General features: G+C 38.0%; 4 protein-coding genes across 7 annotated transcripts; 2 read left to right on the forward strand and 2 right to left on the reverse strand.

The window, feature by feature from the left end:
• Positions 1 to 39,415: 39,415 nt before the first annotated feature.
• LOC129239083 (translation initiation factor eIF-2B subunit beta) lies at positions 39,416 to 41,379 on the forward strand. Its single transcript, XM_054874376.1, has 6 exons — positions 39,416 to 39,550; positions 39,615 to 39,701; positions 39,775 to 39,907; positions 39,974 to 40,291; positions 40,370 to 40,758; positions 40,828 to 41,379. The coding sequence occupies exons 1-6, from the start codon at positions 39,495 to 39,497 to the stop codon at positions 40,898 to 40,900; spliced, it is 1,056 nt and encodes a 351-aa protein (XP_054730351.1). The 5' UTR covers positions 39,416 to 39,494; the 3' UTR covers positions 40,901 to 41,379.
• Positions 41,380 to 41,497: 118 nt separating this feature from the next.
• LOC129239082 (uncharacterized) lies at positions 41,498 to 106,833 on the forward strand. Of its 4 annotated transcripts, none has more exons than XM_054874373.1 (4): positions 41,498 to 41,626; positions 93,576 to 95,020; positions 103,909 to 104,490; positions 105,918 to 106,833. In XM_054874373.1, exons 2-4 carry the CDS (start codon positions 93,755 to 93,757, stop codon positions 106,530 to 106,532), a joined length of 2,463 nt encoding a protein of 820 aa, XP_054730348.1. In that variant the 5' UTR covers positions 41,498 to 41,626; positions 93,576 to 93,754; the 3' UTR covers positions 106,533 to 106,833. The 4 variants fall into 4 exon arrangements, with proteins under 4 accessions (XP_054730348.1, XP_054730346.1, XP_054730349.1 ...); XM_054874371.1 differs by having other exon boundaries at positions 93,620 to 95,020; XM_054874374.1 differs by having other exon boundaries at positions 93,625 to 95,020.
• Positions 60,458 to 67,239, reverse strand: LOC129239084 (uncharacterized). Its single transcript, XM_054874377.1, has 5 exons — positions 67,163 to 67,239; positions 66,874 to 67,103; positions 66,665 to 66,799; positions 60,866 to 61,073; positions 60,458 to 60,807 (listed from the first exon to the last, which is right to left on the reverse strand). The coding sequence occupies exons 1-5, from the start codon at positions 67,194 to 67,196 to the stop codon at positions 60,488 to 60,490; spliced, it is 927 nt and encodes a 308-aa protein (XP_054730352.1). The 5' UTR covers positions 67,197 to 67,239; the 3' UTR covers positions 60,458 to 60,487.
• Positions 78,534 to 93,242, reverse strand: LOC129239155 (glycerol-3-phosphate phosphatase-like). The gene is made up of 3 exons (XM_054874485.1): positions 93,222 to 93,242; positions 79,010 to 79,217; positions 78,534 to 78,951 (listed from the first exon to the last, which is right to left on the reverse strand). The coding sequence occupies exons 1-3, from the start codon at positions 93,240 to 93,242 to the stop codon at positions 78,632 to 78,634; spliced, it is 549 nt and encodes a 182-aa protein (XP_054730460.1). The 3' UTR covers positions 78,534 to 78,631.
• Positions 106,834 to 107,436: the final 603 nt, after the last annotated feature.

Raw genomic sequence — 107,436 nt, forward strand, 5'->3', positions numbered from 1 at the left:
AAAGACGCCATCTATGAGCGGCTGAAACCTTCCTATGAGTGCTGCCCACGCCACGACATAAAAATCTTGCTTGGCTACTTAAATGCCTGAATGGGCAAGAACGAGATTTTTGGTCCCACAGTCGTAAAAGTCAGCCTGTATGTACAACGAAACATTCGCTAGCGGACAGAGGCTGATCGACTTCGCCGGGGCTCGAAATTTGGTACTCTGCAGCAGTCCGCAGTTGATTCGCAACTCGACTCTCACACAAGGTCTCATAGGATATTGCCCAACAAGTCGGCATAAATAAAGAATTGAGCCAAAATTCTCGTTCTCTGCGTACCACCGTCCAAGAAAATATCAGATTTCAGCGAGCCCGAAAAAACACTTGGTACGATGAGGAATGCCACGCTGTCGCAGGAAGAAATGACGCTGCCTATACGGCAACGCTGCGATCGGGCAAAACGCGAGTCACGAGGAATCCTACCAGGAGTTGAGGAAGAAAGAGAGTCGTATTATCCGAAGAGTGAGTGCGCAGAGCTTGAGACGCTAGCCGTTAGGAAAAACACCCGAAGATTCTACCACCAGGAAGTTTTGCGGCTTACAAAAGGCTTCAATCATCATCGTCTTTTGGCACTACAGCAATTTGTGACCTTTAGCCTGCTACACGTGGGACCTCCATACATCTCGATCGCTTGCGACTCTTTTCCAATTCCTTATCCCAAGTTTATTGATGTCATCCTCTGGTTTGTCGGCTCAGCTTATTCTCGATCTTTCTCTTGCTCTAGTGGTGAAGACTCTGGCTCTTGCAATTCTCTTCTGCGCTCTCGTACCGTCCACTCTTGTTATATGACCCAGTGGACGTCACAGAGAATGTGAAGATCTCGATACCCCAGTCGTTGGCGACAGGACTATCGTTCCGCTACCCGACATTGATAAGCTGAGAATAGCAATGACACGGCAAAAGAACAACACAGCCGCGGAAGCCGACAAACTCTTCAAACGTGACGGCGACGATCTGTTAAGGTGTATGCATCAGCACCTAATTTTTTGCAATGCTTTTTGTTGTAGTATAACGAACTCGCTAAGACAGGCACCCACTTGCCTAGGACGAGTACGTCGAACATATATCACTCAGTCTCAGTTTTGAAGACGGAACTAGAAGAGGAACAAACTCTGGAAGCACAGTCTATATGCGGAGCCGCTCGACCTCCCACGGGATTGTCAAAATAATGTTACGAACTTGCAACACGACTGCAACTAATTTTATTTTATAACTCCCAAGGAAGGAATTTGGAATATTGCTGGGAGTATTGACGACACAATGTCTCACTCAGTCCTAACGTATGGCGCAGAAACTTTGACGATGACAACATCCGATGAAGCGAAGTCTTTGAGAGAAAGATTCTGCGAAAGATTTTTGGACCTTTGCACGTTGGCAACGGCAAATATCACAGGCGATGGAACGATGAGCTGTATGAGCTTTACGACGACATAGACATAGCGCAGGGACGAAAGATCCAGCGGCTATGTTGGCTGGGTCATGTTGTCCGAATGGATACAAACGCTCCGGCTCTGAAAGTATTCAGTATTCGATGCGGTACCAGCTGGTGGTAGCAGAGGAAGAAGAAGGCCTCCTTTGCCTTGGAAAGATCAGGTGGAGAAGGACTTGGCTTCACTTGGTGTGTCCACTTGCGCCGGTTAGCGCGAGAAAGAAACGACTGGCGCGCTTTTTTAAATTCGGCCAAAATCGCGTAAGCGGTTATCGCGCCAATTAAGAAGAAGAAGATTTATAAGAATACCTACAGTGTGATTTTTCTCGAAAATAAGATTTTCGACTTAGGAAAATGAATAACATCTTTGTAGTGGATTTGGAATAATTAATCGAAATGACCATTCTGGAATTTCTACATATTTCAGTCTAGGATTTTTCAAAGTTTTCCTTTTTTGCAACTACTCTAGACTTAGTTACTTCCTGCTGTCCTGATGTCCTCGTGGAACATAGATCCTGTAGAATAGATCTAAATCGCACATTATTCGGTGCTGCATCGTAAATGTCATTCCACTAGCAATTTCCGGCGGCGAGTTCCCTATTTATGGTTCTCCGCCAGGTGTTCGCTGGAGCGCCAGGCGGTCTAGAACCCTGGGGAATCCATTTTAGCGCCTGCCTTACGAAACCAATCCAGCGCCACTTACGTCTGCCAATCTCAATCGGCACGGTTTCTTGTTGGGGAACAATTTCTCTAGACTTTGTAAATGTAAAAACCTTCAATACGTTTTGAAAGAGGGAGGAATCTTTATTCTTAGGGTCTTAGGGTCGGCTCCTGTGAATGAGCCTGCGTGTGAGTTCGTTCAGTAAGACCAACAAGATTCAAACTGGACAAACATTTAGTCTTTAATTGAAATGAAGCTTAAGCGCCTACGTAAGCATAGTTCTCGAAAAGGCGATATGAGGCCAGAGCCTTTTAATACAATTTTAGACTGAACATAGTGAGCAAGTGCCGAGTTAGACTAGGATTAGTAGCGAATAAAATCACTTACAAGAAGTAGCATAAAACAAATTTAGCAAGTAGGCGTTCCGCTTTGCAGTAACTAGCCCATTATTTTGTGAATCTTCATGTGTATAATTATTTCAAAAATTCCAAGTCATTGACCTCTGAAACATTCATATGGAAAAAACATATCAAAGCAGTCTATTTATAATCAATAATCACTCAAACACCAATCGTATTTGACATCCCAAATTAGACTTATTGGGCAGATAAGGAAATCAACGGCAATATTATGTCAGGTATTTATAGCGCGCCACACACAGGCCAATACAACTTCACCAAATTAAAAAGATATAAATGACAAAATTATTCATTTTAATTGGTTCGTAATAAAGCACTCGAGCACGACACCTTTCAAATTAATAATTGCGATAAGATACCTAAAACTCAGTTCTAGTATAATCAGTTGTAACTAAATTTGGCTCATAAGCCGCATGGGACAGAGAGATTTCCAGTTGAGCGCCGTGGTCGCTGTGCTTTTTGTGCTGCCTTTTTTGATATGTGCTGCTTTTTCGAGAAAAAAAAAAACATTTCAATTCGATTTATTGCACTGTTCAGCAGCCAAAAAAGACATAACATAAAAATGTTTTGATGGTGCCATCTTCTAGTGAAAGCTTGGTAACATTCGGTTCAGTGGCAGCGAAGTTGTTGCATCTAAAGTGTCAGTGTGTTTGTGTCAACGGTACAAAAATGAGTTTCGAACAAAGAGCTAATATTTTATTTTAAAATCGGTAAAATGTTTACCGAAACATTTGAACTGATGAAAAAATGGATGTTTATCTCGTGCCCGAGTTCTTGAGTGGTTTACACGTTTCAGAGATGGTTGCGAGGACATAAATGACAATGAAAATACGGGCCGCCCAAAATCAGTAATCACCGAAAACTCCATCGAATTTGTTCGTAAATTTATCAAAAATTAACCGAAATCATCGTTAAAATTCGTGGAATCAGAGTTGAATATCTTCAAACCATCGATTTATCGCATTTTAACCGATCATTTGGGCTTACAAAAGGTCTGTGCACGTTTTATTCCGCACAAGTTAATTGAGGACCAAAAATTGCTCAGAATTCAACATTCGAAAGACCTCATTAAAGAGAAAAGACGAAAATTTCCTTTACAACTTTGTGACTGGTGATGAAAGGAGGTGGTTCCAACATGAACCTGAAACTAAGCGTCAAAGTGCCGAATGGAAGGCTCCAGACGAGCTACCACCCAAAAAATCGAGTTTAGAGAAGTCAAAAATCAAGTCATTGCTCATTTGTTTTTACGATTCCAAGGGAATTGTCCACAAGGAGCTCGTGCCAATGAGCTAAGTCGTCAATGCAATTTTCTATCTTGGCGTTTTGAAGCGTTTGTTGCATCGCATTCGTCGAATTCGCACTGAATACCGCGAAGGAGGAAGCTGGCGCTTATTGCATGATAATGCATCATCTCACCGATCCACTCTTGTGACTGATTTTTTGACTAGAAATCGCATTTTAACCATCAATTACTCACCTTATTCGCCTGATATGACTCCCTATGACGTCTACCTATTCGGAAAATTGCATTTGGCCATTAAAGGAAAACGTTTTGCGTCCGTAGAGGCTATCCAAAGGCTTGTACCGACATCCTGAAGGAAATTCTGGTCAATGACCTGAAAAACTCTTTCGAAAAGCTTTTAGATCACGCAAAACAGTGCATCGAGGCCAGAGGAGACTATTTTGAATAAATAAACTCGAAGTATCAGAACAAAGCTCCTGTCGTTTGGATTTTAGCTCAGTCTTCTTTATTTTGGACTTCACCTTGCATATACTTATAATTATAATTCATTGAAGACGATATTGAGTACGACAGGGGTTTAATAGTTAGAGAAATAAATTATTGTTGTTTGTACTTTTCTCCGTTATCGTACACTGTTTTCGACTGACTGTTTCTACTGAAACTTTTCCGGGAAATATTTTTGTGGCAGATTTTAACCATCCATTGAACCTAAAAAATGAATATTTTGCAGATTTTTAAAAATTAGGATCAAAATGAGCCACACAGATAAGAATTATAAGCTTAAAAAGCGATAAAAGGTGATATTAATGGTAGTAGTTATGGTAAAGTTTTTCGATGCGCGAACTTTGTGACGTTTGGGAACAAAACGGCAAGTGAACCATGGGTAATCTACAGCCATTCCTCTTCCAAGTCGAGTGCGTTTACCAGGACTTTTCCAAGGCTTTCGACAGAGTCTCTAACAACATTTTATTATAAACGAGGATAGTTCAATAAGTACCCGTATTTGAAGGGCGTTCATGAGAGAAGTTGGTGTTAGCATTGTGTGATGCCATCTATCAAACGACTGCAAATTTCAGACTGATTGATGGTTAGTTTGGCTTTGGCAGCTATTCGAGTAAGAAGGATGGGAAGATAAAAGCAAAGTTGAATGCTGCCCATACCCATAGACATTCGCCATCTATGATCACAATTAGATATTGGCTCAACGAATTTAAAAGTTAGCGAACATCGGTTTTTGATGAGCAGCGACCAGGACGCCCGGCAGACGTGGTTACCAAGGAAATCATTCCAAAAATCCACGACATGATTCTCGCTGATCGAAGAACGTAAGTGCGCGAAGTAACGCAAGTCATAGGAGTGTCGACCGGAACGGCAATAAATATTTTATCCGAAGGAATTTTTGAGTCGAGTTGTCACCGTTAATGAAACCTGAATTCCATTACACACCAGAAACTAAGCAACAATAAAAACAATGGATTTCTTCATTGCGTCACACTACCATGTTTTAGCCGAAAGAAGGTGGAAGCAATTAACTACATGCACTACAACAAGAAAAGCATGGCCATCGTACAACATCCAGAGAATGAACTACATGTTGGGATGCTCTCGCTGAAACATTTCACGTATTACTGCAACCCTTACAGGTCACTGGCAGATAGGTGATCATGCAGCCAGACTCAACCTTCCTTTCAATCCCATCTGCAGAAGCTGTCAAGCGGAAGGTGTGAAAGAAAGTCTTTTCCACAATTTATACGAATGTTCAGGTCTGGCTAAGCAAGACTTCGCTCATTCGGTAAGCCTTTCCTACAGAAAATTAATGAAATCGCAGATATAGAGATAAAAAATTTGCTGTTATATCTGAATTTCACGAAATGGATCTGATTTAAAAACAACAAAAAAAAACAGACATCACACGAGAACAGTGGTAAAAAACGGCGCTAGTCGCCAATTAAGACTATTTAGTACAAATCCTCAACCACATCAACAATAACAACAACGTTCAAGGACGATAGATTACAAGATTTGGGCATCCGAAGCAAAATTATGAGAGTAAATTTAGCTGCCACGTCATCGGTAACTCGGGCAGCCGAATTCTGTCCGCTCATTTCACACTCATGCAGTCAATCGTTGTTCTTCAGATGGGAACGAAGTGCATCGGTTGATTTTTTTTCGTACATTACCAACACAAACTCAAAACAAAAATGACGGCAAATCACCTGATTCGTTCAAAATCACTGACAGCAGGTCATCGGTTTGTTGTTGGCCACACGCATTCTGTGTTAGTTGAGTTAGACGAAGACGATTGGCCACTACATCGCACGCACTGACACTGTTTGGTAAACTCCTACAATAACAACAACAATAACCACCTGCAGTAAGATTGATAACACTCTTCAAAGCTAACATCCAGTCTATTATCAAAGTTAGCACTCTCTGTCGAAGCTATTCTCATCGAAGCGTTTTTTTTTTGTTGTAGTACTAGTACTATAACTAGTACTATAACTGTATTCTCTCTCACGCCATAAGCTCTACATAATAGCGGTGGATTGTTGTTATTGATGCTATATTGTGAGAGACTTGTAATGTTGATGAAGCTGAATGTTATTAACAGACGTGAAAATCATAAAAGCACAAGGCTGAGATGCAATTCGAAAATCCATAGAATTGTAGCTAATATGAATTCCGATCTCAGAGGCATACAAATTTGTCCACAATACCAATTGGAGCAAAGCGAATTATTGGTTTACAAAATTATTCACAAGAACTGCTGGGATTCATAAAAAAAACCTGTGTGCATATATTTGCTACGAAAATGGAATGCATAGAGGACAAGCTGATTAAATGGACTTTGCTGCCTTTAGTGAGGTAACATAAAAAATATGTGTATGTTTGCTGTACCTGCCGTTAGACATTTGGCTGCTGCCTTTATGGCCAAACTTGTGTTCCAGCTCCAATACAAATTTTTGCTGTCGTTGCGCATGGGCGCGTTTCCATGTAGGACTGTCGAGCAAAGAATGCAAACTTACATTTAAAAAAACTAAAACATGTATGCATACTTATGTGTGTATGTGTGTATGTTACATTTCCTATAATATGCCTGACATTTTTGCCGAATTTTGCTGCATTTGAGGTTGTTAAATATTATAGAGACAGTATTTTCCCACCGCTGGTTTGTCCTTCGCTCGGTGCTTGTTAGCCCAACGTGTTGACGATGTTTGTAGAGTTAGCAGCAGCAGCAACATATTGTCACACATTCACATATGCGAAATTACAAAAACACACACACACACTTGAATGAAAATGAGTGCTAGCACTGCTAAAGAAATTGCCTTTGCTTGTTTTTGTAAAATACATATTTTTGGCAAAGTGCCTGAATCAATAACACAGAGTTGGATTGTTAGAGGAAATCTGTTGTTTTTTTTGTGCAGCAGCACTTGCAGTCAGCAAGATTGGCATACAGCTACAGCTGCTGCAATGGGCTAGCGCGCGCGTGCATGCACAGGCACATTCACGCTCACTTAAGGCATGTGAGCCTACTAAACACACACATCCACTCATACATGTGTGTGTGTGTGTGTGTGTGCATATCTACATGCGAATCCTAGCGAGATTGCAGTGCTGCAAAAATTATAAATCAGTGGCATCGGTGGCATCAACGGTGTGGCAGCCAGGCAGGCAATGTGATTCTCTAACACTCAGGAGCAAACTCAGTGAGGTGGTGGGGCAGGTGGTAAGAGATCAGTTGCTCATACATTTTGACCATTTACTCTAATTGCTTGTGCCAGGCCACGTTCATGGCGTTCATGCACCTGTGCGCCAGCATAACTGCTGATGCACCGCACCGTCGATGCTTAACAAGAAGAACCACACATTGTGGGTAGTCCAAATTTAAAGTTTCTTCATGAATTTTTTTTCTTTTTGCACACCAAGATTTTTTTCCGCCGGAAATTTTGTGCCGGTTAGCACGAGAGGGAAACCGCGCTTTGTTAAACTCAGCCAAATTCGCTAATCAAGAAGAAGAAGAGTTTTGACTGTCAGTTCATTAAATTTTTCTACAATCATACAAGAGACATTTCTCACCTCACTCAATCAAATTTTTGAGAGGATAAAAAACATAGCCGCTGACAACAGGATGACCTGAGAATTAGTAAATAAAAAAATTAAATTAAAATTAAAAAAACTCAATTAAAATGTAAAAAATAAATTAAATTAGAATTTAAAAAGTAAATTAAAACTAAAAAATTAAATTTAAATTAAAAAAACTCTATTAAAATTTAAAAATTAAATTAAAATTAAAAAAAAAAAAATTAAATTAAAATTAAAATTAAAAAAACTCAATTAAAATTTAAAAATTAAATTAAAATGTAAAAAATAAATTAAATTTAAATTTAAAAAGTAAATTAAAATTAAAAAATTAAATTAAAATTAAAATTAAAAAAACTCAATGAAAATTTAAAAATTAAATTAAAATGTAAAAAATAAATTAAATTTAAATTTAAAAAGTAAATTAAAATTAAAAAATTAAATTTAAATTTAAAAAGTAAATTAAATTAAAAATTTGCAACAAAGTGAGTAAGTAAAAATATCTAAGATTTTTGACTATATAATACTCCTACTACTATATAATCCTGAAATTACATCATGAGTGGGTCACTTTTGCAGAACAAAGTAATAGTCCAACACGGCAATTTATTTATTATATATTTTTTTTTTTTTTTTCAAAGCTAAAAGTATCCCACTTTTGTCCACAGAAACTTACATGGAGTAGTGTTGTAAGTCGATTTGTGATAAAAATGCAATGTGGCGCAAAATTAATCATCATATCGGAAGATTTATAATTTTTGCCAAAGGCATCTTAGGTTAGGTTAGGTTGAAGCGGTTGTCATGTGGGACTCACTCAGGCTCATAACCCATTGTGATGCCGCCTATTTCTCCTAAAACCAGTGGATAGAGCAGGACAATGGCACAGAAGGTGCAAGATTGTCTCTTCCTCTTCCTCATCAAGACAACTTCTACAGAAGTCATGTGCTTGCACACCCATCCTTCTGGCGTGCCTACCGATTAGACAACGTCCCGTTATAACTGAAATCAGTGTGCTAAGGCCGTGGTTATTTTCGCTTAGCAAAGATTCTGTGCGTTTAGCATTGAGAGTCGGCCACCGTTGACGGGCAATTTTGCAGGTAGCTTCATTACGCCATCTTTCGTTTGCTTTCCTTACGATTTCTTCAAGGATGAGTAAGGGATGTTTATAGGGGTATGCCTATATCATTGTCTATAAACTTATCGGTCAATTTGGTGCCGAATCTCGCTGGTTCATCAGCTCTGCAGTTACCCTCAAAGTTGCGATGCCCAGGTACCCATATGATCCTTAAGCGAAATGACTCAACCTCATACAACCAACAAATATTTATATTAGGTGCAAAAAATAATGTAAGTCGAGATCAAAATTTTAACAATTTTTTATAATTTTATAAAAGGAAATAAGGCATTTGTGCGTATACAATATGACCCTCTGTTACAAGCAGTCTGGCAGCACAATCAGAGTAAATCTCACTATTGCTCAATTGCAATTCTGTAATACGTATCGATCGCTGATTGGTCGTTCAAAACCCAAGAAAAACGGGAGAAATTTAGCAAAGCGCTCCCGTGTGCGCAAATAAAAGAGGCATAACGTGAATAGATACAAACTAATTTTTTTAAACCTTTCGTATGAGTTAAAATTAATAAATAAATTTATTACGGAGTGCAAAATATTTTCGTTTTAACACCTTCTTTTTAAGAAAAGTCTAAAAAGTCCTTTTAAAGAAGACGTTTCATGATTAAAATATGCTACGGATTTAGTTGTTGGGTCAAGTGGGGGCTGCCGAAGACACAATAGCTATTCGTGTTCAACGTTCACTCGTCACTCACAGAAATTTTTTATATAATATTTGTTTTTCAGATGCGGCACTCAGTGTTTGAAAACAGGTGAACTCAGTGGTGGACAATTTTAACAGTCGACTGATATTTAGAAAACTTCTGCAAAAGGTTATCACATTTTTCGTTTTATTTCAAAAATTTCGCGAAAAACTTTTTGTAACAGAACATTGTCACCGAGTTGTAATTCAAAAAGTAGAATTTATTTAGAAAAACCAATAAGTATGTATTAAAACATAAGTATCAAAGCAAAGAATATATACAATTTGAAACAAAAACAGCAACAAAGTATAGCGCTGCCACATAATGTCAATTGCTTTCGATATTTTTAGCAAAAATAAAATGAGCGGCGTTGCCACATAATTTTAATTGCAGAAATAAAAATAAATTAAATTAACTAATTTAGCATTGCCATAGGCATATTCCTCGGAAGAAAGTTGTTTAAAAACCTGTAAAGTACTTGTTTTTAGCCACGTTGCCACATAATTTTAATTCCAGAAATAAAAATATATAAAATTAATTAATTAAATATTGAGATACGCATAGTCATCAGAAGAAAGTTGTTTAAAAACCTGTAAAGTATTTTTTTGAGCGACGTTGCCACATAATTTTAATTCCAGAAATAAAAATAAATAAAATTAATTAATTGAATATTGAGATATTCATAGGAATTAGTCGAAAGGTGTTTAAAAACCTGTAAAGTACTTTCTTTTCAGCGACGTTGCCACATAATTTTAATTCCAGAAATAAAAATAAATAAAATTAATTAATTAAGCGCTTAATAATAATAATTATTGAGATATTCATAGGAATTAGTCGAAAGGTGTTTCAAAAATTGCAATGAATAATTTTTTTTAGTGGTGTTACCACATAGTTTTTATTGCGAAAATCAAAATAAATAAAACGAATTGCTTAAGTACTGAGATATGCATAGGAATCAGAATAAATATATTTAAAAAACTGAAAGCATAATTTTTTAAGTGGCGTTACCACATAATTTTCTTTGCAAAAATAAAAATAAATAAAATTAATTACTTAAGTGCTGAGATTTGGAGTGGTGTTGCCACATAATTTTTCTTGAAAAAAATTAAAATAAATTAATTAAATACTGAAATATGCGCAGCCATCAGATAAAATGTGTTTGAACAAAACGGTAGTGAATATATATTTTTGAGTGGTGTTGCCACATAATTTTATTTTTTATGTGAAAGAATATAACTTTTTACTTTATTTATAAGCTTACGGGAAGCTTCTGTTTTGTTCATATTCCTTTTTTAAGCAGAATATTGCCACCTTTTTTAATTCATAAAGAGTAATTTACTAAAAACAGATATTAATAGCCTTAACTGAATTAAATATTAAGATATGAATATCAAAAGCCAAGCCTGGTGAGCAAAAGAATTTACCCCGTTTCCTTGAAATTGTGTTATATACCAAAAAAAAAGTACTTTAAAGTCATTTGGACATACTCCAGGTACGAGAACGTGTAAGTGACTATTAAAACTATTTTCCCTTACCCTTAAGTTGTTCTTAAGGTAATCGAAACATACTATTCTCTTGCTTGCCGCAGTGCAGTTCTTCTTCTTAACTCAACTCATCTTTGCTGGTGTGTGGTCCCACTGTAAGGAAGAATTTATGCCCAATTGGTGCTGTTTCCTGAAATTTCTCGTGACAATCGATCTGCTTCCTCGTTTTTTTTTTTCTTATTCTTCTATGAGTTGGAAAACAGAGAAGCAGTATGGATGGAGGAGCTCTATCTTACATTAAGAAAGGTGGCCTAACTACCACATGGCGAAATGCTTGTGGCGTTTTTTTTATTCAGATCCTCGTCCGATACAAAGCTCGTCCGATAAAAGCTAACAGCGGAAGAAAGGTCAGCTGGCAGAAGGCACTTCTATGAAGCCTGCGGAACTAGGCAACATGAAGAAAATCGTAGTTGTGCCCTTAATAATAGAAATATTTGCTCTTTCGAAAAAAGTTATTTAATTTTTTTATTTCCACAAAAACATGTATTTGCACCACCCTTTATGGATGCAACTAGGCGCTCGTGACAATCGATCTGCTTCCTCGTTTTTTTTTTTTCTTATTCTTCTATGAGTTGGAAAACAGAGAAGCAGTATGGATGGAGGAGCTCTATCTTACATTAAGAAAGGTGGCCTAACTACCACATGGCGAAATGCTTGTGGCGTTTTTTTTATTCAGATCCTCGTCCGATACAAAGCTCGTCCGATAAAAGCTAACAGCGGAAGAAAGGTCAGCTGGCAGAAGGCACTTCTATGAAGCCTGCGGAACTAGGCAACATGAAGAAAATCGTAGTTGTGCCCTTAATAATAGAAATATTTGCTCTTTCGAAAAAAGTTATTTAATTTTTTTATTTCCACAAAAACATGTATTTGCACCACCCTTTATGGATGCAACTAGGCGCCGACAACTATGAAATGTGTGAATTTATTGCATGCATGGCTCAATGAAATTTAAGTTTTTGCTCAAAAGAGCGCAACCCTGCAGTAAATTCAACTGATATAAAATCAGCAACCAAGTATGCCTTTAGCGGACGGTATTGGCGCGCGCATAGAGTTCGCGAAAAAACTATAGTACCAGAACATTTTGGCGAGTTTTGACTATTTTCCTTTTTTTTGTAATTTTTTACAAAAGTGTGGTTCGTTTCCGGCTTTGTACAAAATCTGAAAAAATTGAAAAATTTGTATCAACACTTTACACTTTTTGCTTAAATGAAAAAAAAAAACAAAAAATAGGGCGCAATTTTATAGCACATTCAATTGTAGTCTGATAAAGATCAAGTTTGAAATTTTTGATAATTTTTCCCCCCTGACGGCGTTGACGACATTTCCAACAAATTACGAATGCTCGACAGTTTTGCAATTTTAACAATTTCTGCCCTCTGCAGGTCGCATTCCGCACTTGTTGCATTATGGGCGTATATTGAGTTGAGTTCTGTAGAAAAGCAAAAGAACTCTAACTTTGTTCGCGATGGAGACCCGATTTCGATAGCTGATGGATGGCCTTATTAGCGTGACATTCAGGAGATCCTGGAGAGTAAAGTTTTCGGAAAGACAGAATATTTTTATTTTGCTATATTTATTTTAAACTTAAATTTATTTGGGACTCCATTTGCGGCATTCAGAGAATTTCGGAGGCTCGTATCTTTAAAAAATTGTATTACATTCATTTATTTTCTCTACAATTAATAGCGCCTAAGTTTCGAATGTGTTTTTAATTTATTTTTGCCTACAATAAATGTATTAAAATTTCTCGAATATTCCATTACATACATTTTTTTTAACATTAAAGCATTTAAGGTTGCTAATTTGTATTTTATTAAAATTCCAAAGAACCCGAATCAACCTTTTTATGATTGCAAGACAGAAAATTTGTATTTTTTTACATTCCAATAAACCTGAATTTATTTGGTTTAATATTTGTGATATTCAGAGAATTTAGTAGGTACGAATCTTCGCAATTTTCTTTTTATTTCATTCATTTATTTTCTCTACAATTAATATGCCTAAGTTTCGAAATTCAGTAGATTTCTATTTTTAATTTATTTTTGCCTATAATAAAATTTTTTAGTATTAAAAGCTAACGAATATTCCATTACATACATTATTTTTGTAACATTAACGCATTTACAGTTGGTAATTTTTATTATTAAAATACCAAAGAATCCGAATCACCCTATTTATGATTCTAACTACCGATCTATTGAAGCAACAACAGTGAGCTCATGAGGCTACTCCCATATTGACTGAGAAGACCGACTTTTTACCTTTGCTCTTCGGCTTTCACACACACAACTGAGTAAGGTATCGATCGGAAGAAGACAGTGCAAGCGCACTACCTTCACCAACCCCAACCATCTCCCTCTGAATCCATTTCAAACTAGTTCAGAGCTACATATGCACGAAATTTAAGGGACCAAATTAACACTTCAATTCCTACTGCAGGGAGATACTCTCGCACTCACATACATACATACATAAATAACTCAAAACCTTTGCTATTGCAAAATGAAATTGAATTCAATTGAATTTTCGATTTGTACTATGCGCCAACATATTAGCCATACATTACATACTCGGAGCACAAAATTGCTTGATGTATGTATGTATGTGTGTGCATACTTGTATATCCCAAGTGGACAAACAACCAGGTACGTGTATACCTAATGCACCAAGTAGTGGAGATAAGTGCATAATTTAATAGGTCAAATGCTATTGACAGCAAAAGCAGCTATAACAGTAATAACAACAACAACACTACACATGTTTAACAATGAAGCTTTTGTACTCTTCTCTCAGCGCAGACAATCATTCAAATGAATATAGAACATGGCAATTTTATTGAAGTTGTTCAATTGAAAATGTATGGAGTTGGTGAATGAATATTGTCAGAATGAAATACAGCATTGTTAAATATGAGTAATAGAGCTCAGCATAAATGAGAAAATATGAATTATACATACTAGGAATACTAGGAAAGCATTACTTGTAGTAGCTTACAAGACAAACATATTTTGAATGAAAAGGAGAGAAAATTACATACAATCGATTTATGGTGAATAGAGAAAAGGCCAATATTTATTACCGAATTGGCATTATTGCTTTAAAATTCGTATTATCCAAGATATTAAATTCCTTTTCGCTTGCATTGGCACCAATTTATGTAGAAATATTCGTACACCACATTTGAGGTAAGGCCAATACATAGCCTTTAAACTGATTTTAATACGCCAAGAATTCTAAATTTGTAGAAACTAAAATAAGAAAATAGAGCCTAATTAAGGCTGTATAGCAAAAGTAGCAATTTGCTGTATATAACCTTAACCTGATAGTAAAGCAGTTCGCTTCCCACCTGGTGTCCGTATCGGCCCACTAACATACAAAATACTGAGAACACAGACGAGCTTGAAAAAAAGTGATACTCCGTATAACTTTGACATGCCTGGAAAAAGTTATGCACGTCATTTGCTACCTACAAACTCAATATGAGGGCGTTGTTCCTTGAGGAGGCGATATTATAATCGAGATGTAGATGTTAGAAAAACCTTTTGATGCACGGCAAACATATTTGGTTTAACATTTCCTTGTTCCAACTGGCCCGTACCTTCATCCAGTTATAAGTTAATTCTTTATTGATCACCAATCAAAACATTTCGTTGCATAAAATGCGTCAGAGACAGGCCTTGCCCGGAAAAGGCAAGCAGATTGCAGATTTATAGTGCTGCGAAGACTATACTGTGAAAATTTAAGCTTCTCTACTGAACCTCCTTATAAAGGGTGGTTAAATTTCAAGGGCCGATGTTGAATGTGAACCACACCTAAAGGTCAAGTTTTTTTCTGCATTTCATTTGACATTTTTCAATTTCAGACTAACTCAATTTGAAACATGGAAATATACACAATCGAGCAACGCGTTAAAGTTATTCAGGCTTATTATGAAAACGGGCGTTCAAATCAAAATGCATATAGAAGAAAATCATCTTCAGTGATGAGGCACATTTTCACCTCAGTGGATTCGTCAATAAGCAGAATTGCCGCATTTGGGCGAATGATAATCCAAGAGTGATTGCCGAAAAACCAATGCACCCACAAAGAGTGACTGTTTGGTGCGGTTTATGGGCCGGCGGCATCATTGGGCCGTATTTTTTCCAAAATGAGGCCGGTCCGGCAGTTACTGTGAATAGTGATAGCGATATCGTGAGATGCTAACGAACTTTTTATGGCCCGAATTGGAAGATATGGTTGTGGACGATATGTGGTTTCAACAGGACGGTGCCACTAGTCACACAGCTAACGAAACAATGGCTCTTTTGCGCGAAAAATTTGATGGCCGAATAATCTCACGTCGCGGCGATGTCAATTGGCCGTTAAAATCGTGCGATTTGACACCGTTGGAATTCTTTCTTTGGGGTTATTTGAAAGAAAAAGTGTACGTCGATAAGCCAGCAACAATTCAAGAGCTAAAGGATGAGATAATTCGGCCCATTAACGGCATAGAACCTCAATTATGCCTCAGCGCCATCGAAAATTTGCACCATCGGATGGAGGTGTCGATTTGGCCGATATTTTGTTGCATACGTAATTGAGCCATACCAATATTATCATAATAAAATAAATTCCTAAAAAAATTGTATTTTATTCAAAATCAACACCGGTCCTTGAAACTTAACCACCTTTTACAATGGCAGCACTCTCTACTAGTCTGAGATCTTCATTTTTGGAACGGTTTAAGTCCATTACCACAAAAATTTGTTTGTTGATGTCAAGCTAATTGGCATATTTAGATTGTGTGATACATATGAGAAAAGAAAAAATTAAAAAAAATGTATCCAAACAAGCAAATGATCGTAAGAGTGATTTTTCATTATTCGAGTTTTGAGCAGAATTACTGTACAAATGTCAATAAATGTAAACCAAAAAATGTAAACAAGGCAAATCTGTATAAATTGAAGTCACTAGAGTAATAACAACATTTACATGTATTTTGTTTTTGCAATTTGGTGTTATCAATGTCACAATTCCCAACCAGAATACAAACAAACAAACGGAATATTAACAAAAAAGCAGTTCACCACCAAATCCTACAATTTTATTATGTAACAAAACCAAATCCAAAAAAACATTAACTAAAAACCCACCCTCCCACACAGTAATGCTCTTCACATGATTAACCACAACAATTTTATTCTTCTCAAAATTAGAATTAAAAAATTAGAAAAAAAATCCTCATTTGAAATGCAAAAATTGTAAAATTGTACGATATTCTCTCCATTTACGCCTGTCAAATTCATAGTTCCAAATTTTCTGCTAATTTTCTTGCTGGGTATTTCATGCCGTTAGTCAATATAGACAAATTAAAAAACCTAAATGAATAAATGTACCAAAAAATTTAGATTTGTACGTTTCGATGCATTTGTGTTTTTGTTTTCTCTCGCTGTCACACAATCAAATTTAACGACTCCAATGCCGACGGCAACCAATGTGATTTGTTAGGCGTCGTCAACTATGTACACACTCACATACACACATACACAAACATGCTTATGGGTCGTATGCAGTGCTCGTCGTTAGCAGCAGATCGCCTGCTCGAGTGCATTTATTCTCAATGTAGCTTGCGTGCGTGTGTTTACTGTTAAAATTAGATTAATTCAATTCGTTTTTGTTGTTTTTTTTTTTTTTTTTTTTGGTTTTGTTTTTTACATGATTATTTCTGTTTTCGATAGCAACGACAATGTGCAAATATTTCGCATTAAATTTGTGCCTTGCCAACCAATGCCAATTGCATTCGCGTATCTGCCCTCACAAGAGCAGGAGGGCACACACGTGCACCCTCTTCCCCCTGCGCCTCCAACGTTCCATTGTTCAATCGCTCGGTCTCGGTCTCGCTTTGTTTGCCTTTAATCATGTGTTGATGATGGTGATTGCCATTTAATTGTTAGTCGGACAGTTGGTGCTCCTGCGGTGGCGGTGGCGACGGCGACGACGACGGCAGTAGCGCTGCTGTTTTACTTCAATTACAGATTTTATTTAATTATATTGGCAAAATTTACTACTTGACTGAGGGTTTTTGTTTTTGTTGTTGTTTGTGATCCGCTAGTGGCCTGTGTTTGTAGCAGGCTTTACTTTGATTAATTTTCGTACACATTTTCTCGTTCTTGTGCATTTAGCGCCATTGTCTTCAGTGTTTCTTGTTTTTTTGTAGCTTTTTGTGCGTTTAATTTGGTGATTCTAAATTTAAGGGGTTTTTGCGTGAACTAAATGTGCTCTAATTAATTTTATGTCTGCACTTATATGTACATTCTATGTAAGCTGCTAACAGGCGGTGAAATTAACAAAATTGCAATAGAATTAAAAAACCGACATAGTTCAGACTCATTCTGAATCATATTTTTGCCCAACAATTAACGACGATGACGTTTTTCAGAAGTCCAATTAGCTTTCTTTATCTTTAAGTTTGAAATATTAGGATCCAACGCAAAGAAAGAAAACAAATTAAAGCAGAGAAACTCATAAGCTTACTAATTATTACGATTATTCAACATTCACGTGTGCTGAAGATTTCCAAAATGGTGAAATTAAAAGCCTATTTTCTCTGAGAATTTAACGCCGTTATGAGCTCTGTTAAGTTTCAGTGGCTTCTCACTGCATTATAATTAACTCAAGCAGCTGCTCCTTATTTACATTTAAGGTTTGCTGACAACAGATGTCTACCAGAAGTGACTACATTTTTATGTAAAGAGAGTAATCAAGTTTCACAGATTTGGTTTGCCAATCCTTATTTCCAAATAATGCGAGCTTTTACTTGGTTACTTTAATTCGTTACTTAAGTAACAAATAAAATTTTGATTTTTGTGCGAAACTGCAATCACACAAAATTACAAACCTGTAGGCTGCGCTTAAAAGTATGTTCGCTGTAAAAACCTTTGCAATACGACTATCACTGCTAAAATTACATTTTCTGTTATGCTCTCAAAGAGTTTACATACTACTTTTTAAAAGAGATTTTTAACTTGTGAGCTCTGTTAAAACAATAAGCGGGGGAGCGAGGGTATGTAAAGGTGATGTTTAACTGTATTGCTTAATGTATTGCATGTATTGTATGTATTGCATTAACTGCAATGGAGACTCGGTGAGAAGAGTGCATTACTCAAAATTCTGCAAATTGCCGCTTTTATCCCAATCCTAAATACCAAAATAACTTCAAGTAGCCCTCAAGTGGCCCAGGCCGTTGTCAATTTTAATTTTAAAGTTTGCACGTCTGTTGTTTCTTTTCTTCTGTGCATATTGCTGCATATAGATATGCATATATTTACATATGTATGTATGTATATATGTATGCATGTATGTATATATGTAGGTATGTATATGCATGTTTCTTCAAAAACGCATTTTGCTTCTAATCGAAAATTTAACTGACTCTGCTAAATGTCTATTCAAATTGCTCAATATGCCCACAATATGTATGTATGTATGTTATATGTGCATGCATTCGTCTATGATCAAAGGAATTACATTTGTATGTATACAAAGCTATATATTTTGAGAAATCGCAAGGGGAATTGCAAAATTCTGTTATAATGTAAATTGAGTTATCAATTATACTCTCCGACATGTGCCAATTTACATCCACAAACAAACAACAACAAATAACCATCATATGTAACCCAGAACGAAAATAGTTGAAGTAGATTGCGGTGGTGTGTGGGAATGTGGGGAAAGTGTGCGATTAGTAATTTTCGAGTGTAAATATTCGAAAACTATTTTGCACAAAAACAATATCGCACAATAACACGAGATATGTAAACAGAATGCAAAGGTGAGAAGCAATCCAGTTGCTGAAATAATAAATAAACTGAACTAAAATATGTAAAACATACTAAAAAAATATAAATTAATTAAAATAAAATAAAAGAGAATGAAATAAAATAAAATAAAATAAATTAAAATAAAATTAAATTAAATAAAATAAAATAAAATAAAACAAAATAAAATAAAATAAAATAAAATAAAATAAAATAAAATAAAATAAAATAAGTGGAAGCGAAGAGGAAATAACACCAGAGATAACCGAGGCACGCAACCCACAGCCTGAAAATTTAGCGGAATTTACCAACGTACAAAATAAAATAAAATAAAATAAAATAAAATAAAACAAAATAAAATAATATAAGATAAAATAAGTTAAAAAAATAATCAAATACAATGAAATCAAGTAAATTATTGAAAACAAAATAAAATAATATAAGATAAAATAAGTTAAAAAAATAATCAAATACAATGAAATCAAGTAAATTATTGTAAACAAAAAGAGAATAAAATAAAATAAAATAAAATAATATAAAATAAAATCGAATCAAATTGAATAAAAAATAATAAAATTAAGTAAAAACAACTAAATAAATTAAAGTAAAAAAAATTATGAAATAAAATGAATTAAAATAACAGAATAAAATTAAATAAAATAAAACAAAATCAAATACAATGCAATCAATTTAGTTAAAAGAAAAGAGAATAAAAAAATTTAATATAAAATAAAATAAAATTAAAAAAAAAACAAATAAAATTGAACAAAAGGTAATAAAATAAATTAATACCTACTAAATAAAAAAATTAAATAAAAGAAAACAAATTAAACTAAAATAAATTAAAATAAAGTAAAATAATATAGAAATAAAAGAAATTGGAATAAAAATAAATTTTTCATAAAAGCAAAAAAAATATAAGAAAATAAATTAATTTTTGAATTATAATTTTAATTGCCGCCGCTGTAACCGAAATGGTCGGTGTGTGACTACCATTCGGAGTACGTAGGTTTGAATCTCCGTGAACACCAAAATGAAGAAAAAGCAATGACAAGCCTCCGATATATTTCTGCCATGAAAAAAACTATATATATAAACATATATACAGTGACTCACAGCTATGTGATGCAGATAATACTTTTTTAGAAAAAAGAAAAGAAAATGTTTGTCTGTATGTCCTCGATGAACTCAAAAACTACTGGACCGATTATTATACAAATTGGTATATATATGTATTTTTTCTCGGAGAAGGTTTGTAGAACATGCTCATTGCTGTCACTCGCCACCAGATGGCGCTGCAGAGTAGCAACTTCTCTCCCGTTCAACCGATTTTTTTCGAAATAAACAAAATCAATAAAATGGCTTAGAATAAACTGAATATTTGTGTACTGATTTTTCTTTAAAGTTATTTTTCTTAAAGTTCTTTCTTTAGTTGTTGGCGCAGCAACGCGCGCCGGGTACAGCTAGTTAAATAATAAAAAAATGTATACGACTTGTAATGAGATATGTATGTATGTACTGTTTACCACTGCAGAAATAACAACAACAAAGCTTGATGAAAAAGTATAGAAAAACAAATAGTTTTCTCATCAAAATATGCTCACAGCTTAAATGATGCAGTGCATTTTATATATTCTCTGAGAATGCAATAACGGTGAAATGTATTTTTTTCTGTTTAGCTTAGCGTCTTAAGTCATTCTCAAAATATTTTTGTAAAGGAAAGTTGAAAAAATTTAAATTTTTTAAAATGGGAAAACGGACTTCACTTGAAAAAAGGGAAGAAGTTATTTGTCATTGTAAAGAGAGCAAAAGCCAACGAATTTCATGGAAGGACTGACCGAAAAAAAACCGTTGATTAAAGCTCGTAATAGAAAGCAAAGAATATAGTCAACATTTGAACAAAGACATTTCGTTCTGGAAGTCCGTTGTTTTGCGGATGAAAGCAAATTTAACCTTTTCAGGTCTGATGGGAAGTTCTGCGTTTGGAGAAAACCAAACACCGCGCTTCAACCATGTAACTTGCGCTGCTCTACAGGTAAATGCGGCGGTGGCAGTGCGATGGTATGGAATTCAGGCATCGGAAATTTTACATTTATCGAAGGAAACATGAATAAAGAGATGTATCTGGATCTGCTAAAAGATAATTTAGTACAGAGTGCGGATAAAATGGGCATTAGGGATTCGTTTAGGTTCTACCAAGGCAACGATCCTTAGCATACGTCTGGCATTGTCAAAACTTGGCTTATCTGGAACTGCCCACATGTAGTACAGACAGCACAGAGTCAAGATATCAACGTTATTCAGAATTTGTGGTCAGTGCTAGAAAATAAAATCAGAAATCACAATATTTCGAATGCTTCTGATTTGAAAAGGAGCATTACAGGAAGAATGGGATAAAATTAGTTCGAACTATACAGCAAAACTTGTAGAATCTATGAATTCCCGATTAAAAGCTGATCTGAATCAAAAAAGATACCCCACCTCCGATAAAGTATTAGCCGTAATCATTAAATCGAAACATTAATGTGTTTATGTTTTTTGAATACTTTTAATTTAGTGCATCATTTAAGCTGTGACCTCAAAACTATAACTGAATTATTTTAATTTGCGATATTTTTGTTATGAAGAAACATTTTTTGTTTTTTATTTTTTGTATTTAACAATAAAAAAATATACGATTTTTTCTGTAATGGAACAATTTAAATTAAATTTAAATTTTCATAAAAATATTTGCTATTTTAATAATTTTTTTTGGCTGCATCAAATAAGCTGTGAGTCACTGTATATATAATTTTAATTGTACTAACTTTAATAATACTAACTTTAATGTTGGATCATTACAATTAACGAAGCTCTCATCACTGACTTTTGTGGGCGGGCTTTCGGTACTTCGCTTTAAGGAGGAAGTCCATGATTCTTTTTTCGATATTTCGAAAGTATAGTATCTTAAGAATATACTGTGAAATTTTCATGCGGAAATTCCTAATATTATAGCCTCTATATCCCATTAACTATGTAGAAAGCGGTGCGCGCGCTCCTGTACTTCAAACTCATTTATCTCAAAACTGTATTTTTAAAAACTGCTCGTGTTGTAACTCAAAAAGTTATTGAACGATTTGTTTGAAGTTTGGTGAGGACTTTCTGTACCTAAAATTTCAGATATTTCGCGTTGATAAATTACTTTTTGGGGGTTCGAAATTTCAACAAAAAATAGCCCTAAATTCTGACTTTTCTTTCAAAGTCTTATTTTATAATTAATTTTATAGTTGTTTTTTAATTTTATAGGTTCATCCTTTCCGTTAATATGTTATAAAAAAAACCAATTTCATTTTTTTGTTTCAGATCGATAGATTAAGAGTATAAAAATAGAGCAGTTTGGGACCTCGCGCCATAGGCCCCCGACAAGAAATGATCCTGAGCCGCCATTTTGGAACAAAAAAAATGAAAAAATTTGTTTTTGTACTCTCGAAAGGTTAAATAAAGTTGTGTTACAGCTTCAAAATAATATAATTATTTTATCACCTTTAAAAATAAGTTTAAAAAATGACCGATTTTGAGGCTTCTACATGTCCCATCATAGCAACTCCGCTAAAAATTATTTGTCCACTGCTTCCAAATTATTCGAACCTATTAATAAAGAAGAATTATACATATGTACATATTATATGTACATACCTACCACTTACGCTAGAATATTACTAAGCATTTGGTTAAAAGAATTCTTTCTGGTACAAAGTCAAAACAAAAAATTGTTCATTTTAGCCACAAATTTTGCTCGAAGACCAAACAAATGTTTCAGTTTGCTTCTATTTCAAAAAAAAAAATATATACATTTTATGTGGCCAAAACGCACACACGCCCACAACATACATACGTATTTTATTAACCACTCTTCGGCTTACATGGTAACACACACGGCAAGTGCGGACGACCCAAGTGCCCTCCATAGATTAGTCAAAATAGTGAAATTATGAAGCAAACTGATCGTGAGATAAACAAGCAATTACTAGCAATAACAAAAGCGAGCAACGCACGTTGTTGTACTTGAGTGCATACATACATATGTAAATATGTGCACAGGCACGCGTAAAGGCGCGATAACGAACACTTCCACAAGGCGGCAGATACACTGAGCGAAATGGGACAAACCAGCTTCGTAGTTTTTTTCTAAAATTGCTGCATAATATTTTCTTTTGTTTGCCTTAAAATATATTTAAATGTGTGCACAAACTAGCGGTAGTTTTAAATTATTTTATTATTTTTTTGCTTCAAGTCCCGTAGCGTTTGAGAGTTGCCGGCAAATTTGAGTTTCTTCAAGGAAATATTAATAAGGGAAAAGTGATTTCGTTAAGATTTTATTTCTTGTAGTGGCAATTGCTTGATTTTTTATACACGTTTTACAATTTAAAAGATTCCTTAAGTTGAGTTGAGTAGTTTCCACTAACAAATAAAGAATTTTCATGCGGACTAAATAATTTTCGCGGACACTTTGCCAAGAAAAAAGCAGCTATCCACCGAGGAGACTGCTAGTATTCCAGCTTATAGTGAATCGGGGGAGTTTCAGTTCACAAAACTGCACTCAAAGAAAATCAAAAACAAAAAACAAAAAAAAAAAAAAAAATAATCCACAAATGTTTTGGAAAAATTAAAAGATTTGTTTTCAAACCTAAGATTTACGACAGGTTTACACCAGAGATAAGACGGTTGGGTGTATAACCCACCAAAGGTATCACCTCTGCAGTCGTTTACTAGAGCCAGAGCCATCTCCAAGGCGCATCAGGTGGCTTCTATACTGGCAATTATACTGACGAGATCCAGGACAAATAATACATAATAGAGAGAGCCTTCATCAGGATACCCTTACCACCTTCCTTAACCTCTAACCTCTGAATGCCATTATCGGAGTCCAACCACAACGAAAACTTTCAGCTGTCTCCGGAGACCAACGTAACTTTGGCCCAATTACGTTCTGGATATTCCAACAAGTTAAACTCTTATTTTTCGAGAATCGACTCCGACATACCCAATATATGTCCAGCATATAGAGGCCCACCGCACGACACTAACCACCTATTCACATGCCCCATCAAACCTACTCGCACTCTGCCTCTGAACCGAACTTGTCGAAACAGCGCATTTTCTGGGGCTACCGTTAGATGAGTTAGACGAAGACGACCGGAGAGTGCATCGCGCTGACAGAGTTTAGTAAGCTGCTGCAACAACAACAACAACAATGGTTGGCTGTCAATAAAAACATCAGCCCTAACCAAATTAGATGTGAGCTTTCCCTCAATATTACGAAGAGAAGAATACAGCAATTCAAAATATCAAAATAGACTAACTAAACCGAAGCTTGTCCGCACTCACGGAGATACTTTATGTGGAAGCCAAGGTGTAGGCTACCGGACGGGTCACAGGTTGCGGCTGGTGAAGGACCTCTAAATAGAGAGGTTAGCTGCGGATAAGTTAGAAATAACAAATAAACAGTCCCGAACAAGCGTCTGACTTGTAGCCAGCGACGTACTAAGCGGCTGCAAACAGCGTCTGACTTGTAGCCAGCGGCTGACTTGGAAATGCCCCATTGGGATTGGGGGGCTAACAACACCGCGCACCTGAAATATAATTGTTACTCAAACCGAATAAGTACTTTACGCCAGCGCTCTAACAAATAATAATAATCATAATAAACCAAAGCTTACATCACGCCACAAAGCTGTCGTACTCGAATTCGCCGATAATTATTATTATCAGATGTTCTGGGATGAAGAATGGCAATCCATCATTTTTAGCAATAAAAAACAAATGTAATATCGATGAGCCTGATGGATGTCAGAAGTATTGGCGAGATATTCGAGTGCCACGACAAACGAATCACTCCCGAAACACCCAGAGTGGCTCTCTCTTATGACCTGGAGTGCCTTTAGCTAACGTGGCAAGACCTCAATTTGTTTTATTTCGTATAAGATGAAAGCAGAAAATTACGTAGAAGCCTTGGATACAATTTTATTGAATTTTGCTGAAGAATTTCAAGGTGAGCTTTGGATAATTTTTTTTTAGAATTATGTCAAAGAATTTCGAGGTGAGTCTTAAACGAACTTTTATTGAATTTTGCTGAATTTTTCCGAAGAATTTCGCACTGAGTCTTGGGTAAGATTTTCTTCATCTTGGAAAAAATTTTTTACAATTTCGCCAAAGAATTTCGAGGTGAGTCTTGGATAAAATTTTCTTGAATTTTGCCGAAGAATTTCGCGGTGAGCCTTGGATACATTTTTTTAGAATTTCGCCAAAGAATTTTACTGAATTTTGCCGAAGCATTTCGAGGTTAGTCTTGGATAAAATTTTATTGAATTTTCACGGAGAATTTCAGGGTGAGTTCTAAATAAAATTTTATTGAATTTTACCGAAAAATTTCACGGGCAGTCTTAATAAAATGTTATTGAATTTTACTGAAGAATTTCGAGGTGAGTATTGAATAAAGTTTTATTGAATTTTACCGAAGAATTTCAAGGCGAGCCTTGGATAAAGTTTTTTAGCATTTTGCCGAAGAATTTCACGTTGAGCCTTGGACATATCAATAGACCTATGCTCTAACCCACAGCGTTAAGCGTAGAAAGGAGTTTTTACGTCCAGACATACATAAATCCAGTGGAGAGTCTCTGGAGCATTCTTAGCAAGCAAGTTTTCGAAGGCGGACGCCAGTTTAATAGCCTAGTACACCTGAAAAAAGCTATTCAATAGGAATGGACAGCATTCGACCTTAGTGCCAATGGGAATAGGTAAAAATCTACATCACTCGAAACTCTTGAGCAGAATTGCAGCGGACAGCGGGTAACGAGTTGGTGGGTACTCACTGTCAAAATTGGAACGAATTTAATAGCATGAAATTGCACAGAATTGCGTCGAGAACGAATTTCTTGCCGTCGGTTGTTTTTATGGCGGCCAAATAATTAGTTTAATTTCTATTTCCTCGGACGGGTTGAAAACTCAGGATTGCTTTGAAGGCTCAGGGCTGCTTTTCTGATTACTTAATGATAATTTGTTTGTTTACAAGCAACAGCAGTCAAATAACAAGCAAATAATATTCGATTTGCAGAAGAAAATCCGCAAATATCGATCATTTAGAAAGAAATTGTTTTTTTGTAACAATGAGGTTTAACGAGTTGCTTTAGAAATATAGCAAACGCAAAGATTTCACTACAAAATTAATTTTATTGTAACCACAAAATGTCAGCTGAAAACCGTTCCGTCGAATAGTGTTTTCCATCCCTATCGCAACTGTGTTTAATCCGCCGAATTTTCCGTCGGAAGTGGATCAGCTGATCACCACCCCTTACCCGCCGTCCGGGCTGCAATTCCGTGTCGGGGCTACACTCATTGCCAGGACGACTAGTATCAGTTATAATAAATAAAACAGAGGATACACAGGCTACTAAATATTATTTTATATTATTTTCTTAAGATTTAATTCAATATTAGTTTTGCCCCATACGCCGATTTTCTTTAAGGCCCTTGAAAATTATAAAATATTCACAATAAAAGGCTAGAATAAATGTTTTCCTGTTACGTTGGTTTTCTTCCCTTGTGACGAGAGATACACAGATTTTAACCTCTGATTATTTTATTATTTATTTTTAATTTTTTTTTCAGTGTCCCATAAAACTATTTCGCTTAGTGTAGTGGAGCAGTTTTGTTTACATTTTTATATGTTAGGAAGTTTATAATAACAAAAATAAAAACAAATATACCACAAGTGGAAGGCCGCACAGTCTCAACCCATCGTCAAGCAGTAGATAATTATTTTAATGCACAAAAAAAATGTGCTTCAAGGGATTGTTATCGCTAGCCAAGGGGCAAGTGCCGTGAGAAAAAAGTGTTGCTATCATTTTTTTCATGCTTTGGACTAACAGCTGAACAACTATTAGCATATGAATACCGGAGCTTTCAGGCTCCAGAAATTGTCGTTAAAACCACAAGGAGATATTGAATTAGCGGCGAGTGAAAGTGGGCAAACTTGAAAAGGCTGAAAGGTTAAATTCGGATCTGTGAATGGGGCTCATAACTGATGTGAAACGCAAACGTTCGACGACTTGAAAAGATAGTCCTGAGAGTTGTGAGTGAGTTTAACCGCAATTCGAATGACACATTGCTGCTTTTCGTAACCCTTAATAAAACATGAACTCATCACGAAACATGAACTCATCACCAAGCACCAGAGCCCAAAGAAAAATATATGTATAGCGATTAATCAAAGACGAAAAAGGCCAAGGTGTGTACATCAGAACAAGGGCAGAGTGACTTTTTGCGGAATGCGCACGAATTCATTCACATTGACTACCTGGAAAAGGGTGAAAAGATCACCTCGGACCTGTTGGCTCGTTTGCCTGCAAATTTGAAGCAAAACCGTGGAAATCTGGTGAGCAAAAAAGGTCCTTTTCCACCAGTGCAAAAGTCGAGAGACGCAAAGACAAAAATCCATAAATTTGGTTACGAATTGCGTCCTCATTCAGGTCATTCATGAAATTTAGCCGAGGTGGCAAGTCCCTTTTGGGCTGCTGAAGTGATAGTTTTTCATCATTATCTTGGCATTACTGTCCGCGGTGGACCATTGCCTCCTCTACAATACGCCTCCATTCTTCTCGACAGTCCGCTTTCTTTTTTCGTATATCGGCCGATATCAAATAATGAAGTTACGAGGTTAACACAGAAAGGGGACGTTATGCATTATTGAGTACGGCTCACTTCTCTGTTTCCCTTTTCCTTTTACGAATCATCTGATTATTGCGACAGCCTTTAAAGCGCCCATTTGGCCATACAAGTTTTCAAAGCCAAGCAGAGCAAATAAATACAGCAATCAAAGCCAGCCTGCACTGGGCCTGCACTTTTAGTATACTGGAATTTAGTGGCCTCTAAAACTGTATGCCCAGAAGTTTTCTAAATATTCGGATCAAGGCGAATCTGCTAAAGGTGGTACCGATAAATCAACTGATTTGTTTTTTTTTCTTTCGCCGTGTCCATGCGGCTGTCAGCTCAGAATGAAACAAAGCGAGTTCATTTTTTGCTTTCCACTTTGCCGTGGCAATCAAACGTGCAAAACATTGTTGTTGGTCTAGTGGCACCACCTTTAGTGCATGCGCCTAGATTCGGATTAAAGATTTCACAATTTTTATTTGAAATTTAATTGTTAATTTTTTTTAAGTTTTGTGAAATTTTATATATTTTTTTCTATTTTTTTTTTTTGTTTTATTTTTTTTTTTTGTTTTTTTTTTTGTTTTTTTTTTTGTTTTTTTGGTATTTGTTTTTTTTTTTTTTTTTTTTTTTTTTTTTTTTTTTTTTTTTTTTTTTAACTTTGCTCTCCGCCACGTTTTTGTTATGCCATGAACTATTTTTCCTAATAAATTATCGAAAAACATATAGCTTGAAAAATATGGCGAATATTGTAAAAGGATAAAGAGACTTAGATTTGCTGCATTGTTGTTATCTTTTCTTTAGTCTCTGCACTGCGAAGTGCAGAAATGTCATAGTAGGTGTGAATATCAGCAGCGTATGGCACCTCTACTTTGAGCTTCAATTATGAGAGCACAAATACACGTATGTATGTGTGTATGTATGTATGTATATCTAACACTAAGACGTCAATTACACATAAGTTTGTGTGCATGTAAATAGTGTATAATTGCTACTTGATAAATAAACAACTACAACTACAACACATACAATCGATATATTGCAAATTACAATTAAAAATAAATAAGAGAGACCACAAAATATGTACTAACACACAACAAACAAACAACAACGAAACAACCAAACAAACAAACAGAATAAAATAACATGAATAATGATGTATCTTTGCTGAACTACTTACATGCGGCGAACAATTTGTAGTAGCGTTGTTTAGCATGACTTGAATTTTATGCAAATTCTATCTTTTGAATTTAGTCGAATTGAAGTTGAATAGTGATGGAGTAGTGGTGGTTGTGGTGGTGGTGGTTGTAGGATTGATTGGTGGTAACTAAATGTAATTTTTTTCTTTTTTCTGGGAGGATAAGAACTTTCAGCTTAGCTTTGGATTATTTTAAGATATGTTTTTAATTTTATTCACTTTTTTTTTGTTTTTTACAAAATTATGTATTCAGGTAAATTTGGGAATATATTCGTACAATATACATATATTTATTTCAATGTTGTGTGTAGATGAAAACAATTTTGATGTTGTTTCTTTGTTTTTTTTTAACTTTATCTTAATTTGTAAAATTTTTTTTTATTTAATTTTATTATTTTGCTTGTTGTGGTGATCAGAAAAAATTAAATTGTTGCCTGGTAATGCTCATATGGTAGTTTAGCGCGCCTAAAATGATAAATATTTACAAAAACAGATGAAAAAATTAAATTAAATAACTTTAAAAAATTTAAGATATTGTTTTAATGTTTTTTTTTAATACATACTATACATATACAAAAGTAACTACAAAATAGCAAATTGGTTTGTTAATATTGATTTCAATTTCACACCCAACGACAATCTTTTTGGCTATTGAACCCAAACGGCCCTTGACCGGCCTGCTGTTTTATACCGCATAAATATGCAGGTAGATGCTTTGTTTATATTTTTGTGCTTTATTTTAATAAAATATTTTACAAATACCGTAGAAACTCGATACTTGCACACCTCGATACTTAATTGTATTTTTTTTTTTAATTTTAACACATTTTTTTTTTTACATTGCGTACTGAGTAATTGCGACATTAGAAAATGTTTATGTCGATACTTGCAAAATTTTTTGTTTTCTCTTTTGCTCTTTTACGTTGTATTTATGAGAATAAAGCTCGGGGAAGTACCGTTGATGTCATTCTGGTAATAAAATTTTTAAATTGAACCAGCTGAATTGAATTGTAAATACTTTGTTCTTATTTTTTCTGCTTTATTTTATGATAATATTTTACAAATACAGTAGAGACTCGATACTCGTGACACAATTTTTTTTTTCAATGCTTACTCAGTAGTTGCGGCACTAGTAAATTTTTACCCCGCAACTTACACACAATTTTGGTTTCTCCTCCTTCTTTTTTTGCTCTTTTTACTTTGTATTTTTTCGACAATAATGTTCGGGGAAGTACCGTCGATGCCATTCCGGTGATGAAATTTCCTGAATTGAAATGAAGCTGAATGCATTTAGGGGAAGTACCGTTATTGTTGTTGTTGTTGTAGCAGAAAAAGCATTCTGCATACAGGTATGGGGAGTGCCGCTGTATGGGGACTGTCACGTCCTTGGCCGGATGTATAGAAAATCCGAGTCGTTGCGGTAACGTAGAACCAACTGTCGGGGGAATGGGGGAAGGTTCCGCTTAATTCATGTGTTGATGAAATGGCATTTTTTCGTTACCTTTTGCCTGGTGTGGTCTCATAATGGCAAAGAGAAAATTTACGCTGCGTATAATAAAAGAAAAAACTGACATTCTGAACAAATTGAATGCGGGAATTTCCATTAATGGATTAGCTAAAAATTTTCACGTGCATATAGCAACAATAACTCGCATTACAACAATGAAAGGTCCATAAAGAAGTTTGCTACGCAATACGAATCCAGTCCAGGTAAAAGGAAGCTCCAGAAAACTCGTAAGATTTCTGAGTTTACAAAAATGGAAAAGGCACCAAAAGCTTACCAATTACAAGAGATATGCTAAAAATATGCTAAAAATTAAAGCCAAGTTACTGCATTCCAAAATTCAGGAAGACTCTGGAGACTTCTGCGCTAGCAGTGGTTGGGTTGCAAACTCTAAAAACGGGTCATCTCACAAGAGCATTTTGACGATGGCTAAAATCCATGAATTAAAGTTCGAATTGTAGGAGCAGCCACCAGATTTGGCCCCTAGCGACTTCCATCTGTTTCCAGACCTAAAAAAAATACATGCGTGGAAGTCATTTTTCATCAAATGATGAGGCCATAACAGCTGAGGAAGCGAATTTTACAGCTCTCTCAAATTCTCATTTCAGAGATGGAACTCATAAACTGGAATATCGTTGGAACTGGTGTTAAGAGATGCTCAGGGAGACTATACTGAATAATAAAATAATAAATAAATAAAAAAAGTGTATTTTAAATCATAAAATCGTGTTTTTCTTATCGATCCGCAAAACTTATTGAACAACCTAGTATGATTGGATTGAGCAGAGAAAATCAATGCTTGCTTAAAAGATGTTATAACGCTGCAGCGGCTCAGGGCGCACTGCGACAACCTCGAAACTTGCACCGAGCCCGGTTTTCATTAGGTTCAAGAATCGAGTTTATACTGTACTTATCATTTTTCACAACTCGTCGTCCAAAGTCATACGAAGTGTAAACGATAATTAGGTTTTAGCAAATATATTTACATTCTGTCAAAAAAAACATCCGGAATTCTTCATTAAAAAGAAGTATGTATAAATTTTTCTTTTGCTGGAATGTTGGTACGTCTGTCCTCTATAGTATTGCAGAGTTTGGGCATGATCTATCAATTAGCTTCTTTTTGGCATTTAATTGTATCAGTCAGCCGCAGGTAAGCTCTGCGATTTTCACTTTGGATAAAAATATCGAACAAAGAATTTGTCTTAAATTTTGTGTTTTGGGGGAGATTTCGTGTGCCGAGTCGTTGAACACGTTGCAGAAAGCCTATGGCGAGAATGCTTTATCAAATGCACGGGTCTACGAGTGGTATAAGGCTTTTGCAGATGGCCGAGAAGTCGTTGAAGATTTACCCCGATCTGGTCGCCCATCAACGCCTTCGATGCCTTCAACGGATGAAAACGTCAACAAAGTCAAGGAAATGGTGCTGGAAAACTATCATTTAGGTCCGAGGGAGGTAGCGTGTCTCACGAATCAATTTTACACCATCAATGGGGCATGAGACGCGTGGCTGCTCGAGAGTTGAATGTCTTTCAAAAAATTTATCGGAAGAAGGTGGCTGAAGACATCATTGAATTCGGACCCAGCGTTAATCCAGCGCATCGTAACAGGTGATGAGACGTGGGTATATGAGTTTGACATGAAAACCAGTCAACATGCAACCAGGCGGCTGAATGGCGCTATCCACATGAGCCGACACCCAAAAAACCACCTCAAAGTCGGTCAAAAGTGAAAGTCATGCAGCTCATTTTCTTCAATTTTCCTGGTATTAAGCTCTCGGAATTCCTTCCAAATGATAATTCGCTGAAGGTGCTGAGGAAGATCTCTTCAAACACATTTAAAAGTTGCATTGATTACTGGACTAATCGTTGGCATTTGTGTATTGCTTCGAGTGGAGTCTATTTAGAAGGCGACAAAATGAATTTTGATGATTAAACAATAATTTTGCGTTTTATTGAACAATTCCCGGTAGTTTTTTGACAGAATGTATGTATGCACTATTCTCCAGCTGTCATCACTTTTGTCGCAAAAGCAAGATAAGTGAAGTAAGTCAGTCGACCACATCTCGGACCGGTGGTAATAACTTCGAGGGATTCAATGAATTGTGAGCAAGCCGGTAAGTATTCCAAGCCGTTTCTTTATTTGTTCGCAATTGACAAATTGATGAGCCGCATAATTTTTGCGTAGCAACATTGACGTAGTGCAGGGCATAAAGATGCATCGATCTCAGCGGCCTTAACAGCGGTCCTACGAATACAGGGTGAACGATAAGAAGTGTTACCAACTTCACACTGCTTGTATCTGTAAAATAGCTCATGGCATCAACGTCAAAATTGTTCTAATGACAGTTCAATACATTGTTTATAAGCCATCAAAAGCATTTGCGTCTCAGTTTTGTTGAATTTTTTATTCTGTGATGCAATTCAAACGTAATAGTGTGATTGCGTTATATTTGGCTGGAAAATCACACCCAGCCATTGTTCGTGAGCTCAGTCACCTCAAAGTGAATAAAATGTTTGTGTATCGCACTATAAAACGTTACAATGATACTGGTAGCATTGCTAAACGCTATGGAGGTGGACCAAAAAAACCCGCAACAACGCCAGAAATGGTTCAGAAAGTGAAGGCTCGACTTGAACGAAATCCACGTCGAAGTGAAAGAAAAATGGCCAATGAACTGAAAATATCGCAAGACAGCATTCGACGCATATTGAAAAATGAGCTCAAGGTCAAGGCTTACAAGTTCCAAAAAGCACACAATCTTTCACCCCAGCAAAAAAAAAGATCGGTGCGAAAGAGCAAAGGAGTTGTTTCGCTTGCACGGACATGGCGAATTTCGTAACATTGTGTTTTCTGATGAAAAAAATTTCCCAATTGAGCAGTTCATAAACACTCAAAACGATCGTGTTTACTTGACCGAACGCTCATACGAGAATTTGAGCCTATGCGTGGCCACTCTAAGCACTTTCCCATCGCAAGTAATGGTTTGGGCCGCAGTGACCGCTGATGGACGCTCTCCAATCGTTTTTATCGAGCCTGGTGTCAAAGTGAATGCGACTTATTATCGGGAAAATGTTTTAGAAGCTGCTTTGCTGGACACGCAAACATTTCGGTCGTAGACCATGGACGTTCCAACAGGACTCGGCACTGTCTCATAAAGCTCGTGCGAACCAAGAATGGTTAAAAAATCATGTTCCACACTTCATTTCGTCCACACAATGGCTTTCGGATTCGCCAGACGCTAATTCGATGGACTAATTCATCTGGTCCATTTTGGAGAGCAAGGTGAGGACCAAAAAATATGCCAGTATGGATGCGCTGAAAAAAGCGATTATACGAGAATGGGCCAAAACACCTCAAGATCACATTCGTGCAGCATGCAACTCATTTTTTGACCGTTTGAAGGCTATAAATAAAAAATAATAATAATTGGCGCGTAAACTTCTGTTAGGTGCTTGGCCGAGCTCCTCCTCCTATTTGTGGTGTGCGTGTTGATGTTGTTCCACAAATGGAGGGACCTACAGTTTCAAGCCGACTACGAACGGCAGATATTTTTATGAGGAGCTTTTTCATGGCAGAATGAGGAGCTTTTTCATAGCAGAGAGGCTTGAAGAGAGGTTTGAAGGCTATAGTCAAGGCAAAAGGTGGTCATATCGAGCTAAAGTGAATATATGTATGCCAAAATTGTAATCATTTTTGAACAATTTTGCCTTTGAAATCAATAAAAACTAATTTCACACAAAAAAGTTATGGTGTTTTGAACAGGTAACACTTCATATCGTTCACCCGTAGATACAAAGTATTCGATGCGTCAGGTAGTTGATGGTAGCAATGAAAACTTGTTTCCACGGCAGTCGGTTCTCCGTTACCGAAACGACCCGGATTTATATCCGGCCAAGGATTGCCACTCCAGCAGCATTCCCCGTATGTAAAAATGGGGAATGTTTATGCTGATACAACGACATGAAAACTTGTTTAAAGTATCTAAGTAGGATCGGTTTCCTTAATTCAACTCCTTCAGTTAAAGTCATATATTTCTATCACCGTAAGTCCTCTCTGATTTTCTTGAAATTTTTACACAATATTCAAGAGGTATAATACTTTTTAAAAATATAAGACCCAAAACTCAGCAATAATTAGAATTTGTTCGAAAAAAAAAATTGTTTTCTTACTTTTTTTTGAAATGTGTTAATTTAGGATTGGTTAATTTATTTTTTCCAATCGTTATTTGGCAGCAAATTCTTAATAGTAAGATTTCATAAACCTTAGAATTTGTTTGAAAAAAAAAAAGAATTTTTTTCCTTACTTTTTTTTGAAAATTGTTAATTTAGGATTGGTTAATTTATTTTTTCCAATCGTTATTTGGCAGCAAATTCTTAATAGTAAGATTTCATAAACCTTAGAATTTGTTCGAAAAAAAAAAATTTTTATTAATTTTTTTTGAAAATTGTTAATTTAGGATTGGTTAATTAATTTTTTCCAATCGTTATTTGGCAGCAAATTCTTAATAGTAAGATTTCATAAACCTTAGAATTTGTTTGAAAAAAAAAGAATTTTTTTCCTTACTTTTTTTTTAAAAATTGTTAATTTAGGATTGGTTAATTAATTTTTTCCAATCGTTATTTGGCAGCAAATTCTTAATAGTAAGATTTCATAAACCTTAGAATTTGTTCGAAAAAAAAAAACAAATTTTTTTCCTTACTTTTTTTTGAAAGTTGTTAATTTAGGATTGATTAATTAATTTTTTCCAATCGTTATTTGGCTGCAAATTCTTAATAGTAAGATTACATAAACCTTAGAATTTTTTCGAAAAAAATTTATTTTTTTCTTACTTTTTTTTTGAAAATTGTTAATTTAGAATGGGTTAATTCATTTTTTCCACTCATTATTTGGCAGCAAACTCTTAATAGTAAAATTACACAAACCTTCTGAGAATAAACATAGAATTAAATTAAATGGGCTATTTTGATGTCAAACAACGAAGTGTAAAAACCGTGATTGCGTTTTTCTTTTTTTTTTTTCTTGCGTTAGGTGTAATTTTGTCGATACTAAAACTTGAGTACCATATGTAGGTGTGTATGTACCCACTAGTAAACAATGGTCGGTGGTTGGAAGGAAGCGCAATAATTGCATAGTAATTGTGAAGCAATTAATGAATGGTTAGCTGAAGAGTCACTTATGCGGCAATAAAAAGTTTATTTATAAATATGCAATAAATTTTGCATAAATCGGAATGGAAAACAGAAACGCGCATTTCTATGATTTCCATTAAAAAAAACCACAATATAATCACAAAAATATCTACAAAATTATATTTCTGCCTTCGTTGGCACTACGTATTTCCCACAGCCTGTGGGGCACTCTTCATATGTTCGTTAGATATAATAAAGAATTGACTGTTCTTCCACATCTGGAAGTCTTCGAACGCCGCAGTCTGCTTTTCATTCAGCATTCGCGTTCGTTGCATTGTTGCAAAAATTAGTGTCATTATTGACGTAACAGCGCGCAACGCAACTAAACGGAGATTCTGCAGGCATGCAACCGCCCTCGCACATTAGCCAACAAGCATATCACAACAGCAGCCCATTAGCTGACCGACCTACCAACCACCAACTTTGACTCGACCGACAATCGTAGCACAGCAGCTAGCAGCTACATGTGAAAGCCAGTATGGAACGAAAACAAAAAATCGATGACTGCCTCGCGCGCTGATATTCGTACTGTCCCATGCGCAGTCCGGAACACCAGCAGCGCACAATGAAAAAGCGTTCAATAATTAGTAAACAAGCAAATAAAAAATTATATACAAATGTTTTTTTTTGTTTTTGTTTCTGTTTTGCAAAATGATTTAACACTGTAGGTACTTCAACAATTTCATTTGCTATTCCGATTTGCTGATAAGTAACAGTACATACATTAGTGTACATATGTATACAAATGTATGCGAATATGCAGTGGATGGATAGCTTTGCAGTTGCGAAAAACGTTCATTTATGTTTGGATAAATTCGCATGTGTGCGGTACATTTGATATTTTCCTACCTTGTTACATTTGTAGTAGACGTTTTTGCGGTTAATTCTTTTTGCTTTAGTATTATTTATTGATTTCACTCGTTTTCTAAGTCAATAATGCAACTTTTTTGTTTACAGATCCACCACCAAGTTCTGAACTTTTATTCTTTGCACAACGCCACCAAGTTCGTACACACACAAAAACAACTACAAAATCATAGGGGCGCTGCAACAGTGCAGCGTTAAATGGCCCCAGTCGGGTTTTTTTATCTAACACTTTTTGCTTAACACTTAGCAATTTTTACAGTATTCGACTGCATTTATTCTGCAATATTAGGCTTACTTCTGCCGCATTTGTGCGGCGCAGATATTCAGATCTTTTGTTCACAGGTTAAATTTTAAAAGTTTTTTTTTGCCTTAATTACTGTATATAAACGGAGCCGCGTTCCGTACACACTTCCGAATTTATCCAACTTTCATATCGAATTGTCATCAAAAATATACGATTCGCCTCCACAAAATTCTAGCCGCCAAATACAATCCACAACAGCGCAAATTCCAATTGGTTGTTTTCTTCAATTTCTTTTGCACACATTCGCTGCAGAGTTGCTTTGAAAGAGCAACCATTCTATTGAGCTCCCAGTTTTCTTCAATTACTCACTTTTGCATTTATATTTTTAAACTTATGCATCACCCTGTAGATTTTATTGACGGTAGTGACAAAGTTAGCTACTCAGGTAATAATTTGTAGAGATGTTCAGATACTAAAAAAGTGTCGTTACGATTAACCGATATATCAGTGGCTGAGCATCGATACCAATATATGCACTGGTATTGCAAATAAAGAAATCGATATTAAAACCTCTGCATGATGCATGTAATTGAATATAAAACTGATGGCATGCTCAATTATGCTAGCGATAACAGATGATGATGACTTATTTCAGAAATTTTAGAAAATATACCGACTTAAACTGATAGCAAGTAAAATTAGAACTGCAGCTTTTATTTCAAAACTGATTGACAGAAAAAATAAAATTTACGGATTGTAAAATGTATAAATTGTAATTTTAATAAATACTAAAATTACAAGCTTATTCTCTTATATACATCCAGAATCATTTAAAAAAAGAAAATGTTATTTTTTCCCCTAGTTGACGGGCCCTAGGCTTAATTAAAATCGTTCCCCTTAAAGAAAACTACCTTTCTACTGGGCCAGAAGTTGCCGTGATACACAAATTTGAAGTGGGATATCAAGTAGCTTCTTTTTAAGAATTCAAAAAAAAATGTATTAAAATTTTGTTCGGTATATTATTGGTTAATTCGAAAAGGCAAGCATTTTCATTAATTACGAAACATATTTTCATTCATATGGCTGTCTGGAATGGCGCATCTCCCTAATCAAGTCCTTTGTGACTGTTTCTGATCCAACTCATTAGTGGCTTCCTCAATATTCGTGGGTAGATTATTCGCTGAGCATCAGTCCTTTACGGCAGATACCAACAAAGTCTAACAGCGTCAAATCGCCGCTCCGAGCTAGCCAATTGGCTTCGCCGAGACAGCTGATAACATGATTTCCGAACTTGGCGTGCAAAAGATCGATTCGAGAGTGGTTCACCAACCGGTTGAAACCAAAGATCGTCCATGTCTTCAATTCCCCATCACGAAATATCATTTACAGTGTCTCTGTAGCGCTCACCGTTGACCGAAATAATACTTCCAAAAACATTTTCGAAGAAAATTATACTAGTGATGGCTTCAAATGTGTGAGATGAAAATTGGCCACCCTCGGTGAAAAGTCATGCGTGTAGAGCTTGTTGGCAAAAAGTGTAGAGAAGTTAACATGGTAAGCATGCGCACATGGTCAGTGAAATCTAGGTGTTTTTCGAAGTAAAACTTCTTAGGCGTCGATGAACGAGCGAGAATGGAGAGTAAAATTTCAAGGCCATGCAACGTTTGGGCATTTTCGTTCCGCGAGAGAGAAAAAAGATATTACGTAGAGGAAAAGGAGAGAGAGAGCTATATACCTTATATATATCTTAGATACACTTTAGACTATTTTTCCTGAGTTTTTCCTGGTGGTTGCTAATTTCTAGTGAGAAATAACACTGCCTACTTTTTGGCGCTTGTTTGTTGGTGCAAACTTGTAGGAAATATATTTTTGGTGCCTACTTTGTGGTGTTATATTTCTTTGGTGCCTACTGTTTGGGGCATTTTTTGGTCTCAATTTTTTGGCGTTTTTTTGTGTGCCGACTTTTTGGCACTTATTTCCGTTTCCTAGCTAGTGATTGTGCGTACTATAAAGTGCTATCCATTTCGGTGTCGGATTTATTGGTATTGCCTTGCGGTAACTTTTGCCGTTGCTGCGGTCTTGGAATCGCTGCGTTTGTGCGGGTGATAAACGCTCGGAGTAGTGAGCGTTGTTGCCTCGGTTTGCGTCCGGCGTTTACCTACACCGGCCGATCCTTCTCCGTTTATTGTAAATTTTGTCTATTTGTATTCTCTGGAAATGTTGTGAATTTATTTAGTTTTAAATGCTTTCTCTCTCTCTCTCATTCTCTCTTGGGTCTCTCCCTCTTTCTTTGTCTGCCTTAAAAGTTTCACTTCTGTTATGTGTACACGCAATTTTTTTGTTATTTTGCTTTCATCGTATTCACAGTTACGTATTTTTATTCAAATGCACTTGGGCTCGCGCTCAACGAACTAAACGCCAAAGGAAATTATTTACTTAAATGTCAAAAACACGCAAGCAAAGACCGGAACAAAAGTCATCGTGCAAATTCACAAAGATTTTCGAAGACTTCATTAAAAGAAAATGTGCAAAAAACCTAGGATGAAAAATCATCGTGTAAATTGGCTCAATAGTATCACAGAATAGGTATCGAGTACCGATATACCCGTTATCGATACTTAGATCATATCAGTACTAACGCAACATTCCTAGTGGCTTGACAAACAGCTGTCACGCGCAACAAAAAAAAAAAAAACAACAAGTATGTACTACGAGTGCATTTAATTTTGGTACGACTTCATTTTAATTCATTTAAATATTTTTATAGTTCCACAATGAACGACAAACCAACAAAAGAAGTGAAGCAGTTAATTCACGAAATTAAACTCGGGTAAGTTGGTACTCTTATAAAAAGTGGGTATTCGTCTTTAAATCATTTACCCAACAAATTCCAGTAACGTGGAAGGTTCATACAACATAACAACAAAAACGTTGCAATTATTTAAGAAAATTATCAATGGCCAGGAATGGGCGCACGCACAGTAAGTCATACATACATTTATATTGAACACTAAACAAAATTCATGAATATCAACATTTTTTCTCTGCAATTAGAGAACTCATGAACATAGTGCGTGCGCAAGCATGCTTTCTCCAATCCGCAATGCCACAAGAGACTGTAACCGCCAATATTGCACGTCGCATACTGAAGTTGATACGCGAGGAGTTTGATTTACTTCAAGCAAAGGTATTCATATTTCAACTATTTCCTAGTGCCACTTTGTAGCTATGCGAATATCTCATTTACTTTTAGGTGAACAAATTCGCAGATGACCAAGGCTCCATGTCACTGCACAAACTCTTAACACAAACGAGCAGTGATGTTACGGTCGACTACACCGAACCGCAGCATTTGCTGCGCGATGCACTGCTGGATCACTTGCAAGAGATTGAAACTGAATTGGAGACAAGTTCAGAAAATATTTGTGCACAAGCAGAAGAGCACATACATTCCTCTGAGGTTATACTAACGTTAGGGCACTCGCGCAGTGTTGAGAGCTTTCTAAAACTTGCCGCCAAAAAACGCCAATTTCTTACTATAATTATAGCCGAGTGTGCGCCCGATTGCAGAGTATGTTGTTGCACACGTCTTTTTGCTTAGCTGTCGTCGTCATGACGCAATAATTATTAAACAATTTCACAATTTTAGGGTCATAATTTGGCAGCCAAGTTGGCAAGTGGAAATGTAGAGATTATCGTAATACCGGACTCCGCAATATTCGCAATGATGTCGCGTGTTAACAAAGTCATCATTGGTACACACAGCGTACTGGCCAATGGCGGTTTACGTGCTGCATGCGGTTCATACACGGTCGCGCTGGCAGCTAAACATTACTCAGTGCCGGTTATTGTACTCTCACCCATGTACAAGCTATCGCCCGTACATTTGTGTTCATACGAGCAGGACGCTTTCAATTTGGTAGGCTGTGCGGGCGATGTGATTGGCTACGATTCGTTAGCGTCGCACTCGGCTAAAGTCTATAGTCCCATATTTGATTATGTGCCTCCTGAGCTGGTAACATTATTTATTTCAAATATGTGAGTACAGAAATTAGGTATATACACAGTTTTTTTTTTTATACTACGCATTTTCTTTGTATCTTTCAGTGGCGGCCATGCTCCTTCGTATGTCTATCGACTATTGACTGAACTCTACAATCCGGAAGATTATGAGATTTAAAAGAACGAAACACCCACCCGTTAAACTACTAGCATAAGCATTACAAAATTTGCGACAAGAAAAAGTACCCGCAAGTAAAGTTTAAATAGTTAAAATAGAAAAAAGCTAGGAGAATAGAAAACGTGAAGAATAGCTGGCGTTACTTAAACACGCGTTTGTTGTAAAGAAAGACGCCGTTGCTTTATTGCTTCACAGTGTGCTATCGTTTGCGATTTTAAATACCTCGTTTCGCCGCGGCTTGTGTCTGCCAATCGTCTAATCCAATTACTGAAAGCCAACCGCAAAATTGTTGCTCACCAAGTATGCCTGTTTTCCCTCTGTTTCCGGTTGAATTTCGTATGGAAAGCGTACTTTGAAATTAGTTTGATCAACACCTTTTATTTTATCGGACTGCGTCTCAATACAAATGTCACATGTCAAACAATCACATTTTCTTTTAATTACTCTTCAAATACCAATAAAAAATTGTGCAGAACAGAGTGTACGGTTATTCTTAAGAAAACAGAAAACAGATTTTCGAATTTGCCCAATAAAATATAATACAACAAAAAAAACTATTTTTAAACAAAATATACCTACAAAAACAAATGTTTTCAAAAAAAAAATTTTAGTGTGAATTTGAGTTTGAAAAGAGAAAAGTGAATTTTAAATTATCGTAAAAAAGCTTAGCCACTGGCCAACGAAGTATAGTAAATTCAAAAAGAAAAAAAAGCTTCCACCAAAAGTGTGAGTCCAAGTCTAATTAGTGGTATCCAGAAATTCATTTGGCATAAATTACGTTGTAATATGGTGAATCATACAATCACGCAAATGTGTACATATGTATGTACGCGCTTATGCATTTGGCAATGAGACGTATGACGAAAGTGGGAGCTCAATTCGAAATTGTGTTGCGTACTAAAATTTTCTTGAAAATAAGGCATACGATTTTACAAAGTCTAAAATAAGAATTTATCTAAAACTAGTTTAGCTAATTAGGGCAATATGTGAAATGGCCGTTGCAGTCCGCATGAAAACGGAGACTTACAAAAAAGCAGAACATACGTGCCTTCTTCCGATAGAAGGTGGATCACGTCGGTTACTCCAGAAGTACTCCTTGTTGTTGTTGTAGCAGCATAAATGTGCGGGGAGTCCCATACATGTGCAGGAAATGCTGCCGGAGTGACCGTACTTGGCCGGATATAAATTCGGGTCATTGCGGTAGCGTAGAACTGAACGCCAGTAGTGCCCCTAAACGTATCTTATGCACATCGTAGGCGCTTACAACAAAAACAAAATCACTATAAGTTTCTTAAGGGGGTATTCTGGTCTAGACGCCTTAATTTTAGGCATTTTGAAAACTAAGAAAAAAAATTAAAAAAATTTTACTATCTTATGCACATCGTATGCGCTTACAACAAAAACAAAATCACTATAAGTTTCTTAAGGGGGTATTCTGGTCTAGACGCCTTAATTTTAGGTATTTTTAAAACTAAGATAAAAAAAATTAAAAAATTTTTACTATCTTATGCACATCGTATGCGCTTACAACAAAAACAACATCACTGTAAGTTTCTTAAGGGGGTATTCTGGTCTAGACGCCTTAATTTTAGGTATTTTTAAAACTAAGATAAAAATATGAAATTTTTTTGGTTTTTATTCCTGATGGAAAAGTATAAAAAAAAATTAATAAAAAAACAAAAACAAAAAAATCGTGAAATTACGGGCCGGCGAAGTGGGGGCTACATAAAAAACGGTGCTCCATGGTTGACATGATTCCAACTCTTGTAGTGCTCTAAAAAAAAAAAACAAATTCTTCATTAGTTAGGTTGTCGCTATTGGATTACGCCAAATCAAAGAAAAAAAAAAATTCACAAAATGGCGTCAGCTTGAAAACAAAAAAATTTTTACCCTCTTTTTTTACCTTTTCAAATTTAAAAAAATACTTCAAACTTAAATTTTTCAAAATCGGAGGCAGGCGCGATAGACAGAGGTATAATAAACAATTCTTCTCAAACTTCAAAGCGATCGGTCAAGTAGAACTTGAGATATCATGACGACCATCCCAAAAAAAAGTAGTTTTGAGAAAATCGTGTTTGAAGTTTGAGCAACAATTCCAATAGAATAACTTAGATCATAATATTTACTATTCACTCACTCTGGATATATGTATATATATTAGGGCGGGTCGATTTAAAAATCGCTCATTGCTCTGTGAAAATCGTATTCTAGGGATCAAAATAAGAAACTTTGCCGAAGGAACCATACCTCTAAAACGAATTCTGATGTCCCCCAATTTCAAAATATCACCATTTTTGGCCTTTACATGAAAAAATCAGCTAAATGGCTATGTTTTTTCTTTATTTATAATAATATCTATTTTTTCTCTTAACAAATTTATTTAGTCAGAACATATGTAAATGAAAAAATTAATTTAAGTGAGTTATGGAAAAGAAACTAAAAAGTTCGACCCAAATGGGGGGACATCAGAATTCGTTTTAGAGGTATGGTTCCTTCGGCAAAGTTTCTTATTTTGATCCCCCGATTTTCACAGAGCAATGGGCGATTTTTTTGCCTCCCCACAAATCGACCCGGCCTAATATATATTATATATATATATATTTCCAGGTATATATTATAGAAGTATAAAGTATATATATATATATGTATAGAATAAATAAAGGTTGCGTGGGATGCAAAAGATTTTCTGGAAAGAACGAGTCCTCAAGTCGTCCGGTAACATCTGCCGTTCATTGTGCGATTCGCTCCACTCGGCCGGCTTAGATGCCACGTCACAAAATGCGCTGTATCTCCGAAAATAATTCGAATTTTGAAAAATCCGTTGAAGGGCATATTTTTGAAGGTCTAAACTTTGAAAATATGCAAAAAAACAAAAATCGATTTTTTCATATTTCTAGACCAGAATACCTCCTTAACAGACTGCGAAGAAATTCCCATAAATTAATAGAAATTTTTTTGAAAGAATCAGGGAGAATTCCGCTTAGCTGCAGATGCACTTGAAATGTTAACAAAGGATATTTGCTTCTAAAAAAAAAAAACTTAACCCTCAGTTTAAAACCTTCGGTTGGGCACGTGTGTCTACCCTTTTTCCGTCCCATTCGAGTATCCTTTTTAAAAGGTTAAAGGACAAATTGATGGTAAATGAAATTTTAGGAAGCTGCTTGGAAGCTCCAGTCGTTAACTATAATAGAAATATGTTAAATTTACGCCCAAAGTCGAGAAAGTGTGGCCAGAACCGGGTGCCCAAAGGAAGGTTAATCCTTAATATACTAAGGTTAATAGCTTTAATATTTAGTTTTGATGAGCTAAAGCCGAAATGTGGTCCATCCAAGAACCTTAAAAATTTCGGTAAACAACTTAGAAAATCTCAGCTTCGCGGCTTGAAAATAAATGTTAGTTCTGCCAAAAGAATCGCTTTTGTAAAAATATTATTATTATTTATAGGAGATAGTTATATACAATATAACCCTAACTTAATTAGCGCACTGGCTACTAGGGTTTGTAAAAATAAATATGTATAGTTTGAAAAATAATCTAATAGTTTAAAATGAATCTCGACAAAAAAGCAAACAAACAAAAATCTTTTTGCACGTTTGATGAAAGAATTTCATATCATAAAAGGCGAAAATATCGAAAAACCCTGTAGTAAGTTCTCGTCTCTAAATAAAAATAAGAACATATTTTCTTTTAATGAAGTGGTGATGTTAGATACCGTTATGAATTGTTTACACTATATAGACCAAAGAAAAGGTGGTGGCAATTTCTGCATATTTATCGTAAAAACCAAATTGTTTGGATTTTGAAAATATTTTAGTAAACGAGCGAATGGTAGCTGGTCATTCGTTTAGTGTGTAAAAGGTGCGATAGTTAGTCGAAAGTATAATTCTTATTATACTAGAATAAATTTTATTGTGCAGCTAAAATAACGCTCGTGATGTGCCAAAAATCGAAAAAAATCTACCGAATCGAATAATCGCTGAAACGGCAATGGATAATTCTATACTTTATAGAAACAGTGGAAAAATTTATCAGAAAAAGGGGTACCAACGCAAAATGATTTCTGGGAAACATTTACTGTAATGCCACACGCTTTGAAATAAAACAAAGATGTAAAGGAGGGATAGAGGAGTGTATCCCCATCTTAAAACTGAAAACCGCACCCTTCGACCGGAGGTTTATAGTTTTTAGATAATTTATTTAAAGTTAAAGTTGTGTAATTAGGCGAAAAGTTGGTGTTGCCAGATGCCTCAAATAAGACCGAAGTTCGTATGCAGAGACGTTCACTGGAAGGATGTTTGTAGGTTAGGTTAGGTTATGGTGGTAGTCGGTCTGCACGACCAACTCCTTCGTGGCACCATTTTGTGACTCTTATGAAACGTAGTATTGATCCCAACCCCACGCCAGACAGCTCTGTAAGAGAATTGAAAAAGTATTTACCTAGACAACCTGCTCTAATTTTAGCTAGGGCTGGACAATTGCAGAGGAAGTGCTCAACTGTTTCTTCCTCTTCCTCATCTCTGTAACTTCTGCAATATTCATGGGAGAAAACTCCTAGTCTCGAGGTATGCCTGCCCAAATAGCCAGTGACCGGTTAAACAAGCCACGACTTCGAGATATTGTCTCTTGAGAGACTAAGCAATTCCTTTGTTCTTTTCTTGTTTATTTGCGGCCATAGTAGCCTAGCTGTCAGACACGTATCTTCATTTCTCCATGACTTATTGGCCTCTTGGATAATGTTATTTTTTATTATTAGTTTACTTGTGGCCATGGGTATTCCAATGGTACTTTTATCACTGAGTAGTTGAAGAGCAGTACCTTTTCTGGCTAGTTCATCAGCTTTACAGTTAAGGATGTTTGTAAATCTGTAGTATTTTTGCTTAAGTTTGAGAAACATTTTTGAAAATATAAACATGGTTTTTTATGGAAAAAAGTGTCGCAGGACGAAATTTTGAATAAAAAACGCGCGATTATTATATCTGTGTCAGAAAATGGGAACTGCGATTATTAAGGGGACAGATACCTGTAAACAGCCATAATTTCCCTGATTTTCAATAAAATTATTTGAAATGAAGAAGTCAATATATTTTTTTCAAAATTGGCATACAGTTTATTTGTACATTAAAATAATATAAACATTTTTATTTTTTATTTTAATCATTTAAACACAGGACTAGATTTTGCGAACTTGACGCACGAGTTGCTTTAAATCATGGACTGGCCTTCCGGCAAGATGCGTTTTAATAGTTCCCCACACATTTTCAATGGGGTTGGCGTCTGGGGGCTGGGAAGGCCAGTCCAATACTGTGACGACATTTTCTTGTTTCCAGGCCTTACAGAGTCGACTTTGGTTTTTTGGGTTATTATCCCCTTGCAAGATCCAATCATTGTTTCTTCCTGGAAACACCTTTTTCACCGACTTCAAAAGTAATTGATTGTAAATTTCAACCATTTTTTCGGCGTTCAAATTTTGGGTGAGGAGTTCATCCATCCGAAACGGTGCTCGGAGAAGCAACCCCAAACATTCACTTTCACTGGGTGTTTAACAGTGCGCTGTACGATTTTCGTATGGCTCGTTGGCCAAACTCGCTTAAGTAACCCAGGCCTAGAAAGTTGCTTCATTCGTGAAAACACCCTTACTTCAATCGCGATCCATGTTTTCGGTAGCCCAAGCCTTGCATTTCTCAATGTGTTTTTCTGAGAGCAGTGGTTTTGATGATGTGCGACGGTAGAATATGTTCGCCTCCTTCAGTCGACGTTCGATGGTGTTGTTACTTACATCGATTTCCTTTTTAGCAATAATCGTGTGTGCTTGGCGTAGTCACAAAAAAGGGTTCCGCTTAAAAAGTTGGGATCGTCCAACTTTATCCTGCTTTTTTGCCGTCACTCGCTTCAAGCCGCATTCGGAAGAGTCATCAACATTTTTGTACACCTTATACCGCTGATTCCACATCTAAACAAACTTTTTTGGATTTTTTAATTACTTCGAATGCGTGCATAAAAATACCGCCTCAAAACGCTTCGCGTACTTCGCACTCATTTTTGTTTGGTTGCGTTTACGGGAAAGTTTCGAACGACACTAACCTGAGTTAGCACTGGCGCCGTGGCCCTTAAGTGGGACTATTACGCAGCAAAAAGCAGAACGAAATATATCTTGAAGTTACAAGAAAAAAAACCGGTTCTTTTCTTCTGACACAGCTTGATATAAAAAGTATCACAAAATTAATAATAAAGTATTTAAAAAGCAAAAATTACTGTTTAGAAGTGTATTGTATTGCTGCGATAAGCTTTACAAAGGGGTCCTCGTGTTTTTTTTTTTTTTCGTGAAAAAAATAACTCAACTGATTTACCGATACCACCTTTAATAGATTCTCCTTGGGTTAGTCGAACCAGCAACATTGTAAAATATTTTCCAAATACATTTCATACAATAGAATGTTTGAACTAATAATTATCTGTGCGATATCAATCATAATAACCATTGTCCTACCAGAAATACCAAATTTTATGTTGGAATGTCACTAATAATTTTCCAAAACCGCCTCCCTTCCCACTCACTAGGCACGATTGCTTGGTACGACATGTAAAACAACAGTCAAATATTTTCAGTTGCTTCCTTCCAACATTTTTGCATGGAATGTAGTGACTTCCGTTAGACGAGGCCAACAGCCGGTCAAACTACCAACTCCCAACAGGTGGAGGTGGAAGTGCCACCCGGCATTTTGTTTACCTGCACTGCTATCTATCTACACACAATTTGGCTGTAATGGACAAGGCGATAATTCAACTGTTTGTCTTGCCACGCCGCAGACATAACAAATTCTATTGGGGTAGTTCAAATGAAATACTTAAAGGTGCCTATTTTGATTTCTTTGGCTTCGCTTGGAAATGTTGTGCGCAACTTCAGTGGCTCTTATGGTGTTGGTGCTACGAAGCTTTCGTCCTCTGCAATTAGTTTGTTTTGGTTGGTGCTTTCAAGCGGCTGGGCGTATTTTTTTGTGTCTCTGGTGCGTGTGGGTGGCCGTCTGTATACGACAAAGGCCGTACGTAGATATTTGTGCAAAATAGTCACGAAAGCTGGGCAATCAATTTTATGTGCAGAAATACGTTGTCTGTCGGATTAATTACAAATATGTGAGCCAATATAATTCACGGTAAGATCCATTGATTTCAGTTATGTAATCAATAAATTGTTTATGCGTTATATAGACGAGTCTTTACAGTCAGTTACATTATATGTGAACTTACGTGCATGTGTATGTAGGTGTGAATAATATTGACGGTATGAAATAGGTTTTCTGCTGGCAGTGTCTATTTGATTATTCCTAAGTAAATATGTACAGTCCGGTTCATTTGATTAGAGGCAATGATTTTTGTGGAAGAAAATGGAAAATAATAGAAATTACGGAAATAAAAGCAATCGTATTTGGTCTAGTAACACAAGGGTTTCTGATAATTCAAGTGAAGACTGTGCTTTGCTCGTAAATAAACCTGCAATAAAATATTATTCCATCTAACGGTTTTTCGCAGCAGTAAAACTTCAGCAGGAACCAGCATTAACACCGATAACAATGCCAGGCTTAAAATTTTTACGGAGAATCTCTCGTGCCAACAAGTGCTACTTTGAACTAAGTAGGCAGTAGAGTAGGAAAGTCCGTAAGTAGTAAAGTCCCTCGTCGAACAGAGCTAAACTTTTCAAGGCTCTCGTCATGCCCTTCCTATCATATAGCGCAGAAGCTTGGACGATAACAACATCCGATGAGGCGTCCCCTGGAGTGTTTGAGAGAAAGATTCTGCGGAAGATTTTTGGACTTTTGCACGTTGGTGAAGGCGAGTATCGTAGGCGATGGATGCTAAAGCTCCGGCTCAGAAAGTATTCGATGCGGTACGAGCTGGTGGTTGCAGAGGAAAAGGAAGGACTTGACATCACTTGGTGTTTCCAACTGGCGCCGGTTAGTACGAGAAAGAAACGACTGGCGCGCGTTGTTGAATTCAGCTAAAATCGCGTACACGGTTATTGCTCCATTCAAGCAGAAGAAGAAAACTTCAGCAGTTGTAATTCTGTGCTTGATTTATTGGTTCACTTGAATGAGAGGCACTCAGTTTGCCTACATTATTTGTGCATTAAAGCTATGGAAAGGGAACGTTTTTTTAAATATTCCTTGTTTTTGGTCGAAAACTTCTTAATTCTAATAAAATGGGAAAGCAGAAAGGTTTAGCAGATCGCGAAAAATGACAAATCGATATCTGGACCTTAGAGCGACTTTCAAATCGCCAAATTGGCAAAAAGTTTGGTCGAAGTCTAACAGTCTTATGGATCCTTACGTGAAAGAAGGGGCCCCCTATGGTAAGAACTACAAAGGCAGAACTGCGTTGGCTTTAACACCAAAGGAAACCCACAAAATCCTTAGGATTGCATCAAATTCCGCCCTTTCAACAGCAAAGATTAAAGAAATGGCGAATGTTACAGCCAACAAATTCCCTTTCGAAAGACTATTATAAAAATGCCACATCTGAAACATAAAAATTCACAAAAACAAAAAACATCTTTGGAAAAATTGCGCAAAGAACGTCGCTTCGACTTTGCAAGGGACCACATGACTTGGAGTTCTGTTACAAAAACAATCGCGGAGAATGGAAAAAGTAGTATTGAGTGAGGAAAAGAAGTTCAATCTGGATGCACCGAATGGATACAATTACTATTTCTATAACTTAGGAAAGAAGGAAAGGCACTTAAGTCGACATCACAGCCGTGAAGGTGGCGTTCTCGTATGGGACCAATATCGTACGTAGTAAGGCGCGTTCGAATTGAAAATTGTGGATTACAAAATGATGGGAAACAGCTATAAACCTCTGTTGAAATCACATTTTCCCGAGGTTCGTGAAACATTTGGACCTATTAATTGGAGCCTTCAACATGATAATATACCTGAACACACTTCAAATGCGGTCAAAACTTGGATTGCTTCCCAAAACGTTGAAACTTTAGCTTGAAGAAGAAGAACTGCCACTTTGGTTCTTTAAATCTACCCGACCTTCGAAGAAATCTGAGTAGATCTTGTGGTGCCAAGAAGCCAAGAGAGTAATTTCTTAAAACATCAACGACTAAGGCATCAAGCCTGATTCGAGCGAAGGCCGCGCAGACGCACAGAAATTGGTCTGCCATGTCATCCTCCTCTCCCCATGCTGGGCAGAGTGCACTGTCTGAGATGCCCACTTTTTCCATATGCTTCGTATGCGCTTAATTACAGGAGGATATGCAACAATCGATCAGACAAGACAGGTAACATCAGTCTATCTGCAGCCTCTCTTTGCCTGCTAAGCTCGCGCGTGGATTGAACCGTCGCTTTGACGGTTGCAGAAGGGAATGGCGGAACGGGCTCCGTGCCAAAGAAGTTGGCCTCCTGTCTAAGGCCATGAGCGCAGATTTGCTGTCGCTGCAGACACATACAAATTTGCCTCTCCACCTGTTTTCCACAACAAAGTTCAATGCTTCTTGAACAGCATTAACTTCCGCTTGAAACACAGATGCGCACCTTACAAGAGCAAAGTGTAGTTTTGTCTCGCTGGATTCCTGGGTCATGGAGCCATCCGGAGGTTACCAGAGGCTTGGCAGCCCCACATTGTATCTCTTTTCAAGAACGACTCCTGATGGCATGTATTCAAGGGGCATGGAGAGAATTCTTGAATCGAAGTCCATGCCTTCTCTGTTGTGCAATGGACGACAGGGGTAGTAGTACTGATTCCCATTGTGTTTCAGCCTGCGGATGGCTTTCAAGGCCTCTCCTTGTATGAAAACATCAAGTGGTGGGAGAGTAACTAGAGCATCTAATGCAGGACCTGAAGTAATCGGGAAAGCTCCTGTGCAACAGATCGAGAGAGAGGCTACTTATCCAGACCACTGAGGCATAGGTGATAATAAATCTTATAGCTGTGTAGATCCATAGGACCATGCTAGGAGAAAGATCTAGGTTTTCCCATAGACACCCTAGCAGAAGGCAGAAGGCTGTTAGAGCTTTGGATGTCTATGTTTCAACGTGTGACTTCCAAAGGAGCTTACTATCCATCCACTATTCAGTTGCTTTGTATCCTGGAACCCAGTAGATGGTAGTGGCTTGTTTCTCAGTTCCCTGCTCATCCATCCTGTTCCGGTATTGTCGTACGCAGTGTGAGTTTGTCATTTGTTTGTTTTGATGGCTGCTTGGCTGCCAATGTAAAATTTATCTATCACCGGTTAGCTATTATATAAGTTCCTATGGTTCCGCGAAGACACACAGGGCCACAACAAGCATCTTCGATTCGCTTCTGTCGGACGCCAGCCACTTGAGTTCGTTCCAACTTTTGTTTGTCCTTGCTTTTTCCATTTCTAAGGGTATTTTCCAGATTAGTGATGGCCTGTGTCTACATCAGCTACCTTGCAGACTCCAATCAATCGCATTACGGGTGATGCCGTTCAGATCGCTGCTTAAAATGTGACTAAGCTATTACCGAAAACAAAAACTGAAACAAAATGATTTTGAATTTGTCATTAGTTGGCAAGTTAACAAATGTTATTTTTTCTTAATAAAAAGTCAGAGGAGTTCGAAACAAAGGGAGCCGCAATCAAAGGCGCTGCTGAATGGCTATTCACACCGTCAAGAGAGTAAATATTTACTTCGATAGCTAAGAGGCAATTAGGGTCTTCGGGTCAAGGGTGGTACATTCGAAACTGGTCCAAATTCTTTGACATAAGGCTCATCTGAGTTCCCGGGCACAGCGACATTGCGGGAAATCGTGTGGCGGATGAGCTGGTGAGACAAAGGACATGTAAGGTGATTTCTCCGCGAAGGGAAGAGGAGTGGGATCCCCTTGACCACCTGCGGTCTGCTCCTAGAATGATGGGCTTGGCATCAACTCAACGAGCGCTGAGCAAGTACACAAAGTTGTAAGGGTGCGAGATCTTTCTGGCCACGTATGGATCGGGGGCGCTCGAGCGATTTTCTGAGGCTGACAAAATCTCAGCTCTTGAACTTCTTGGGTTTTCTCTCAGGACGCTATCCTCATGTTGTGAGGCTTGGAATTACCTCGAGTCATTTTTGTGTCAGCTGTATGGAGGTTTTGATGGAATCATCTCATCACTTTCTCCTTACCTGCCCTGCTCTCACGGGACTAAGATTTAAACATCTTGGTTCCTACTTCTTTTCTCCGTCTGTTGGTATAGCAGGACTTGATATGAAAAATCTGATGAACTTCATCGGCTTAAAACAATTAACAAAGCCGCAAATCAGTCACGTTCCAGTCTGGCACTCCTCAAGTAGCACTAAAGCGCCGTTTTGATACCATTATGAGACCTCCAACAGGCAGATATCTACAGCCAGCCAGAACTGTTGATATAATGGAGAAGATTGATGGGATTTAGGTTGACGCACTGCCCCAGGTTGTCGAGGAAAGGAGCACCCAGTGATCTTAATCGTCTAGCTGCCAAACCCGGACATTTACAGAGAAAGTACTCAACAGTCTTCTACTCTGAAAGGTCCTCACAGCTTCCGAAATGGGAGTTAAATGGTATCTATAGCTTTTTCGCCTGTGTGCCGATCGTCCAGTGACCGGTAAACACAGCTACGAGTTTGCAAATTGAATGGCAAGGAGTCCAAGGTGCTTAAGTATTATAGATAATTTGTGTGATAATGACAAATTTTTAATGTTATTGTCAGACTTTAAAAAGTTTTTATTCAGTTGGACAGTGTTACTAATAATTTTTTAATCGGCGTTCCAGAAATTTGGTAGTGGATTTCTTGTTGTGTCTTCCAGCAAAAAAATTACAGATATCTACAGATGACATCATCTTAATTTCATTTCCGAGGAAAAAATAAATACATAAATATCATTGTCGACCTTTGTTTAGATTACCCAACGCAATACGAAGATCTAATTAAGATTTCAACTGTCTGAAAGTCAGCCAATCCGTTATCTCTGACTTGCAGAAACTGAAAATAATTTTTATCTTAATCCATTTACTTACACAGCACGAAATCTAAGCATCCTACAATACTGATATTCACTGATATGAATTTGGTTCACGTGCCCATCTCGCTCCATTAAATTCATTCAGTGTCTCATTAATGCAAGCCTTGTTGACAGTAGGCGGGCGATAAACCACATTGTATGCCACTTTCTTTATGGTTAATAAACTGAGTATGATTTAGATGGCTGCAGTAGGTTTTAGTATCATAATAATGCAAATTCCATTACAAAATAATACTTTTTATATAAAACATATTTACAGTGAGACCATCTTTTGGAATTAGTAGACATTTTTCCTGTGAAGATCCTTGAGACATCCCACAAAAAGGCAAGCCAAAGAAGCAAATTGCCTAAGAAGTGAGTTTTGGGGGCAAAGCGTTACTAGGTACACTGATGGCAATTATGAACGAAAACGAGGATGAAAATTTCACATAAGACACGTCCAAAGTTCGCCGTACATAAGTGTGGATGTATTAGCCAAGGATGATAGATTACCAAGAATGATGGAATACGAGATTGCGCCTTCCGAATTCGTTGTGACGTCAGGCTCCGAGAATATGCAACCAAAAGCAGGTAGAATTACACAAACATGTAATTTCTCCTCCTTTTATTAGGTTATATCAGGTTAAAAATTATTGGCCAAGGAGTGCGCACACTTGGACGAAGAAATCGAGTTCATCCTTTGTGATACCATTGTAAAGGAAGTAGGGTGGAGGAAGACCGATAGGATGCAAAGAGGGGGCGGTGAGTGGTGGCGGTGTGGAGTGTGTGGATTATGAACTATGGCTGGGTGGCGGTTGCGTTAACCGCTTTATGCTGCTGATGAAGTTCATCAGATTTTTAATGTCAGTGGCGTAGCAAAGAAGTATGAGCCAAGCCAAGGTTCCTAAATCTTAGCTCCGCGAGAGGCTCTGAGGTTTGCCATTGCCTGCCGAGGGCCGATCTCTATTAGAAAAAGCTTTTTCTTCAATTTGGTGTTTCAGGGAGATTCGAACCTACGTTCTCTCCGAATTCCGAATAATTGACGAGTACACCCTTTTTGGATATTTGGTCGAGCTTCTTCTGCGTCTTGATGTTGTTCGACAACCTCACACCTCGCCGATAGTGTCCCGTGAGAATACCTATTAAGTTCGAGAACTAAGATTTTGTCAACCTCAGAAGATCGGTCGAGTGCCTCCAATCCACACATGGCCAAAAGGATTTCGCGACCTTACAAGTTTGAGTGCTTGCCCAGCGCTCGCTAAGTTGACGTGAAGCCCATAGTTCCAGGAGCAAACCGCAGGTGCTCAAGTGGATCCCACTCCTCTGCCTTCGCGGGGAAATCACTTCACATGGCCCTTGTCTGGCCAGCTCATCCGCCTCATAGTTTCCCGCAATAACGCTGTGATCAGGAACCCAAATGAGTCTTATGTCAAAGAATTCAGACCAGTTTCTAATGCATCCATCATTGACTCGAGGGCCCTAACTGCCGCTTTTCTATTAGAGTAAATATTTCCTTTCTTGACAGTTAGTACGCATGTGAGTAGCCAATCAGCTGCTTCTTTAAACATCCTGCAGTGGTCCGGTAACATGCATTTGAGTCTGATGGGGAGCTCCTCACAGAATGCTTCTCTGCCAGCCTTTCCTTCCAACCGTGAACACGCATGGACCAGGCCCTGTTCCCAAGTGTAGCTCCTCGTTCACTGCTCCCTTGATGGAATGTGAGTGCAGAATGTTCCGCTTGGACTGAGCGAGTGTGTACATTGATTCGACGACAGTAGGATGAAACCAAAGTTTCTTAGGATACTTTAGTTTCCATAAGTGAGGTCGAGCATATAGCTCGAACGCTTCCATCTGATTGCGGTGCGTGCAGTGACAATTTTGCATCCAATGTCTATAGGTACCACATTTAACATTGCGTTAAACGCTAGAGTAGAGTAGTCTGAAGCGCTCCACTAGTTTCAATGAGTGCAGCCCTTTGAACTCTCTCCAGCTTGTGCACCGATGTCGTCTTCTCTAGTAAGTTCCACCAGACTATGACTCTATATAACATATTTGGCTTTATAATGGTATTATAGACCCAAAATACAACTCCAGGGGATAGATCCCATCTTTTGCCAACAACGTTATTGCATCCATACAAGGCGATAGCTGTCTTCCATTTTCTCTCCGTTTGTTCATTTGTTTTGTATTGTTAAGGAGCCCGACAGTAGACTTGTCGAAATCGCGTAAAATGAATTAACTGTTTTGGGAAGACGCCACCATCGGTTTTGAAGGCACCTTGTTTGACACGTATTCTTACGCTTTCCAATCAGTCGGTGCTCGGACGGCAACGAAGTAAATTGAGAAATGACTTGATTTGTTCTTATATCAGCAAGGAAATCTCAGTTTTGTCGTAAGCAAATCGCTGTCATAATCCCGGTTACGTCAGCCAATCAGCTGACTCCTTAAAAATCGCTGAGAGCCGGTTAACGGTCTGATGTTGGCCACACCTCTACATTCTGTACATCGTGTAGATGTAAAATAACAAAATAATTCTCACAAGAGAGAGTAAACGGAGGCCAATGGGGAAAAAGTGTTTGAACTGAGGAGCCAATGAGGAAGAATGCTTGAAAAAATGCTAATTTTTTTCGTGCTCGTATATGAACGGCCCTCGGCAGGTAATAGCAAACCTCCGAGTGTATTTCAGCTATGAAAAAGCTCCTCATAAACAAGGATTTGTCGCTCTTAATCGGCTTAAAACTCATTGCCTTATTTGGACGTCCACTCCGTTGTGGATTATCGGTGTCTCTACGATCACTATCGTTTTATTGTTGTTTATGATGGAGCGGAGTCCCCTTACCACTTTTCAAGCCATTGCTTCGCTTGAATGGTATTTTTCCCCATCCAAAAGCAGTGTAAAATTAAAACACGACATTCTTTCTGATCCTTTGTTTTGAAAATAACAAAAATAAAAAAGTGGCCTCACTCTTAGCACAATAGCTCACGAACTGTTGTCTGTTTAAGGTTAGTACTAATTGAAAAAGAGGTGAATGCAATAAAACTAGTGCCATCTATGTGTTAGGCCCGCGACTTTTCAACTCGGACATTTTATACCAAATTAACGGAAAAATTCATTTTTTCCTAAGCAAATTCAATGGTTATTTTAAAAGCATTGCGGGTAAGTTTAAACATTAAACAAAAACAAAAAAATTTATGTATATAGGAGACACATTTTTTTTGGCCACAGAACAAATTTAAGGATAGCATTAAGAAATTTTTTTGTTTTTGTTTTGGGCCTCCTAATGTATATCGTACATTTGTACCGTATCATTTTTGGAAGACGATGATTTTTCCAAGCGATCAATCAATATACTACGTACGATTGGCAACCGCTGGTGCATGCGGCTTACTCACCAGACTTGGCGCCTTCCGATTATCATTTGTTTGCGTCGATGGGCCACGCACTTTCCGAGCAGCGCTTCAATTCTCACGAAGAAGCCAAAAAATGGCTCGATGATTGATTTGGGGCCAAAGACGGCCAATTTTATGGCGCTGCATTCCCAAATTGCCTGAGGGATGGGAAAAATGTGTCGCTAGCGATGGCTATTATTTTGAAGATTAAATTTGTAACCATTTTTTGTTAATAAACGTTTGAAATTGAAAAAAAGTCTCATTTCATAAGTATCTACCTGGTAGGTTTCTCTTTCAAATAACTACCTTATTGCCCGTGAAGGGCAGAATATGTGATTATACCCCTCAGAGAGGTATAACGTCACACTGCTGCAGTTGTGTGAAAGAAATGTGAGAACCAGGTTGCAATAAGAAGAACAAATAGCACAAGTGTGACATTACACACACAACGAGTCTGTCAAATTGACTGACAGCGGAACAACGGTACGAGATGGGCGCCACTTTTGTGTGCTGTACTCTGTGCTATCTGTACCCACTTTGTTTTTCAATTGACTCATACATACGACTTGCCATAAATTATCTGAATTGACGTAATCTTGCACCACAGCTGAAAACAATTTGTTAGATAATTTCATTTTTAAGATGCTGTCGTCAAGTGTTACTTGTGAAGGCTGTTAAAAAAAGAATGTTGAAATAGAATGAAAATTTTACTCCCGTATTTAGAATCGTCAGCTTTGGAAAAGTATGCGTGTAACAGTAAAAAGCGTGAGAGTACTGGCAATTTAAAGCCAAATTGGTTGACAACTCGCCTGTGTAAATCTCAAGTTGGAGGTCTACATACAATAAAGCACCCAATTAAAGTTCTTCTCGTCGGAAAGTAAAAGTGAAAATTGTGTTTCTTTTAACTTTTTGGCAACTAAATTTGAAAAAACCTAACACTAATCAAGAACAAGTATGTCCTCAACAAGGTGAGCCACAACTTTGAGTTTTTAAATAGAAAAACTTATCACTACATATGCTTAGTCCTGCCATAAGTTCTGTTAAAAGTTAACTCCGTTACAGATTTGAAATTATAATACTTTTTTTAATGAAGTTAGTATTATTTAATCATATAAATATCATAAAAAGTTTAAAATTTCTTTCAAAATGCTCACCATTCGCTTTTACACAAGCCTTCAAGCCTTCAAACGATTAGTCTATTCAGCTCTTTCAGCACGCACGGTTTCCATGTATGTTGACGTCGCTACTTCAACCAAAGATTGTTTGACACTCTCCAAATTTCTGTGAGGTCGTCGACTGGCCATGTTCTCCAATTCTGACCACAAACTGTAGTCCAATGGATTCAGATCTGGACTTCCAAACGCCCAATGTTCTGCGGCAATGAACCCAGGAATATGGTTTTTTAGCCACTGCTGGGCCGTTTTTGCCTTATGATCTGGAGCGGAATCTTGCTGTAAGATCCAACGCTCTCCATTGAAGTGAGTACTGCTCAACTGCTTCACCATGCCTACTAAGACATCATCCTGGTACACTTTTGCCCCGGTCTTAGCCCCTTTTTCGCAGAATTGAAGAGATGTAACGCCTTTACAAGACACTCCCCACCATACCATTACGAAGGCTGGATGGTGGCCACGCTGAACCCTTGGAGCAACATTTTTTGCATCTTTAGAAATTTTAGCATAGATTTTGTCGTTCTGTTGATTAAAAACTTCTTCAACACTGAAAATTTTCTCATCTGTGTGAAAGATATTTTCATGGCCGTTGACCGCGTGCCACCGAAGAAGCTGTTTGTTTGCATATGTCGAGTCTAATTTTCTTCAAGCGCGTTGTTAAAACATGGCCAGTTGAGCGACGGAAGGCTTTCATGTGGATTATATCTCTAATTAGTCTTGACATGGATCTGGTCGATACATTCATTTCCCTGGGCATGATTTTCCGCTTTGCAAGGGAATTTCTGTGAATTCTTTCTGAAACGGCTTTTATGGCAACTGGTTCGAACCACGCGTGAACGACCACGTCTCTTTCTGTCTGTCACTACAGACTTTTGGGGAAAACGATTGCTCGGGCGGTAAACAAACTTTCTCGGAATCCTAAGTTTTTTTTAGCAATTTGTAATCCAATCACTGCAATTTGATCATTCAATAGCTCCCCACCCCATTGTTAACATGCGAAATTTGCCACGAAACTGAGTAAAAATTATGAGTAGACAATGCATATGAACAAAACTAAAAATAACGGAACTTTTTTCTGTGAATTTGTTCTCGCCGTATGCATTGTAAAGTTTGTCACAGAATTTTTGGCAAGACTAAGTACAGTTATACAGTACATGGGTACATCATTATGACCTGAAAGCTAAAGTCCAGTAATTCCAATTGCAGCGGCAAGAAGAGTCAAGCCCGAGAAAATCACACCAAGACGAAAAACTGAAGATGATAGATTTACAAGATTGCTCTTTATCACCATAGTTAAAGAGCAATCTTTTAAAAACGAAAATTGTGAATGGATCGGGAGATTCGGCAGCCGAACTCTGCACGATCATTTCACATCCACTCACACACTCGTCCAATCAGTCGTTGCTCAGATGGCAACGAAGTGTCATTGGTTGATTGTTTTTTCGTATATCACCAACACAATCTCAGTGTTTTTGTAAACACATCCCAAATCAAGAATGATAGAATTCATGGTTGCGCCTTCTGAATTCGCCGTGTCGCAAGAATCCATCAATAAACAAACAAAAGGAGGAGGAATTACTTGTTTGTGAAGAAGACGAGTAGACGAAAGCAATGGAAACAACCAAGTACAAGAAATTATTCACGCACACACAAACACTCTTGCCACGGCGTCTTCCGCATAAAAACGGAAACAAACTGCATTTGGAGACTTTATATTAATTTTGTTAAAACATCACATATATATTAGTTAATTTAGTTTAAATCTCACAAATCACAAAATTACCAAGCCATTCACAAATTTTCAGAAATATGCAATTTCTCCACCTTTTGTTTGTTTTGTATTGGAAAGGGAGCTAACGTCAGACTTGTCAAAATCGCTAAAAATAAAGTAACTGTTCCGCCTAGATCCCAAGTGACATCAGCCCACTGATTCTGTCAAATTCGCTCAGAGCCGAATAACGGTTGGTTAAATAGCTCAACGCAAACGTGTTTCATAGTAACTACCGAAGGAAAAGTCGCGCAAAGACGGAGTTTTTCTACGATTAAGAAAATAAGAGCGGCATCACTCAAAGAGCACGAGACTATAGCGAAAAGCACATATCAGTAGTACTTCGAGAATTGGAAAAAGCTCTAGCACAAGTGCAATAAATCTGGATTAACAGATGTTAATCAGGTTGGACTTGCTGCCAAATCGGTCACAAACTTTGGCCGCGGCCTTGTACCGAGCTTTGGCCTTCAGCTTCTCCTTATCGGGCTTGATCATTGGCCTGTTCTTGCTATCCGAAGCAGCACCATTGGACCCAGCTGGAGAACGCAGAAGAGGAAGATCAGCCGTATTTGTGCTCCCGACGCTTTCATGGTCCGAGTCTCCGTAGACAACGGCACCTCCGCGATGAAGAGCGTTATGCGAGTGTTTGCCAGTAGCATTGCGCCAACTGTAACCTGCTCCCGTTACAGTGGAAGTTTTGCCGCTTAAGTGAAAGTTCAGATTCATCTTTTTCGTACGATCACCTGCTCGACGAGGCGAGCGTAATGGTCTATGGTCAAACGGTTCACCACGGCAGCGCCCCATGCCGTGTTAGGAAGGCGCCGTTGAAATACAACCAGTCTGGTAAACCCCCTGGCTGCAAACCATCCAATGGGCACGGTGTCGCATAACACCCTCGGCTTAGGGGGTGCGCAAGGAGAGGAAATAGTGGGATGGCAGGGGTTTAGGAATAACAAGGGATCTTCGTCGATACGGTGATCTTCGCATGGTGAATGGGTGGCCACCAAATACGCCGTAAAGCAGATGGATGGCTAGCCAATCCCCATATGGAGCTTCCCTCATAGTTCGTGTTGGCTTGGTCCCCATGGTATGATCACTTAAGCCTCATCCCTGCGGCAAGAAGACCATCATGATGAAGCCTCGCACATATAAAAACATGAATTTTATTACTCATAGACTGGTTAATAAGAAGATTTATTTCGAATACTTTTTGCAAGGCTATAAAAATACATACTTGCCAACATTTAGTAAAAATAATACTACTGCGATTTTATTCTAAGCATTTGTAATATTTTCAAAAAGTGTTATGAAATCGACTATACCATCCGCGTAATAATCAGGTTGCTGCTCAATGTCGGCTGCCAACATTTCCTCTTTCGGAGTGCTGCCGGACAAAACGAGCAACGCTTGAAAGCCAACTGCGAGGGCGAAGCGTATGTCGTGCGTCATAGAATCGCCAATAAACAGGCAACGTTTTGGATCTTTCAATTTGTAAATTTCCTTCACTATGTCACCCAACAATGCCGCCGGTTTGCTGACAATTATAGCCTCTTTGTGCGTAAACCTCTGTATTGTTTCGAGCGTATCACAGAATCCTAAAAATAAAGCGAAAATTAATGAGCAAATTACGGATGAAAAGGTGTAGAAACAAACCTGGCATCGTTAAATCGGATGTCATCGGCAACAGCCAGTCCGTGCCGGCCGCAATGAAAACGCAATCTTTATCTTTTAGATAACGTGTAGCCGCACAGATTTGCGCATAATTTAAGTTTAAATTAATGTCGTATAGGACAGCACCAACTTTTTGTTCAGGCTTTGTAACATCGGCAATCGTTTGGATTTGTACGTTTGGGGGAGCCTCCTGCAATGGTAGCAAACAGAATAATTAACGTAAATATGAGTTTAAATATTGATTTGTATATTACGCAGGAGAGTACGAGATCGTATAAGAAGCAGATGCCTCGAGAAAGTATAGCTACGTTGCTTAAAATTTGTGATCTGAGTCTATTTGATGATGATTCCTTCGAAAAAGGAATGGCATAGTGGACTCATTATTAACGAAAATGATATAACCATCTATACAAATGGCTCAAAATTAGATGGCGGCCGCCGTAGCCGAATGGTTGGTGCGTGACTACCACTCGGAATTCACAGATAGACCGTTGGTTCGAATCTCGGTAAAATACCAAAATTAAGAAAATTATTTTTCTAATAGCGGTCGCCCCTCGGCAGGCAATGGCAAGCCTCCGAGTGTATTTCTGCTATGAAAAAGCTCCTCATAAAAATATCTGCCGTTCGGAGTCGGCTTGAAACTGTAGGCCCCTCTATTTGTGGAACAACATCAAGACACACACCACAAATAGGAGAAGGAGCTCGGCCAAACACGCAAAAAGGGTGTACGCGCCAATTATAAAGGGTGATTTTTTAGCTATTATCTTTTTAAACAGTTGGTTTAAACAGCTGACGCACGTTTCGTGTTTTGTTTCACTGTCAAACATCTTCAGTTTGGTCTATAATTTAACGATGAATCGTCTTACAAACGAACAACGCTTGCAAATCATTGAATTTTATTATAAGAATGCGTGTCCTGTTAAGAAAATTTAAGATCCACTTTTTTATCGAAAAATTGTGTTCAGAGACGAAGCTCATTTTTGGATCAATGGGTACGTAAATAAGCAGAATTGTCGATTTTGGAGTGAAGATCAGCCAGAAGAACTGCAAGAGCTATCAATGTATCCAGAAAAGGTCACAGTTTGGTGCGGTTTATGGGCTGGAGATATCGTTGGACCGTACTTCTTTAAAGATGCTGCGAATCGTAACGTAACTGTGAATGGTGGACGCTACCGTGAAATGATATCCAACTTTTTTTTGCCCAAAATGCAAGAGCTTGACTTGCATGACATGTGGTTTCAGCAAGACGGTGCCACATGCCGCACAGCACGCGTAAAAAGGGACTTGGTGAGAGGCGAGTTCGGTGAACATTTTATTTCACATTCGGGACCTGTCAATTGGCCACCCAGATCTTGCGATCGCGAACGCCTTTAGATTATTTTTTGTGGGGCTATGTTAAAGCTCATGTCTATTCAGACAAGCCTGCTTCAATTAACGCATTGCAACACAACATTAAAGCATTTATATGTGAGATACCGGCCGAAGCATTGGAAAGAGTATGCCAAACTTGGACTAAGCGGATGGACCATTTGAAGCGCAGTCGCGGTCAACATCTGCATGAAATAATCTTCAAACATTAAATTATATGGAAATTATATGGACTGTACTATCGATTTAAATAAAAAGTTCATGCATTTTTCTGAATTTTACATGTGTTTGTTTGAAAAACTTTCCTATAGCTCCTAAAAAATTACCCTTTGGTTGTCTTATTTCTATTGCACCCGGTACGTATACGCAACCTTCTAATCAGGGAACCATTTTGTGGCTAACAAAACAAACAAAAACAATTTTTAGTCGACTCAAAAACAAATAGGCGATAAGCCATATGCTTGTTATGAGAATTCTTGGAGTTAATCGTAAAAAAATTATCTTGCATTAAAAATACACGGCAAAATATTGCAAATCACAACTAAATCTTCCCGCATAGCAGTAATAAATTGTAACCCTATTGTGCATATGCACGGAGCATACGTGCGCATGCATATTTAGGTACACATTTGGGTATGCATGTATGTGCATTAGGGTGCACCGAAATTGAAATGGAAATTTGAAAAGTCGAGGAAAGAAACACTGAGAGATTTGGTAACTCTTATACCGCTCAGGCTAAAAAGCTCATTGTATTTAAAGCTCTAGAAAGTGAAAGGGTAGATAGTCAACGAGGAAAAGAGTGTGGTAACAGAAGGAAAAGGATAGGATAGAATAGAGAAATAAATGTAGCTAGACCTGTGAGAGTTTTCCAGATTCTTTGGCAAATCTGAATATATCTTCCAATTTGAAATTATTAAATAAAATTAATGAAAATTACGAAAAAAAATTGAATGTGAAAACTCAGTATCCTGTAGATCCTAAACGGCAGCACACTCACAGAGAAAATGCTCAGTGCTATCCGCCTCCTCCTCTGAGCAAGACAGCCAAATCGGGCCCTCAATGATACCAATGGTGGTCACATGTTGACCGCATAGATTGTGTCTTGTAATAATACCGACCATCAGCCGAACGTCTTTTCTTCCGAGTTTAAAAGAAAGTTCGACAGTTTTCTGTTCGGGCTTGCCACAAAACACTTTGCAGTTTGGCAGCGTTCTAGACCGGACCATCGCTGTTTATGTATGTAAATTGCATACATAATCGCTTATCCAATTCATGATTCCAAGCTGATTAGGCTAGGTTAGGTTAGCCTGGTTGGCAACAAGCCACGCATAGACCTTTTTTTTTTTGGTCCTTAGCGATGCCAGATGAAGACCGACCTCTATGAATACCGAAAGTAGACATCATGTAGGATGCCAGCGCGTTTTTGGCGAATCTAAGAAGCGCTGGGAGATCCGCTTTTGAGACGTCCTCCAGACCCTCAAACAATGGGGCTCCCATGCATTTTAAACGCGTTTTTAATAATGCCGGACAAACGCATAGAAGGTGTTCTAAAGTTTCCTCACTTAATTCCTGTGGATCTGCAGGTTAAGTCCATTGCTGCTCAGAGTGCTATTAGGCTGAAGGAGATTGGTCTTCGGAGACAACTTCCTGTAGGACATAGTAGCATCTTGAAGCAGATCTGCCCTTCCTTCTCCGATATTCACACCGACCTCTCCATCCACAAACTGTGCTTTGAGGGTTGTGCTAGGGCTATCTTTCCGAGCAGGCAAGATTGGAAAGAGGGGAGATTTGGTGCAGATATATATTAGATGCCTCTGTTTTCACTGACGGATCCAAAATGGAGTCTGGAGTGGGAGCGGGGCTCTACTCTAAATCAGCCAGCATTTCGGTCTCCTTTAAACTGCCGGAGTCAAGCAGCGTCTTTCAAGAAGAGGTCTTCGCGATCCTGCAGGCATGCAAAATGCTTCGGGATCGCTGTTGGGAGGAAGACATTAATATTTTTTCCGATAGCCAAGCTGCAATCAAGGCACTGTCGTCGCCGTATTGCAGCTCTTTTCTCGTGAATTCCTGTAAGGAGGAACTCAAACGTCTCAAACGTGCAGGAAACATTTCCCTCATCCGGGTTCCTGAGCACAGGAACATAGAGGGAAATGAAATTGCCGATGAGCTTGCCAGGAAGGGGGCGGCAGAACCGGTTCCACCTGCCCCCTTCTCAGACATCGCTATCCCCTAGGCCGTCGTTAAAGGGAAACTACACAACTTCTTTCTAAGAAAAGCGCAAGACAGATGGAGGTCTGTCTCATCGTGTGCTAAATATTTCAGAAGCACTATGGCCTCAATACGATAGAAACAGAACGCTTAAGGTGATGGGAATCCCCCGGCATTCAATTTCCAAACTCATTGCGGTATTCACTGGTCACTGGGTGATCGGTACTCATGCGGAGAAGCTTGGAATTCCGTACAACCTCTATTGCAGAAGCTGTGGGGATCTTGCAGAGAAAGAGACTGTGAAACACTTTCTCTGCAAATGTCCGACGCTGGCGGCTAGGCGCTTGAGACTCCTTAGCGTGCCCTTTAGGAATGACTTGATGAAATTCTCCAGCCTAGATCCCTTTTCTCTCCTCCACTACATCAACAGCACTGGATGGCTGTAGATGATTTTCTCTCCTCCCTAAATCCTTTCACAGGTAGTGGTCCACATTCTGGTATAAAACGGCACGTAAGTGCTACTTGTAGTGTACCTGGGGTACTCTTGCCATCCTACCTACCTACCTACCTTCCTCAGCATCCTCTCTGCATTTCCTGCATTTGTCCGTGTTAGCAATCCCTATTTTGTACGCATGTGCAGTGAATAGATTATGACCTGTTAGCATACCTATGATAGTTCTGCAGTCCTTTCGCGAGAGCGTAAGTACGAATTGAGTCAGTTTTTTGTCGTTAGTTCTACACATGACTTTTGCTGTTTTGCATGTGGTCAGATTAGTTCACCCAGCTTCCACTCGCCTTTTCATATAGTCGTCTATTGCATTGTATATGGTACTTAGTGGTTTTGGTATGTCGTTCTCCTGCTCAAAATGTAGTCTAACAGCAGTTTTTGCTATCTCATCTGTGACTTTGTGACCAGGTACCCAGTAGATATGCAACCTACTATTTGCGGCTTGCAGAGCTGATTAGTATTATTGGTTCTGGTCCCTGTGCGGTAACAGCTGCTCCACAGTTGGCCAATTCATTGGCATTTGCATTTCCTTGAACACCGCGGTGTCCTGGAACCCATATAAGTACAAGCTTATTCTGTCTTGCAACAGAATTAAGCTTCTTTTTACATTCTTGAACAATCTTTCAGGCAAAAATTTCCATTGCCATTCCTCCCATAGCGTAATGTTATTTATCGTTTAAGTACCATCCGGCTCCAGAACCTATTTCATTATTGGACCCATCGGTAAAGGAAATATCCGTCAAACCTCTTTCAATGCACGCGGATTACTCCATTGAGTGAGTTGACATAAAATTAGGGTGCATCACTCTCAAATCTCTACACAAAACAATTCGATACTGTTTTTCTCACGAAATTACAAAATTTATTATAAAGGGTGGTTAAATTTCAAGGGCCGATGTTGAATGTGAACCACACCTAAACGTCAACGATACCGTTGGACTTCTTTCTTTGGGGTTATTTCAAAGAAAAGGTGTACGTCGATAAGCCAGCAACTATTCAAGAGCTAAAGGATGAGATAATTCGGCACTTAACGGCATAGAACCTCAATTACGCCTCAGCGTCATCGAAAATTTGGACCATCGGATGGAGGTGTGCCACCATTTGGCAAATATTTTGTTCCATACGTAATTGAGCCATACAAATATTATCATAATAAGGAGAAATGACAATAATTTCCTAAAAAAATTGTATTTTATTCAAAATCAACACCGGCCCTTGAAACTTAACCACCCTTTACATATAATATTTTAAGACCGATTCAAAAGTGCCTACAAAACTTGAGTTTATAAATAAAATTAATTTTTAAAAACACTTCTTTCAAAAACTCACCTTAGACGGTAAAAGAGTTTAAACTTCAAAGTTCTGCATAAAAATGTTTAAAAATTCTATCAACGGCATTAAAACAATTTTGTTTGCGAAGAACAAATTTGGAATGTGGAGGATTTCATTTTCCAAAAAGTGAAAACGCTGGAAAAAACCTTTCTGGTGGTATCTTATAAGTCAAAATCTCTAAAACTGTAGCTACTTATTCCAGTTTTCCTCAAACCGATCAGCCAAAAAAAAGCAAAAAAAAATAAAAAATTGGATAAAAATCATTAATCAATTAATTCCGTGGGAAAAACTGGAATTTTTTTTGGCGAGACGATCTACCGTACGTACATACATACATACACATATTTCTAAATGTTTATACATACCAAAGTAATTACATTTAGGCCTCCGCTTCGCAATGTTTCATTAGCCGTATCATAGCATAACGAGAAAACCGGCTGCTTAATGTTCTGCCTTTTCAAATAGTGCACCATAGACTTAGCTGGGTGTATAATATCATCCTAATAACAAACACACAACATACAGTAAATATTCAAATATGCGAATACGCGAATATATTTGAATTCGGTATTACTTTTTGAAAGTTTTCCACTCCTATATCACTGAACTTCTTCACATATCCCTCATCCGTTTGCAAACTGTTATTCGTTACAAAGAGCACCCGCTTGCCTTTCGCTTTCAGCGTATTCACAGCCTCTCCAGTTCGGGGCAATGGTGTAACTATCATCCACATTACACCATCACAATCGCAAATTACCACATCAAAAGAGTCGACGAAAGCTTTCTGATCCTGAGCGGATAGTTCTAAAATATGTCGTAATTTAGGCGCTGCCATCGTTGCTTGTCAACGCTGCACTACTCACGTCTATCTTTGCCGGAATGCTGGTGGCTACTCATATTTATGGTGCCCGCACTCACCGAAGTAAACGACCGTTCTGCGTCAGCTGACGCAATCAGACTTATGCTGAAAACAGTGAACGACGTTTGCAGTCCCTTACCGCAGCCCCTAACGAGCACAAAAACTCATCCCGTGAGAACAACTGCGTTCTTTTAGTTACATATTTACACAATACATCGGTTTGTGTGTGCATGTGTTTGGTTGTATATACACAATGTTGCCATTGATATTTTTGCTTACACACTTTTTCACACATCCGCGTTATCAGTTACAATTTTTCATTGTTTAATAAACCAAAGCCAAAAACCAACAAATGCAAATAGTTAATTTATCTATAATTAACATTATTCAACAGTGGTTTTAAGTTATTTTAATAAAAATTATAATTTTTCTAAGTTTATTTTGTAAATGATTTCGAAATGTACTGCTTGGCAACACTGGGTGGTGAGAGAGCAATCAGCTGACAGGGTTTTACGGGAATTTTCAAATATCGTGAAATAAAATCTACAATACTACCATACGGAAGTAAAGAATTTTTCATTTACATGGGGCTCTCATTAGTTTGATCGTAACAGCTGACAGGGGACTGAGTTTACGTCGTGCACTGTTTTCAGCATTAAGCTGCAATTAGTGGTGCTGTACCGCCATAGCCATGAACGTAACCACAGCAATCAGTTGTTCTGTTCAAACATATGGGCATCAGTGTAAACGATTGTAGGTGCCGCACCATAACACCATAATCATAATCGTAGCCGCACAGTGGTCACACAATTTATTCGTACGCTCACAGTTCATAAACAGATGCACTCAGTGATGGTAAATGATTTTATGAAAAATCCCAACACAGCCCAAAAAAATTCCCTACTTTTCCCTACGCTTCAAAAAATGTTCCCTATAAAATTCCCTACACTTTTTTCTCCTGTGTTTACACAATAATGAGGCACTTGCAACGTCAAAATTGAATTATTTGCTTAAGTTTTGGACTTGGTGCTGTTTTAAAATTTTATAATATAAACAAATTTTATTTCAAATATATATAAATACACATATTTGTTATATTATAAACACATTTATAAAGAAATATTCAGCAAAAAGACTAAAAATTAGACTTTATCATTACATTCATTTTTTCAGAATCCGGCACGATTACTTTTAAGAGTGGGATTAAATGGTCCACCACTTGCAGCGCAACATTATGCGCAGCTAGGAACATGCTAAGACTAATTTCGAAATTTCTGGAACCATTTGGTTTACTTGGCTTTTTCTTAAAAAAAAAAAACTGTTTATTTTAGGTGTCTTTTTTATTTTTTTTTTTTCATATTTTTTTGGTGCATTTTTGTTTCGGCGTACTTCTGTAAATCAGAATTGCCGCAGTTCAAAACTTTGTCGCATTCAGCGTATTTGCATTTGAATGAATCGTTAGCCACAGCTTTCAACGAGCCACTAAAATTCTTGTCGTCAAGCCACTTGTTTTTGAACTTTTGTTTCCGATGCTTGAAATTTTCTCCTATTGTTGCTCCGAAGAGTTGCTCATTTCTTGAAAATATATGCATTTTTAATATAAAAAAAGCTAAAACTAAAATAATTGCAGATTTACTTCAAAAGTGAAAAGCACCAGAAAACGCGGGACAACTAACAATTTCGAAGAAAAAATCGCGTTAGCGTTAACGAAGAAAAAAATGGCAATGTTGCCGTATTAACGCTTTAAAAGTATGCTGCCATAAGGAAAAAAATGCTGGCATGAAATCTTACTGCGGATTTTTATTTTAAACGAAACTTTTTAATTTTTTCCCGCTAATTTAAAATTTTTTCTGTCCTTCATGAAAATTCCCTACATTTACAGAATGAATTTAAAAAATTTGTCCTTCTTTTCCCTACACCCACATTTTTCGACAAAAATCCCTAGAGAATTTTCCCTACATTTACCCACCCTGAATACGCCTGATGCTTAGCACGATTTATACAGAAGAGCGAAATTTGGATAGATTCGTTAAAAAAGACATATTTATTCAATATTTAAGGGACAACTTCCAAACTCATTTGTGGAATTAGAAAACTTAAGGGGTAACACCACTGTAGAAATATCAAAAAATAAATTTTTTTTTTTATAAGCTTAAAAAATTCTTTGAACCTTTTAAAATACAGAACAAAAAGTTTTATACGTTACCGAAGTTTATTTCATAAATATTTTAAGCTTTTAACCAAGCGTTAGTGACTGCTACCTAACGACTTCTCCAAATTTCCAAACTTTAAACGCGTTTTTCTCAAAACACGTTTTCTGAAATTGGCACGCAGCATAACTCAAACAATTTTAAATATTTTTAATCAGGTTTTTCACTACGTCTGTAATAGAGTTTTTTCCTTCAAATGCTTGCTAATTCCACAAAAATAAATATTTTTTAAATCCCCTACGTGTTTCTCTAGCTATTCTTATCTAGATTAAGAAAAAAAATGTTTCTTTGTTCCAGATTAAAATTTACACCCTCTGTGCTGCGTGCCGCGGAGCTCCTTCAAGAGAAACCACATTACAAAAATGTCTCCAATGCCGCCATTTTGTAAAATTTTTCGATCAAACTTTGTAGTTTTGTATTTTAGTATATAAGTAATAACTTCCCAAATCAGAGTGATTGTTTTCCCTTTCCTTCTATACAAAAAAATTCTTTAAAAATCGTGTTTATTTTACGCGTGTACAGTGGTGTTACCCCTTAAGGCAATAACGAAAAAAGGCACAACTTTTTGCAAAAATATTATTCGTACATAGCCATATAAAGAATATTTTATTAAAAAAATAATAGAAAAAACGAGTATTCAGTACTTTGTTGGCCCGCCTTCAGCTTTGATAACTGCTTCCAAACGTCGCTGCATACTTTTTACCAATACTTTGGTCCGTTAGCTGCAATTTTCTCCCACTCAACACTGAAAGCTGCCTTGAATGACGCCTTTGATGTTATTTTGTGCTTTCTGATTCTCCCTTCTAAGAGTTCCGAGACATGCGCAATTGGATTCAGATCCGGTGATTGACGTGGTAAATAAGCCATTCTTGCACGAGATAAGATAAATGTTTTGGGTCATAGTCTTGTTGAAACAAGAACCCTTTAGTATTCAGTTCAAATTTCAGTTCTGTATTTTCTTTTCGCCAATTGAGGGCCAACTGATCTGAAAACATTAAATTTGGACTCATCACTGAATATGAAGGTTTCTTAAAGAAGAATCTGGTTCAATTATATAGCGTTTGGCGAACTCCAATGTCGTATCTCCGTTAATATTTATCCGAAATGTAGAGCTTGCGGCGTGCCACTCTGCTAATGATAACCAGCCTTATGCAGACAGTTACGGATTGCTTGTGGGCTTACTTTTTTATGCAAAGACTCTTGAATATATCGGCATAGTATCGGGGAGGTTATTTTTGGATTTTGTGCGACTGTTGCTACTCTATTGCGTTCCTCACGTGGAGCCAATATTTTTAGCCTTCCGGTTCGCCTACCGCAGAATGCGATTTGCAAATTGTTCTGCCGATTTCGCGCAGAGACTTGTTTTCCACGACAATTTATTGGATTGGCTACTAAGTAATTGTGGATTTTTTTAGAAAATCAAATACAATTTTCTCATGGAACTAAATAACTTTATTCTGTAATGTATTGCCCATTTTGATCAATGACCTTTTGCCATCTTTTAGGCAACATCATAATCCCACGTTCATAAAACTTCTGGGTTTTATTATCAAAAAACTGAATCAGGTACGATTTGACATCATCATCATAATTGAAATTTTTACCATTGAAGGAGTTTTGTAAAAATCGAAACAAAAAGTAATCAGATGGTGCAAGATCAGGACTATATGGTGGACGTGGCAAAACATCCCAACCAAGCATGTGCGTGGCCTTGCATTGTCATGATGGATTACAATACTTTTTCGATTTGTCAATTCGGGCAGCTTTTCTTCAACTGCATTGCTTAATTTCGTTATTTGTTCAATGTAGACATCAGAATTTGGTCGTTCGGTTGGGTGGTAAGAGTTAAAAGCAGACAATTCCTTTGCAATCCCACCAAACTGATAATAAAACCTTCTTTTGATGAATATCAGCTTTTGATGCTGTTTGAGTTGGTTCACCTGGCTTGCTCCACGATTGTTGTAAACAACCCATTTTTCATCGCCAGTTATCAGTCGTTTCAAAAATGGATCATTTTCATTACGTTTCTTTAACAAATCGCAGCTGAGTCAAATCCCGAATTTTCCATCAAATTCCCGATTTTAAAACCAAATACATTTCTGGATAGAGAATTTGTCACATAATGCTGTGAATAGTTTTTTTATTTCGCTTTTTGTTTATGTTATTAACAATTGAATTTTTTGCATGATATTCTTGTAAAATCAATATCTCAGAACTACAATTGATAATTTGATGAAATTTATTTCGCTTACCGAAAAATGTTTACTCTATCGATTTAACGTTCATAGACTGTGTATTTGTTGAAACAATAATTTTTAACAATAATTTTTATGAACAATCGCATTTATTTTTGCGTTTTTCACGCTCTAAATGGACAATATTCCTTCGTTCAATAATGTGTGTGACTAATTAATTAAAACACACTTTTTTGCCAAAATTCGTTTTTATTCATCAACATAGTCCCCTTTTAGGGAGATACAATCATTCCAACGCTTTTCCAATCTTTCGATACGATTTGTAAAACGATTTTTCTTTGCCTTCAAAATAGGCCTCAGTTTCGGCGATTACTTCATCATTTGAGCCAAATCTCTTACCACGGAGCATCTTTTTGAGGTCTGCGAAGAGCCAGTATTCGCTGGGGGCCAAATCTGGAGAATACGGTGGATGGGAAAGCAATTCGAAGCCCAATTCGTTCAATTTTGCCATCGTTTTCATTGATTTGTGACACGGTGCATTGTGTTGGTGGAACAACACTTTTTTCTTCGCCATATGAGCCCGTTTCTTTGCGATTTCGTTTTTCAAACGCTCCAATAACGCTATATAATAGTCGCTGTTGATGGTCTGCCCCTTCTGGAGATAGTCGATGAATATTATTCCATACGCATCCCAAAATACAGACGCCATAATCTTGCCAGCCGACTGCTGCGTCTTAGGTCGCTTTGGGCGGCTTTCAGCGGCTGCATGCCACTCAGCAGACTGCCGAATTGACTCTGGAGTGAAATGGTGGATCCATGCTTCATCCATTGTGATGTACCGACGCAAAAACTCCGACTTATTGCGCGTAAACATGTCCAAACAGCTCTTTGAATCATCGATTCGTTGTTGTTTTTGCTCCGGTGTGAGCAAAGGCGGCACCCATTTGGAAAACACCTTTTTCATACCCAAATGTTCGTGCTGATATCTTTAGAATGTCAGCAATCGCCCTCACTTTCACTTTATGGTCGGACATAATGATTTTCAGTGTTTTTTCAACGTTTTCCGGAATAACAGCGTCACTTGGCCTTCCAGTAATATAGATGGAATGTCATCGGTGTCTGTACGACCACGTTTGAATTCGGCATACCAATAACAAATGCTTCTTTTTGATGGAGCAGAGTCCGAATAATGTTTTTCAAGCCATTCCTGGCATTGAACAGTATTTTTTTTTTCATTAAAAAACAATGATAAATCAGCACACGGAATTGCTTTGAAATCATTTTTTTTTTTTTAACTCAAAAGTAGCGTCACTTAAAGCACTGTAACTTGTAAACAAATGGTCGGATTAACATATGATTTTGACAGTAAGCCTAAAAAGGTTGCCAACTTTCGAAAAAAATATTGATTTAGTTCTAGTGCCGCCATCTATGTGTCAGTCACACACATTATTGAACGTCCTGGTACAGTCAGATTAAGCGCACAATGCTCACCTTTAATAATCTGTAAAAAAAAAAATTTGTTTATCCAATCCGTTCTGAAGATATCGAATTTTTTGTCAAACTGTGTAAAGTTTTGATGCGCAGTATAGTCTGGTGCAACGCGCCGCGCTTCGCAGTTTTAAAAAGACATAAAAACGGATTAAAGATTCAAAAAGTGAGGTGTTTAATTACTAGAATTTTTATTACATACATCCATATCTACATGAAAACAAAATTTAATTAGTGATAATACTCTCGAAACAAGATGTGTCCTCGGAGAAGATTTTACTTCGAATCGTTTTGTTACTTGCAGGTTCGAAGTGATGAAATTGCCGCGTTTTTTTGATAGCTATTGCCTTATTGAAGCGTTTGGAAATTGTTTTTTCTGTGCATCTTGATCTTTTTGCGAACAAACAACGAAATCTAGCGATTTAAACGCATCTTTGGCCCACTCGAAAAGAACTTTAGCATCGCGAATATGATTTCCAGTAGCACACTGCGTACTTGCTTTTCGGGCTAGCCTTTTAACTGCTCCGCCGACCCCACCGCACGCTCCCTTGCCATGGGAAGTCGCGAAGAAATTCCCTTCGGCTTCGATTCCGTAATCTTTTTTGTGGTAATATAGGTTCAAAAAGTTAGATTTATTCTTGTACTGCGATGCAGCTCCATCAGAAAAAAGAAAACTTTTTTATATTTCTGGATCCAAATTTACTTTTAAGATATTTAACAAGTCTTGTGTTGAATAAGTGAACCGAACTTGTATCGTGGGTTAGTTTTTCAGAAATGATAACAAAGCTTAAATGATGCTGTTTACTATCGATAAAATAGTAAATGGCATACGGGTGAATGGTCACTTGGGTATTTGACCAGTGATGAGCTTGGATCGCATCTTGCACTTGAATTGTGTAGTTTTCTGCAAACTCTAACGTGACAACGAATTTCCCATCACTTGCAGTATTTTTTTTTTCTAACAAAGTAAGTCGCTTGGGCTTTTGATAAAAAGTCTTGCTTTAACACGGAAGCGAAGATTTACTTAAGGGGTAACACCACTGTACACGCGTAAAATAAACACGATTTTTAAAGAATTTTTTTGTATAGAAGGAAAGGGAAAACAATCACTCTGATTTGGGAAGTTATTACTTATATACTAAAATACAAAACTACAAAGTTTGATCGAAAAATTTTACAAAATGGCGGCATTGGAGACATTTTTGTAATGTGGTTTCTCTTGAAGGAGCTCCGCGGCACGCAGCACAGAGGGTGCAAATTTTAATCTGGAACAAAGAAAGATTTTTTTTCTTAATCTAGATAAGAATAGCTAGAGAAACACGTAAATTAAAAAATATTTATTTTTGTGAAATTAGCAAGCATTTGAAGGAAAAAACTCTATTACAGACGTAGTGAAAAACCTGATTAAAAATATTTAAAATTGTTTGAGTTATGCTGCGTGCCAATTTCAGAAAACGTGTTTTGAGAAAAAAAAAATCAATTTTTTGAAATTTCTACAGTGGTGTTACCCCTTAACTTTTTCAAAAACTCAGCTATATTATTCGTCGTTTGTACTATATCACAGCTGCAAAAAAAGTTGACAAGAAATTGCACTGCTAATTCATTTAAAATTTTTTAGTTACCGATCAGTGTTGATCCATTGAGTAAACGTGACTTCTTCAACGTTATTTTCAGTCACTATTTTTTGCAGTTCATCAATCATCGGGGCCACTGCAGGACATTTTTTACATTCCCATTCCCGCTTTATGTAATCTCGTAAAGCAGACTTTATATTCTCCACAAATGCTGAATTAAAAATTTTTTTTTCCTTGTTGAACATTTACTCTCGCTGTATATTCATTTTTTTTTTTTCGTTGATGATTTCTGCTATTATCTCTTTGACATTCCTATCACTTAATTTTGAAAAACGTCTGTCTCCGAGGACACATCAGCTGTTAATGCGTTGCGTTAAATGCGTTTCTTTTAGTTCGTGAGGAACCCATGTATCGAGTTTTTGAACACAGCCAAGTGGTTTTGAGTGATTTTCAATGCATTTATGTAATACATGAAGCTTCTCCGCAATCTCACATGTTGTACTGTGACGATCCGAATACTGTGACGAATCGAATCGATTATTGCTTTGATTAGGGCGTCATCAACTTCAACTGGACGACCAGAGCGTTTTTCATTTCTGAGTGAAAAATCACCAGAACAAAATTTGGCAAACCAATTTTGACACTGCGTTCTTTTAAGGCTTCGTCGCCATAATCAGCACATAACTTTTTATGAGCTTGCGATGCGGTTTTCCCTTTGCGGAAATAAAAAAGCAAAATATGACGAAAATGTTCCTTTTGATTTTCCATTTTTCGTCGAACGCCAAACGAAAACTACGCAACCGATGAAAAAACTTTTTTTACCGATTGACAGCTGAATTGCCAACTATCAAATAACCAAATGTGTTTTTGATTTGTACTACGTCTGCAAACCCAAAAATTCAACTGAAGCCATCCATGAGTGAAATCCGGAATTACTTAGTTGCCAACCCAATAATAATACTTCTACGAATTTCTCATTTTGCCACTTTCAATTGAGACGCGCAACTCAAACTGAATCGGCCATAAAAACTAAGAAAAACCAATCTTATTTCGTTTTCAGCAGTATTAGTAAAAACACAAACGATTTTTACTGTTACTTTTGCACCAATAATATTATGAGCTGAAAGTGTACGAATAAATGCATTTTGCTACATCTGCCTGCCTTCCTTGGAACCCTTCAGTGTGAGTTGAAATAACTGTCAATTAGTCACTTGTGATCTGTCAATTAGCTTGTTTTTGCCATTTAATTATATCAGTCAATCGCAGGTGTGCTCTGCGATTTTCACTATGGATAAGAATATCGAACAAAGAGTTTGTTTTAAATTTTGTGTTTTGAACGGGATTTCGTATGCCGAATCGTTGAAAATGTTGCGAGTGTGTTTTATCAAAAGCACGGGTCTACGAGTGGTATAAGGCTTTTGCAGGGGGTCGAGAAGTCGTGGAAGATTTGCCCCGTTTTGGTCGCCCAATAACGTCTTCAGCGGATGAAAATGTCGACAAAGTCAGGGAAATGTTGCCGGAAAACCATCATTTAAGTTTGAGGGAGGTAGCTCGGGACCTTAGGGTGTCTCACAAATTAATTTGCAACATTTTAAACCTGAATGGGGCATGAGATGCGTGGCTGCTGGACTCGTTCCAAGAGAGTTGAATTTCTTTCAAAAAATTTACCGGAAGAAGGTGGCTGAAGACGTCCTTGAGCACGTGAATTCGAACCCAACGTTTATACATCGCATCATAACGGGTAATGAGATGTGGGTACCATATATGAGTTTGACATGCAAACCAGTAAACAAGCAACCAGGCGGCTAAATGTCGCTATCCACCTGAGCCGAAACCCAAAAAACCACTTCAAAGTCGGACAAAAGTGAAAGTCATACCACTGGTTTTCCTTGATTATCTTCGAGTGTTGTGCACCCGGAATTCATTCCAAACGGTTCTACGGTAAATAAGGAATATTATTTGGAAGTTATGGGACGTTTGAGAAAGGATATGCATAGGAAAAGGGCCCAATTTGTGGAAAGAAAACTCATGGATCTTGCACCCTGATAACGCACCGTCTCACAAGGCTCATATTGTGAACACTTTTTTGACCAAAATCTCGACAAATATCATCGACCAGCTGTGAAATAATGCGTTTTCCGATAACAGGTGTTATCTATCGCTATCGAGAGATGACTAACAATTTTTTATGGCCAGAATTGGATGGTATTGATCTGGACAACGTTTATTTTCAACAAGACGGCGCAACGTGCCACGTAAGCAACGAAACCATTGATCTTTTACGGGAAAAGTTTTCGAACCGTGTTATCTTTCGAAGAGGTGATCACAACCGGCCACTGAGATCTTGTGATTTAACACTTTGTGACTTTTTTCTTTGGCGCCACGTGAAAGAGAAGGTCTACGCCAACAGCCCAGTGTCGATTCAAGACCTCAAAGATGGTTTTCGTGAGGCTATCGAGGACATAGGGCAGCCATTTAGCAATTGTGTTATGGAAAATTTCATGAAAAGGATATTGTCCTGTAAGCGTGGTCGTGGTGGTCATTTGCCTGATGTTATTTTCTACTATTGGCGGCACACCTTTTTGGGTGTTTGGCCGAGCTCCTCCTCCTCTTTGTGGCGTTAGGCTTGATGTCGTTCCACAAATGGAGGGACCTACAGTTTCAAGCCGACTTCGAACGACAGATATTTTTTATGAGGAGCTTTTTTATGGTAGAAATACACTCGTAGATTTGCCATTGCTTGCCGAGGGGCGACCGCTATTAAAAAAAAACTGTTTCTTCTTTTTGGTCCGAGTTCCGAATAGTACTCACGCACCAACCTATTTGGCTACAGCGGTCACGGTCGCGGTCGCGGTTAAACTTGTATAAATAGTCTTTGAAGCATCCATATCCACTCAAAAACTGGGTCGGGTAGAAGTCCACTTCTCCATATGGCCTCGTTAATCAAAGTTTTAGGTTGGGAAGTCATTTGAGCGTCCAACGCCCTTTTACAGAGTTATCCCACCTTTTTTGACACTCATCGAGATACAATTTTCTCGTAACGCCACACGAGTAGACGAGCTTATGGGCCTCTATGGGCAGCTTCCATCGCTAATATGTTTAGCGGGTGCATGCCAGATCGCACTAAGGCTGCAACGTCGGGCAGCGTTTTAAATGCGCTACATACGCGTAGTGCGCATAACCGATGGGTAGTCTGTGCGAGACATCGGAAGTATAATACATTATGCGTTTTATTCGCCCAAATTGGTGCTCCATACCAAATATGACTTTTAGTGACATTAGCCAAAAGTTGACGGTGATTTTTGTTTGGTCCTCGTAGGGTTGGATGCTTTTTCGCTGACATACTCGAAGTGTGCTTTGAAAGACAATCTTTTAGCTGGCATTATTCCTAAGTATTTGATGGCGTATCAGCAGTGCTACGAGAACTGGAAAAAGCTCCAGCAAAAGGGTATTAAATCTGGATTAACCCATGTTGGTCAGGTTGAACTTTGGCCGCCGCTTGTATCGAGTTTTGGCTTTCAGCTTCCCCTTATCAAGCTTGATCCTTTACCTGTTCTTGCTATCCGAAGCAGCACCATTGGTCCCAGCCGGAGAACGCAGAAGAGCCTCTTCCTTAGCCGGATTAGGAGATGGGCAAGGAGAGGAAATAATGGGATGGCAGGGGTTTAAGAACAACAATTAGGAATCTTCGTCGGTACGGTGATCTTCGCATGGTGATTGGATGGCCACCAAATACGCCGTAAAGCAGATGGATGGCTAGCCAATCCCCATATGGAGCTTCCCTCTTAGTTCATGTTGGGTTGGTCCCCATGATATGATCACTTAAGCCTCATCCCCGCGGCAAGAAGACCAACATGATGAGGTCTCACACATATAAAAAACATTGATTTTATTACTCATGGGCTGGTTGATATGAAGATTTATTATATTTCGAATACGTTTTGCAAGGCTATAAAAATACATACTTGCCAACATTTAGTAAAAATAATACTACTACGGTTTTACTCTAAGCATTTGTAATATTTTCAAAAAGTGTTATGAAATCGGCTATGCCATCCGCGTAATAATCAGGTTGCTGCTCAATGTCGGCTGCCAACATTTCCTCTTTCGGAGTGCTACCGGACAAAACCAGCAACGCTTGAAAGCCAACTGCGAGAGCGAAGCGTATATCGTGCGTCATAGAATCGCCAATAAACAGGCAACGTTTTGGATCTTTCAATTTGTAAATTTCCTTCACTATGTCACCCAACAATGCCGCCGGTTTGCTGACAATTATAGCCTCCTTGTGCGTAAACCTCTGTATTGTTTCGAGCGTATCACAGAATCCTAAAAACAAAGCGAAAATTAATGAGCAAATTACAGGTGAAAAGGTATAGAAACAAACCTGGTATTGTTAAATCGGTTGTCATTGGCAACAGCCAGTCCGTGCCGGCTGCAATTAAAGCGCAATCTTTATCTTTTAGATAACGTGTAGCCGCACAGACTTGCACATAATTTAAATTTATATTAATATCGTAAAGAACAGCACCAACTTTTTGTTTCGGCTTTGTAATATCGGCAATCGTTTGAATTTGTACGTTTGGGGGAGCCTCCTACAACAGTAGCAAGCAGAATAATTAATGTAAATATGTGTCCATAATTATGAAAGTGGTCTAATAATACGTTCACATATGCATTAATCACCTATAAATCCACTAAATTAATCTCCCCTTTCATATATGGCAATTTACCTGCAAAATTGACAATCAGCTTTTAATACTGCTTTGACAGGTTTTTCTTCATAGAAATTATTTTGGTGGAATATTTCGGTGTTTTTGGTTTCTTTATTTCTTATAAACGATATGAAGAAAATGCAAGGAGAAACAATAGCTAATTTAATTGCACAATTGGCTGCTTATAATAAACAATTGGAAGAAATCCGACGTTTACTGATATTCGATAATGAATTCGATATTACATTTTATAATAAGTAATAAGAGGACAAAACGTTTTGGATACACGCTTTTCTCTGTAAAATGAATCCCTAATTAATAATACAGGGTGGCGCCCGAATCGTGCTACAAAAACAAAACGTAATAACTTTTTTTCTAATCAATGTATTTAACTTTTTGTTTTTTTATTGTATAGATGATTCAATTTTATTTTATGTAACTAATTAGTTTTGAAAATAATAGAACGTAAATGACCTCCATGCTCATTCACGCATATGCGACAACTGATGAGAAAATTGTTCATTGCGCACTGAAGGGTTGAAGTCGGGATCGCCTCAATTATTGTTGTGATGGACTGCTTCAATTCAGTCAAATTACTTGGTTTTGCTTTATACACCTCTTGTTTGAGATAACCCCATAAAACAAAATCTGGTGCAGTGAGGTCAGGTGACCTTGGGAGGGAGCCAGCGGAAAGTGGAATTTCTGGATATCAATTTATTTCTAAATTTTCGTTGAAGCTCCTCCATAACCGGTCTGGCTATATGTGCAGTTGCTCCATCTTGCTGGAACCAAATGCTGTTAAAAGGGATACGTCTTCGCCGCAGTTCTGGATAAAGAAACTCCTTCAACATGTTTAAATAACGGTCCCCATTTACAGTCGCTGTTACACCGTTTTCTTCGAAGAAGTATGGCCCGACAATGCACCTTGATGAAACTGCGCACCACACTGTGACTCGTTCTGGGTGCAGTTCCATCTCATGGAGTATTTGCGGATTTGATTGACTCCATATACGGCAATTTTGCTTGTTTACATTGCCGTTTAGATCAAAATGGGCCTCATCAGACATAAACAAGCAATTTATGAAGTTGTTGTCTTCTTCGGCCATTTCAATAATTTTTTGGCAAAATTCCAGGCGAATAGGCAAATCCAGAGGGTTTAATTTGCTTGTGATTTGAACTTTGTACGGAAACAAGTTTAAGTCATCATGAACTATCCGCTGCAATGACCGTCTGCTAACTCCAATTTGCGCCGACAAGTTACGAGTCGAAACTCTTGGATTTGCCTGAATTAACGATGCTACAGCCGCGATTGTGGCTTCGACCCGAACATGGGGATCTCGATGGTACGGTCTGCGTGCGATGCTTCCAGATTCAGCAAACATGTTCACCAGCCTCATAATGGTCCATCTGCTCGGGGGAGTGCCGCCAAACTCCCGCCTAAATTCCCTTTGGACGGAAATGATGGACTGCAAAGCATGGTACCGCTGCACTATCCAAATCCTCTTTTCGGTATCCCAAGCCTCCATTTTTTGTAAATCTAAATACTAATCTGCAAAATAAAAAAAAAGCCGATTACTCACACAGAAAAAAAGTTATTACGTTTTGTTTTTGTAGCACGATTCGTGCGCCACCCTGTATTTAACAAACATTTTATTAGAATTATGTTTAAAGACCTGTTTTTTTTGCCGGTTCATTTAGTTTTTATTTTTGATGTTTCTCCTTACATTCGTAACAATACTTATCGATAACACAGAAAACATAGGGTTGTATGTCAAAAAGTATCGTTATTATCTAGATTATTTTATAATGTCAGATTTTTGGAGAAAAATTTTGTATGGGAAATCTCGCTTTTTAATTACGGATTGGGAGTTAAGCGCGAAAAAGTATTGTCCATCGCTGGCTACTACTTTTTCTCATCTTTCTGGTAGATCTCGTATACCATCGCGGTGAAACTGTTCATCTATTGAGGCTATCCACGGATCAGGCCACATTTTGATGTCTTCATATGAATGGAACTGCTGGCAAAGCAGATGAACTTGACAGAATTGGTACAACTCTTGATATCCAATTGGAAAACCTATGCCCATAGCCACTTGTAAATTGCTACTCGTAATAGATAGGGAAACCATCCATGGTAAATACAATTTGGCAAAACCTCAGCAAATGCGAACTAAGCAAACGGGCATGGCCGAAATGGAACAGCGGTCGCTTAAAAAACCTGTCGAGATTTCATGGAAAAGTTACAAGAAACCTGAGAGATGTATTAACTTGTCACTGTTTAATAGGAAACCACGCTAGAAAGTTGGCGATTTTTGTGGCAGCTGTCTTAACACGGAAGAAGTGGAAACAATCAGACACCTCCTATGGGAGTGCTAAGGCTTAGTCAGCAGACCAGCAGACTTCGCGCACTTGGTAGTGCATTCTTAACAGATGTAGCGGATACGAGTATGGCGCATCTAAAACTAACGAAGCTTTGCTCGTTTACAAAAGCTAGAGAATGGTTTAAAAAGGAACCCATAGTGTAAGGATAAGTTCCAGTGGCATCACAATCGATCTACGGCAGATCTAAATGTGTCATAACCTACCTACTAAGTCTATTTCATCCTTACAGATATACCTTCAGATTTTTTTTTAACGTTTGCCTCATGGAATAACGCAATAACTATCTGTGTACTCCAAGTGGCATATGGCTAGCTGAAACCTATATTTCTCTACTTAACATTTTCATTACAGAGGAGGCACTCTCTGCCCTTCAGTGGATGAGATAGGGGTATGTATTCGGACTATATAACTTAACACATGGGCTGAAAAGTCGCCGCCCTAACACATATTAGATGGCGCTAGTTTTATTGCATTCACCTCTTTTTCAATTAGTATTAACCTCGAACAGACAGCTGTTCAAATTCCATAATATTCTATTCATTACTTCGTGAGTTATTGTGCTAAGAGTGAGGCCACTTTTGTTATTTTCAAAACAATGGATCAAAAGGAATTTCGTGTTTTAATTTACACTGCTTTTGGATGGGAAAAAATACCATTCAAGCGAAACAATGGCTTGAAAAATGTTATGGGGACTCCGCTCCATCAGAAACAACAATAAAACGATGGTTTGCTGCCTTCAAACGTGGCCGGAGAGACGCCGATGATGCACAACGCAGTGGACGTCCAATTAAGGCAATGAGGCGGTAAAACCAGAAAACCTCAAAGAAAAATCCACAAAATCGTTTTGATTGATCGAAAAGTGAGGATGCGTTAGTCAGCTGGCATCGTAAAGGCCTCAAAAGAATGAGTTAGCTTTATATTGTTCGAGCATTTGACTAAGAGAAAGTTCTGTTCGAAGCGGGTGCCGCGTTTGCTCACTGTTTTGTTTCATCCCGACAACGCACCATGTCACACACAAGTCAATCGGAACAATAGCAAAAACACATGAATTGAACTTCGAATTGCTCCCACATCCACTCTATTTGACATATTTGGCTCCCAGCGACTGCTAACTGTTGGCAGACCTAAAAAAAATTCTCGTCGCTCGAATGAAGAGACTATCACTAAAACTGAGGCCTATTTTGAGACAAAAGATAAAACATTCTTCTAAAGTGATATAGAAATGTTAGAGCGGCACTGGAATGATTGCGTTGTTCTTCATTGATAAATAAAGCTAATTGTGAACAAAAAGAACGTGTACTCGCATTCGACTAACAAGAAAATAAAAAAGTGAACACTGCCAATGAAATAAAAACCGTACGACTTCCCAGTAATGCAAATAAGCAAAACTACTATAATACAACACCTTACACTTTATTTGAACAGCTTGCAATTAGATTTGTCCATTTCGAAGGTTGCGATATAATCTTCTGTCATGCACTGTGTATTGCGCAAGGCACGAATGCCCCTTGCGTGTTTAAGAATTTGTATATTTCAGGTGTTTGGCCGTAGCGGAAATTTCTAATATCATTTTTTTTTTCTTAAAAGTTGCGGCAATAACTGAATGAAATACTGAAAAGAGTTAGGTGGGGAAACGGACTAAATGCAAGAAATCTACCTCTCTCAGTCTGGTGCGTACCGTACCGAAAACTTTAAATGCGTTTTTTTGAATCTTCATTTTTCAAGTTGGAAAAACAAATTGGCCGATTGACTTGAAATTGTAACCGAGTGTTCCCAATTATATTCTGCATGGAAGTATGGATGAATTTTTTCGACACATGCAATGTTTTTTATACATTTTTTTACACAATTTTTTTTATAAATTTTTTTTTTTAATTTTTTTTTTTTAATTTTAACAAGTTTAATTTGTAAAAAAGTTGTAATAAAAACAATTTTTGTAAAAAACAAAATAATAATAATAAAAATTGTGTAAAAAAAAAATACATAATAGTATTCACAATTATATTTTACATGGAAATATGGATGAATTTTATCGACGTAGACAATTTTTTTTATAAAAACTTTTTTTATACAATTTTTTTTTATTGAAAATTTTTTTCAGAAAATTTTTTTTTTAGAAAAATTGTTTTTGTTAAGAGTTTTTTAGAAAAATTTTTTAATAACATTTTTTTTTTCAAATTTTTTTATACAATTTTTTTTATAAAAAAGTTTTTTAGAAAAATTTGTTTTAGAAAACTTTTTTTTTGTTAAGAGTTTTTTACAAAAATTTTTTAATAAAATTTTTTTTATACAATTTTTTTTATAAAAATTTTGTTTAGAAACATTTTCTTTAGAAAACTTGTTTTTGTTAAAAGTTTTTCACAAACATTTTTGTATTAAAATTTGTTTATAAAACATTTTTCATACAATTTTTTTTCAAAATTGTTTTTATAAAATCTGTTCGTGGTGCCTTCTCCAAAGCCTTTAGTGCAACGTAACTGTCACTAGGTTGCTGTCACCAATAATTTTTAGAAAAATTGTTTTCTAAATGTGCGCTGCGCCTTTGAATGCCCGCTGGATTTCTTGAGAAGTTTTGCCGTTTTATTTTGAGCTGTATCTGGTGAGCATACATACACACAGCATATACATATGCGCAAATGTATATAAATTCACAAATTTACATTTGCATATGCCATCTTCCTGTGCGCCTGGTAATGAAGCGTTTTCTATAGAGGATTTTGATTCAGTTGAAGGGATTCAACAAAGTTTTACAGACACCAGACAGACAGACATAACATATGTATAATTTTGGATGATTTGGAAAATTCAAATACATAGGTCATATTAAAAAGCTTCCTAACATTCTTTGCTTCTAATCACCAACAAATTCTTATCGACTGCTGCTAAATTTACATAATTCAGCCCCTTACTGTTAACTTTTGGTGAAAAATGTGGCTGTGGTGTACCACGCGCGCAAAACGAGTACCCCTGAAAATTGCATACGTTCCTGTCATTGAGACTTCTCTATACATTAACGTTCTCTGCACGCATTTGAACGATATGAAACAGAGATAGAGATAGAGATTTTTTTAAGGTTATATGTAGTTGCTGGAAACCTAAGCTACAGATCTGTGGAATATTTTCATTCAAAGCTGTCAAAATGTGCAACACCTTCACGTGAAAAAATGATCAAAAATCAACGAGAACTTTGAGCTACTACACACTTGCACTTTGTTGTACTAAAATTGAATGGGCTGCAAAACAGCGTACCCAATTTTTTTTTTTTTTAATTTTGATAAAAAAATTTTGAAGTTTTGATAAAATTCATCGAATTTTCATAAATCTGCCACAAAATTTGAAACTTGCGTTTTTATGGTATTTGTTTTGGAGTAAGTTATATCTTTGTAACAAATTATTTAAATTGAAAATGAAAAATAAATACAGAGTTACTGGAAAGATTGATAGATTTACAAGGTTTGGCCAATAACAATGGTGAAAAATAAAATGGTGAGGCTACGTCAGACCATCAGCTAATTCTGTCAGATTTGCTGAGAGCAGGATAACGGTCTGTTATTGGCCTCACCTTCTCAATTCTTTTCACGATGCAGTTAATAGGTGGTCGCTGTGAGCGCATGCATTTTCGCATGACATACCAGCAGTAGGTACTGGGCTCAGTCCCTTGCCGAACATATCGTTAAAAACTATCAGGTCAGTCCATAAGTTCGTGCGTATTTTACCCATAATTTCACTTTTGTACGATTTTTGCATACAAAAAATTATTCGGGGAATATAACGGAACTATGTATTTATATTTTCTTTGAAATATTGTGCATTCAACAAGTGATTTTAATCGCGGATAGAAGCGCGTGTTGTTAAAAAATAAAACGGAATCTTCGAACGCGTATAAGAGGCATATTTTGTATTTTTTTTATAAAAGTGGTAAAAATGCAACAACTGCTGCTGCAGAAATAAACACTGTTCACGGAGAGGATACCGTGAGTGTAAGGACTGCGCAAAAGTGGTTTTCGAAATTCCGATGTGGTAACTGCGACGTGGAGGATGCCCCGAGCGCTGGTCGTCCTGATGTCTTTAACTCCGACGCCTTGCTCGAATTCGTGGAAGCTGAGCCAAATTTGACAGTCGATATGATAGCTCAGAGGTTAAATTCATCGCATGGAACAGTTCACAGGCACCTGGTTCAGTTCGGAAAGGTTTCAAAGCTAGGAAAATGGGTCCGCATAAACTTTCCGTCGCCAACCTTCAGCAGAGAGTGAATGTGTGTTCTCAGCTGCTGCAACGGCTTGAGAATGAAAGTTTTTTGAAGCGTATCGTTACTGGTGATGAAAAATGGGTCCTTTACAATAATCCTGCTCGCAAACGCCAATGGTTAGATAGAAAGATGAAACACCAGAACCGACCCCTAGAGACGGCCTTCACCTCAAGAAGGTTCTCCTGTCTATTTGGTGGGGTGGGATATGGCCGGTATTGTTTATTACGAACTTCTGGAACCAAACCAGACGATAACTGCTGATTATTATTCCCATCAGCTTTCAAACCTGAATGAGACACTTAGAAAAAATCGTAGGGGCCTTCACAGAACATTGTCTCATAGGAAATCATGCAAGGAGATTAGGCGTTTACAAGCATGATTTCTGTCGTAGCTGCAGAAATAAGGAGAAATTGGAAACAATTCAACACCTTTTTTGCCCACATTCCCAGCTCTAGCCAGAAGCAGTAATCGATATTTAAGATCCTTCTTCTTAACGAATATATGTAAATAATCTATACACTTTGGGTATCAATAACTTTTTACGCTTTGTCAGAAGTTCAGGATGGTTCAATATTTTTTTTTTTAAGGAGGTTGAAATCAAAATGTCAGAAACATCTCAAAGGTGCCGTCACACCAATGGAATGTGGGGCGTGCTCCCACTAATACCATAACAATCCTCCACCTCGGCTAATTCTACCCTGGGACCACAAAAGTATAACTTCTGAGTACTGTCACAGTTGCAAACAACCGGAGAAAAAGGAGACAATCTTCCATTTCCTCTGTGAATGCCCTGCCCTATGGAAGGACAGAATGTTAAGCCTGGGCCAACCGCTGATCGAGAATCTCGAACAACTATCTGGCTTAGACGTTAACAACCTAATAAGGTTCCTTAACCGCACCGACTGGATATAGTTATGCTGTAAATAACCGTTAAACAAGTTGGTAACGAGGATATGGCAACAAAATGGCGCGGAAGCGGTAGTTGGATTCTGGAAGAATCACCACTTTAAGCAACCAACGAACCAACCAGAGCCGCGTTTATGTCCGAAGACACAACAGGTACCTGCGTAGGTTTCTCTCCTGTAGGCGTATGAAGGCTATACACCGTCGATAGTCCCAATTACCCCCACTATGTTTATAGGTTATTCCAAAGTAAAGGAGGCATCGGTTCGTCAGAGACTGTCCGCCTTCTCTGTTGCTGAAACGCTTTGCGTTCCCAATCAATATGGCGAAGTCGCGTCATAATTTTACCTGCAAACGTTTGCGCTGCATCCCACTTACCACTCGTATGAGGGTGCTGGAGGATGGTTGATGACCCAGGGCTTGCTCTAGTATAGCTCGTTCCTCTCTAAAGCGGTCGCAATAAACATGACGTGTTCTGCGTTTTCGTCTGTACGCGGGCAGTTTGAACAGAAAGGGACATCCCTTAATACCTTTTCAGGAATACCTGCCAGCTTAAAACGGTGCAGGTATTCCTGAAAACAGCCATGTCCGCTGAGCAACTGTAAAAGGTGATAGTCGATGTCTCCATGTTTTCTCATTAACCGCTCATCAATACGTGGTATGAGTTTGTAGGTCCAACGTCCGCTTTGTGACTCATCCCACCGCTGCTGCCACCGGCCTATTGTCAGCAATCGCTCCGTTGCTTATTTCTCCTGGTGTGGGCCGCCTTCCCTGTCTCTTATAAAGCCGAAACATTTCCTCTGCCAAGAGGTTTAGGGGTATCTTTCTCGCTATTACGCAGATTGCATCATCAGGCACCGTCCTATACGCGCAAGCTACACGCAGCGCGCCTTGCCTGTATGTCTGGGTGACTTCCCGTGGATTAGACTTTTTGGTCCCCGCCCAGATAGGTGCTGCATACAGAATTATAGAGTCAGCAACCAATGACAGTAGCCGTCTGCGATTTCCCTGGGGCCCTCCTATGGAATGGATGGTTCAATATGGAAAGAAATATGTAGCGCAGCCCCTGCGGCTCACAACGGGCTCATTTCGTGGCCTAAATGGCATCGCTGTCTCTATGTGCGATGCGGCTGCCAAATTTAACCTAACCGTGCTCTCTCATTTTCCCCTACTTTGCAAGTTTTTTGGGTACATGAAAACCAAAAGTTGATAATTTGTAACAGCTGTTAAAAATGATTTGCTTCATGAACATACTTAATGTAAGCTCACGTTCACCTCCCATTTGTTCATGCATAGCAGATGTGTATTTATTTTTCATAGATAAGTAAATTTTTACATTTCGCCATGCGTCACCGACTCATTTGCATCTCCTAAGCGGTAAAAATAAATCAGTCTGACTAATTTGTGGATCCATTGGCTTCACAACTTCACACCTTTTGCATTCATGCACCGGATTAAAACAATCAGAACCCATCGTATTTCAGAACCACAAACCATCGCATCTTCTTCGCAAGACAGATAAAGATGACAGTTATTTAGAGTGATTGGAAAATGTATCGTCGCCAGCAAAGCAAATATCTAATAAATATTTCTGTCCTATATTTTTCTTCTTAATTCATAATCTTATTATATTTTATCGTTAATTCTCTGCAAAATTATCATGTCTTATCATACAAATACATAGACAAGTATTTATTAGTATAGATAATGGCGAATGCTAAGTACAATAATTAATTTGTAATTAATTTCTAAATAAAGAAATCAATAAATAAAATTTCACAGACATTAGCACAAACACAGTTTGTGACACACATACATACATACACACAAATTGCAATCTTCGGGCCCATCAAGTCTGCGTACCAAACTATTGCGCTGAACACAATTAAGGCAGCAGCGACATAAAGTCAAGTGCCAAATAATTTGTGCCTATTGGGGTAATCAAAGCGAGCTCGTTGCTCACAGCGAGCGACATAAAAATGTTAACACCTAAAACATCATATTTTCTGACGTTTTTCTGTTGTTTTTGAAAAGTAAAAATTTTTTATGAGAAAATCGGAATAATCAGAACTAAAGACAAGTGTTAATGTATATGTTCACTATTGAGACATTTGTTTAAATTGTGTTCATTCTAGAAAAATAAGCAACAGTATTTTTTAATTAAATTGTTTCTTATTATGCTTAGTCCTGCCATAAGTTCTGTTACAAATTAACTCCATTATTACATAGATATGAAATTATAATACAGTCTGTGTCAGAAGAAAAGAACCGGTTTTTTTCTTGTAACTTCAAGATATATTTCGTTCTGCTTTTTGCTGCATAATAGTCCCACTCAAGGTCTACGGCGCCAGTGCTCTAACTGAGGTTAGTGCCGTTCGAAACTTTCCCGTAAACGCAACCAAACAAAAATGAGTGAGATGTACGCGAAGCGTTTGAAGCGGCATTTTTATGCACGCATTCGAAAGGGCCAAAATTATCTTACGCCGCGGCTGCAAAAGTGATTAAGAAATCAAAAAAGTTTGTTGTGATGTGGAATAAGCGGTATAAGGTATACAAAAATGTTGATGACTTTTTCGAGCGCGGCTTGAAGCGAGTGCCGACAAAAAAGCAGGATAAAGGGATCGCCCAACTTTTTAAGTGGGACCCTTCTTTGTGACTACGCCAAGCACACACAATCATTGCTAAAACGGGAATAGATGTGAGTATCCACACCATCGAACGCCGACTGAAGGAGGCGAACATATACTGCCGACCCACATCATGAAAATCACTGCTCTCAGAAAAACTCATTGGGAGACAACAAAACAAGAAAATGGTGTCACAGTATTAGACTGGCCTTTCCAGTCCCCAGACGCATTGAAAATGTGTAGGGAACTCTGAAAACGCATCTTGTCGGAAGGCCAGTCCATGATTTAAAGCAACTCGTGCATCAAGTTCGCAAAATCTAGTCCTGTTTGTCGACGAGCTACGCAGAAAAGCTAGTTCCAGCATGAAGAAGATGCCGGGCTATACTCGACAACGAGGAAAACTTCACGGCTTATTGAGTAATTGCGACTCGTAGTTTTGTATAAACTTTCATGTACAATAATAAAATGTTGAATATTTATCTTTTATACTTCGTGAATAATCGCGGTTCCTTTTTTCTAACACAGACTGTACTTTTTTTTAATGAAGTTGGTTATATTTAATCATGTGAATATCGAAACAAAAAAAGTTTAAATTTTCATTCGAAATTGTCACCATTTGCTTTTACACAAGCCTTCAAACGATTGGGCCATTCAGCTCTTGCAGCACGCACGGTTTCTATGGCTGTTGACGTCGCTGCTCGAGCCAAAGATTGTTTGAAACTTGAAGTCTTTGAAAAGCCATTCTCTCCAATTCTGACCACTAACTGTAGTCCAATGGATTCAGATCTGGACCTCCAAACACGCAATCTTCTGCGGCTACGAACCCAGGAATTTTGATTTTTAGCCACCGCTGGGTAGTTTTTGCCTTATGGGCTGGAGCGGAATCTTGTTGGAAGATTCATTGAAGATATTACTGCTCAACTGCTTCACCACGCCTTCTAAGACATCCTCCTGGTACACTTTTGCCCCGGTCTTAAACCCTTTTTCGCAGAAAAGAAGAGATGCAACGCCTTTAAAAAACACTCCCACCACGTTAAACCCTTGGAACAACATTTTTTGCGTCTTTAGAAGTTTTAGCATAGATTTTGTCATTTTGTTTATTAAAAACATCTTCAACAGTGAAAATTGTCACCGAAGAAGCTGCTTGCATCTGTCGAGTTTAATTTTCTTAAAGCACGTTATCAAAAGCTGACCAGTTGAGCGACGGAAGACTTTCACTTTCTCTAACTAGTCTTGACATGGAGCTGGTCTATATACTCACTTCCCTGGACATGATTTTCTACTTTTTGGTAATTTTTTACTTGAATCTTAGACGCATGGAATCGATTAAACTGTCGAAGCTGCTCCACTTTGTTCAACTCAGCAAACAAAGACGGACATTCTTTTCGAGATGGTCGTGCGCCCTTAAAAGACCAAATTTAAGTTTGGCTACGTTACAATGGTTGCTACCCTTTATAAGAATGTAGAAATACCCACTTATAAAGGGTTTTTCAATTGGCGCGGGTCGATTTTGGCACCCTGTGGCAGCCATTTTGTTTTGGTGACATCTGTCAAATCTTTTGTTTATTATTCAGTGGTTTATGCCAAATCAGCATGGCAAGTTACACGATTGAACAGCACGTTCAAATGATACAACTTTATTATCAAAATGAGTGTTCATTAACGCAAACGTTGCGCGCATCGCGCCCATTTTTCGGTAGACGTGGTGGCCCTTCCAATTTCTTATGGCCCATATTGAACCATATGGACCTAGACGACATGTGGTTCCAGCAGGACGGCGCTACGTGCCACACAGCAAACGCCATTTTATTCCATTTCAACATCTACCCGCCCTTATTGAAAAATCCTTTTGGAGCGCCATTGTGACACCACTTTTTTAGGCTAAAATCTTCTCCTTTAATTCTAGATATGGTGAAACCACTTCGTCCCTCTTACAAACGACGAAATTATGTAGATGCTTGCAGATGCCAAGTCTGCCAGACATCCAAAGAAGTAGGAGTTTAGACAGCAACTTTGAGTTCTGGCAACAAGAGCAGGACAGTGCCAGAGAAAGTGTTTTATAATCTCCACTTCCTCCTCGTTGCTGTAGCTGTGACAGAACCCGTTGGACAGAAATCCCATTTGTTTCTCTGATGTTCTTATTAGGCAGTGCTCGATGATGATGGCAACCCCTAACCTAAGGGAAGGTCGGTCTAGATTGTTGACGGTCGTAGTTCTGTATTCATTTATTTTAGGCCAGACCTGTTTAGCTACCTCAAAATTAGGCTCCGCGGAACTCTGGCTCTAATTGAATCAAAACTTAGCCTTTTCCTCTGAAACCAATGCATTTCAAAACTAATTTCGTTAAATCCTTAATGCTCATGGAACTGTTAATGCCGATTTCCTTAAAGAAGTATATTAAAGAAGTGCCTTTGAACGCTTCGACTGCACAGTACCAGACACTAGTCGAGAAAAGGGTTTGTATAGTCTCATGCGCCTTCACAACTTGGCTATAGGAGTCGTTTCAGAAAAGGCCCAATCTAGCAGTCTAGTAAGGACCGCAATTATTAGACTAATATCTTGGCTACTGAGAGTAAGTAGAGACCTCGTGCATTGAGCACTTATTGCCTATCAAAGTTTCGGAGGCACAGGTGAGTTCTAAACACTACCTTTTCATCGTAATTTGTTCGCAGTTTGCAGACCTGCAAGGGAATGCCTGCCTCTCTCTCTTGGCAATAAGTGCTACTTTGGACAAAGTAGGCAATTGAGTAGTGAAGTCCTCTCCCGACGAACAAAACTAACAGTTTATAAGGCTCTCATCACCCCCATTCCATCGTATGGCGCAGAAGCTTGAACGATGACAACATCCGATGAGGCGTCCCTTGGAGTGCTTGAGAGAAAGATTCTGCGGAAGATTTTTGGACCTTTGCATGTTGGTGAAGGCGAGTATCGCAGATGATGGAACAATGAATTGTATGAGGTTTACGACGACATAGACATGGTGCAACGAATAAAGATCTTGCGGCTACGTTGGCCAGGTCAAGTCATCCGAATGGCTACAAACGCGCCCACTTTGAAAGTATTCGATGCGGTACCAGCTGGTAGTAGCAGAGATAGAAGAAGGCTTCCTCTGCGTTGGAAAGAACTAGTTGAGATGCACTAGGCTTCACTTGGTGTTTCCAACTGGCGTTGGCTTGCACGAAAAAGAAACGATTAACGCGCTTTTGTTAAACTTGGCCGAAATCGCGTAAGCGATTATCGCGCCAATCAAGACGAAAAAAAAGAGAATATCTGTTGTATCCCTGATATTAGTAACATGTAGGCTGGTTTCACGACGAGCTAACTTCTCAGCCTTGCAGTTATCATCTGAGTCACAGTTGTTGTTTTTGTTGTAGCGCATAAACATTCCCCATACTTACAATAGGGGAATGCTGCTGGAGTGACAGTTCTTGGCCGGATATAAATCCAGGTCGTTTCGGTATCTGAGTCACAGTCATCTCGTTTGGAGATCGGTGACATTTCTCAGCTACATTTGGGATTAACCAAGGCAGTAAAATTTATTAGAAAATATACAACGGCGTTTTTTACAGCATTTATGTAAAAAAATCAACCACTGACTCACCCTAACTGAACTATCATAACAAACAAACGGCTCCATATCTCTTCAGATTTTGTTTGGCGTGAGTGAGTGGATGAGATAAACACTTTAATTTGCCTTTATTTACACCTTTTATTATCACTTACGGTGGTAACGCTTTTTGTCATGGTAGATTTGTTAATTCATGATGTCAAACTGTCGCTCGGTTGTTAGCGGCGAGATTAGAACCGCTGGCGTAAGCTTTGAAATGAATAGGCAGAGTGTAGCCAATTAACGGCACTCTCTTGAAACTCTTTTCCTGTTCATTTCATTGATGTTTACAAATTATTATATCGATTATCGTTGACACTCTCCGACGGCCGTTATGGTGTTGGCGGTTGTCGCGGTGGGGAGCTGCCGGTACGTTCTCAGGCCGCAATTGATAAGATACCTTAGAGATAAAGAATATTAAAAAGTAGCAAATGTATGATTGCGTTGCTTTCAACTGAAATTTCAAGCAGAAAATTTAATCGAAACGACAATTTAAAATTCACTTTGCCAACAGAGCAGTAAACGTACGGTATTTATATTCACTTAATTCGTAATTACCGTAAATCAAATCAAATTGAGAAACAAAAATAATTAAAGACCATACAACTAAATTTACAATTGTATATAATTCCAAAATCTGAGCCAAAAAATGAACGTAATACACGAAGTGCCGATCGGCGATCTGAACGGCAATGAAGCCAAAGCAATTACGACTGTAGCGGTAGTGTCTACCTCCAGCCTCACTAATGCCAAGAGTACTACTTCCAGCACTAGCAACAGCACCAAAGTCACCATCAACTCCAGCACCAGTGACATCGACGTTCCGCCGACTGAGAAGGAAGAGCAGGCAGAGGACATCACAGCAACCAAAAACGGTAACGATAAGAAGTCAACGGACAGCAACGACCAGAGCGCTGGTGATGGTCCACAAGCTAGCAGCAGCAGCAAGAGTGAGTCCACAATAACAACAACAACAACAGCCGCAACAGCCAGCAACACCATCAATGCCAACTCCAACAATTTACGCAAGGATCTCAATGAAGATCTGAAAATACTTGGCCATTTAAAGAGCATCGAGAAGATCAATGAGAAGCGACGTCTCTTTCTCAACAACACAATTAGCGAGTATACGATCGATGAGAAGACCGAAAGTGAGATCAAAACGCAATCGATTAATGGCGCCGAAACTGTCCTCAATGAAATACGTACACATACACGCGAGGAACAGGCGCACGTGGGCGGTGCGAAGTTGGGTAGCTCCAGCGCAACCGATATCAATGGCCTTGAAAAGACGACATCGGAAAAATTCTCCACTACTAAATATGCAACGCTACCGCGTAAGACGAGCTCACCGCCACCCAAACCGCCTATGTTGAGTCGTACGCGTAGCATTGGTATTGGCGATCAGAAATCTTACTCTGCCACATCGGTGCCTTCTACGCCAACGGCGACAGCAGCAGCAGCGACAGCGGCGAAATCACCAATCGCAAGCGTTCCGCCGTCGCCGATTGCACCAATCGCTGTACCCACTCCCACAACTACACCAACACCAACATCACCAACTTTAGCCAATTCTAGTGGTGCGAGTAGCACTGCATCAGGCCTAGCAACACCGAAGACCACTTTGGCACCTACTTTAATTACCAGCTCTATGCTGCCACAACCAATCAAAGTGGCGACTGTACAGCTAAGGGAAGAAACTGCGCCGACATTGCGTCGGATGGTGGAACGACCTGTCTCCTTATCGCCGGAAGCGCCCAAACAGATATCCGTCAATCACTATGAACGTCTGATCGAGGAACTCAAATGCCCCGGTTGTGCATACCCGATGAAAACACCGATTTTGCTATGCAAGACTGGGCACAGTATTTGTCAGCAGTGCACAAGGGTGCTCTTACTCTGCCCGCTGTGTAAGGTAGGTACCAGATGTGAATCAAATTATATAAAGTAGAATAAGAATAATTTTGTGTCTTGCGCTTAAAAAATCTTTTGTATCCATAGAGTAGAGTAGTACTCGTATACGATTTTTCAAACTTTGCGCTCAATAGTCTAGAATTTGATTTGGTATGTTTTTGTGTTTTTAAATTTACAACAACAATTTGCTTAGACTAAAAACAATGCACTATGGAACTCGCATCCAAAACGGCTACTGTTTCTAACCAATATTTTCAAGGTTTATTTTATTATCTGCTTATTTGCTTTTGACAGCAACAAATTTGCTTTCCAATTTGCATTTGATGTGAAGTGATTTTAGTGAGTGCAGCTATCGAATTTTATTAGACGTCATTACTTTTTATATTTATTATATTATGATAGTTCTGTTCGATAACGAAATTAGCCATCGCCAGCCATCAAACCAAATCAAGAGCATAAGTCAAAATTCTCTTCCAAAGAGTGGGGAAAGCAAAAATTTGCCATTAGTTGCGAAAACCGGTAAAAGAAGGCATAAAAGCTGAGTTTGTTTAAAAATTTGTGGGTTGTCTAAAAAAATTACCACAAATATAAAGGGTTTTCGAATAAGAGGTGTTATTTTGCAAAGTGGCCGCCCTATGTCCTCGATAGCCTCACGAATTCTATCTTTGAGGTCCGGAATCAACCCTGGGCTGTTGGCATAGACCTTCTCTTTCACGTAGCCCGAAAGAAAGAAATCAAAAGGTGTTAAATCACAAGATCTCGGTGGCCAATTGTGATCACCTCTTCGAGAGATAACTCGGTCCGGAAACTTTTCCCGTAAAATATCAATGGTTTCGTTGCTTGTGTGGCATGTAGCGCCGTCTTGTTGAAAATAAACGTTGTCCAGATTAATACCATCCAATTCCGGCCATAAAAAATTGTTAATCATCTCTCGATAGCGATGGATAACACCTGTTATTGGAAAACCGTTTACTTTAAAAATTCAAAAATTTTTTTTTTTGTTAAATTTCCAATTTTAGCACATCTGACTATAAACTGGCGTAAGGCCAAAAGTGCACAAAAGACCGAATTTCACAAAAAATTAGTTTGTCTGTTTGCAAATTTGTCTTTGTTCTCTCAATTTTTGAGTAACGAATGCTTTTTTGGCATTAATGAACGCCTACTTATATAAATTAGGAATAACTATTAAAAATTTGTTGTGTTATCGAGCACGAACAAGCAGACAGGTCTGCAGAGGTACCTCTCAGGGAGGTGTCCCCTCCCGCCTTCTCTAGATTTGGGTAGTGAACTCTTTTTTGTTGCTGACCCTTAGAGAGAGAGAGAGAGAGAGGTTTACTACTTCACTGCTTACGCTGATTTGTCAATCACGGTTTCAGGGGTCACATACGTCCAGCAGCGTCAAAAATGCGCTAAAAGAAAACTGTTTTCAGATAGAAATAAATATAAAAAAATTTTATGCATTGTTTATTAGTACTTAAACTTTACAAAAAAAATATTTTAATTTTTCTTCACTTTATAAAAAAATTTATTTTCGTTTTTAAATTTAAATTTATTTAATTTTTCTTTACTTTATAAAAAATTTATTTTAATTTTTCTTTACTTTAAAAAATAATTATTTTAATTTTTCTTTACTATATAAAAAAATTATTTTAATTTTTCTTTACTTTATAAAAAAATGACTTTTAATTTTTCTTTGCTATATAAAAAAAAAATATTTTAATTTTTCTTCACTTTATAAAACATTTATTTTAATTATTTTTTACAAAAATTAGTACATAAAAATTCACGTGACCGAAAGTACAATGAAAAAAAGTGCGTGTAGCGTAGTACACATAACAGAAGTGAAACTTTCAAGGCAGACCAAGAAAGAGGGAGAGACCGAGAGAGAATGAGAGAGAGAGAGAGAGAAAGAATATATATTTAAATAAATTCACAACATTTGCAGAGAATACAAATAGACAAAATTTACAAAACACGGAGAAGCGTCGACCGCCAAAAAGTAGGCAGTGTTATTTCTCTCTAGAAATTAGCAACCATGAGGAAAAACTCATGAAAAATAGCCTAAAGTGTATCTAAGATTAATATAAGGTATACCTCTCTTGTTTTCCTCTACGTTATATCTTTTTCCTCTCTCGCGGAACGAAAATGCCCAAAACGTTGCATGGCCTTGAAATTTTACTCTCCATTCTCGCTCATTTATCGACGCCTAAGAAGCTTCACTTCAAAAAGTTGCTTCGCGGTCTGCATCGTTTCTCCTTGAAATGTTGAATTTCGAAATATTTTGCAATTTACGAGAATTTAAAAAAAGTATGCGCCTTGCGTCATAAATGTAACCCTTTAATTATATATATATAATTGGCGCGTACACCCTTTTAGGGTGTTTGGCCGCGCTCCTCCTCCTATTTGTGGTGTGCGTCTTGATGTTGTTCCACAAATGGAGGGACCTACAGTTTTAAGCCGACTCCGAACGGCAGATATTTTTATGAGTAACTTTTTCATGGCAGAAATACACTCGGAGGTTTGCCATTGCCTACCGAGGGGCGATAGCTATTAGAAAAAATGTTTTCTTAATTTTTGATCTTTCACCGAGATTCGAACCGACGTTTTCACCAACCCATTCGGCCACGGCAGCCGCACTTAATTAATTAATAAATTAATTATGTTTATACAATTTTTTAATAAAAATATCAAAAATCCGGCTCGACAGACTATAAAGAAAACACTTTTAAACATTAAAAAAAACCGCATCAAAATATATAAAAAACTGTATGAGTTATGATGCAGACCACGACGGAAAAAGTAGTTTCAAGAAAAAGAAAACAAAAACGCGGTCGGAATCAAATGGGGATTGACACCTCGTATTACACTTTGACTTCTTCTGCTTTAGACTTCCGTAGTTTGGCCTATTTTGTTATATGGAGTACTTGTATGAATGGATCTGCTGAACAAGGTCCAAAGAATTGCGTTTTTATGCATCACCGAAGCTTTAAAGACCACCCCAAATAAAGCGCTCGAGGTGGTAATCAACTTGCCTACTCTAAATCTGGTAGGAAAACACGTGGCCGCCGCTTCAGCGCATAGACTTATTAGACTTAGATATTATGGCGCTATGGAAGACCCGCCGACTCGGCCACGCTTCTATACTACATACTATGAGTAGTTATCGAGTAGTACAAATCAACTAGTCTTTCTCTAAACCCACCTTCGATTGGCTCTTCAAGACTAACATACCGTCAAGAAGAGAATTTCAAAGACCATGGAGAAGAGGGGAAATAAAATTTTTACACGAATGGATCCAAGCTAGAAAATAAAACAGGCTATGGAGTTTTTTTCAAAAGAATTAGCATTAGAATTAAATGTCCGATTTCCGGACTAGCGTCTACGAGGCAGAAGTCTTAGCCATAAAGGAGGTAACTAAAACATACGTCGTAGCAAAAGCCACGATAAATATCTTCTCGGACAACCAGGCGGCTATCAAATCAATGGAGGCAGTTATACTAAGATGAAAGGCTGCTCAGGAATGTCTGGCAGCTCTAATGATATTAGCACACCGTCTTCTAGTTCAGCCGAGAATCTGCGTTCCGAGACATAGAAATATTGAAGGAAATTGCAAGGCCCATGAGCCAGCCAGAAAAGGGTACTAATCTTCCACTGCTTAAAAACAGAGGAAATACTGGAATTCCTATGGCAACTTGCAAATGAAGCATACAAAAATAATATTCTTCAGGAGGGCAATAGGTCATGCAGAGAAAAAAATACTTGTGTTACGACCGGTCTAATTTGACCACAAATATGTAGATAAGAAAAGGTGAGGAAAATTGCTCAACTCTCAAGAGAGAGTATTTCGATGGTCATAGCTTGGGCACAAAGGACCATGAGGTCAAAGTGAAAACCTCGTGAAGAATCTATCGAAAGTTGTGGACCACAACGGACCTAATCTAATCGATGTCATGTCAAATAGCTAATCGATTACAGTGTTGCTTATAGTTCGGTTCGATCAGTTGGTTATGGCAGCTCTAATTTAAACTTTATGCTCATATTCCAACTTAAAATTTTTAAGTTAAGCAGCATTTTCTCAATTAATTATACATTTACAGTTGTTTGTCTTGCAATTTCCTAAAAAAAATTGTGCATGAAACACCAAATGCCCGGAAAGGTTATTTTTTAATAGCCACCGGCCATCAGCAGGTAATGACCAACCTCCGAGTGTATTTCTGTCATGAAAAAGCTCCTCATAAAACATCATCTGCCGTTCGAAGATGGCATAAGACTATAGGTGGAACAACATTAGGTTGCATGCCACAAATTGGAGAAAGTTGGAGACGGAAAATGTTACACGTTGACCCTAATCTTAAAAGCACATTCAGAAAAAAGTTCCTATTTAGCGATTACATGCCAAGTGATTGAAGTATTTTGGAGATGGTCTTAAGTTTTTCTTAAAATTGATTTATTTGTAGGCGACGTTGTTGTTGGGACGAGTTTTTTGCATACTTTTATATAAAGCGTCGGTTTTAGTTGAAAATACCGCCCGCACTAACTAACCAACCAACTACCCAGCCAATCGACCTTGCACCTTCTCGTTCTAAGTAGGCAAATTTCCGTTATTAATTTCTTTGTAATCTTATCTTAGCACACAAAAATGCGTCAAATTATGTGACTATGTAAATTTTTTTTAATTTTTGTTTTTATCAAAGAGCCAAAATGATTTCATCAATTCGGCGTGCATGTTTTATATTGAGTAATTGAATTTTGCTTTATTTTTAATTTATCTATTATACAAAAATCGGCAAATGCGTATGGTCAAAGTCGAAGGAATTTCATTTTATAATTCATGTTATGAAAACTTGATATCACTGACGTCAACGTATCCACTTGAATTTTCATTTATATTTAAATATCTATATACTATACATATACAGGGTGGTTCGTCTAGCATTTGGAATTTGAACAATAGATTTTTTTTTTACTTTGATAGCTAAAATAACATGCGAGACCCTTCAAAAATTTAAATTATGGTTGAATATTCGAAAATAGATCGCTTTTCGCTTGAATAAAATTGGGAAATAAAGGGTGGTTAAGTTTCAAGGGCCGGTGTTGATTTTGAATAAAATACAAATTTTTTAGGAAATTATTATCATTTCTCTTTATTATGAAAATATTGGTATGGCTCAATTATGCATGGAACAAAATATCGGCCAAATGGCCGCCACGGCCTCGGCGGCACACCTCCATCCGATGGTTCAAATTTTCGATGAAGCTGAGGCGTAATTGAGGTTCTATGCCGTTAATGTGCCGAATTATCTCATCCTTTAACTCTTGAATTGTTGCTGGCTTATCGACGTACACCTTTTCTTTCAAATAACCCCAAAGAAAGAAGTCCAACGGTGTCAAATCACATGATCTTGGCGGCCAATTGACATCGCCGCGACGTGAGATTATTCGGCAGTCGAATTTTTCGCGCGAAAGAGCCATTGTTTCGTTAGCTGTGTGACAAGTGGCACCGTCCTGTTGAAACCACATATCGTCCACATCCATATCTTCCAATTCGGGCCATAAAAAGTTCGTTATCATCTCACGATAGCGAACACTATTCACAGTAACTGCCTGACCTGACCGGCCTCAGTTTTGAACAAATACGGCCCAATGATACCGTCGGCCCATAAACCGCACCAAACAGTCACTCTTTGTTGTGTGCATGGGTTTTTCGGCAATCACTCTTGGATTATCATTCGCCTAAATGCGGAAATTCTGCTTATTAACGAATTAACTGGGGTGAAAATGTGCCTCATGATGATTTTCTCCGAACGCCCGCATTTTGCATTTTGATTTGAACGCCCGTTTTCATAATAAGCCTGAATAACTTTAACGCCGTTGCTCGATTGTGTATCTTTCCATTGTTCAAATTGAGTTGGTCTGAAATTGAAAAATGTCAAATGAAATGCAGAAAGAAACTTGACGTTTAGGTGGGATTCACATTCAACATCAACATCGGTCCTTGAAATTTAACCACCCTTTATAAGTTGTGTTCGTTTACAGAATTAGCCATCATCAGCCAGTGATCCAAATTAAGAGCCTGAGCAAAGACTCTCTCCCAAAAAGAAGAAAAAAAAAACAAACTAACGAGCGGCAACTATGTATTCAATCGTCAGTTATATTCGTCTGCTCTTCGTCTTGCTGTATTTTATCAATGCGACAGTTATGGTTGCTGCCGCGTTCGTCTCGCATCATCCCTTCGCCACCAATCAATGTTCCACCATAATTCGTGTTGCAAAAGCTTGTACCGCTCTCAATTTTTCATTCGACTCAAGCATTTGTGGTAGTAGGTTATTGGGCGTCCGAAACACCCTTGTTGCTCTTGCTAGGTCATCGCGTTCCTCAACGGACCTGTTGCAATAAAAAGTCACATTTTCGACCGTTTCCTCTTCGACCAAGCATTCTGAACAATAAGGACTACCAGCCAAGTCTAGGCGATGCAGATATTTTTTGGAAACATCCGTGTCCACTTAATAGCTGCGTTAGGAAGAAATCAACGTCTCCGTGTTTTTGACAGATTCGCTTGTTAATCCGTGGGATCAACTTATGCGTCCACCAGCCTTTTGATGACTGGTCTCATTTTGATTGCCAGTCAGCTATCGAGGTAGAACGTTCTGCTTGCTTGAGTTCCTCTGCCGGCTTCGTATCTTGCGAGCAGTACAACCTCTTCTGTAAGTTTGCCCGGATGTTTATTGGCATTTTGCTAGCTATGACGTAGATTATGGTACATCGTCCGACACCAACTGATTGACAGCTTTTCTCTCTGCTTGCTCCTTCTGATCAGCACCAGTTCTGTTTTTTGGGCAGCTAGTTCCAGGCTGGCGTTATTCAACCACCTTTGTATTCTTGTTATGACATCATTACATACATGTTGCAGTCTATCTATATGCTTATCAATCACTACCAGTGCGATATCGTCGGTGTATCCCGGCAAGCATTCGCGGGTATTTCGATTTTAAGAATGCCATCAAACATAGCGTTCCATTGGGTTGGTCCAAGAACAGATCCTTGCGGTACACCAACTGTCACGCAGTAGCTCTTTGGGCCCTCCTCTGTTTCATACTGCCGTACTCTATGGTTTAAGTAGCCATGGGTGCGTTGATTTATTCGTATATCACCAACACAATCTCAGTTTTTTCGTAAGCCAACAGCTGTCATGACCCTGGTTACGTCAGCCAATCAACTGATTCCTTCAAAATAGCTGAGAGCCAGTTAACGGTCTGATGCTAGCCACACCTCTGCATTCTGTACACCGTGTCTGAATAATGACTGATTGGACAACTGTAAAGGGTGATCAATTTAGAGGTCTCGGATTTTAAATTGAAGTACAACAACGAAAACTCAAATTGATTGGGCAAAATAATAAATTTTTGCGTAGAACCATTCATGACATTTATTTTTTAAAGATAGTCCTTTTCAAATGTTGACCGCAACTGCGCCATAATTGGATGACTCGCTGGCGGACTTCGCTCGATATCCCGTAAATAACTTTAGTTGACTGAAAGTTGACTTCCAATGCCCCAAGCGAAGCTTGTTTAAGCACAAAGCATTCACACTTTACATGCCCCCACAAATAAAACTCCACAAGTGAGATATCACACGATCTTGGTGGCCAATCCACTTTCGTCTGAGATGAAAGATAAATTGCTCACCGATACGATGACGCAGTAAATCCATTTTTTCACAAACTGTATGGCAAGTAGCGCCATCCGCCGTCTTGTTGGAACCAAATGTTGTGGAAATCACGGGCTTCGATTTCCGGCATCAAAAAGTTCTTTATCATGGCACGTTAGCATTCACCATTCGCTGTTACATTGGCGCCGGCTTCGTCTTAGAAGAAATATGAGGCGCTGATTCCTCCAGCCCATCGGCCGCACCAAACAGTTGTTTTCAATGGATGTAATGGCTGTTCTTGTATGACTTCGGGGTCCTCTTCAGCCCAAATGTGGCAGTTTGCTTATTGACTTATCCATTAAGCCGAGAATGGGTCTCACGGCTGAAAACCTTGAGTTGGCCTGAGAGCGCTATGAACACCTTTCAAATTGTACGATTTGTAAACGTCATTGATGCGTACGTTTTTCCATGATGAAATGTCAATGAATACTGAAAAAATTATGCTTTTAGTTTGACAGTAGTGACGCGTGATCTGTCAAAAAAACACTATTTGAAAAAGTACCACCAATGTGATCAGCTTTTATTACGTGTAAAATGTCTTTTATCGAGATATGATTCACGATTTTTTATGGCCGGAATTGGATGGTATTGATCTGGAGAATGTTTATTTTCAACAAGACGACGCTACGTGCCACACAAGCAACGAAACCATTGATATATTACGGGAAAAGTTTCTGGACCGAGTTATCTCTCGAAGAGGTGATCACAATTGGCCACCGAGATCTTGTGACTTAACACCTTGTGACTTTTTCCTTTGGGGCCACGTGAAAGAGAAGGTCTACGTCAACAGCCCAGAGTCGATTCAAGACCTCAAAGATGGAATTCGAGAGGCTATCGAGGACATAGGGCAGCCACTTTGAAATTCTGTTATGGAAAATTTCATGAAAAGGATATTGTCCTGTAAGCGTGGTCGTGGTGGTCATTTGCCTGATGTTATTTTCCAATATTAACGGCATACCCTCATCTTTATAATGAAATAAACATCCGATCATTTATATTAAAAAATAGCATTTTTCTTTGAATATCAAAATAACACCTCTTATTCGAAAACCCTTTATTTATAGCCGAATAAAATTCCAAATACTATAGGGACCACCCTGTGTGTACAAAATTCATATATATATATTTTTTTTAATACAATTAGAATATTTCTAATATCTTCACTTCTCCCTCCTCCACCAGGAACCGTTCACCACTATACGCTCTCTCACCGTGGAAGCGCTATGCTCCAAGGCGCATTTCCGTTGCTCGAATGCCGCAGGCGGTTGTACGGTACGCTTGCAAATTGAATTGCTGAGCTGGCACGAGAAGCAATGCATCTACAAGCCAATGAAATGTTTTATGGGCCGTGTTTGGGGTGATTGCGATTGGGCTGGACGTGAGGCACACTGGAAGGACCACCTGGAGAAAGATCACGCCCACAAGGTGTTCCATTCACAAACCACTGACATGATTTGGAATATGGGCGTAAAGCAGAAGCCGCTCACCGGCTATTATGTCTTCATTGTATTCGATGAGATGTTCAATTTCTATGAAGTCTACGACAAGGAGCGCATCCTATTCACCATGGCCTGCACATCGACCATCAAGGAGAAGAAGCACAATTATGCCTTCGAGGTGACAATTGTGCATCAGGAAAATGAAGCCATTGCCATCACACAAAAGTATCCTGTGCATAGTGAATATGATAATGACATTTTGGCGGAGGGCTCTTGTATTAGTATGCAACTAACAGATCTGGCCAAATTCATCGATGAAGATCGGGTGAGCAATCCATTGAATCACGTTCAAGAGAATAAGGTGGCGCCGATCGTGGTACCGCCACTTTGTTCGCGGCGAATTTGACAGAATCGGTGTACGAGTATGTGACGTCGCACTTGTGCAGTTTATTCGTGTGTTGTTTGTGTAATTTCTTAATTTCTTTTTTGTTTTCTTGTTCGCATTTTCACATTTCTCTCATGCAGCTGCACTAATGTGACGTCACGCTCTGATGGGCGCAATCTTGTTTCCATCATTCTGGCAATTGAATCAGTACCATGGTGAAAAGATTTTTAGAGGTGTACTACATATTCGACTTTGCCCATATTCGACGGACCCGACGGATTTCTATGACTCTTTGGAACCATTCCAATCGACGAGGCTTGTCCGCAGGCAACAATGTTTGCGTCAATTGAATCTTATACGGGAATGAATGCAAATCAATGCGGATAATTCGTGTAAAATGGTCCGAGCAATGCCCAACTGCTGAGAACGGCGATTTTAGGATGTCCTTGGCGACGCCTTGGTCGGTTTTAATTTGGCCTCTTTGGATTAGAAAGAGCATCACCAGTCGAAAACCTTTCCTACAAACGTTTAATGGTGTTCTTAGAAGGCGCACCTTTGACATTATTTAATTTTTTATACGCACGTTGAGCTTTCACAATTGACTTCTTTTGTTGAATGTAAATTTCAACAATTTGGGAGCGCTCGCGTGGCGTGTACTGATCCATGGTAAAAATTTGCTTGGACTGACGCGGTATGTCATTAAGCGATCTGACGTCTCTATCAAAAGATACAGGGTTGCCAGATGGGTCCGTCGAATATTGGCAACCCTGTACCTAGCAGACCGTGCGAATAGGCTCTAAGCGAATTTGACAGATATGCCGACGTCATTCGTTTTGTGTTTCACTAAGCTAAAGCTAAATTTTGTGACACACAAAACGAATGACGTAGAATCAGAGAAAACTCCCCTCATCAAATTATTTTTCACCATACCTAACGAGCAAACCTGCTATCTATCATCCTTGAATCATTACCTATTTTTGTACTCACGGTTGTGAGAATACAGAAGGTTGCGCATAGAGCGGTACCACCACTCGGCTCTTAGTGAGTTTGACAGAATCAGCTGTTGAACTAAGGAGATTGTAGAGTTTTGTATACAATTTTTTTTTAGTTTTTTGTAAACAACTTTTTTTGCTGTTACTAACCTCCTCCTTTACATCAACCTAACCTAACTTTTTATTTTTTGCTTACAAAAGTTGACCATTTTGACACTTAAGAACTCTCACACATTTCGTCTACCTTTACGTCACGTTTGACAAGAGAGCAACCAATATCTCGCCACTTTCACGCCACGCTTCCGTGCATTTTATTTCTTTTCCTATCACTTTTACCATTTACCACACTCTCTCCCCTTTTCTTTCCATTTCCAGTTATTGCACTATCGCGTACGCATTGTGGAAATAAAAACGCCACGTAAATCGCGAAATTCGCAACGCAGCAGCCCCAATACTGGCGTACATCCGACAGACTTTCAACAGACACAAATCGAAGGTGTCAACCTGAAGAGTGTACCTGCCGAAGTGATTGTTACGCGTAAGCTGGACGACATACCCTATGCGGACAACTCTAGCGGTGCCACGCCCAAAAGTGGCGGTGCCCAATCGACTGAAGGCGTGAGTGAAACAGATGGTGAGCGCGTCAAACTTAAAAACATTTACAATGGAAAATTTTCCAGCAATGAAAGCGGCTCAGAAAGTGATCCGGAATTTGAAGCTTTCATAGCGAAAAAATGGGGAACACCACAATTGCATTTCAATCGAAAGTTTTTGAAAAACAATTCCGATGAGAGCAATTCAACAGAAGAAGCGGACAGTGCGCGTCGATTTGATCGGCGATTTGTGCCGGATGACAAGATTTCAGTGACCAGCACCAGTACGAGCTACAAGAAGCGTGTGACGAACTCACTGCGCAAAAGTTTTCGTGGTTTCAAGACGCCGCAGCTATTTGGCAAAAAGACGGTCGACGATATCAAAGACAGCAAGTAGAGTACAGAAGCAGTGATACCAAATGTGTGTGGACACTCAAAATTAGATTTATTTCAGAATTTTTAAATATCTACGTAGATGTGTTGGTAAACTATTGGATTTTCATTGATGCCTATAGACTCTTTTGTTTGTATTGTTGTTGTTTTGTTCTACCTACACTTATTGATGGACATAACAGGGCAACCAAATATCTCATGAGTAGGTATTAGTTCCAAATTAAACCATTGTATAAATACAAATATCTGTTTGTATGTATGAATGTGTGTATTTAATGTAATAAATTTAAAAAAATTCAGTTAAACTAATTTTGCTTTATTTATATTGAAGAAGAAAAGGTCTGTGTCCCTAGGGGGAGCTTGCAAGCCCTACAGGGCGCGTGGCGGATATGGAATCCATCTCTGGTATAGCCAGGTGGGGAGAGGGAAATGAAATACACATCTCTCACCGACCAACAAGTCGACCAGACCAGGTCGTAAAAAAAAAGAGGTTGTCTGTAAAGTCGGTTTACTGACGATAGTTTAACGTGACAACGTCATAAGAAAATATTGATGGAATGGTTGCAATTTTCAAAACAAAATTTTAATTTTATTTGTTTGATAGATATTTTGTATGGATATAGAGGAGGAGGTAAATGGAATTGCAATGGAATAGGTCAAGTTACATTTACACAAACGTGCAAAATGACGAAACATTTATCAAATTCATGAAAGATATCTTCAATTTCGATTGTGCATCAGACGTTAATAAGTCAACAACACTAAGAGGCACCATCATCGATTTGCCTTTTTCAAGACACTTTATACTCGAAACACTCCCTTTCATTTCCTACTTTTTCTATCATCGTCCTATTCTCAACAGAGAAATGGTTCATTACCATGCACACAGGAAGAAGGCATATGCAAAC

Source organism: Anastrepha obliqua, chromosome 2, assembly GCF_027943255.1.
Source record: "Anastrepha obliqua isolate idAnaObli1 chromosome 2, idAnaObli1_1.0, whole genome shotgun sequence".
NCBI lineage: Eukaryota > Metazoa > Arthropoda > Insecta > Diptera > Tephritidae > Anastrepha > Anastrepha obliqua.

What these genes read in the sequence shown, in the direction of transcription:
- LOC129239083 (XM_054874376.1), top strand. Translation starts at nt 39,495, where the DNA reads ATGAACGACAAACCAACAAAAGAAGTGAAGCAGTTAATTCACGAAATT. An exon ending in CAGGAATGGGCGCACGCACA is followed by an intron (nt 39,702 to 39,774) that starts GTAAGTCATACA and finishes CTCTGCAATTAG; the next exon opens with AGAACTCATGAACATAGTGC. An exon ending in ACATTATTTATTTCAAATAT is followed by an intron (nt 40,759 to 40,827) that starts GTGAGTACAGAA and finishes TGTATCTTTCAG; the next exon opens with TGGCGGCCATGCTCCTTCGT.
- LOC129239084 (XM_054874377.1), bottom strand. Translation starts at nt 67,196, where the DNA reads ATGAGTAGCCACCAGCATTCCGGCAAAGATAGAC. An exon ending in GCATTCCGGCAAAGATAGAC is followed by an intron (nt 67,104 to 67,162) that starts GTGAGTAGTGCA and finishes GACATATTTTAG; the next exon opens with AACTATCCGCTCAGGATCAG. An exon ending in GAGTGGAAAACTTTCAAAAA is followed by an intron (nt 66,800 to 66,873) that starts GTAATACCGAAT and finishes GTTTGTTATTAG; the next exon opens with GATGATATTATACACCCAGC.
- LOC129239155 (XM_054874485.1), bottom strand. Translation starts at nt 93,242, where the DNA reads ATGACAAAAAGCGTTACCACC. An exon ending in TGACAAAAAGCGTTACCACC is followed by an intron (nt 79,218 to 93,221) that starts GTAAGTGATAAT and finishes CTACTGTTGTAG; the next exon opens with GAGGCTCCCCCAAACGTACA. An exon ending in AACCGATTTAACAATACCAG is followed by an intron (nt 78,952 to 79,009) that starts GTTTGTTTCTAT and finishes CTTTGTTTTTAG; the next exon opens with GATTCTGTGATACGCTCGAA.
- LOC129239082 (XM_054874373.1), top strand. Translation starts at nt 93,755, where the DNA reads ATGAACGTAATACACGAAGTGCCGATCGGCGATCTGAACGGCAATGAA. An exon ending in TACTCTGCCCGCTGTGTAAG is followed by an intron (nt 95,021 to 103,908) that starts GTAGGTACCAGA and finishes CTCCTCCACCAG; the next exon opens with GAACCGTTCACCACTATACG. An exon ending in AATTCATCGATGAAGATCGG is followed by an intron (nt 104,491 to 105,917) that starts GTGAGCAATCCA and finishes TTCCATTTCCAG; the next exon opens with TTATTGCACTATCGCGTACG.